Source organism: Chiloscyllium punctatum, chromosome 15 (assembly GCF_047496795.1).
Source record: "Chiloscyllium punctatum isolate Juve2018m chromosome 15, sChiPun1.3, whole genome shotgun sequence".
NCBI lineage: Eukaryota > Metazoa > Chordata > Chondrichthyes > Orectolobiformes > Hemiscylliidae > Chiloscyllium > Chiloscyllium punctatum.
Genome location: NC_092753.1, coordinates 58,252,686 through 58,383,903, shown reverse-complemented (window position 1 = coordinate 58,383,903; position 131,218 = coordinate 58,252,686). Strand labels below are relative to the sequence as shown.

The 131,218-nt window shown below is 41.9% G+C and overlaps 2 protein-coding genes across 2 annotated transcripts; one reads left to right on the top strand and one right to left on the bottom strand.

Annotated features, from left to right (window-relative positions):
• Nucleotides 1-19,110: 19,110 nt before the first annotated feature.
• Nucleotides 19,111-60,418, bottom strand: LOC140486286 (uncharacterized). The gene is made up of 5 exons (XM_072585213.1): nucleotides 60,235-60,418; nucleotides 39,584-39,904; nucleotides 36,897-37,160; nucleotides 20,557-20,692; nucleotides 19,111-20,017 (listed from the first exon to the last, which is right to left on the bottom strand). Exons 1-4 carry the CDS (start codon nucleotides 60,416-60,418, stop codon nucleotides 20,580-20,582), a joined length of 882 nt encoding a protein of 293 aa, XP_072441314.1. The 3' UTR covers nucleotides 19,111-20,017; nucleotides 20,557-20,579.
• An 80-nt stretch (nucleotides 60,419-60,498) lies between these two features.
• Nucleotides 60,499-105,440, top strand: LOC140486285 (lymphocyte function-associated antigen 3-like). The gene is made up of 8 exons (XM_072585212.1): nucleotides 60,499-60,655; nucleotides 79,512-79,814; nucleotides 85,126-85,404; nucleotides 90,387-90,470; nucleotides 95,438-95,494; nucleotides 95,581-95,622; nucleotides 100,346-100,408; nucleotides 102,818-105,440. Exons 1-8 carry the CDS (start codon nucleotides 60,601-60,603, stop codon nucleotides 102,865-102,867), a joined length of 933 nt encoding a protein of 310 aa, XP_072441313.1. The 5' UTR covers nucleotides 60,499-60,600; the 3' UTR covers nucleotides 102,868-105,440.
• Nucleotides 105,441-131,218: the final 25,778 nt, after the last annotated feature.

Genomic DNA, 131,218 nt, shown 5'->3' with positions numbered 1-131,218 from the left:
CATTTTTTTGATAAATGATGAAGTGAGTTTCTCATTAGGCCGACTAAGGGGGATTACTCTTCATTAGATAGTCTAAATTACCTCATTAATATTCAGCATTCTTACTTGCCAAACTTGCTAAACAAGGTAGATGTCAAGAAAGCTTGAAATGGAAAACAGCAGGTACCTGGCAGATTCAGATCACCACTTGCTCCAAATGAACTCCATGTCACTTAAGACTAAATTGTGGCTCAGGGCATGATCCACAAGAACCAGCTCCACACACCCCTTACCCACAGACATTGCCATCTGGCACCTACCCTACTCTGTGTGACCATCAGGACACCTCATCAATACACCAGCAGGCTGTTGAGGAAGCACAGACTCCATTGTTTCATTTGAAGCACACACCAGACGTTAGTATTTAATGGTTGCACCAAGGATACTTTGGATACTGACCTCCAACAACGGTGGCATGGTGGCTCAGTGGTTAGCACTGCTGCCACACAGTGCCAAGGACCTGGATTCTATTCCAGCCTTGGGTCACTGTCTGTGTGGAGCTTGCACATTCTCCCCGTGTCTGCGTGAGTTTCCTCCGGGTGCTCCACTTTCCTCCCACAGTCCAAAGATGTGCATGTCAGGTGAATTAGCCATGCTAGATTTACCATAGTGTTTGGTGCATTAGTCAGAGGGAAATGGGTCTGGGTGGGTTACTCTTCAGAGGGTCGGTGTAGACTTGTTGGGCCAAAGGGCCTGTTTCTACACTGTAGTGAATCTAATCCAATCAGATACATCTGTCATGACAGTGTTGGGAAGAGTGATCACTGCACAGAATTTACAGAGATGAAGTCCCATCTTCACATTGAGAATACCGTCCATCATGTTGTGTGGCACTATCACTGTGCTAAATGTGACAGACTTTGAACGGATCCAGCAACTCATGGCTGGGTATCTACGAAGCTCAACAACAACAGAATTGAACTACAACACAATCTGTAACGTCATAGCCTAGCTCATCCTCACTTCAACCATTTCCCTCAAGCCAGGGGATCAACCCTGGTTCGACAGGGAGTGCAGGAGGACATGCCAGGGGCAGCACCAAGCATATCAAAAATGAGGTGTCAACCTAGTGAATCCACCAAACGTACGTGTCAAACAGCATAAGCAGCAAGTGATAGAGCTAAGCAATCCCACAACCAACAGATCAAGTCCTACATATCCAGTCATGAATGGCAGTGGACAATACTGGAGGAGGAGACTCCATAAATATCCCCATCCCCAAGGATAGAAGAACCCAGCACATCAGTGCAAAAAATAAGGCTGAAGCTTTTGCAGCAATCTTCAGCCAGAAGCGCCAAGTGGATGATCCATCATGGCCTCCTCCAATGGCCCCCAGCATGTCAGATGCTGGTCTTTACCAATTCAATTCACACCACGTGATATCAAGAAATGTTTGGAAGCATTAGACATTGCAATATATGTACCTGACATTATTCTGCCAATAGCACTGAAGACTTGTGCTCCCCCAGCCAGGCTGTTCCAATAAAGTTACAAAATTAGGATCCACCTGACAATGTGGAAAATTGCTCAGGTATATCCAGTACACTAAAAGCAGGGCAAATCCAATCTGGACAGTTCCCAGTCTATTCTCAATCATCAGTAAAGCGATGGAAGGTGCCATTAACAGTGCTATCAAGCAGCACTGCTCAGTAATAACCCGCTCAGTGATGCCCAGTTTGGGTTCTGCCAGGGCCACTCAGCTCCTGATATCATAACAGCATTGGTTGAAACATGGACAAAACAGATGACTTCAAGAGGTGAAGTGACTTTAAAACTGCATTCAACTGACTGTGGCATCAAGGAGCCTGATCAAAACTGGAACCAATGGGCAGCAGAGGCAAATTGTCTTCTGGTGGAGTCATACCTGACAGATAGGAAGACGGTTGTCATTGTTGGAGGTCAGTCATCTCAGCTCCAGGATATCACTGCATGAGTCCCTCAGAACCTAGTGGCCTAAGCCCAATCATCTTCAGCTGCTTCATCAATGCTCTTCCCTCCGTCATAAGGTCAGAAGTGGGAATGTTCACCGATGAGTGCACAACTCCTCAGATACTGAAGCAGTCCATGTTCATATGCAACAAGATCTGGACAATATCCAGCCTTGGGCTGACATGTGGCAAATCACATTTGTGTCACACAAATTCCAGGCAATGACCATGTCCAATAAGAGACAATCCGACCACTGCTTTTTAACATTCAAAAGTTTTACCATCACTGAATCCCATGCTATCAACATATTTGGGGTTTTCATTGACCATAACCTTAAGTGGACTCATCACATACACACAATGGCTACAAGAGCAAGTCAAAGGCTAGGGATACTCCAGCAAGTAACTCACCTCCTGACTCCCCAAAGCCTGTCCACCATCTACAAGTCAGGAGTGTGATGAAATACTCCCCAATTGCCTGGATGAGTGCAGCTCCAACAAAGAGTCAAGAAGCTCATCACCACTCAGGACAAAGCAACCCACTTGATTGGCACTACATCCATTACTTCTACTACTGACACTCAGTAGCAGCGGTGTGTACTATTTCCAAAATGCATGATGGAAATTCATCAAATTCCTTAGTCAGCACCTTCCAAACCCACAACCATTTCCACATGGAAGGTCAATGGCAGCTGATACATAGGAACACCACCAACTGCAAGTTTCCCTTCAAGTCACTCACTATCCTGATATGGAAATACGTCCCTGTCCCTTCATTGTTGCTGGGTCAGAATAATGGAATTCCCTCCCTAAGGTCATATGAGTCTCCCAACAGCAGTGGTTCAAAAAGGCAGCTTACCACCATCTTCTCAATGGCAACTAGGGACAGGCAATTAACGCAGATGAGCCAGTGACTTCCACATCCCACATGTGAATTCAGAAAAAAGTAATAATGTTTACAAATTGAACTTAATGTTTGCAAATTGAACGCTGAATTATGTTGACATTAGCAGCAATGATCTTGGTATACGGTGGCATCGTGGTTAGCACTGCTGCCTCACAACATCAAAGACCGGGTTCAATTCCCGCCTCAGGTGACTGACTGTGTGGAGTTTGCACATGCTCCCCGTGTCTGCGTGGGTTTCCTTCAGGTGCTCCAGTTTCCTCCCACAGTCCAAACAATGTGCAGATTAGGTGAATTGGCCGCACTAAATTGCCCGTAGTATTAGGTGAAGGGGTAAATGTAGGGGAATGGGTCTGTGTAGGTTGCGCTTCGGCAGGTCGGTGTGGACTTCTTGGGCCGAAGGGCCTGTTTCCACACTGTAAATATTCTAATCTAATCTTACAAAAGGTTATTGTTAGCTCAAGTGAAGCCATTACTTGCGCGACTTACAAAGACTCTGTGAGTCACACAACATCAACTCAACATCTGTTGTAAAGGTATAATAGTGGTCTGGACTGAATGCAATGAAGAGTTGAATGTTTGATGTGGGTCTGAGATAGGAAGGGTGTCGGACCATTGCAGGCTCTACCTTCTCGAAAACATTGGATAGTGGCTCGACTGGTGTGAACACTCAAGCCTGAGTGTGGATGGATGATGGAGACATGTCCCTCATTATCAAGGTGCAGCATGTCTCACTGTATGGAGAAGTGTGCCAAGCCTCATTTGTGGAGTATACACTGACAGCTGTCTTGGGATCAACGAACCTCTTTTGCAGCTCTGTTCCCATTGTAGGACATTTCCACTGAGAGTGATGGACCCTCCATTGCTGGCATGCTGGTTGTGTGGCATCCTTCCTAAGAAGGTGAACAAGGATGGCCAGGGCCAATGACAGATGAGGGAGCAACATTGGAACAGCATGGAGTATAAGGAGCACCCTGTTTAGGGAGCAGTCACAGCCTTAGGATCTCTTAGGATGTGCGCAGTGTGTGGAGGCCCAGAACCTTTTGGCCCCAACTCTATTTCCTGGGGATGAGCAAAGTGTTTCCCAGAACACCATGAAAGTGAGAACTTAGTGAGTTCTGAGAGCTGCAGGAGTTAGAGACCATCATTGGGGGTGACTCAGTGGTTAGCAATACTCACCCAGGGACCTAGGTTTGATTCCACAGCCTAAACCATTTGTTTGGAGTTTGCACAATGTCTTCATGGGTTTCCTCTGGGTGCTATAGTTTCCTACATGGCCTCATTGAGGAACCTTCAAATATATCATCCTTCTTTATTGCAGTAATTGACTTCTTCAACAATATTTTGACTCTGACTTCTCTTTCAAACCCTTCCTTGTCTTGCTTGAAGATTTTATACCAGTCCTGCACCATTGCAACCATGTCTCTTCATAAAATGTAAGAAGCCAAGCATCAGGCAATCCGTCATGACTCTTTCTGCCCTAGTATGAGTTGTTATCTGATGAAATGAGAGAAAGGGAAGGATTGATTGAGCTGACAGTGTGCGGTGCACCTGTTATTGCAAGTGCAGGAAAATGATGAGCTTTCCTGAGTGAGTTAGTAGGGCAGTACAGGTGGCACTGATCAGGGTTGGTGTTGTCAGGCTTTGGGCTAGGTAAGAATGAATGAGGGATGACATTGCAGTCAGTGGTGAGACTGGTAAACTATGCACCCACACTGCCCACACACACCCCCTCTCACAGGCTTCTACTCCATCACACCCACACACACACTTTACCAAGCTTTCACACACACAAACACACACTCTCACATGCACTCACACTCACATGCACGCACTCACTCTCTCTCTCTCATGCATGCACACACACACACACAAGTCAATGGGGTGAATTTGTATTTGCAGAAATACATTTGCAGATACATTCTATTTTGCTCAAAAAATGCACAATCTGCAGGCAGTCAATGCAGACAGTCAATCCAGGTAATATTTTGTAAGTTCCACTTTGGCAATAGAACCAGTCTGACTCAAGATACAGACAGACTTTGACCTCACACCTTTAATACATTTGTCTGAGCTGAGATGTCACCTTTTGCATGGTTTGCACTGCTACCTCACAGTGCCAGGGACCCGAGGTTGATTCCAGCCTCTGGCTACTGTCTGTATGGAGTTTGCATTTTCTCCCTGTGTCTGCGTGGGTTTCCTCTAGGTGCTCTGGTTTCCTCCCACAGTCCAAAGAAGTGCATGTTAGGTGAATTGGCCATGCTAGATTTACCATAGTGTTAGGTGCATTAGTCAGGGGTAAAAGTAGAGCAATAGGTTAGGGGAATGTGTCTGGGTGGGTTACTTTTCAGAGGGTCAGTGTGGACTTGTTGGGCCAAATGGCCTGTTTCATACTGTAGGTAACTTAATATCTTGAGAAGGTGACTTTAAAAGAAGTTCTGGGATTTACATATTAATGAACCAAAACCTGCATATTACTGTATGACACTGTAAGCTTTTGCAATAAATTCTGTGTCTTATGGTGTTATACTCTACAACCACCGAAAGCACAAATAGGTTGTAACACTGTTGTAATACCACACAGGTTGTAACATTCAGCTATGGTCATCTTGAGCAAACATATTTCAGCTTAACTCTGATTCATTCTTCATGGTTTCGTCTTTTATTTCATTAGTGGATTTTACAATTTCAAAGCCTATTAGTCATAGACATAACATCATACAACATGGAAACAAACTCTTCCATTCGACTTGTCCATGTTGACTATCAATGTTACTTCTTCAAAATTTTAAATTACTAATTGCTCCAAATTCAGATTTCAAACATTTTCAGTGCAATAACATCAATGACTCCCACAAGCAGAATCCATTGCGTTCAACTCACTCTGACCAATGTCCTCCTACATAATAGCACCACCTTGTGGATTTAACACAGTAACACACACCCATCGACAGATTGTGCCTTTTGTATATGTATTCATATTTCCACTCTTTCAGAAGCAGGACTGGTCAAGATTTGACTACTTGCTGATTTCATGTGGTGCGTGCTAAGCACTCTGTCCCAGAATGCAAAATATGTTGCATACTCCAACGTAATCTGCAGCCTCATGGCCTAGCATAACCCTTAACCTGCCATTGCCATCAAGACAGGGGATCAACCAGGATTCAATTAAATTTGCAGGATGGCATGTCAGAGCAGCACAAGGCATATTAAAACATGAGGTGTAAAACTGATGAAGTTGCAAAACAGAATACTTATGTGCAAAACGACAAAAATAGCAAGCGATAGATAGGTTAAGCAATTCACAACCAATTGATTAGATCCAAGCTCTGCATTCTTGCCACATCCAGAAATAAATGGTGATGGACAATTAAATAGTTAACAGGAGTTGGAGCCTCCATGAAAATCTCCATCTCAACAATGGGGGAGTCTAGCACATCAGTGCAAAGGATCAAGATGAAACATTTCCATCAATCTTTAGCAACAAATGCCAAGTGGATGATTCATCTCGGCCTCCTCCAATGGTCTCCAGTATCACAGATGCCAGTCTTCAACCAATTCAATTCATTCCACATGTAATGAAGAAACACTGTCAGTGTCTTGCAAAGGCTATGGGCCCTGACAACATTCTGGCAAGAGTACTGAAGATTTGTGCTCCAGAACTTACCACTCCCCTAGTCAAGCTGTCCCAGTACAGTTACAACACTGACACCTACCTTTGCCCAGGTATATCCTGTGCCATAAAAGCAGGAAATTCCAACCTGCTCAATTACTTCCCCAACAATTATTCTCATCAGTGAAGTGATGGAAGGTGTCATCAACAGGGCTATCAAGCAGCACCTGCTCAGCAATAACCTGCTCATTGACGCTAAGTTTGGATGCCGCCAAGTCCTTTCAGCTCTTGACCTCAATATAGCTTTAGTTCAAAATGGACAAAAGAGCTGAATTCCAGAGGTGGGGTGAGAGTGACAGCCCTTGACATCAAGGCAGCATTCAACTGAATGTGGGATCAAGAAATGCTAACAAAACTGGAGTGAGTTTCGAATCTGGTCGTACTCATAACTAGGACAAAGAAAGATGGTTTTGGTTGTTGGAGGTCAGTTATCTCAACTCCAGGACATTTCTGCAGGATTTCCCCAGGGTAGTGTCCTAGGCCCAACTATCATTAACCTTCCCTTCCATCATAAACTCAAAAGTCAGGATGTTCACTGATGATTGCACAGTGTTTAGCACTATTTGGAACTGCTCAGATAGTGAAGCAGTCAATTTCTAAATGCAGCGAGACCTGTACAATCTCCAAGTTTTGGTTGACAAGTCACAAGTAACATTTCCACCTCAAAAATGCCAGGCAATGACCATCTCCAACAAAAGCGAATCCAATCACCACCATGCATCATCATTGTCACTAAATTCCCTCATTATGAACATCCTGGAGTGACCATTTACCAGAAACTGACTGGACTAGTCGTATATATACAGTTGCTCTAAGACCAAGTCAGGGACTAGAAAACCTAAAGTGAGTAACTCATTTCCCAAAGCCTGTCCGCCGTCTACAAGGCAAAGGTCAGGAGTGGGATGGAATATACCTCACTTGTCTGAGTGACTGAATCTCCAGCTTAACACGATCCAACTCAAAGCAGACTGCTCAATTTTCACAATAGCCACGAGCTTCCACTCAGTCCACCCATCGTCAATGTTCAGCAGCAGCAGTATGTACCATTTACTAGAAATTGACCTATGCTCCTTTGACAGCACCTTCCAAAACCATGACCACTTCCACCCAGCAGGATAAAGGCAGCAGATACATGGGAACCCCACCTGCAGGTTCCCCTCCAAGCTACTTGGAGTGAATAACACTGGGTCAAAATCTTAGGATTCACCTCTTAGTGGCAATGAGGTACAGAGGAACCTTGATTATCCGAATATCAATTATCCAAATATCGGATTATCCGAAAGAGATCTCAAGGTCCCGATAGAAACATTACATCAGAGAGCTGTTGCAACCTTGATCGTGTCTTTTGTTTACAATGGGCTTACTGAAATGCTGCAGAGAACAGTCCTGGACATTGAGGGAGGCCCAGGCACTGTCTCCAAATGACTAACATTCTGCCCTCTCTCTCTCCGCCAACACTTTCCCTGGCGCTCTACATAGGGGTGAACCCTAAGCCCCCCTTCCCCAGATAATCTCCCTACCATTGTCCTGTACAGGGCAGAGGTGGAACTTGTCATAAAGTTGTGTGTGTGCGTGCTACTTGGAGACATCCCACGAAAACAGCAGCAGTCTTACTGCTGGTGGCAGCCCAACTGCCCCAGGGAGAGAAGGAAGCTAACATGGGCAGGGTCGCACGGGGGCAGGGGCGCAGCTGTGGACGGGGTTGGACAATGGATGGGGGCAGACGGAGTGGGGAGGGGGAGGGGGTGGTGTTGGATCAGGTTGGGGGTGGGGCTCACGCGCGCTGTGCTGCTGCACAGAGTGTGCTGCACTCTTCTGAATGGGGAGCAGATTTAACTGAAAACTCAGAGCTTTAGAGGAGAGGCATTAAATCGATTAACCGAATAATCAAATTTCCGAACAAAATAGTGCCCGCCCATCTCGTTCAGATAATCGAGGTTCCTTTGTATACCTATACCAAATTAACTGTGCTGGTTTGAGAAGGCAGCTTACCATCACCTTCTCAAAGACAAGTAGGGATGGCCAATAAGTGATATTCCTTACAACTTTATCCTTCAAAATCTAATCTTCATTGGCTTTTGCGGGTATAGAGTAAAGTCAGCAGAAAGTTTGTGGACCAAAAGACATAACTTCTATCCCTATGAAAAATAGTCATAGCTGTAACCTGACTAGAAACAATGGAGCAGCAGAGCAATGTATATGCTTCTGTGTTAGAGCAGCTGTTAAAAAGATTACTGAGACTCAAAATGGACATTTTGCTGCTGCATTACGAAAGAGCGGTTCATGCTGTGGCTTCCAATTGTGTGCCTGCATATCTGTAGCAAACTGTGCCCTGAACAACTTCAGTATCATAATAGGCTAGTTTGCCTTACACCAAGATTGAGTGATGGTAGCACTTATGTGGGCAGAGTATACAGGTCATTGACTTTCTTTCTACACCACCTTTCATCTTCACTGAGGCTGATATTGCACTGACCTGAATGGTGACCCCCAGCCCAAGCTGGCATGGTCTGGTATCATGGGCTCCTCTGCTGGTCCATAGGAGAAGAGGAAGTCCTGGCTCTGCACCACCCAATCCTTCAGCATCTAGAGGCTCATGCCATCAAAATGGGGTGCCAAGTTTCCTTTAATAGCCCTGCCCAGTGCAAATGTCAGGAACTGTGCGGAGCAACTCTGAACTGGCAAGACTTGGCTTGTTGGGGTACACAACAGCATTTTAAAGATGGCACCGATGCTGGTCCACTCCAGGTTGTCCCAGTGAGTTCTTCTGGAAATGGCACAAGGTAAGTATTGGATGAACAGGACATCATATGGGAGGGGTAGACTGATAATGAGTCACATTTGATAAGAAATTGCCAGAAAACCCATTAGGACTTGTAGCAAAAAAATCTCCAAAAAAACCCATATAGCTGAAAAAAGTAAGAATCAGCACTGCATGTTTACTTGAGGTTTAATAAGATTTGACAACTTTGAAGTAAAGAACTGAGGGTGAATCATTCAGTGCATTAAAAAAGGTAGAAAGAGAAGAAAAAAGGTGCTGCTGCCTAGAGACAGGTGTTTAGTGAAACACGGAAAAATCTAGAAGGAAATTAATCAGTTGCTCTGTAAGTGAACCAGAGTGGAGGCTGCAATGTTAAAATCTGGCAGAAAACAATTGAAATTAGTTTCTAAAACTTGTGTGCTTGCTCTGAAGTTACAGTGATAGTAAGCAGTGTTACCTCTAATTTCTTTTTCTTATGTGCGGATCTCCGAGATCTGTGTGGCAGCAACATCCAGAACTCAAAATCAATGCTGTGATTCATGTCGGTATATTGACTGTAGTGTGTGGAATCAAAAATAAACAGAAATTGCTGGAAAAACTCAACAGGTTGAACAGCATCTGTGGAGCAAAATCAGAGTTAACACTTCGGGGATGGTCCCCTCTCCATGGTTAGTCACCTCCAACCTCAGAAGAATGAGCCTCCCTCAGTGGAAAAAAAATACTGAGATAAATAAACAGTTAATTGAGGAAATAATTTGCACAGGACACCAGAACTCTCATTTCTTGTGATATATTAATTTGGACGGTGAGAGAGAACCAATTTAACACTTTTTCAAACAACAACTTATCTTCTGCCTATGAAGGGTTAATACATAGCTTTACTCATAATGAATCAAATGTTTTTGTTTATGCAACAGGAAACACAAATGAAGGAGACCCCATGATGATGATCTATACTTCAAAGAAGTTAATCAACTAATCAATGATTTGTAAACCTAAGGGTTGAGAACGAAACATTGAGGTGAAGTGTTTTCCTTCCATTATGACTTTAATCAAATGGATGAGCATCTTTTATATTTCCTTAAGCAATTATATACTCTTAGTTATAACTCTAGGTTTGGGTTTGTTGAGGAAGCCACAATCAAGAAAAATGTAGTCATGTGCACCAGAAGTGTGTTTAGGGCGAAGTTTTGCAGATATGCAGTAATTACTATGCTTCCCATGTTAATCATGTGCATTTGGCCCTCAGCCAATGGCTCCAGGTTCAGGAATTGACAGTTTATTATGCAAACGATCAGAATAAAAACGTTGATTAGCCAGAAATGGTCGGATCCCACAAGTGAATAAAGAAGAAAATCTCCCTCTTTGGCAAGTGTATCCTTTCTCAGGTATGATGACCAAAACTGCATGCAATACTCTAAGTGTGGTTCCACCATGGCGTTGTATAAATGCAGTACTTCAGTATGATTCATATTTTCTTAGATAGTGAAGCAATCTTGGACAATATCCAGATTTGCGTTGATGAATGGCAAATGACATTTGTACCAGACAATGACTATTTCCAACAACATTGTCTTTTACATTCAATGGTATTATCATTGAATCCCCGACTATCAATATCCTCAGAGTTATTATTGACCAGGAACTGAACTGGACTAGTTATATCATTATTGTGGTTCAAAATAAGGTCAGAGGCTGAGAATCCTGCAGTAGGTAATTCATCTCCTTACTCACCAAAGCCTGTCCTGTAAGCCACAAGCCAGGAGTATAATGAAACATTCCCCAACTTGCCTGGACAAGTGCAGCCCCCAAAATACTAAAGAAGCTTGACATTATCCAAGACAAAGCTGCTTGTTTGACTGGCACCATATTAACAAACATTCAGTCCATAACCACTGCACAGTAGCAGCACTGATCACTATCTACAGATGCATTGCAGACGTTCATCAAAGATCCTTAGGCAGCACCTTCCAAACCCACAACCACTTCCATCTGGAAAGACAGGGCAACATATGCATGGGAACACCACTACCTGCAAGTTCCCCTCCAATCTATTCACCATCCTGACTTGGAAATATATCACCATTTCTTCACCTTCACTGGGTCAAAATCCTGGAATTCACTCCCTGGGCATATTGTGGGTCAACCTACAGCACATAGACTGCAGCAGTCCAAGAAGGCAGCCAACCACCATCGTAAGGACAACTAGGGATGGGCAATGAAAGGGGCAATCAGCCAGCAATGCTCACGTCCCACAAGTGAATAAATAAAAATGGCAAGTATATCCTTTCTTAGGTAGGGTGACCAAAACTGCATGGAATAATCTAAGTGTGGTCTCACCAAGGCCTTGTATAATTGCAGTAAGACATTTCTACTCTGAGTGAGTTGTATGTTCCATTTAAGATGCAGATGATCTCCTTCCATCAGATTCCCTTTTGTGTCGCAGTCCCTGTGACTGACTTTTCAAAATTCCCCTTTTTGTTTGTTCAGCCCCATTTATTGCTATTATGTTCCCAAGTTACCCACAGAGCCCAGGTTATTGTGACCGGCCATGTCCTTGTTGGCCACATCTCCCCATATACAGGCCAGAGTGATTGTGAGTTGTGAGCCTCCACATCCCCGTCCCCACCTCTGCCAACCCTCAAACACCGGATCTCCCTATCCTCTCCTGTGGTCTATGAGATCCCACCCTTCCAGTTGGAATTGCCTCAATTAACTGTAATATTTCCTCAGTGACTAAGGAATGAACCCTATTCTAGATAGGAGCTTCCAAATTTTCCAAACACTCCACTGAATGTCCCCCAATAAAACCCTGTGACCATTACTGCTCATACATGTCTCCAAGTACACCCCACCTGACCTACCTTTAACTCTTGGATTGGTTGCACTTGACCTCCAGGACAAACTATGGATTAATCCCTGGATTGCAAAGACATAGATCCCTTGACACTGGTAGGATTGTATCACAGCCAACTCTATGGACTGTAATCAGACAAGCCCCTTGACCGACTGTCTATGTAACTGAACATACTCTTCCTTGAATCCACTAAGGACTGGTTCACTTGGATTTTCACACTTGACCATTTTCTTGAAGCATATGCAGTGTGTTTGTTGCAAAACTGCTGCAACTGAAATGTTGTCACACAAGGTGCCATACAGCAACATCCTAACCCTCCCTTGGCTAGTTAGTGCTCCAAACCATACCAGATACCTGCCTCTCCTGCTTTGCCAAAAAAGCAATACAAGACACAGAGGTTGGCAACCTTCAAGTAAGCACAAAGTGAGTGAGTGGCAAGGAATTAACTTTACATGTATTTTGTGCAGATGCAAAAGATGGATGTCATAAGTAGCTGGAGCTGGACTAGGTCATTTGGCCCTTTAAAGCTTGTCCCTGCATTCAATAAGACGATGGCTGATCTTCTCCCATGCCTCAACTCCTCTTTCATAGCCCTTAACTTCCTAACTTTTCAGGAATCTTTCTACATCCTCTTTAACTGACCTAGCCTTCTCAAATCTCCAGTGCAGGGAATTCCAGACATTGACTACCCCCTAGGAGAAGAAATTCCTTTGCATCTTATTTTAAATGAGTATCCTCTTATTTTGAAACTATGCCCCTTAGTTCAAATTTTTCCCATTACTGCAAAAAGCTTCTCAACGTCCACCCTGTCAAGTCCCTTCAGAATCATATATTTTTCAATAAGATCATGCCTCATTCTTCTGAACGCTAATGAATAAAGGTCTAATCTGTTTAGCCTTTCTTGATAAGTCAGCCCCTTCTTTCCAGGGCTCAGAAAATATATTCAATACTTTTTCTGCATCCAAAGGTGCAGGAATAACTTGGTATCGTGGTTCTCAGTGCCAGTCTCCACCATCTCTCTTAGTCCCCATCAGGCCTGTCATCAAGTTGATAATCCTCCATTGAAGAACAATGAGCTACATCTAAAAGCATGTTTTGAGCTTGCAGCTCACCTGCCAAATTCAAATGAGGTCTGGTACTCAAAAGCACTTTCAGAATCTATCATTTGATTATGTTCTCCCATCCTCACAATGTGTTACCATACACTTCTCTGCACCTTTGCATTTATTTTTGCATGCCTTCTTGCAATTTTGTGGTTCTCTTTTCCTGAACTTTTGTTATATGTTGTATTGTGTTTATTGGGGGAGTGCTGGACCAATCTCTACTGTAATGTCCTCACAGATGAATAACTTGCCAACTGTCGCACATTTCTGGACACTTAACTTGCATGAAGTGCAAGAGTCTCCAGTGTTTGCCTGCAGCACAGTTGTACACCTTCAGTAAATGAATGATCAAAATGTATTGTGCATTTTTATATTTATTTAAAAGGAAGTACAAAATATTTAATACCCAGTGTGTTGAAAAATGAAGAGTAAAAGAGAATGAAGAATCTAATAGTCAAGAAAATAAATGCAACAGGTTGCAGATAAGTACCAACAACAGTTTCACAATTCCAATAGGTAGGTTACTTTGGATTATAATGAACAACAAGTTTGTTTACACAACTAAGGTTTCCTAACAGCAGCTCTGGGATCAATGATAATTTGAACAAATAAATTCAAGATTGATCAAAAAGCTGAATTCAGTACATTATTTCCCTCCATAATTTGGGTTAAGATTTCATCTTCTGACATTCAGAACAGAGAAGAGTGACTTGCTTGATTTTTTTTTAAACTCAGGGTGACCCATAAGGGGACAAGTAACTGAAGGGTCTTCGTAAGGATCAGCTTGGCAGACCTTTCTTATATTGGGACAGTTTTTTTAAAAAAAGGAAGTTTTTTGCCTTTGCTTTTGAATAGTGCCTGTTTAAAGTTGTAAGATGTCCCAGAACACTTCACAGTTTCACTTGACCAAACCACACAGAACAGTATTAGGACAAAACAACATGAGATTTCTCAAAGAATTCGATTTTCTGCTGTGCTTTCAAGGAGAGGATCGAGATAGGGATACAAAGGTTAGGGGAGGAAATTCCCCATATTATACCCTAGAAAACTAATGACGTGGCCTCTCAGTCGGAGAGGGGTAATGGAAGCCGTGGAAACAAATGACGAAAGAAAACAGAGTGTAGTAAAAATCATTGCATTTTCAGGCTGTGACTAGTGGGGTACCGCAAGAATCAGAACTTGGGCTTTGGCTGATATTAATGATTTGCAGTCTGGGTCCAAATGTAGCATTTCCAAATTTGTGGATGATACAAAGCTAAGTGGAAATATGGAATATAAACAAAATGTAACAAGGCTTCAAGATGATTTTGACTTGATTTGATCTAATTTATTGTAGTCACTTGTACCTAAGTACAATGAAAAGCTTTGTTTTGTGAGCAGAATATAAATCATAGGGTGCTTAGAGTGAGGCATACAAGATTACAACTGCACAGAAGGTGTGCAAAGCAAGATCAACATTATTTGGAGTTAGATAGGTCCATTCAACAGTCCAATAACAACAGGGAAGAAGCTGTTCTTGAACCCATTGATGTGTGTGTTCAAGCTCCTGTATCTTCTACCTGACGGAAGAGGTTGGAAGAGAACATTACCGGGGTGGGAGAGTCTTTGATGATGTTGGTAGCCATTCTACAGCAACAAGAAGTGTAAATAGAGTCCATGGATGAGAGGTTGGCTTCTGTGGTGGTCTGGGATGTGCACACAACCTGAAAGTTAATAGTTTCTTGTGGTCCTTGGCAGAGAGTTGCCATACCATACCGGATAGAATGCTCTCTATGGTGCATCTGTAAAAGCTGGTGAGGGTCCTTGTGAATGAGCAGATAAATTATAATGTTAGAAAAATGTGAGGTTATTAACTTTGGTAGGAGGAACAGACATGGATAATATTGTTAAATGAAAAGTATAGGGGCACAAAGTGACCTAGGTTTCTTTGTTACTAAGTTACTGAAGGCCAAAATGCATGGTCATCACCTCCTTCTTGAGGGCAACTAGGAATGCGCAATAAATTCCGGCCCAGTCAGCAAAACCCATATCCTGTGAAGTAATTTAAAAAATGCAGCAAACTATTAGTAATGTCAATAGAACATTAGCCTTTAACACAAGAGGATTTGAGTACAGAAGGCAGTCTTGTTTCAATTGTATAGAAGTTTGACTTGTCTGCATATGAAGAGTTGTGTGCAGTTTTCAGTCTCCTTAACACAGAAAAGATATTATTATCACAGAGGGAGTGTGTCAGAGCTTCACAAATTTGGCCTTGGGTTGGCATCACTGACCTATGAAGAGAAGTTTGTAACTGGGCCTTTTTTCTCTCGAGTTTTGTAGAGTGCAAGGTGATCTCATTCAACCTTACAAAATATTTAAAGAATGGATAGGGTACATGCAGTTAATATGTTACCCTTGGTTGGGGAATTTAGAACCGGGGGCATAATTTAAAAATAAGATGGATGCTATGTAGGTCCAAGATGAGGAGAAATATTATTAATCAAGAGTTTAAGAACCTTTCAAATTCTCTACTAGCAGACTATGGAGGCTCAGTCTTTATGTACATTTAATTAGAGACTGATAGATTTCTGATTCAGGGAGTTCAGGGTTATGGGAATATATAGATGTGTTTGATCAGCCATTATCATGTTGAATGGACTCAATTGACTCCCTTCGTTCCTGTGCACCTAGACATGATGAACTGAATAGCCTCCTGCTGCACCATTACACTTTTGTGCAATGCAAGAGGTCAGTCTTGGAGGAATGCAAGAACCCATAAGAAAGGTGACAAGACTTGTCTAGTTGAAGCTGTGAGCTACCCACTCCACTTCTGTTGGCTGCAACAATGGAGAAAATACATTGGAGAATGTTAACCACATCAAAGGTTTCACTGAGTTTGAGGAGAACAAAAACACAGTTATTATTTAGAACTCTAATTAGGGTTGTTGAATGCAATACAGGAACAAAGAGCAGCAAGATGGAGGGGTAAAAATTGGTTTGTGTTTGGGGTTCATAATCGGTGACTTCTCCCGATGCTGGTCCCAGTGAAGGAAGGCAGCACACAAATTTGAAGTTTCCACCCCAGTTATCTGGTAAAAATATAATGCTGTCCATCATGCTGCTAACTGCTTCTGCAATCACTGACGGCACATGGTATGGTCTATCTCTCAGAGGGGAGTGCCACTGAATCTAGCAGTTTGGTGGTGAGTACTATTGCTGCACTTCAAAGCCCAGAAAATGGAACATCAGGGTAGATAGAGGACCCCAAAGTCATGGTTTTGGTACTGGAGGCACTCGGGCACTCATGGTCTGAAATGGGGGCAAGAGGCCCTCAGCACAACCTTCAGAAGGGAATGGGACGAAGTGGCCAAGTGGTCTGGTCATTTCTCAGCCTCTGACTCAAGGACCTGCAGTGGTGTCATAGAACTTACATGATTGATCAAGGCCAACAGATCTATCTTCTCATGATGTCTCCACTGGCGTCTCAAGCTGATCAATACACTACACCCAACACTCAGCCAGCAATACTCCCTGGCATATAACATCCAAATGCTCTACTTCCTCGTCACCCAGTTACCAAGCCTGGTAGCCTTACACCAATCTCTCACTGCCACAACCTTCAGCACTGCAGTTACAGAGGGTGACTCACTAAAAAAGAGTTTTAGCTAGATAGTTCTTCCCTATCCTAAGGAGGGCAAGGCAGCACAGAGTGAAAAGGAGCAGAGTTGATTGGGGACATGGACCTCTGATTCTCCTGAGTCCTGTGGAGGAAATAACTCTCTACATCATGGTAGAGATTAACCAGCATTAATTTGATCATTCAGGATAGTGGTATTTTTCTGATTATGATGGCACGGTGGCACAGTGGTTAGCACTGCTGCCTCACAGCGCCAGAGACCCGGGTTCAATTCCCGCCTCAGGCGACTGACTGTGTGGAGTTTGCACGTTCTCCCCGTGTCTGCGTGGGTTTCCTCCGGGTGCTCCGGTTTCCTCCCACACTCCAAAGATGTGCAGGCCAGGTGAATTGGCCATGCTAAATTGCCCGTAGTGTTAGGTAAGGGGTAGATGTAGATGAAGGGGTATTGGTGGGTTACGCTTCGGCGGGGCGGTGTGGACTTGTTGGGCCGAAGGGCCTGTTTCCACACTGTAAGTAATCTAATCTAATGTTTTCATACCTCCAGCTTACTGTTTGGTCTGATGATGAAGTTACCTGCTTTACACCCATTCCTGTACCTCTGTTACCACAACCTTCTCTGCTCATTCTTGCTTTCAAACATGTAGTTGCCTAGCACCAGCAAACAAGGGGAGAAAGAAACAATAACAGAATAATACTAGCATAGAGGCCTTGGCATCGGTGCTGACTCTCACAGTCACCTCCAGACACTGCCACTGCACCTACATTGGAGACTCATATAAAGTGTGTGGTCAGTCATGCAGACATGATTAGGTTGCACCTAGGCCAAGGCTAAAGAATGGTTTACCTGCTCACTGGAGGGTGAGGTTGTAAACAACATCTGCTATGGAGAACTTACATGGACATTGATGGGGTGGTGTATAGGAGGACATTGCTGAACATGAGCTCAGAGATGCTGGTGCACTTGCAGATAGGCTCCTGTTAAAAAGAACAGAAGATTCCAGCTCCAAGTTGACAGGCAGCATTGTGCAGAGCTTTCTCACACTACAGTTTCTGTTCTCTTTCACACTTTGTTTTGCTGTAAATACAGAGACACTGCAATTGTACCCCATAGCTGTCACAAGGAACAGATTACCTATACCTTTGCCTTTCCATTTAATTTCAATATTGCACATTTTTCATAACTATCATGACTGCAAGTTGGATTCCTGCCTCTTCAATTAATACTTGTGTTCTGCCTTAATTCATGTGAGTGCTTGATCTTTGTTTAATGATGTGTGAACCTGCTGAATGGACCTGTTGCTCTAAATTTAGAAAATGGATGTTTGGTCAATCAGCGGGGTGGTCACATTTAGACAACTTCAGTTACTTTGGGCAGCACATTCCTCCAGGAGATTGGTTCACTTCCAGGGCGCCATCTCCAGAAGAGGCACGGAACTGTGGTGTGAACCCAAAGATTCTGATAAAGTGGACATAGACTTCAGAGGTGACAATGCTTTTAGGGACTTTGAATAAAAAAAGGAAATGAAATGGTAGTTTGTAATGATGAAAAGGTTGAATGAATAAGTTGATGATGGTAATTTTGAGAAATAGGCCTGTTTGAAGAGGTAGATAGTTTACAACATCAGCCAACACTAGGGATCAGCAGATGCGTGTGAGAATGATATCAAAAGCTGTCAGTGAATTTTAAAGATCAGATGGACTCAGGTATTAGGAGAGGCACCAGACAAACATGCATAATCATTGCAAGACAAGAGGGGAACCCAGGAATTTCATTTTATAAAAAAGGACAGGAGAGGATGCAGCAGAGGGAACTTAACAGTCAATACCAGATTTCATGAAGAAGAAACTCTTCACCCGTGCTCACACCTCTTGCAGAATAGGAGGATGGAATAAGGCAAAGGTGAATTAAGATAAAGATCAAAATTATTGAGGATGGGAAGTCACCTGGTGCAAATACCAAGGAAAAAGAAGGGATGACATCTCAGGGTGGTTTTGATGTACCATGAAGAAAAATCATCGTGAGAAGATGGAACAAGAAGAAATGCTCGAAGAAGAATGTATACAAAGTGAAAGGGGTAAGAGATCGAGATGTGCTTTGCCCACATATCATACTCTGGTAGTTTGGCTGTGCCAGATATAGAATGTTTCAGCAGCCGTGAAGCTTCAGTAAGAATCCATTTAAGCCAAACTTTAGTAAAAGCCAAAATGCTAATACAATTATCCACAGTATTTTTGTAGATGGTTTATCCTTGTTTGAGTGAATACATATTCAAACCAGAAACGCAGAGAAATATATAGATTGTTTTTCTGTTTACAGAATACAGAGAGATTTTCGGTGATTTGGGGAAGTGTAACAGGATATCCATTGACCTTAGCTAATTGGGAAGGGAGGACAATTTAAGATTGTTGCTTACAAGGATGCAGTGATGGATGCCACAAAGCGAGTTTCTCAGAATGCTAAGAGATGCACAGATGCCTTAAATTATCCAAGTAAAATCCAAGCCCGGAGTGACAGCAGGAGAGACAGAGAAGTAGAAATGGATTGGAATGAGTACAGAGGGGAAAAGTATCCAAGAGGGGAGAGTTAAGAAACAACATGATTATTTCTTAGAAATGGATGAGCAAGGAGAAAAATGACAAGAGAAGTGGGAAAGAAACGCGATCAAAGTAATGGGCTTGGGGAGAGTTAAATGTACACACAAATGGGTACAAAGGAAAATCAGGCTATCCAGGCACAGCCACCTTCATATCCTCTCAGAAAATATCCAGTGGCTAGGCATTCGCAAAGCAAACCCTGCAATAATAATTTCATGCTGAGTGCACAGCTTTACATTTGTTTCTCAAATCTTTGAGTGGAACATCTCGAGAAACAGGAATTTAAAAAAATAAAACAGGGTAACACTAGTTTACAAAACAGACAAAAGTTCCATGACTCAAATTGATGTACCAGATGGTTCTGTTCAATTGTGAAAAAACATTTATGGATTGTTGATTGTATTTAATTCTGCAAAGCCACCAGTCAAACACTTGAAAATCTTGCAGGTCAGTTGCTTATTCAAATCGATTTTTTTCCCTCAGTCCACTTTGTTGCACTGCATAATTGCATTTTAATGCCCACTTCTTCACTGATTCCCAGCTGGAAAAAAAAAAAATAAAATAAAAAGAATTGTTACAGAATGTAATTCAATGAATACCGTTCTCTAGAATTAAACATGGGCCATATATGTTCTGTCTGCAACAGATTGGACAGAGATGGAAGTAGGTAATCTTACTAATGTCATCAATATGTTGTAAGAGGCACATCTCAGGGTCAAATGTAACATCAATTTTATGAACAGACTGATTTAGTCTCAGACCCGCAGCTAGGTAGAAGGGATGTGGTTGGTGGCTAGGAAATGGCGTTTGGAGTCGGCACCCCTCTTAGGTTTCTTGCTTCCTAATATTTACTTAATAGTTATTTCTGCTGATCCAAATAAATAGTCTGATAATTCAGCAATAAAAGCAAAATGCAAAGAGTTAATGCTAAGGTAAAGCTGGTGGCAGTGAAAATTAATTCTGTTTTTTTGGACGATACCACCCACCAATGATTGATCCTTGGGGGACACCAGAGACAACAGTAACACCAGTGAAGTCATTGTACGTGAGACTCTATTGTAAATTCAATTATAAACTTACCTCCCCTTGTCTTCCAGATGTTGTTAAAGACTTTTCTGAAAAAAACAATATGCCACGCCCACAAGAATAATCAGTCCAACCACTACCACCAGAATAACAATAATAACCTGCACATAATGATGACTTTCTTTTGTACCTAAGGTAGGAAAGGAAACAAAGAGACATGATGAGAACATACAAAAAATGAGGCTTTTTTTGAACAAAGCTGTAAGTGATCCAACTTTTTAATGTTAATGAGACTGGGTAACTCCCTCCGCTACGTGGCACTAATGCTGTCAGTGTCCAAACAATTAAAATGACAGCAAACCCAAACTTTTTGGAAATGCAGCATGTAAGTACCTACCATCATTTAACCTCTTGACCTTCCATGTTCCTAAGTGCAGACAGGCTTGAAATCAGGCCAAACATTTTTGAAAAGGTGTCACAGCAGAGTAGCTCATTTTCAGGAAATTTGAGCTATTACATTTGAAAAGAAATATTAAGCAGAATTTTCCCAGTCCCTGAACAATGCAGGCAATTGCAAAGACAGCTGGGAAATACAGCATGAATGCAAACATGACATTCTCAATAATGAGAAAAAAGTCAGATTTTCCACTCAAGGTTGCAGTGGCTAGCTTAGAATTTCGTCAGAGAGTGGTGAGAGGTCTGTTTCATGCATTAATATCTCATTATTACCTAAGCTTGCTTTATCTGTATGCAATTTGCTGTTTTCCCACATGGCAGAGAGAAATGGATGACCTCAGTTCCTGATCTGAAGGTCAGAGTGGTTACCTGGCAACTCACCAGCACCTACCCTGGCCATAATTCCCTACACCCCAGTGTATGCTCCATGGACAGGGGCTACCTGCATTTACAATACTTTAAACAGATAAGGAGCAGAGGTTGTTTAGCAATCTGTGTGAAAATCAGACTCCTGTGGTACAGTAGTAGTTTTATAACTCTGAGTGAGGCAGCCCAGATTCAACTACCCCCCCCCCCCCCCCCCCCAGACGCGTGTAGTAACATGTCAGCACAGGTTCAATAGTCAAAATATAGGGCTGGGAAATGAATACCTATAATATTGTTCAGCTCCTTCAATACTGCACTTTGGACATGTTTCATTACAAGGCCACTTTGCATACAGGGACAGGAACTCATCTCATTTATTTGAATAGGGTGCATCTAAGGCTCTTTGCTTGCTTTTGTAGTGCTTCCTCACTTTGCACTTGCTTGGATGCTCACTGCATCTTCACATTGTCTTGCATTTCTTGCACATTAGTGCTTTATTCAGAACTTACGGCTTGTCTGTCTTTCCTTGCCTTTTAGCACAGACATAAAGGTAGATCAGTTGCAGCATGTGTCATCAACTTTGAAAAGCAAACACACTGAATGTGTTTCAACCAAATGACTATGATTCAAATTCTAAGGAGAGCCTCCCTAGTTTAGTCAAAGGGAGCTTTGGTCAGTCAGAGGGTGAAGCCACAATCAGTGAAGGAGATCACATATTCAGAGGCTTGAAAGGGTCTGTTCAGTTGCTTGAGATAATCAGGGTCAGGAATTCCATCTCACTACAATCCAGGGGATGCCCAATAGACCATCCTGCAGGTCAAGTCCAATGAGTCAAGGTTCAGTAATAAATAAATCAGAAGCTGCGCAGTGATCATTCATAGTTCTGGTCCACCATCAGTCAGGATTGTCATTATCAGTCAGTCAAGGGTTTGGGCCAAGATCAGTCTTGAGATCTGTCCACTGAAAGTTAAGGGTGATTGACAGAGGCCATTGCTGTGTTGATTAAAAGCAGCTTATGGGATGCAGAGGGGACAATAATTGTGAAGGGGGTGGGCTGTGGGCAAGCCAATATATAAGGCTAGGAAACAACAGACCATGGGAGAGCATGGAGTATGGCATTGAGACAGTGAGGGAGCAATGGTCACCACCATCCTGACTTCAATGGGTGGACTATACATGTTACAACACAGGGTAAGCCCTCCTGCTTAATTTACACCAACAACACAGAAAAGATTTATCCCATGCAGTAATCTGTAAAACTTCGAGAGGCCAAGAAATTTTTTAAAATAAAAATTTGCAACTTTATTTCTTAAAGTATAACAGAGAATAACTAACTAACAACTATTTACAACTCCTTCGTCTAACCTATCTTTTATCTTCCCTTCTTTTAATACTAGTCGGATAAAACCCCCAATTAAGATTTACTGAAAAATCCAAATTTCAAAACCAGCCAATTGTTGAATCTTCTCTTTGCAGATTTGCTCTCCAGGTCAGTGTCGATGTATTTCTCTGTGCAAACTCCTTCTCTAGTCAGGTACCTCTCAGACAGTTCTGACTAGCAGTCTACATTTGTTGGTCTGGTGGCAGTTCTCCTCCCAACTGTTCAATTTTCCCCTCAAAGCACTGGCTTTTAAGATTGTCAATATACTAAATTCAAAATTGATTGGAATTTTTTTTGGGGGGGATATAATTTAAACTGATTGGCCTAAATCAAATCTGTTTTTGTCTACAGGCAACCAGCTACATTAACTGCTGGACACATGCTACATTGTATCTTGTTGAGAACACTTGGTGCTGTCAGGTAGTTCTGCTAGCTTTTAACTTTCTTAAAGATACAGTACACCCACATCTTCATAACAGTATGTAACAATGCTTGACATAATTAAGCTGTGGGCCTGGGGCTCGGGGGTAAAACGGAAAGATGAAGTATTAAATGAAAAATGTTTTTTAGGAATGGGGAGGCTCAAACCTGATGGGTTGACAGGTAAGGCAAGTCAAAAAGGAACATGAAGGTGAGGAGAGTCCCATGGATTGATAATGAGCCTATAACTCACTCTCTGAAGCATTGTGTTGCCTCCTGTCCTCATCTAAATCACAATTGTGCAATGGAAATGGAAACCAGCTGTTAATACACCCAGAATGGACTGAATGAGTGTTTTCTTTTGTCTGAGTTTGTGAGCTCCATTTATGAGCAAAGTTAGGCTCTTCAAGGGCATTGAGTTAATCAAGCCCTTATACAATACTGGTTAAAGATATCTGGACTGTCTCCAGGTAATGTGAGGATCTTTTGCTGCTAAAATATGTAATGGCTTTGAACATATATGAGTCAAAGGAATTCCATGAAGTTAATTGCCCAGAATTTGCAGCAGTAATGATGATGCTGGTTATCCTTCAACATCAACAATAAGGAGCATGAACAGATTGGTTAGAAAGCAGCTCTTCCCCTTAAGTTGAAGTGTCAACAATATGATGGTACAATTTTAAAATGAAGGGCAACTCATCAACAAAGAACATATTAACAGTTACGTAGCCCCAGTCTGAGCACACAACTATCAAAACAGTTGGGTAATTGAGACTGATATATTGTTGAGACAGATAGATCCTGCTGTATGATACTATTCATGAGCAGCGATAAGATGTTGACATTGATCCTTTTCAAAGTGACATATGGTTTGGAGGTCTCCAATGAGTACCAGAACATTTCAAGTTTTTCATAAGCATGTCTTGTAGTGCTTTCTCAGTCAAGTTTGGCTTCCTTTGCCAGCCACTAACCCTCCATACACAACTCTCTGGAAATGCGATGGTCATCCATTCTAATGACATGTCCTACCCAGCACAGTTCAGCTATCAGGAGAATTGCCTCAATACTGGTTCACTGGCCTCAGTCTAAGATTTTGAGATTTCTAATCATGTTTTGTCAGTGGATGTTGAGGATAGAGCAAAGAGTACATATGCAATATTGTTTCAACTGCCTCATGTATTAAAAATATAGAGGTGAAGTTTCACAGAATAAATGAGGGAAGTAATAACCAGAGTGCAAACATCATGGACATCTAATGCTGTGATAATTTAATACTTCAGTGTAAAGCCTTCTGAGCACCCGTCTCATTTGCTGATCCTAGCTGTTACTCTCTATCAATCAATTCATCACTGAAGGGAAGGGTTGCAAGGCATTTAAAACAACCAATATTCTTCAGCTTTGTATAATAGTTATAGAGTATTAGAGTACAGAAGAAGGCCTTCATCCCAGCAGGTCTGCTGCCTATCCACACTAATCCCAATTTCCAGCACTTACCACGTAGCCTTGAACATTGTGACATTTCAAGTGCTCATCAAATATGCTTTCCAGCTGTACTATCGTCCCAAGTGGTGCATTCCAGATTGCCTCAACCCTCTAGGTAAAAAGATTTTTCTCCGAATTCCCTCTAAATCTCTGCCCTTCATTTTAAAATTGTACATCATATTGTTGACACTTCAACTAAAGGGGAAGAGCTGTTTTCTAACCAATCTGTTCATGCTCCTCATAATCTTATATATCGTAATTAGGTCCCCTCCCAGTTTTCTCTGCTCTGAAGAAAACAACCTGAGTTTATCCAGCCTCTCGTCATGGCTGAAATGCTTAATCCCGGGCAACGTCCTGGGGAATCTTCTCTGCACCCTTCTACTGCAATTATATCCTTCGTTTAATATGGTGACCTGAACTGCACATAGTGCTCCAGCTATGGCCTAACCTACAGTGTAATCGAGTACATACAGGGAGAGCTCAATATTGCAATGATAAGGAATGTCCAACACCTGTAAAACAAAGACTCGGATGTGGGAACAACATCAATCAGGCTCACATACACTCACAGAAAATCTGGTGAGGCATGGTTGAAATCTCTGCTCCTGCTGTCATTTAGGCGCAATGTTTCTACCTTGCCAAATTCTGCACTCACTGCAGGGCAAGTCCCCATTACTGTATATAAGACAGCTTCCTCCTGAAGGAATCTCACCCGCTACCTAGCACTCAGTGGGATGCCTGAGTAGTTTAACGCCTGTTGAGAAGAGATGGCCATTGCACAGGATAGGGGCTGGCATGAGTCATTGCAGGCAGTCTCGTTTGAAATGTCATTCTGAAAGATGAATGTAAAATTTTTTGACACTTCACAATTGCAGTTCCTCTTTAGAGTGTCTCTTGAGCAGTATCAGCCATGAGACTAACTTTGGAGATAGGACAGCAAGGGTTGGTCCGGTGGCTGCTGGGTAACAATTAACTCTGCCTGCCTTTCTGCCTGAGATCAACTTCCCCATCTGTGCCAACAGCCACCTCCCTAGGACCTTCTTTCATGGTCTTAGGAATCCAATCTCTCTCCACGATACCAATACTGTGATCCTAGAGAGATGATTAAAGTTTGCCACTGTTAAGTCTTCTCTGCTGTATTTGGATATTCCCATCCCTCACTGTTCCTGCTCAGCAGTCCTTATTATTCTGTCTCTAGTCATTTGAAAGGAGGGATCCAGGAGAACAATGCAAACAAACAACTTCACCAGTCCCAAGACAGTACACAGAAACAAGACTCCCCCCAACTTTTGCATGTATGTTTACACAAAATAGCTAGGCAAAAGTGAGGACAGCAGATGCTGGAGATCAGAGTCTAGATTAGAGTGGTGCTGGAAAAGCACAGCAGGTCAGGCAGCATCCGAGGTGTAGGAAAATTGACGTTTTGGGCAAAAGCCCTTCATCAGAATGTGCTTTTCCAGTACCATTCTAATCAAGACTGTTACATAAAACCTCTGCTGTATATGCATCAGGCTACTGCCATCCTCAATAACCCTTGACAGTATCTCTAAGATACACCACAGAATATCTGTAGCACTTCCCAGTATTTCCTGATGGGCATTTCTGAATAGATGTTCAATCACAAACGCTGCCTGCTGACTAGCACTGAGATTTCTAGATGCCATGAACAGCTAAGCATCCTCATTCTGGTCTTCAGTTCCTATATAAGGTATTTCTGGTCTTCATCTAAATCTGTCCAGCTTCCCACTCATCAACAAGTACCACTCCTTTCTCTGCAGGAGCATTGGGATGCACATGGGGAGCCTCTGCAAGGTTTGGCTTAAAAAGACCAATTCGCTCTGCCAATACCTGAGCCTCCAATAATCCCTCAATAATTTCAGCTTCCTTCATAGACATTGCAAGTTTCAACTCCTCCACCATCCACTTCATCTCAGCTGGGAGGATTGGACCAGGGTGTCCTGGAAGGAATGGTCCTTGTTGAAACCCTGCAAAGGAGGGAAGGAGAATATTTGTCTGGTGGTGGCTTCCACTGGAGGTAGCAAAATTGGAGGCTAATGATCCTTGGGATATGGATGTTGGTGGGATTGTAAGTGACAAATAAAGGAGCCACTGTTGTGGGAGGGAAGAGAAGGGGTGAGGGCAGAAGTGTGGGAGATGGGTCAGGCAGAGCTAAGAGCTCTGTCAAGCACAGTGGTGGGGAATCCTTGATTGAGGAAAAATTGACATTTCTGAGGCCCACTGACAGAAACTGGCATCATCAGAACTGATGCAATGGAGATGGAAGAACAAGGAGAATGGAATAGAGTCTTTACAGGAAGCAGGGTGCGTGATGTATACTCCAGGTAACTGTGGGAGTCCGTGGGCTTGTTGTCGTTTTGGTGGCCAGTCTATCCCCAGAAATGGAAACAGAGATGTCGAGGAAGAGAAAGAAGGAGTCAGAGATGGACCACATGAAGGTGAGAGCAGAACGGAAATTGGAAGTGAAATAGATAAACTTTTTCAATTCTAGACGAGAGAGAGAAGCAACACCGATAGTGCCATCAATGTACTAGAAAAGAGTTGTGGGTGGGGTCGAGATTAGGATTGGAGAAAGGAATGTTCCACATATCCCACAAAGAAACAGGCATAACTGAGCCCATATGGGTATCATGGCCACCCCTTTGACTGAAAATGAGAGGAGTTAAAGGAGACATTGTTCAGGGTGAGGATGAGCTCGGTAAGGTGGCGGTGGGCAGTGGTGGATGGGGATAATTTAGACCCTTCTTCTAAGAAGACACAGAGAGCCCTGAGACCATCCTGAAGGGGATAGACATGTAAAGGGATTGTGTTTACCATTGCCTGAATTTCAATGGTTGCATAAGGGTCTAGGTGGAGATCTGAGGAAGTGTCTGCGAGCTGTTGCTCAACCTCTGCAATGTAGAGATCAGTCCACCAAACAACAACAGCACCAACCTCGCTAGCAGACTTGATGACAAAGTCAGGGTTGGATCTGAGAGCACTGAGTGCAGTCAGTTTAGTGAGAGGAATGTTTGAATGGGTGAGGGGGCAGAGAAGTTAAAGTGATTGTGAGAATATTTTCTCCATGGAAGCCATGTCTAAGACCAGAAAGCATAAGTTTAAAGTGAGTAGTTTAGAGTCATGGAGTCATAGAGATGTACAGCATGGAAACAGACCCTTCAGTCCAACCCGTCCATGCCGACCAGATATCCCAACCCAATCTAGTCCCACCTCCCAACACCCGGCCCATATCCCTCCAAACCCTTCCTATTCATATACCCATGCAAATGCCTTTTAAATGTTGCAATTTTACCAGCCTCCACGTCATCCTCTGGCAGCTCATTCCATACACATACCACTCTCTGCGTGAAAAAGTTGCCCTTTAGATCTCTTTTATATCTTTCCCCTCTCACCCTAAACCTATGCCCTCTAGTTCTGGACTCCCCCACCCCAGGGAACAGTCTTTGTCTATTTATCCTATCCATGCCCCTCATAATTTTGTAAACCTCTATAAGGTCACCCCTCAGTCTCTGAAACTCCACGGAAAACAGCCCCAGACTGTTCAGCCTCTCCCTGTAGCTCAGATCCTCCAACCCTGGCAACATTCTTGTAGATCTTTTCTGAACCCTTTCAAGTTTCACAACATCTTTCCGTTAGGAAGGAGACCAGAATTGCACGCAATATTTCAACAGTGGCTTAACCAATGTCCTGTACAGCTGCAACATGACCTCCCAACTTCTGTACTCAATACTCTGACCAATAAAGGAAAGCATACCAAACGCCTTCACTATCCTATCTACCTGTGACTCCACTTTCAACGAGCTATGAACCTGCACTCCAAGGTCTCTTTGTTCAGCAACATTCCCTAGGACCTTACCATTAAGTGTATAAGTCCTGCTAAGATTTGCTTTCCCAAAATGCAGCATGTCGCATTTATCTGAATTAAATTCCATCTGCCACTTCTCAGCCCACTGGACCATCTGGTCCAGATCCTGTTGTAATCTGAGGTAACACTCTTCGCTGTCCACTACACCTCCAATTTTGGTGTCATCTGCAAATTTACGAACTGTACCTCTTATGCTCGCATCCAAATCATTTATGTAAATGACAAAAAGTAGAGGGCCCAGCACCGATCCTTGTGGCACTCCACTGGTCACAGGCCTCCAGTCTGAAAAACAACCCTCCACCACCACCTTCTGTCTTCTACCTTTGAGCCAGTTCTGGATCCAAATGGCTAGTTCTTCCTGTATTCCATGAGATCTAACCTTTCTAATCAGTCTCCCATGGGGAACCTTGTTGAATGCCTTACTGAAGTAGATGGGGATCTGAGGAATTTCTCTTTTCATGCAGAGTGTGACACAAATGTGGGATGTCCGAGAGAGTGGGAGAGGCAGATAGCTCTCACGTTTAAGAAACATCCGGATGGGCACTTAAAATACCAGGGCATAGTAGGCTATGGAGCAAGTGCAGGTAAATGGGACTAGCATAATTTAGTGTTTGCTGGTCAGCGTACACACACACAATGGGCTCAAGAGCCAGTATCTATGATGTATGCCTCTAGGACTATGTACATGTGGGTTACATTGAGCTGTGGAATTACTTTATATGTCTCCTCTTCCTTCCCATCAACCAAAGACATTCTTACTTTTCCCAGTCAGAGTCCATTTAATTATTCCATCTGTCCTCCCTCGACTGGTAGGGGTTGTAGAGAACTGCTCAGCTCCCTTGCCTCTCCATCACAACCTGCTGCTGGAAGTCCCATTACATACCAACATGCACATTTAATAATATCTTTGAAAGGCAGTTTCATTTTTAATGCTAAAAATAAAACCGGAGTTTCCAGGTTTGCCATTAAATGTCTGCCTTACCAGTATATATGGTGATATCTAATTGAATAGCATTGCAATTTGACAAGGGATGGTACAGAACCTCAATTTTTCCAAGACTAATGGTCAATCCAAATAGCTTTGATTTCTCTGAAATTCTGTCAATCACAGTACATAAATCGCTTGTTTTCTGATTAGAGCATAATCATTGACAAATAGAACTTCTTCGGTGAATTTTCCAAAAGTTTCAGATTTTGCACAAGATATCACAGGTCAAAGAGTAAGCCATCAGATGATATTGGGGATATACTCCCTCTTTGAGATCCTGGCCAGTGTGGTTAGAGACACAGGTGAACACACCTACGAGAAGGAGAATAACCACCCTGAGCAGCCAACTAACCATGCCCAAGGCCCAGGACTGATATCGGAAGATACTTTTGACTTACCATGCCAGCACCCCCTGCCTGAAGGTTATCTCCCTTGATTTAACTGAGGATTATTCCCCTTAGACTTTGAGACATGGCTTTTTCTTTGAACCACATGCAGTGCATTTGGTGCATACAAGGTTTGAACCGACAAAGCACAGTGCTATAGAGTAACACATCCACCCCTTCGAACAATGACTGCTCACAACCAAGCTGCCTGGCTTTGTGTCGATGCTAAAAGGCAAGTCTGGACAGAAGTACTGAGAGTGTGTTGCTGGAAAAGTACAGCAGGTCAGGCAGCATCCGAGGAGCAGGAAAATCGACGTTTCGGGCCAGAGCCCTTCATCAGGAATGAGGCTGGGAGCTTCAGGGGTGGAAAAATAAATGGGAGGGGGTTGGGGCTGGGGAGAAGGTAGCTGAGAGTGCAATAGGGGATGGAGGTGGGGGTGAAGGTGATAGGTTGGAGAGGAGAGTGGAGCAGATTGGTGGGAAGGAAGATTGACAGCTGGGGCAGGTCATGAGGGCGGTGCTGAGCTGGAAGGTTGGAACTGGGATAAGGTGGGGGGAGGGGAAATGAGGAAACTGGTGAAGTCCACATTGATGCCCTGGGGTTGAAGGTTCCGAGGTGGAAGATTAGGCGTTCTTCTTCCAGGCGTCGGGTGGTGAGGGAGTGGCGATGGAGGAGGCCCAGGACCTGCATGTCCTCGGCAGAGTGAGAGGGAGAGTTGAAATGTTCATCCATGGGGTGGTGGGGTTGATTAGTGCGGGTGTCCCAGAGATGTTCTTTAAAGCGCTCTGCGAGAATGCGTCCAGTCTCCCCAATGTAGAGGAGACCAATGTAGAGGATAGAAGTACTGTCAGCCTGTTAGCTCAGGCCAAGGCAGCCAAAACAGCCATGTATAAAAAGGCACAATAAGGCTAGGAAGAATCAAATTATGCTCAAAGTGAGTGAACACTAAAAGAACAAATGAGGATCCTTCAGATACACCCTGGACCAATCCAAGAATTAGGTGCCTTGCCCAGTGCACAAAGTACTTTGCCAGCAGCACTGTAATGAAAGATGTTGGTGTTCTCCAAAGTGCAGCATTAGACTGCAGAACCATACTGTAAGTGAATTGGAGATAAATCACACAAGCATGGTGGGACTGGTGCAAGTTGGATGTCAATGCCTCTGTGTAGTACAGAGAATGCCTGAAATATTGGTGTCTGGTGTCCAAGATAGAGTCAGGAGGAGCAAGTGGGCAGCATGTTAAATGTTCTCAGTTTCATTTAAGAAATTTTAAGCATTGCGTTTCTCTCTGGAATATGGGTGAATGGAAACTGCACATTAATGAGGTGAGATTAAGCAATAGTGAGGGTATTAATGAGTGAGAATCCAAGCAAATAAACCTCTTATGCTCTTTCATGAGCAGGATACCTGCAGTAATAATTGATGAAATGTTTACAATGCCACGTTCTATGAAAAGGAATAACAAATAGTCAGTGGTCAATATTTTTTGACTTCAGTTCAGAATCAGGTTTCTGTTCAGAAGGATGGCTTCCTATCAATAAAAAGGCAGATTAGTTTGTGAAGTTGACAAGCTGTAGAATTTTTCAACCTGTTCAAACTAAAAACAACTTCAGGCTTCAGAACAGGTAAGAAGTAGCTGAGTTACATGACTCAGCCAACACTGTCTATCTTATATGTTGCAGGCAAGGATGCCCGGAGGCATGGTACATTGGGGAAACCAAGCAAAGGCTACGACAACGGATGAATGGACACCGCACAACAATCAACAGACAGGAGGGTTCCCTCCCAGTTGGGGAACACTTCAGTGGTCCAGGACATTCAGCCTCATACCTTCGGGTGACCATTTTCCAAGGTGGACTTCGGGACAGGCAGCAGAGGAAAGTGGCCGCGCAGAGGCTGATAGCTAAGTTCGGTACTCATAGGGAGGGCCTCAACCGGGACCTTGGGTTCATGTCACATTACAGGTGATCACCATTGCACTACACACACACACACTCACATACACACGGACACAGGTACACACAGACGCGCACACAGATACCCACACACACCCTTATAGACACACACTCCCACACATGCACCCCCTCACAGACTTAAGACACTCTGCACTCACTACACACACACACACACTTCTCACACTCACAACCCCCACCCCAGACAGACACACACAGACAGACAAAGACCCACATGCACACATATATTTTGTGTGGTGAATTTTTTTGTACTTGCAGAGTTACATTGCACTTTGCTCAAAAACCACATACATTCATGTAGAACTCTGAGCTCAAAAACTGCATGAATTCATGTAAAACTCTCTTTTTAGATTGGAATCAATCTAAACATCAGGTCATAGACAGAGAACACAGGGGGCTAACACCTTCAACATATTGTCTAGCTATCACCATTGTTAACAGCTAACCCGAGAATGCAACTTTAAAAAAAAGGGTTTTGTGATTTACACATGAAAGAAGTGAAACTATCACCGTATTCTAACAGATGAAAGGCTTAACAGACAATCAATTCTTCAATGTATAATTTCAGTTACATCACACAGCAAATTTTTGCTATAAATTCTGTGTTACGATTGAGCCCTCCACAATCACCTGATGAAGGAGCGTCGCTCCGAAAGCTAGTGTGCTTCCAATTAAACCTGTTGGACTATAACCTGGTGTTGTGTGATTTTTAACTATCTTTACATTGTGTAGTACATTCCTCAGATGTACAATGATGTAATTCATTGTGTGCTTTTAATTGCATGCAGTGAACTAGACTTGTACCCCTATCACCTTCTCCAAACGTTGTGTTGCTAATGTACAGATTGAATAGAGTGAGAAATGGTGGCACATATGCTGGCAAGATGGAGAAAGACATTGACTTTCTTCCTACACTGCTGGACATTCCTCACAATGCCTGATACTGCTTCAAGAAAGATGGCAACCTAGCATCAGGTTGGCATGGTCTGATGTCATGGCCATGACTGCTGGTTCCTTAAGAGAAAGTCTCATCTAACCGCCACCTATCCAACAGGGTTTCAAGGATCATGCCCACAAAGCACAGCAAGGATTTCCCACTGGCTGCCAATTCAGGGCAGATGTCAGGAATGATGTAGAACAACTCCAAACTGCCAATATTTGTCCAGGTGCACAAAAGCCTTTTAAATAAGATATCAGCACCTGGATTGCATATCAATTCAGGATCTCCAGTGGGTGGCAAGTTGTTCCAGGAGCATTGCATGGCAAGTTGGGGTGGAAATACGGCCTGATACACACAAGGGCTAAAATGACAATTAAAGCAGTGAGTTTGGTAAGATATAGTGAGAAAACATATTAGCCTCAAGGTGAGAATCATTCTGCAAAACTCAGCATTACTTACACATAACCCAAAAATGGCAAGATCCTGCCCAATGAGCCAATCAAGATTCTTCAGAAAATTTCCTCAGGGCTGTTGAGAGTGGTGTGAAGGCACTAATGATCATCACACGATGCATTTGTTTCAGTGGAATACACAGCAACATGATGTGCTTGTTCACAACAGGGAATGTAGTCACGTTTTCCATTAGAAATGATCTGATAGCCATTCATACAACTTCTAAACTGACCTCAATTCCAGACAGAAGTATGGCTGTCTCAATCTTTCTTTAGTGAGCCCTTACCAGCAAGCCTGTCTTACATAGTGTAACCAATATCAATGCACTGCCGTGCTGGTTTTTGGCTGTGAGAGCTGCTCTCCTCTCGGGTCTTGCTGTACCATTTCTGTCTAATAGAGTCTAAATATTCCAGGTTCGTTCTGCTTCTCTGATTTTGCTGTTATTTAGCCACCTAGCAGATGACCTGCTAGCTGCGGTCAGCTGACCAGATGTTTGGGGTACATTTTCTAAATCCTGCTGTCAGCAACAGGGCATTACTGTCTTGAAGGGTGCTTCCCAGTTGCCCTGGATGCTGCTGAACTCATCTCCTGCTCTAGGGATGGAATTCGAATGGCCATTGGCCCAAGGATCACCTGTGAGAGCAGGTCTGTTCCATGACCTCTAGTCATCTCCTCCACCTGTCATTTCACCATGCCCCTGTTACTCCAGGGCATCAGAAGAAAGACAGAGATGATTTCTTTTTCAAAAACCTGTGCAAGAATGCTTTTAAAATGGGAGAACCATTGCAAATGACCGATCATACTCTCCCAATTGCAGATTCCTAGGTTCAGTAGCATCGGGAACCTTTGCTTCTGAAGACATTTTTGACTGTTGTGGGGACTATGGAATTGTTTGTGCCTTGTGGTGTCCTTCATGGTCCATGATGCTTTGATGGACTGCTTTCTTGGCCATTGATTTCTGCTGCCCAATCATTGTGAACAGTCCTCATGCAACAGGTTGGCAACTCCCAATTTGATCTTGGTGAGGACACTGCAACGTGATTGGTTGTTTATCCTGGATGATATCTCAGTTACTGGATGCACAGTGGTTCAGTTGGTCTGCCACAATATCCAAATAAACATCTGGAAAAGTGAAATCCACACTGAGAGATTGCTAGGCTCTTGTGAATGGCTGACTTAAATGTCTGTAGAAAGCTTTGTTGCTTCACTGTTGGCTGCAAAATTGAACCCCTTATTGTTTTGGGATACGTTTTGAAAACCTACTTATCAGGGTCAGTGAAAAAAAACCTATCAGGTATAGGGAGCCAAAACTCCTAGGACATGCAAAGAAAGAAAATAAACAACAATGTTACAGAGATCATTCTAGAAATATATAAATTAACTGATGGAGACTGACTATTTCAGTCACAACTCAAAAATGCAATCAAAGTTAATGCTGCTTTGATTCTTATTTTGTTGCAGGTCATTCTACAATCATGGCGACAATAAAACAGACATTGCCCACAGCATTACATCCCATTGTATTTGGAAATTGCTTTTATCTTGGGCACATTTTTCTTCACGTTTCATTCATTTCATCAAAAAATCTGAAAAAGAGTAAAAGTTTGGGGCTTTTTTTGAAAATATCTGGCCTTTTTTAATCGCAGAGAGTTGCAATGACAGCATGCAGCTAATCACGCATATGACAGAATAGCATTTTGTTGATTACCACAGAATTCCTGAGATTAATGCATTATTAATTTACGTAGTTTGGGATATCAACATTTTTTTAAAAAGGATATTTATGTACAAGGGGAATGCTTGTCAGAGTAGAACAGAAGTCATCTACAGTGGGTCTCAGCTTTGGAATATGCCCTAGAATTGCAGTGCAGGATATTAATGCCTTATAAACTATTCACTAAAGATATACAAAATCCTTCTTGTATGCTTTTTATCATCACTTGAAAAATAAAGAACAATAAATTTGATAAAGAATTCAATAAGACATGATTGGTAACATTAGGGATGAAAATGCAATAGATATGTACCAATTTCAGGTTTCTCCTACTGATTTCTAAGGTGTTGAGCTAAATTTAAGGGATTGATTGTGGTCTTCAGTCTTGAGTACACTCAATGATCAGTCAACCATATAGTTAACTTTCAGCCTTGTTATTTATCCTGGGTATTTGCACCTCACATTAGCATCTTTGGAAGCTGATAGTTTCATCAAAAATGGAACAATCTCAATTGTTTTCTTGTGAGAATGCATGGAGTAGGCAGCAGTTTGAATTTTTCCAGAACACTCCCTGCCAATTTCCCAGAACAACCCAACCAGAACACTGTGGCCTGAATTAACAGACACACTCAGTGCATGCATAGGGCATAATAGTTCAAGACATTAAACAGGATAGCGCCTCATCTTCCACCTAGGAACCCTCCAACCACAAGGGATGAACTCAGATTTCTCCAGTTTCCTCATTTCCCCTCCCCCCACCTTGTCTCAGTCCCAACCCTCGAACTCAGCACCACCTTCCTAACCTGCAATCTTCTTCCTGACCTCTCCGCCCCCACCCCTCTCCGGCCTATCACCCTCACCTTAACCTCCTTCCACCTATTGCATTTCCAACGGCCCTCCCCCAAGTCCCTCCTCCCTACCTTTTACCTTAGCCTGCTTGGCACACTTTCCTCATTTCTGAAGAAGGGCTCATGCCCGAAACGTCGATTCTCCTGCTCCTTGGATGTTGCCTGACCTGCTGCGCTTTTCCAGCAACACATTTTCAGCTCTGTTCTCTAGCATCTGCAGTCCTCACTTTCTCCTAGCTAACTGTAAACAGTTTCAAGATCTGCATGACTTGGCAGGACAGTCTCTTCTGTGAATGTTAGTTCTTGGCACTATCATCACTCAAAGGAAGGTGCCCCAATGGTACAGAATTTCATGCAAGTTGATCACTACAGCATGAAAGCACCATGTCAACCACAATCAGTAAGACATAAAACTTAGTCTGCTTTGCAGAAACACGGGAAGAAATTGACAGGCATTTTGTTTTAAAATGATCTTCAGGTACAGCATTTTCCTTATGAAAACGATGCATCAGCTCAACAGAAAATAGAACTTTTTCCAAAAATGCAAAAACTGCAACTATGCCAAAAACTGAAGATGGCATTTACTGGAAATCAACTCCCGACAAATGAAGCATGCTGCCTCACCTGAACAGGGGAGGTTAAGTGCATTCATTCAAGCAACAGTGCTACACTGTTAGCCGTCAGAGAAAAGGGTCATATGGTGTATTTTATTACCAATAGATTCTATTACTTACAAAGTTATATAGTAATAGAGATACACAGCGTGGAAACAGACCCTTTGGTCCAAATCATCCATATCGACCAAATATCCTAAATGGATCTATAGTTCTAGATTGCATTGCTTTTCACTCCATTAATTCCTTGGCTGTCTTCCTGTTCCTGCACCCCCTGCTATTTCTAAAGGCTGAAAATATTGGAAATAATTTTAAAGGTTTACAACCATCATATTCCCTGAGCCTATTTATTCATATTTGCAAAGGTGATCTGAAATTAACATAATCCATCAAATGTAGTTTCAAATTTAATTTATAAGATTTTGATTTTAAATTTGTAACCATATTGTCTTTACTAAAGGAAGTCACAGAACATTGCTTTATACTTACCTGCACAGGTAAGTTCTCTTGGAGCAGTCTGGATTTTACTAACTGGATTTTCAATTTTACAAAAGAATGTTTTATTGCCAAATATTGAGGTAGAATTCTTCAGTGTAGCCTTCTTTCCATCAGATGAAAACACAGCATTGTCTTCAGTAAGTTTTTGGTCATTCAAATAGAAGTTAAATGGAATCCCTCCACGAACCTCACATGACATGAACACATCTCGCTCAGATACACAAGTAATATTCAATACTGGTGTTGATAGTTTCTCTGAAAAAGAAAAAAAAAGTGTAAATTCTGTACAAATTGTTTACGGGTCATTCTAAAATAGCAATAAATCCTTTTAGATGTTTGGAATTATTTATATGCTATTACTGGGGTTTTGATATCAGCAAGACAAGTTCTCACTGAAGTAATCAAGTAATCCATCTGAATCTAAATATTATTATAATTTTATACCATTCTGATTTCCTGTTTTCATATTTTTATCACAATTCTTGTTTTTCCCTGTTAAAAATCATTATGTCCACATTTATTGAATTTTCTATGAAAACGTATTTTTTGTTTAACACACTGTTGGGACATAGGCATCCCAGGCTGGCCAGTATTTACAGCCTGACTGCAGTTGCCTTTGAAAAGTAGTGGTGAGTGGCCTTCTTGATAATTGCAGTCTACTTGGTTTAGGTAGACCGACAATGCCATTAAGGAGGGAATTCCAGGATTCCAACCCAGCCACACTGAAGGAATGGTGCTACATTTCCAAATCAGGATGGTGAGTGGCTTGGAGAGAAATTTGCATGTGTTGGTGTTTCCACATACCTGGTGTCCTTGTCCTTCTAAATGGTAATGGTCATAGGTTTGGAAAGTGCTGTGTAAGGAACCTTGGTATATTTCTGCAGTGCATCTCTGGCAGTTGTGTGGCATTCATGTTTCTTGCCACTTGTCAACCTATGCTTGGATATTGTTCACGTCTTGCTGCATTTGGGCATGGACTGCTTCATATCTGAGGAGTCACAAATGTGCTGAACATTGTCCAATCATCAGTAAACATTCCCACATCTGACCTTATGATGGAGGTAAGGTCATTGCTAAGGCAGCTGAAGATGGTTGGGCTAAGGACATTATCCTGAAGAACTCCTGCACATATGTCCTGAGTTGAGATGACTACCTACAACAACCACACGTATGCTTTATGCCAAGTATGACTCAAACAGCAAAGATTAGTCCTCCTAATTTGCGTTAACTACATTTTTGTGTCTGCTTCTCGATGCATAGTTGGTCAATTGTGGCCTGATGTCAATAGTCATTGCCATAGTATAGATGATATTGCCAATTTATTGTGGAATAAAGTCACTGGGTAGCTTTTTTGCAACCATATAATCAAAATATTTTTTTTAATGTTTTTAACTGAAACTATTTGATGTGCCATTTTTCCTCTGAAACTTACATTTCTAATGTCTACAATATTTATTTCATATGATTAGATATATCATAATTGCCCTATATTTTGAAAGATAGAAACTATTAACAGGTGTATGACTTTTGAGTCATCCAAGATTTTTCTTCTGAAAAGGTGAAAGTTTTGTTGACTTATTTCTGAAACCATTGTTAACATCTCAAACCAGGCTGGGACTGAGGTCACCCATATGCAGCCTTGTCAAGCTGTCACACACTTGAAATTAATATGATGCACCATAATTGAATATGAAAAGTGTTTACAGAAATGCCAAAACAAGCCGCTTCCCAAATTTGCAACTTATGTCTCTGGGGATTGAGTTGCACATGTACAAGAATTTTGACCAAGAGGCATCATGTATACAGTGATGGATAAATTTAGCTGACACCTATAATAACACTGGAACAGCTTTCACATTTGTTCTCATATAAAATGGATCTGAGATTATGTCTTCTATTGTTCATGTCATGTGCTAACGTTCCCAAGAAGAACATGAAATGCTGGGATAACTTCGGAAGAAAAGTCATACTGGACTCAAACCATTAACACTGCTTCATTTTCTACAGATACTGTCACACCTGTTGAGTTTCTTCAGTATCTGCTGTTTGTATTTCAGATCACTGGCATCTCCATACTTCGCTTTTACTCTCAAGAAGAACATTGGGGTCGAAATTCATTTAGGAAGATTAATGAAAAAGAAAATCAAACTAAATGTAAAAATGATTAATAATAGTAAATAAAAACCAAGAGAACTGTGGTTGCTGTTTCTCAGGAAGGGTCACTCGACCCGAAACATTAACTCTGATTCCTCTCCACAGGTGTTGCCAGACCTGCTGCGCTTTTCCAGCAATTTCTACTTTTGTTTAGAATTAATAATACACAACCAACGGAGATATACTTTATACCTATTGCCCCAATACTTATATGTTTACAATAATTCACTTTTTTTATTTTTATTCGAATGGAATAGCCTACTGCTCACCACATAGTCCAATGCCTTTAAAGGATTAATAGAATATTAAAAGACAGACAGTATCAAGTGTGACAACAAACCACTGTAACAATCTATAGCAGGACAACAATAGTGGCAGCATATCAGGTCAGTGTTGAACATGAATTGCACCCTATCAGATACTCAGAGGTGCAGATCTAGAAAGCTAGAGATCCTGAAATTACAACTCTCGAGGCAATTTTAAAATTTCTTAAAACTACAGAAACTATTTTTTCAAAAACTTACCGAGTAAATGCAATTTAAAATCTCGACTGCATTGAAGTTTTCCCTCGTTGTTATGTACCTCAAATTTGTATTCTCCTTCATCAGCTTTTGTTGCGATGTTAAATTTCAGCGTGCCATTTGAAAAAGCTTCAACTCTATTGATAAATTTTCCATACACTTTAGAACCATTTCGGTATCGTGCAACTATTTGTGAGCTCCCTTTTAGCCACATAAAGTCATTTTCAGTATTGAAGCTTTGATTGCAAACATTTACAAGTACTGTACTCCCTGGTTCGCTGTAAACATCCTCTACATTCTCATTAGTTTCTATAAGAAACCATCCTAAGAGTAAACAGAAAACAAATGATAATTATTATAATACAAAAAAGTCACATGCTTGAAAACAATTATTTTCAACTTTTAAAAAATTTTCAATTTGGTTTATTTTACCAGAGACAGCTATCAGTAGAAAGAAGCTGCATTGTGAAGACATGCTATAGGAAGACATCCTGACTGGTTTTAACTGTCTGGTTAAAATTTGGATTTAATGAACAACCTTCTTCAGGGGAAAACTAAACAAAATATTGGAAAGTATTTTCAGGCACGTTAACAGGAAGGAAGGGAGGGGATAAACAAACTATAGCCAAACTAAATTCTAACCCTTGTAGCCGAATGATTCAATTGCAATGAATATTTTAAAGAGGAAATTGTTTTTGATCTAAAGATCTCCTTGTAAATTATATGTAAAAAAATTATAGCTTCATATAATAAATATAAGAAATCTATTTCTCATTGTGAAAAAAATCAGAAAGCTGTCAGATTTAATAGCTGTTGAGTTCTGAAGAAGGGTGACTGAATTCAAAGTATTTACACTTTTTCTTCCATAGATGGTGTTAAGTTTAATGAGCTCCTCCAACAATTTCTGTTTTGGTATGGCATATGACCATTCTCAATGAATCATAATTATCAATGTACAGTGTCCCATTGCTTTAGCTCTAAGGCAATTTCCACTGTTCCAAGAAATAGTGGCTATCTGCTTACAAGGGCATTTCACTGACCAGCTTGCTTGTGATTCCACTGGACAGTTTGCTTGTAACAAAAGCCATACTCATCTATTTAATGTTCACTAGTCTGCTTAAACAATGTTTCTGCAACGTGGATTGTTCTGGATGAGCCCATCAGTAATTGGCAGAGCATGTGTCATTATGTGAGTGCACGCTGCATAATCTTGCTATCTTGAAGCCACAGCCCTTGTGACCAGGTAAAAACAATGACTGCAGATGCTGAAAACCAAATACTGGATTAGTGGTGCTGGAAGAGCACAGCAGTTCAGGCAGCATCCAACGAGCAGCGAAATCGATGTTTCAGGCAAAAGCCCTTCATCAGGAATAAAGGTAGTGAGCCTGAAGCATGGAGAGATAAGCTAGAGGAGGGTGGGGGTGGGGAGAGAGTAGCATAGAGTACAATGGGTGAGTGGGGGAGGAGATGAAGGTGATAGTCAAGGAGGGCCCACTCACTGAGGACGAACGATCAGTCCTCAGCAAAGGACTCACCTTCATCCCCCTCCGTCCACGCATCAATGAATTTAATACACGACGTGACATCGAACAATTCTTCCGTCGCCTCCGCCTCCGAGCTTACTTTCACAATCAGGACTCCCGCCCACCTTCCGAGGACCCCTTCGCCCACCTCCAACACACTGCATCCACCTGGACACCCCGCGCTGGCCTATTACCTGCCCTTGACCTCTTCATTTCCAACTGCCGCCGGGACATTAACCGCCTCAACCTGTCTACTCCCCTCCCCCACTCCAACCTCTCACCCTCACAACGCGCAGCCCTCCAATCCCTCTGCTCTAATCCCAATCTCACCATTAAGCCAGCAGATAAAGGGGGCGCAGTGATAGTCTGGCGCACTGACCTCTACACCGCTGAAGCCAAACGCCAACTCGAGGACACCTCTTCCTACTGCTCCCTCGACCATGACCCCACCCCCATCACCAAACCATCATCTCCCAGACCATACAGAACCTCATCACCTCAGGAGATCTCCCACCCACAGCTTCCAACCTCATAGTCTGGGAACCCCGCACTGCCCGGTTCTACCTCCTTCCCAAGATCCACAAGCCTGACCACCCTGGCCGACCCATTGTCTCAGCATGCTCCTGCCCCACTGAACTCATCTCTACCTACCTTGACACTGTCCTATCCCCCCTAGTCCAGGAACTCCCCACATACGTTCGAGACACCACCCACGCCCTCCACCTCCTCCAAGATTTCCGTTTCCCCGGCCCCCAACGCCTCATCTTCACCATGGATATCCAATCCCTCTACACCTCCATTCGCCATGACCAGAGCCTTCAAGCCCTCCGTTTTTTCCTCTCCAGACGTCCCCAACAGTACCCTTCCACTGACACTCTCATTCGTTTGGCCGAACAGGTCCTCACCCTTAACAATTTCTCCTTTGAATCTTCCCACTTCCTCCAGACCAAAGGCATAACCATGGGCACACGTATGGGCCCCAGCTATGCCTGTCTCTTTGTTGGCTATGTAGAACAGTTGATCTTCCGTAATTACACCGGCACCACTCCCCACCTCTTCCTCCACTACATTGATGACTGCATTGGCGCCACCTCGTGCTCCCGCGAGGAGGTTGAGCAATTCATCAACTCCACCAACACATTCCACCCTGACCTTAAATTTACCTGGACCATCTCTGACACCTCGCTCCCCTTCCTGGACCTCTCCATCTCCATTAGTGACGACCGACTTGACACTGACATTTTTTACAAACCCACCGACTCCCATAGCTACCTGGATTACACCTCTTCCCACCCTATCTCTTGCAAAAATGCCATCCCGTATTTCCAATTTCTCCGCCTCCGCCGTATCTGCTCCCAGGAGGACCAGTTCCACCATAGAACACACCAGTTGGCCTCCTTCTTTAGAGACCGCAATTTCCCTTCCCACATGGTTAAAGATGCCCTCCAACACATCTCGTCCACATCCCGCACCTCCGCCCTCAGACCCACCCCTCCAACCGTAACAAGGACAGAATGCCCCTGGTGCTCACCTTCCACCCTACAAACCTTCGCAGAAACCAAATCATCTGCCGACATTTCCGCCACCTCCAAAAAAACCCCACCACCAGGGATATATTTCCCTCCCCCCCACTTTCCGCCTTCCGCAATGACCGTTCCCTCCGTGACTACCTGGTCAGGTCCACACCCCCCTACGACCCACCCTCCCATTCTGGCAATTTCCCCTGCCACCGCAGGAACTGTAAAACCTGTGCCCACACCTCCTCCCTCATCTCTATCCAAGGCCCTAAAGGAGCCTTCCACATCCATCAAAGTTTCACCTGCACATCCACTAACATCATTTATTGTATCCGTTGCTCCCGATGTGGTCTCCTCTACATTGGGGAGACTGGGCGCCTCCTAGCAGAGCGCTTTAGGGAACATCTCCGAGACACCCGCACCAATCAACCAAACTGCCCCGTGGCCCAACATTTCAACTCTCCCTCCCACTCTGCCGAGGACATGGAGGTCCTGGGCCTCCTTCACTGCCGCTCCCTCACCACCAGACACCTGGAGGAAGAACGCCTCATCTTCCGCCTCGGAACACTTCAACCCCAGGGCATCAATGTGGACTTCAACAGCTTTCTCATTTCCCCTTCCCCCACCTCATCCTAGTTTCAAACTTCCAGCTCAGCACTGTCTCCTTGACTTGTCCGGACTTGTCCGACCTGCCTATCTTCTTTTCCACCTATCCACTCTAGAGTGACCAATTGAGGAGAAGATGGGGAATGAGGAAATGGAGCAAGAAAAGGATGAGGAGGAGGAAGAGGAAAGAAATAGGTCGTCAGCACATTCCCTTTTTGCTGAAATGTCTGCGTGCAACTTATCAAACTACAATGACAGTGAATGGAGCCCCTTCTGCATGAATCAGAAACATTCCTGATAAAGGGCTTATGCCAGAAACGTTGACTCTCCTGCTCCTCAGATGCTGCCTGACCTGTTGTGCTTTACCAGCACCATACTTTTCGACTCTGACTCTTTAGCATCTGCAGTCCTCACTTTCTCTCATTCACAGCAAACCTTCCAATAGGTGAAGGTGGTAGCATAGTGGCAATGTCACTATGGAAAAACAAGACATGGTGCAGCTAGTAAACCTAGGTTGTGGTTGAAGGACAAGTGGGATGTGAGGATAGAGATTAAATAGGAACATACCATTATGGTCATGTATTAGTAATTCAGAACATCAGCCCAAGGATTCAAATCCCACCACAGCAGTTTGTCTGAAATTTGAACCTAATAAAACTCTGGTGACCAAGCAGCCAATGGGTATTGTTACAAAATGTCATCTTGGTTGATAATGTTCTTTAAGGAACGTCTTTTTATGCTCACAGCATGTGGATCTCACTGGCATTTGTTGCCAATCCCTAGTTGTCCAGATGGCATTATGAGTGAATTAGATTGTTGTAGGTCTGGAGTCACATGTCGGCCAGACCAGGTAAGCACAGAATCTTCTTCCCTGAAAGGCATTAGATGTTCATTTTTACAACAATCAACTGGTTACATGGTCACCAGTAGGCCAGCTCTTTATTCGAGACTGTACTGAATTCAAATTTCACCCTCCCATCTGAAATGGTGGGATTCTGAACTCTGAATAAAAACTGAAAGAACTGCGGATGCTGTAAATTAGTGCCAAAACCAGAAATGAGTGGAAAAGCTCAGTAGGTCTGGCAGTGTCTGTGGAGAAAAATCAGAGTTAATGTTTTGGGTCGAGTAACCCTTCCTCAAAACTGAGTCAAACCAGACTCAAAACATTACATCTATTTCTCTCTCTACAGATGCTGCCAGACTTGCTGAGTTTTTCCAGCATGCTCTGTGATTGGTTCTCATCATCACTGTCTGACCAGTTTAGTATTCTTAGGTGTCTGAAAGCAGAAATGCACAAGACAAGGTGAGGGGAGGTGGAAAAACAAGACATGGTGCAGCTTGTAAACCTAGGTTGTGGTTGAAGGACAAGTGGGATGTGAGGATAGAGATTAAATAGGAACATACCATTATGGTCATGTTAACAGCTGTACAGGACATTGATTAGGCCAGTTTTAGAATATTGCGTGCAACTCTGGTCTCATTCCTATCGGAAGGATGTCGTAAAATTTGAAAGGGTTCAGAAAAGATTTACAAGGATGTTGCCAGGGTTGGATTTGAGCTATAGGGAGAGGCTGAACAGACTGGGTCTGTTTTCCATCGGAGGATGAGAGATGACCTTATAGAGGTTTATAAAATCATGAGGGGCATGGATAGAATAAACAGACAAGGTCTTTTCCCTGGGGTGTCTAGAACTAGAGGGCAATGGTTTAGGGTGAGAGGGGAAAGATATAAAAGGGACCGAAGGGGCAATGTTTTCATGCAGAGGGTGGTGCATTATGGAATGAGCTGCCAGAGGAAGTGGTGAAGGCTGGTATAATTACAGCATTTAAAAGGTATCTGGATGGGTATATGAATAAGAAGGGCCAAATGCTGGCAAATGGGACTAGATTAAGTGAGGACATATGACAAGTTGCAACGAAGGGTTTTCTTTATATCTTTATGACTCTAACTATGACTCTATCTTCAAGCTTTCAACCCCACTACCAGCCATGGCTTCAGACATAGCTGGTTCAGTATTAGTAAGCACCATCTGCTACTTGGGGTGAGGATATGAAGCTTTGCTTCATACACCAACCTCCCACCACCCGTTCAGTGATGCTGCCACTGAAAATGAGTCACTTTCACTAGCAAGAGAAAAGTGTGTCAGTTAGTGTGGAGCAATGTGTTTAGATGATGTGGCTGTCATGGTTGAATAGCTGGCCATGTGTGCCAGCTGTAAACTGTAAGTGTGAAACGTGCAGCAGTAGAAAATTTATAAATGCAAGTTAAATATAAGGAATGGTTAATTGAGATTTTTGGTATGTGACTTGTGGTTTGTGACCAATATGAATTGTGTGAGGGAATTGTTTGGGTTCTGTATTTGAAGATATATTCACTAACTGCAATGACTCATGTCAAGGCAAATGGACTTTGTGTAGCATTGAATCCAGGTCCCTGGACCCACACTCTTGCCACTGAGTGTGATGTTTGTCAATTTTCTGAGAATTTGTCTGAAACATTTCCAGACTCCCGAAGGATAAGTGTCACCTCACCTCCTTTGTATCTCCTACTTCAAGGGCTCTGGTGTAGCTTCAAGGGGTCCAGTGTAACACCAGAGAACACTGAAACACATTGTTTGCTATGTAGGGCCATAACTCAGTATTTTTCTTAGTCATTGTTTTTTCTGAATCTCTGGTCTCAACTTTATTAGATTTTTAGTGATGGGCCGGGGGGAGGGGCTCAGACAGGATGTGATGGCTGGCATGTGTTTTATCTTCACACTGATATGCCAAGTTGTCAAGAGAACATGGCGTCCCTCTCCCCAAGCCAGAGACCAATTTGGCAAACTATGGGATCCTTTCTGCCTCCACTAGCACTTAACCAGCAGTAAAGAGGCTCCCCAACACACAAGAAGGTCACCAGGTAAATCCTGTGATTGGTCAATGACTCTTTGGTGTGGACAGACAACCTGGGTCCTGGTGGAGCCAAACACCCTACTTTCAAACTCAAAGGTGGAACTCCATTGTTGTCTCTATTGATTGAAAGCCAAACGTAGCAGTTCAGAAATTTAAAGGTATACTTTTTAAATTGTAAATAAGCACCTCGTATTAGTGTTAGTGATCATGAATCAAATTGATTATCATTTTAAAATAATTCTTACAGGAGAGGCACTCTGCCATTCTGACCTGACCTAATCTAAATGTAACTCCAGAACCACACTAATTAGTAACTGTTCTCTGAAATAGCCTAGCAGGACAATCTAATGTAGTAAACAATTATAAAAATGTCTGATAAGAATAAACCACATAGATCAAATGACTTCAGGTACCTGAAATGCGAAAGCACACCCTGTCTGGTCAACCCTACAAAGTCCTCCTCACTGACATTTGGGAGCTTGTGTCAATGCTTGTACAACAGTCAAATAGCCTGACATTGTTATATTCATAGAATCAGATCTTTCGGACAATGATATAAGCTCCTCCTCTATCACCACCTCTCGGTATGTTCTGTCCCACTGACAGAACAGATGCACTAGGGATGGTTGCACAGTGAAACAGGGTAGCCAAGCACTCATGAGTATTGATTTCAAACGCTATGATGCCTCATAGTACCAGTTCAAGTAAGGAAATCTCGAGCTGCTTTCCATCTACCATCCTCCATTAACCAATAATTCAGTACTCCTTGATCGACACCACTTTGAAGAGGTACTGACAATAATAAGAATATAAAATGTACCCTTGAAGTGCACTTCAAAGACCATCATCAGGAATGACTCACTAACAACATTACTGCCCAAGCTGGCTCACTCCTTAAGGCTATGTCTGAAAAATTGGGTCTATAGCAAGTGGTAAAGGAACCAACAAGGCAGAATCCTACTTAACCTCATCTTTGTCAACCTACTATGGAAGATTTGGTCGGAGTGACCACTGCACAATCTTTGTGGAGACAACGTTCCATTTTCACACAAAAGAAACTGTCATGTTATTATGTGGCACTACCACTGTGCCAGATGGGATAGATTCAGAACAGATAGAGTTTAAAATTGGACATCCATGAAGTGCCGTATGCAATTAGCACCTGAATTAGATTCAACCACAATCTACAAGCTCATGGCCCAGCATAACCAAAATTTTATTAATACGATTAAATCAGGATACCAACTTGGCTTAATGCAGTACTATGCATACCTAAAAATAAGATCTTAAGCTGGTAAAGTTACACCATAAGATAACGTTTATATTAACACCAGAAACAGTATGCTACAAACAATGTAAGGAAGCTGAGCTCCTAAGTCTTGCCACATCCATTATGAAAGGTGGTGGACTGTCAAACAACCAATGGGGCACAAGAAGCTTCACAACCACTCTCATTCTCAATGTGGTCAGAAAAAGGTAAGGCAGTACCAACTGCAAGATCGAAGCATTTATAAGCATCTTCAGTCGGAAGTGTCAAATGATAGTCCATCTTGATCTCCTCCCGATGTCTTTGGCATCAGTCAATGCCAGTCTTCAATCAATTTGATTCACTCCACATGATATGAAAAAAAGCTATGAGCTCCCCCTCCCAACCTTTACAAAGTGCAGGCTAACTTTAAGTGGTGCAAGCCCTCACAATGTGGCACCTTTATGCAAGCATGTAAGCACTCAACACTGTGCTTTGCCTTTTGCTGCACCCTGCAATAATTTAAATGATCAGAAACTATGCAAGATTAATTGCACATTTGAATCTGTTTGCCCATGTTTAGACTATATTGAATCTTAGAGCATTTCATTCCAGGAAGAGCAGCTGTGTGATTTATCTCAGTGTTTCTCTGGAAGTATGTTCGGAGCAACACTGCTAGGCATTACCAACGCTGACAATCTTTGCAGTATCAACCACACTTTACAAATGCAGTCAGCCTTCCAACTCCCTTAATGCTGCCTGCTAGGAACATGACTCTGGAATGTGGAAGCCACTATTGCTGCAGTGTTTCAATACTGGATTAGTGGTGCTGGAAGAGCACAGCAGTTCAGGCAGCACCCAACGAGCAGCGAAATCAACGTTTCGGGCAAAAGCCCTTCATCAGGAATAAAGGCAGTGAGCCTGAAGCATGGAGAGATAGTTCACAGCACTTAAAATCCAGAATTAAACAGCTGCGAAAGAATTGTGAGTGAAAGTGATAGGATGCATGGCCACAGATTTTCTGCTTTCTCTATTGAAGTTTCATTGATCTAAATACAGGGAAGTACAACAGAGTACATGTTTAATTAATAGCCTTTATGGAAATACTTAAAAAGTTCTGAAAGTTGATGTTTATCATGTCATGAAATTAACCACTTCCCCAAAGAAGTCAAGGTAATTGCTCTAACAGGATCTTCCCTTTCTGAATTCAAAACGTGAATGTTTACTTCATTGTTGTTTTACTGATGATCTTCAACTTCTGATAATTGATTCATTGTATTAAATAGAGTGGAAGTAATATCAATAGGTCTGTGGTTGCTTGTTTCTTTGTATTCACCATTTTGAGTATTCCATATCTGCCTGTTTTCAATGTACCAATACCTTCCCAGTGTTCATTGACTGCAGAATGATTGGCAATCTTTACAGATTGCTTTTGTCTTCTAGCGAAAAGTGATAAATATAATCTGGCCCTGTGGTTATATTTGTTTGAACCCCACTTAGCTTGTCAAATACTTCTAATTTATTTATCATAAAGTCACTGACATTGTCATAATTTGTAATCTTTGTGTAGGACATGCTCTTCATGCTTACTTTTAGGAATACTTGGCGTAATCATTCAAAATATCTGTTTTGTGCTTTTTCCATTTCATTCTTGCTTATGTTATTTACAGTTTCCATTTAGTGAGAGGGATAAGAAAACTAAAAAGAAAACAAGAATGAGTGAAAATAATTATGTATTCAGAAATTGTAAGGTTGTGCTACTGGTACAACAGTTCAGTAGATACAAATGCTGGGTAGGTTGCAGAATCGGGGGGGGGGGGGGCCCTTTCTTTGGCCAGTATTTAGTAAAACCTTGTACTAGCAACAGAACCTTCCAGTTCTGTCCACCGAGAGGGAAAGTTCTGTCCATCTTTATATTTTCATTGCCCTTGCTTGTTGTTTTGGTTTTGGCTTTTCACCTATGTCAATGCTTTCCTCTGGTAGTTACTATTGAAATTTAACAGTGACCCTGGACTGGATTTTTCCTTCAGGTCCATAGCTGTTGGGAAACAATCACTGGTCTGGAATTTTGACTGGGGTTCCCCCTTAATTAACATGGAGACAGGTTCAATGTCCATGGAAGGAGATGAACCTTAAGCATTCCATCTTGGGGAGAGATGGTAGTTAAGTCACATAAGGGAAGGGTGAAAACATGGAGGGATCCTTTCACTAACATTTTTTAAAGTTACTTTAAAGTAATGGTTCCTGCAACCCGACCTACTCCTGTAGGGGTGGTGAGTGGGTATCCTCCCTGTACAAGGTAACATGCGGCTGCTTTCACACCCAAGAGAGCGAGAGTCTCCAGGAATACTGAAGTACCAATCACCAGCTGATCACTGATTATCTTCCAGCTGCCTAAACAGTCACTGTCAATATAGGAAACTTTTCTTAGGCTCAACAATGCTCTTTAGAAAATCTGACTGCATGAGGGCAGTTAGCCCTGCTAGCTTCAAATTCACCTGAGCAAAAATGGCTAGTGCTGGGAATGGATTTGGGAAATCACCTGACAGCCAGCACCATCCAATCAGGCCATGTCCATCCTCATCTCCAGTGGGCCTGAACATCCTGCCTCATCTGCACAGAAACAGTCCCTGCATTGAAAAACTAACACTTCCAGCTCAGAAATAGTCCTGCTTAGCTAGAATTGAGACTATAACTACTAGTTTGTGATCAGTAATTGCAACTTTACTATTTGCAAGTTTTCAAGTTGAAAAGTCTGAGTTAGAATGTTCCACACAAAGTGAGTCAAAGTTATATTGGTTTCTGATGAATATTATATTTAATCTGATACCATCAGTAACTCAGAAAATGTAATATTGGGATATAAACTCATCCTATCTACCACTTTGTGACCTATGCACTTTGGATTCCCAGACCAACTTCACTTCAGCCACATGTTGCTAGCAGCACCTCATTTGATTGAGCATTTAAAACTTGTCATGTGGACCCCCGAATCAGCTTTATTTACTTCTGGATGCAATAAAAGTGGGCAGGGTGGCTGAGGTTAAGTCTGGTTGCTTCATATGGTTTTAAAAGGAAATAGTAGAAATAATTTTAGCAGAATGCTCTGTTAAAAACAATGCAAACCAAAAACCTTAAGTAAAACTTTATTTAGTTTTACACACAGACTGTTCTATTTAACATTGTCAGGGTGAGGGGTTTGCAAGGAGTAAACCTGTACAGGTAATATTTTACTTTGGTGAACTTTAATGTTTGCATCAATTTACCTTCTGAGGAGAATCCGGTTGTGGCGGCATCAGTGGTGGATTGATGAGGAGGGTGCAAGGCAGCTATTGAGCCCGGTGTGGGACCCTGGTAGCAAGGCAGCAGATGGAGGGGCAAGCACAGAACCCGGTATCAGCTGCTACATTGGCAGAGGAGATGTTGTCAGATAGGCCCGGTGTCAAAAGATGGTGCCTGAGGTGGCAACTTTGACATTGGTCTGGCACTGGCAATCTAGATGGCCTCAAATCAACCAGCGGTCTCTGTCAATTAAATGAGATTCCAATCTAGCAAAGTACTAGTGGCAAGCCATCCTGGAAGCTGCCATGTAATGCCTTTGTAGTTTCAGTGAGTGACTCAATGGAGATTAGGGCTACCCTTTAAAAGCTAAATATTAATATCAATAAAGACAGCAACATTATTGAAGAACAAAGACACAAGCAGCCACATAAGCACAAGATTGCTCATGAAGCAAGCCATTATAGAACATAGAACATAGAACATAGAAGAATACAGCGCAGTACAGGCCCTTCAGCCCTCGATGTTGCGCCGATCAAAGCCCACCTAACCTACACTAACCCACTATCCTCCATATACCTATCCAATGCCCGCTTAAATACCCATAAAGAGGGAGAGTCCACTACTGCTACTGGCAGGGCATTCCATGAACTTACGACTCGCTGAGTGAAGAACCTACCCCTAACATCAGTCCTATATCTACCCCCCCTTAATTTAAAGCTATGCCCCCTTGTAATAGCTGACTCCATACGTGGAAAAAGGTTCTCACTGTCAACCCTATCTAACCCCCTAATCATCTTGTACACCTCTATCAAGTCACCCCTAAACCTTCTTTTCTCCAATGAAAACAACCCCAAGTGCCTCAGCCTTTCCTCATAGGATTTTCCTACCATACCAGGCAACATCCTGGTAAACTTCCTCTGCACCCGTTCCAGTGCCTCCACATCCTTCCTATAGTATGGCGACCAAAACTGCACACAATATTCCAGATGCGGCCGCACCAGAGTCTTATACAACTGCAGCATGACCTCAGGACTCCGGAACTCAATTCCTCTACCAATAAAAGCCAGTACGCCATATTCCTTCTTCACTGCACTATTTACCTGGGTGGCAACTTTCAGAGATCTGTGTACATGGACACCAAGATCCCTCTGCTCGTCCACACTACCAAGTAGTGGTTGGTAAAGATGTGAATCAGATGCCAGAATAGATCTGGGGACAACCTTCAGTACATACAAGCAAGCAGTACACACAGAAAGCATTGTGATAGTGGCCTGCTACATTTTTGCCAACACCATAATGAAGAGAAGGCTGGAATGTCAGGAGGAGGATTCTGAGGGTTGCTCAGCATCTTTAGAAGAAGGAGGAGGAGGGGGTGGAGCCTGATGTGTCCAAGTGCCTGCAATCACTCACCTACATGTTATGAGAAGTCCATGATAAACTAATCCAGGCATGGTTCAAATAATCTGACTGTGAGATGGCAGAGCAATGCTCAACCTGCTGTTCAATCACATCCACCACACTCTGCAACACATAGCAATTCCAAAGTCAGAACATTGCCAATCTTTGTTCGTCTTTCATTGGTACATCATTCTACTAAGGTTAACTCTATCTGAAAGGTAGGAAGGAACAACGGGGATGAGTGGGCAATGGAAATTTAAAATAAAATGAATGATTCATTAACATTTTGCAATACATTAATACATTGACATTTTCATAGTCACTCAAGTGAATCTCCTCATGCTGCGTAAGATTGTTTTTCCCCAGGTACTCCTACATAATGCTTCAGCAGTACTAGAGGCAGCTGATTACTCCCCTATCAGCAATGGTTCCCATTACCAATATTCTCTGAGTTTTTCAAAGAAAGCTCCATAGCACCTTCATAGAACATAGAACATAGAAAAGTACAGCACAGAACAGGCCCTTTGGCCCACGATGTTGTGCAGAGGTTAATCCTAATGTAAAATACAGTAACTTAACCTATACACCCCTCAACTCACTGCTATCCGTGTGCATGTCCAGCAGTCGCTTAAATGTCCCCAATGACTCTGCTTCCACCACCACAGCTGGCAACGCATTCCATGCATTCACAACTCTCTGTGTAAAGAGCCTACCTCTGACGTCTCTTTCATACCTTCCTCCTAATATCTATAAACTATGACTCCTCGTAACAGTCAATCCTGCCCTGGGGAAAAGTCTCTGGCTATTGACTCTATCTGTTCCACTGATTATCTTGTATACCTCGATCAGGTCTCCTCTCTTCCTCCTTCTCTCCAGAGAGAAAAGTCCGAGCTTATTCAACCTTTCTTCATAAGGCAAGCTTCCCAGTCCAGTCAGCATCCTGGTAAACCTTCTTTGCACCCTCCCCAAAGCCTCTGTATCTTTCCTATAGTAGGGCGACCAGATCTGGACACAATATTCCAAGTGTGGGCTCACCAGGGACTTGTAGAGCTGTAATTGAGACAAACTTGGTCAGTGGTACTTGGAGGCAGAGTGGGCTCTAACAAGTGGATGTTGGGGTTTGGGGGAGCTAGGAATGGAAGTTAGATGACCATGTTCAGAGTTCCTATAGCTTTGTTTCCTTTCTCCATCTACTCACTCATGGCTTAACTCTCACTTCCTTGCAATCCAAGAACAGGAGAAAAGTTCACTGCACATCAGTAAAGTGTTGAACAATTAAGGAAAAGCTTTCCTCTTATATAAAGTGGCAAAGAGTGCAGGACAAGTATGCACACAGTTCTCTGCCTCATTCAATGCTCCCTACTACTTTTTCAATGGATACTCATGCCAGCACAGGAACTTTGACATATCCTGGCACCCATGTCCGAGACTGACTCCTCCAAACTTTCTCCAAGGATGGTCAATGATTTTGCAAGTTCATTTAAATCCAAAAGTAGGTTAGCAGCTAGGCTGTTACATTTAGGGGCAAGGAACCAGGCACTTTCTGTAGAAACATGCAGGCCCCATGGAAAATCCAGTCAGTTTCCCTTAATTGGCTTTACCTGGCCCTTTATGGATTAGATTAGATTAGATTAGATTAGATTACTTACAGTGTGGAAACAGGCCCTTCGGCCCAACAAGTCCACACCGCCCTGCCGAAGCGCAACCCACCCATACCCCTACATTTACCCCTTACCTAACACTACGGGCAATTTAGCATAGCCAATTCACCTGACCTGCACATCTTTGGACTGTGGGAGGAAACCGGAGCACCCGGAGGAAACCCACGCAGACACGGGGAGAATGTGCAAACTCCACACAGTCAGTCGCCTGAGACGGGAATTGAACCTGGGTCTCTGGCGCTGTGAGGCAGCAGTGCTAACCACTTTGCCACCGTGCCACCCACAACAAAGCAGTTTCTGCCCAGTTTCGAACTGGGGGCCTTTCGCGTGTGAGGCGAACATGAGGACCACTACACTACAGAAACAAGCCTCAGCCGCCCCTGCTGCAGCTCCATGTCAGCACCTTTCACAGCTTTCAACCTCCATCTCACTTTTACTTGAAAACAATCTGCTGAGGATTTGAAGAAAGGAAACCAGCATAGTAGCCATCAGAGCAATGTTTACCTTCCCCTGTTAAACCCTTTACTCTTCTTGTATCACAAAGCTAGTCCCTTTTTTTATATCTAAAAGCTATTCCTTGGCTCAAGGAGACTCTGTCCTTGATTTTTTTTCAGAGGGGCAATAAACCGGGCCGGGCTCTGATCAGTCTGATTTGGTACAGAGATGAAAAGAATTTTGAGAGGCCTTTTGATTATATGTAAACACATGAGACTTCAGGCCAAAGTGTTTATGTTTTAGAAGTATAATGTAAGGGGAGTGGTCAAGTTCAGTCTTGAACTGGGAAGTTCAACAGGGAGCTGTGTGAAAACTTTCTCTCTTTTCTTCCCTTCAACTTCAACCTGTAAGCATGTGTTCCATTTAAACTGGGTTTTAAAGGGAGTTTGCTAATTGAGACTGTTGTGTATATTTGGAATAGCATCATTAAGGTTAGTTGGATAGGTTGAGTTCTATAGGGGTTCTTTATTCTGTTCTTTGTGTTTCATTGTGTAATTTTGTGAACACATTTTTATCTGTTTTAAAATCTAGTCGTCAACCTTGCTATCTTACTCCGGGAAATTTTCACTGTACACTTACCAAAACAAATTGTAAAATTATGGTCTGGAGCTGCCTGCTTAAGAATGTTTTGAATGGTCTGGCCTAGTCTATAACACTTGGACCTGAAAATCAATCTCATTATGCTGCTACTCTAGAACAGTGCCCTTTGTAGATGGCCATTAATGCTCAGTATCTATGTTCTGCTGAGCAGTGTTTAACATGAACCACCATGTGGGCTTTCTTTCTTTCATGAGATTTGGGCACCAGTGTTTATTGTCTATCCCTAATTGCTTTTGAAAAGTTGGTGGAGTCTGACTTCTTGAACAATTGCAATTCCTCTTGTATAGGTACACTCATAGACAGTGTTGCTGGTATACCAAGTGGACCCTCCAATTCTATTCAATGTTTTACTCTTCTGGAACAATGGCATGCCAAGCTTTATTGGAGGGGGTCACATTGAATCATAGAGTCATAGAGATGTACAGCACAGACACAGACCCTTTGGTCCAACTCGTCCATGTTGACCAGATATCCTAAATTAATCTAATTCCATTTGCCAGTATTTGGCCCACATTCATCTAAACCCTTCCTATTCATGTACCCATCCAGATTCCTTTTAAATGTCATAATTATACCAGCCTCCACCACCTCCTCTGGCAGCAAATTTCCCACTGCATGAAAAAGTTGTCCCTTAGGTCCCTTTTAAATCTTTCCCCCTTCATTTTAAACCTATGCCCTCTAGTTTTGGACACCCCTACTCTGGGAAAAGATCTTGACTATACACCCTAAACCTCTAGAAGGTCACCCCTCAGCCTCCAATATTCCAGGGAAAACAGCCCCAGTGTATTCAGCCTTTCCCAGCTTCTCTCCTGGAGCTCAAATGCTCCAACCCTGGCAACATTATTGTAAATCTTTCCTGAACCCTTTCAAGTTCAACAACATCTTTCCGAAAGCAGGAAACCAGAATTGAACGCAGTATTCCAAACCTGACCTAACCAATGTCCTGTATAGCTGCAATATGACCCTCCAAACCCTATATTCAATGTACTGACCAATAAAAACAAGAGTACCGAATGCCTTCCTCACCACTCTATCTGCCTGTGACTCCACTTTCAAGGAACTACAAACCTGCACCTGAAGGCACTATCGGTCAGAATAGATAAAGATAGATGATTTATTTTCAATTCCACATATTTAATTAATTTATTTATAATTAAGTTAAAATTCACCGGTTACCATGATAGGATCTAAACCTATGTCCCCAGAGTACCGCATGGCATGTCCTCAGAGTGTGTAACCTCTTCTGAGAACTTCTTGGTTTCCTTCTGCAGCTGTCCTGCGTTAGTTGTAAAACCCCTGAGAATTGAAAAATCTCACATACAGAGTAGGCATCACTGTGCAGATGTTCACCTTTCATTATTAAGAGTGAGAGGCATCAACACAAGTTAATGTAAAATACCAAATAATATTCTAATTTCTAATTTTGTCACCAGGTGTAATGGAGATTCCCATCTCTCCATCACCATTGACCCTTCCAGTCTCCATAGCCTCCTCTGCAGCAGCGTCAGGGTAATTATCACTTGTGGACCATCTAACCCCAGTTTTCTGACGCTCCATCACATCATACACTCTTTGTCTTCAAGGAGGGAATGTACCTTAAGATATGTAAAAATTGGAAATTGTGTAGGGGATAAAGTGACAACATTTGTAAGTGGTTCTGAGTCTTGGTGTGGGATGGCACTGAGATGGTGGCAAACGTCATTGTTAGCTATACAAATGGAGTCGTGAGGAGATGCCTTGAGACAGAGGAATGATGCATTCATCAGGGGAAGAGAAAGCTGAGGAAGACAGACTGTGGTGTTTGGCACCTGAAAGTAAAATGACACTTATCTTTCCTGCATTAATTCAGTTACTGATTCTCTCTTACTGGAGATGGTCATTGCCTGGCACTTGTGTGATACGGAGGTAACTTGTCAGTTATCAGCCAAAGCCTGGATATTGTTCAGATCTTGCTATACTTCCACATGGGCTGTTTCAGTATCTAAAGTGTTGTGAATGATACTGAACATTGTGCGATCATTATCTTATAACCCCACTTCTTACATTATGCTGGCGGGAAGATAATTGATGAACAATTATTGCTAGTTGGGTCATAGAATCATAGAATCTTACAGTACAGAAGAGGCCCTTTAGCCTATCAAGTCTGTCCTGATAAAAAGACACTACTATCAACACTAGTCACACTTTCCCACACTAGAGCCGTAGCCTTGAATGTTATGATATTCAAATACTTGTTCCTATACTTTTTAAAGATTGTGAGGTTTCGTGCCTCAACTACCCTCCCAGGCACTGCATTCCAGTCTCCCTGTATGCACAGGACATACCTAGACAATTTTCCACATTGTTGGATGGATACCAGGACTGTAGCTGGCTTGGAATACTTTGGCTGAAAACATGGCTAACTCTGAAGCAGAGGTCTTTATTACCATTGCCACAATGTTGTCGGGGCTTAGCACCTTAGCAATATCCAGTACCTTCATCTGTTTCTTGATATCACATGTACTAAATCCAATTGGTTGAAGCTTGGCATTGGGATTGCTGGGGACTGCTGGAGGAGGCAAAGATGGATCATCCATTTGACATTCTGGCTGACAGTGGATGTAAATATTTCAGCTTTATCTTTTGCAATGATGTGTTGGGCTCCCCCATTGTTGAGAACTGGGATATCTGTAGAGCTTCCACACTACCCCATCATTAGTTAGAATTAAAGAATAATAGAATCCCTACAGCTTGGAAGTAGGCCATTCAGTCTATAACAACCTTCTGAAGAGCATTCTACCTAGACCCACTACCCGACCCTATCTCTGTAACCCTGCACTTCCCATGGTTAATCCACATAGCCTGCATATCCCTGGATATTATAGGCAATTTAGCAAGGCCGATCCACTAACCTGCACATCTTTGGACTGTGGGAGGAAAACGGAGCATGTGGTAGAAATCGACATGGATGCTATCATCACATGTGGGAACACCAGCAATCATGAACATGACAGATACGCGTGTGACTCGGCCAGTGTTGGCTACTGCATACGCTGCAGGCAAGAATGCCCTGAGGCATGGTATACTGGTGAGACCATACAGACGCAATGGCAACAGATGAACAGACACCGGGTAAAAATCATCAGACTGGAATGTTCCCTCCCAGTCATCGAACACATCAGCTGTCAAAGACATTCAGTCTTCAATCTTCAGGTAAGTGTCGTCCAAGGTGGCTATTGACATACACATCAACCCAGAATTGCCAAGCAGAAACTGATAACCAAGTTCTGTACCAATGAAGACGGCTTCAACAGTGATTTTGGGTTCATGTCAACCTATGTGTAACCCCACTATAGTCTGTATTTGTAAAATCTTTCTTACTGTCCTGTTTTAACAGTAACACCTTGATAACTTGCTATGGTCTTTCTACTACAATTAGTTTGTACAGATTTTGAATAGTTGTTACTTTGGTTCGACCCTCAGCATGTCATTTCAGCTGGTTGGTTTGTCTCCAGCACCACCTTATTTTTAAGTTTTGGAATTATCTCTCTGCATCATTTAATTGGATTACAGATCATCCCCTTCACTTACTATTCCGCTGTTGACACTTTACTCACACTGTCTGACACTTCTGACACCTGCAGAGACTTATTATTCAACACTCCACTCACACCATTTGTATGATTTTTTTGATCTCTTTGCCCATTGACCTCTCTGCCCATCAATTCTGTGTCTGTATGTTTTTCTTCATGTCACCTGGCAAAGGGGCAGTGCTTCAAAAACTTTTGATTTCAAATAAACCTGTTGAACTATAACTGTGTGTAGTCTGACTTCTGACCAAATCATATTAAAGTATCTCAGTATCCACCCTTCCACCCAGCTTTGTATCACCTACAAATTTGGGGATATTACATTTATATTCCTCATTTTAATCATTAATAATAATCAAATATTGATACTGTAAATTAATTATTACTGATGTGAAATCCATTCTTTCAGGTTGTAATTGGACATTTTAATAATGTCATTTAAATACATTACCTTTGTGTCTTTTTCTCAATCCAACCTTTCCTTCCCCTATCTTTTTATTTCTCTTTCTGAACTTGATATAGCATGGAATTAATCAATTCATACAATGTAGAGATGCTAACTCTCATGGATTAACTGACATTGAACTAATATTGAGCTTAATATATGATTGCTTTACAGGGCTCAAACGTAAGGAATTTGCCATACATATTTGAAATGGACTATTCTGCATGTCCTGCCTCTTCTCTGGTAGGCTTTGGATCATCGATCCTCAATACAACCTTATCATCCATTACCATGTAGCATGACAGAGCAGTGCAAACAGGAACAGTGATGTCAGGAGTGGGAGGAAAATCCGAAATTAGCTTTCGCATCTGCGCTCAATGTTGCATACTGGGGGCACTGTGGTACATTGTAGGGCTTCAGTCCCACACAGCAGGTGACAGGGCAAGATCCTGTCACATGGATTGTTTGGAGTGGTGTACAATGTACCTGCAATTAAATATTTGCAACATTTGTTGCCCATTTGTAGTTGCCCTTTGAATTGATTGTCTCTGGGCCATTTCAGACTGCAATTAAGAGTCGACAACATTGCTGCCGGTCTGGAGTCAATGATGCTGCAGTGACGAAATTTCAGAACAAACCAGTTTTATTGCAGCTTTTAAGGAAAAAATACACTTTAACTGGACTCATTATAATTGTTTCACCACTAACTGCATCTGGATAAATTACAATGTAGCAGGGTTTGATTCAGAAAGACAATAACAAAATATTGTAGATAGTGGAAAGGCAGAACTAAAACAAAAAGTAGATAGTGTGCATATAGTTCAATAGTTGTGATAGCATCTGTAGTAAGAAAAACCTCTGGGTTATAATAAACCATAGGTTCAACAATAATTGTTTGGAGTGGTGTACAATGTGGTAAAAACAATGACTGCAGATGCTGGAAAGCAAATACTGGATTAGTGGTGCTGCTCGTTGGATGCTGCCTGAATTGCTGTGCTCTTCCAGCACCACTAATCCAGTGGTGTACAATGTACCTGCAATTAAATATTTGCAATATTTGTTGCCCATCCGTAGTTGCCCTTTGAACTGATTGTCTCTGGGCCATTTCAGACTGCAATTAAGATTCGACAACATTGATGCTGGTCGTCTGGAGTCATATGCTGGCTTCCCTTTAACAGTTCTCTTTTTTTCTCTCCCATGAAGGTGATATCCCATAGTCACTGTGCTCAGTGACTGGGGAAATGCTTAATGTGCATATTTGGAGATCTTATTTGGTTCCGTCATCAATAATAACTCTCTGGGACTGGAAATCGACTGTTGCTCTTGTGAACCTTCAGGTTTTAATTGGACACTATTTCCTTTTTATTTTTTTTAAAAAACCGTCGTTTTAAAGAATTAGTTTGAAAAGGAAAGATTACCAGCCTTGCGAGAGAGACATCCCATTGGACTTCCTTTTTCGAGTGGAGCTGGTCTGTGGTAAGTTTGAAAGTGAAGGAAGTTCTTCTCCTGCAGCGAAAGGGCATGTTTGTTTATATCAGAGAGAGGAAGCTGAACCTTGGAGGAGGGCGAAGGCGGTGTCTCCTCTCCAAGGAAATGCTTCATTCTTGAGAGAGAGAGAGCGAGAGGGGGGAAGGAATCCGTTGTTCGATACTTCGACCGTTCCTCTCTTTTTGAATGATGTGTTATTTAGAGTGAGTCCTTAATCGGCTGCTTTTCCTGGAGACAGGAGGGACTAACCTGTGCCGCTCCAGGCTGCGCCATCTTCCCTCCCGGTGGAGTGCACCATGGCCCCGCTTCGTGCCGCTGCTACCGCCGCCCTTTTACTGATCTTGGTTCTCGGTAAGTGAGGGGTGAGGGGGGGGACACTAGTCTGATGTGGTGTGGAGTGGAAGCCCCCGGGCCTGGGGCTTGGGCCCTGGGTGGGCCGGTGCCAGCCGCCCAGGGCCTGTGTCGTGTCCCGGCACCGCCCGAAGCCGGAGCAGGGCTCGTGCCCGCGCGCGCCTCTGAGTGAGTGAGTGAGCGAGAGAGAGACCCTCCTCCTCGAAGCACAATATTTTCGTTTGATATTTCAGTCTCTTACGTTTGAAATTGAAGCTCTTTGAGGGCTCGTTATTCCGATGTTTTTTCTCTCTCTAGAAGAACAGGTATGGGCCCTTCTGCCCCACGAGGACCTTCTACCTTTATAATCAGATGGTAGACTAACTCCCCATCCCTTAAATAACTTTGCTTAACAAAAACTTATCTACCTCACATTTAAAATGAACTACTGATTCAGCATCCGTTTCCATTTGTGGAAGATAGTTCGAAAAATTACCCATGGTGTTTGATGTACCTGTCATGAAACCGCCCTGGCTCCCCCCGATAGACAAGTCGAAAATTTTCAGTTAATTATTAATATCTAATTGTAGACTCCCAATAATTTCCCCACCGCAGATGTTCAGCTAATTGGTCTGTAATTATGTAGGTTTCCTCTTTCTCACTTCTTAAAAGCGGAGTGATATGCACAATATTCCAACCTTTGTATCTAGGAAAGTCAGAAAGATTATAGTCGGTGTCTGCAATGTGCTTCCCTACTTTATATATTCTCTAATGGAAGCTGTCAGATCCTGCAGATTTGTCACTCTTCAATTCAATTAATTTCCTTATGCTGATGTTTTACTTCGGCTCCTGACCCCGATCAACTTTTAATTTCCTCAAACTTTCATTAAGCTATCCTCTGTAAATATTGAGACAAAGTAATTATTCAACCTGTCTGCCATTTCTCTGTACTCATTGACAGTGTCCCCCAATGTTAAAAATCGCACACAACCAGGTTATAATCCAACAGGTTTCTACTGTTTACACTTCAGGAGCTAAAAGTAAGAAAGTTTTGCTAAAACTATACAAAGCAGTAATCAGACAACAGCTGGAATACAGAACAGTTTTGGGCCCCTTATCAAAGGAAACATATTCTAGAATTGGATGCAGTCCGCAAATAGTTCAGTTGGCTGATACTGGGTATGGTGTGATTGACTGACTGACTGAGGAGACGATGCCTCGTTGGGCCTGTACCTGTAATTTAGAAGTGTGAAAGGCAGTTGTATTGAAACATACAAGATTCTTAAAGGACTTGACAGGGTAAATGTGGAAAGGTTGTTTTCCCTTGGGGAGAGATTCGGACCAGAGAGCAGAATCTCAGAACAAGGGGTTGCTTATTTAAGACAGAAAAGATTAGTCATTCTGTGGAGTTCTTTACTGAAGAGTGCGATCAAAGCTTGGTTGTTAAGAATATTCAAGGCTAAGGTTTACAGATTTTTAACTAGTAAAGGAATCAAGGGGATAGAGCAACAAAACTGAGTTGAGGATTATCAATGTAGAATGGTAGAGTAGATTTGGTGGGCTGAATGAACTAGGAGAAAGTGAGGACTGCAGATGCTGGAGGTCAGAGTCAAGAGTGTGGTGCTGGAAAAGTACGGCTGGTCAGGCAGCATCTGAGGAGCAGGAGAATCAACGTTTTGGGCTAAAGCCGAATGGCCTACTTCTGCTCTATAAGTTTTGGTCTTGTGGGGCTACCTTTAACAGTCAGTCTAGTGAGGCACAGAAGAGAAAATACTTACGTAAGTGGATGTCTGAAGACTGTCCATTTTGGAGATTTAAAAAAAATACTTGCGGAGTTTAAAAGTTTATACTGTTGCTTCAGGAATGAGGTTTGGTCTGAACAGTAGATCAGCTTCTCTGCGGATTGGAAAAGATGATACAGGTCGAGTTTGTCCACCTGAGGGGCAGGTGGCCTTCTGTTTAATATATCAAATGAAAGATAGCACCTTTGACTCTGTCAAACTAGGTTATATGCTTTTTATTTCCTCCCCATTTGTTCAGGCGACGTGGGAATAGGCATTTGTTCTCTCTTCTTATAGACTAGGATATGGTGGTGAGAGATTATCATGCACTGTTGCAGTCCACGTGGTTTCAGTGAGTGATTTTAGAATAGTGACAATGAATAGACCTAGATATTTACTAGTGACTTGAAGGGGGACTTGCAGGTGATAGTGATCCAGTGCATCTGATAACCTTACTCTTCTAGATAGTTTTGGTCATAGTTTGAAGGATCCTTAGATGAAGGGGCCAAATGTGTGGTTGCTAAATTTGCTGATGAGACAAAAATGGGAGGGAAAGTCAGTAATGTGCAAATACCTCTATTTAACATATATAATATCCTTCGTAACTTCACCAGTTTGGCAACTAACTTTTAGGACATCTAGTGCTAAACCAAACAGTCATGGATAGATCCACCTATAATAGATGGATTGGTTAGGATGTGGTTGAATATTTTCTTTTGGATGGTCTCAGCACCTGCTATAGCTCCAGACTTAGATATATTCTTAAAAACCTGGTCAATAGCTGTGCTTGGTATGTGCATTGAAGCTCTATCCAGAAGTCCTTTTATGACTTTGCTACTCTCAGTTGTTCTTAAGTTATGTCCAATTTGAAAGTGTATTAATTTCTGGAGTTGAGGGAGGTGATCAGCTGCATGTTTCCTTGATTATATTTGTCCCTGGTGCAATGAGAATTCTTAGGATCCAGAGTTATTGTTGAATACTGTCTGGCAACTTTCATTAGTATACCTTTGAGCTGCAACCTATGGCTGGCCTATTTTACCAATAGCACAGGACTGAGCAGGATAGTGATGAGGTGTTTGGGTGTAAGGTCTGATTTAGTGAGTATGACTGTGTCAGGTTGACACAATCTATGTGACAGCGCTGTCAATTTTGGCATAATTTCCCAGACGTTAATAAAGAGAACATGGAAATGTTGACTGGGAAGGGTGTGCTTTTATTGTATCTGATGGCATAACAGGCTAATGTGCTTTTGTTACTTGAGTGCCTATGTTGACGTAAAGAGGACTCTCTGTTTTATGTTTCAAATTTTCAGCAGTGATTCAATGCAACTATGTGGCTTGCAAGGCAAAATCCAAGAGCAGTTAGGTATCACTTATGTTGCTGAAGGTCTATTGTAAGATATAGGCATTTGGGGTAAGCAAGGCAGATTTTCTTTAAGGACATTGGAAACCACATTGATTTTGATGGCAATCAATGGTTTAATAACATTTGTTACTGAATGCATTGCATTCATATTTTCTCATTTTAAATACTGGTGGGATTTGTATTCCTATCTGCGGAACATTAGTCTAGGTCTCTGGATCATCAGTGCACTAACATTACCAAAATTCTATTGTTCTTTCCTGTCTTGACTCTTCCATCCTTACTTCCTGCAACAGGCATGAAAAAACTGTGTACTGGATTAGTGGTGCTGGAAGAGCACAGCAGTTCAGGCAGCATCCAACAACTGCTGTGCTCTTCCAGCACCACTAATCCAGTATTTGATTTTCAGCATCTGCAGTCATTGTTTTTACCATGAAAAAACTGTGGGCTTTTCCATCTGTGTGATTTAAGTCAGCTTCCTAAACCTCAGTTCTACCAATTCCTTCAGCTTTTCCCTCATCCTGGTCTAATCATTAACCTCACTGTGGGTGGCACGGTGGCACAGTGGTTAGCACTGCTGCCTCACAGCGCCAGAGACCCGGGTTCATTTCCCGCCTCAGGCGACTGACTGTGTGGAGTTTGCACGTTCTCCCCGTGTCTGCGTGGGTTTCCTCCGGGTGCTCCGGTTTCCTCCCACAGTCCAAAGATGTGCAGGTCAGGTGAATTGGCCATGCTAAATTGCCCGTAGTGTTAGGTTAAGGGGTAAATATAGGGGTATGGGTGGGTTGCGCTTCGGCGGGGCGGTGTGGACTTGTTGGGCCGAAGGGCCTGTTTCCACAGTGTAAGTAATCTAATCTAATCTAATCTCTCTCATGAATAATAACTATAAGAAATAAGAGCAAAAACCTGCAGCAATATTAAATTTGTAGCTGATTTTTCAAAATCAACTGTCTTCCCACATTATGACATTATTCCCTTAGTATCTAAATGTACTCCGTGTCTGAACATCAAAAGTATCCTCAGCTGACAAATCCAAAATTCACAACTCTCTTTGAGGGAAGTCATTTACCCATATCTCATCTCCTCCATATTCCCCAACTCAAAAACATCCAGTCTTTTAAACCTCTTGTTTGGATATCTTTATATACTTCCATATATCTGTTGAACTTAGATTCTCTGTCATTTTTCTAAATTCTTGGGAACATCGACCTGGTCTACTCTGAAGACAATCCCTTCAACTCTCAAACCAATCCAGTGAGCCTTTGTTGCACTTGCTCTAGTCCAAGTAAGGAAACCAAAACTGTAAACTGCCCTCACACGTGGTCTCTCGAATGCCCCATATAATTTTCATAATACTACTTGATTCTTATTCTCCAATCCCTTTCTAATAAAGGTAGCATGAAGGGCAACCCTCCTATCAACAGGTCCGGGTTCCATGGTTTTAGTTGCCCACGGTTTACCACAGCCCAAGCGTATTGTAGGGAATCTTCCAGAACCAGGGCGCTGCTGGGAAGGCAAGTGAACTCCTTTAAATGAATGAGTTCACTCCTATCTACAGCTTCAGGCTTCTGTGCTATAGGTCTTGGAACGTAACCCTGAGGGTACAGGAGGACTACTGTAATTGCTGTCCTTATTGCTTACTAAGTTATGCATTAGCTTTGTGATTCATGTACAAGGATCTCCGGTCCCCTCTGAATGCCAATATTTTCCTGTCCTATATATAAAAGAATATGCTTTTGTACTTTTCCTTTCAAGTGAATAACTTTATACTGCCCCACGTTATATTGTCATTTTTTTTATCTTCTGCCTATTTTCATTTTAATCTATTTGCAAACTCCTTACCATCCTTTTTTTTTTTAAACCTTCCTTTGCATTGTCAGCAGAGTTGGATACACTCCATGATCGTCTGCTCCTCTGCTTGATTCTTCCTCCAAACATACCTTGTCAATTGACCTATGACCTGCTTGCCAACTTCTTTGAAAGTTATTTTAATTGAAGATTGCTACCTCTATTTTCTCCCTGTTCAGTCCTTAATCACTCAATTATGGTTGATGATATCAGCAGCAGTGCCCTGTGATTTTGCATTGACCTATTTCCTTTCAAAATCCACACTTCTTATTCTCTCCTCAGCAATAGATGTCCAACCTGTTTCAACTTTCTTTTCTCTCCTTGGCAATGCCTTCTAATACATGTTTGATCACTTAGGTCTGATCTATTTACATTGTTGAACCTTCTTTCAAGGGCAGTATCTAGTGTGACTGTAGCTGTGGTATAGTTTTTCATCTTGGTGTCGTTTGTTTCTTCAGGATGTTCGACATGACCATTTCATCTTCCTCCACTACCTGTCCTCTTTCCACCTCCATGAATCTGCCTCTATGTAGTTGCATTCCAGCTTGTTCTAATGCATTAAGATGTATTTCTAGCAAATACGTCTCCTTCTACTCTCCATAGTAACTTCGGACATCATGTTTTAGTTGAGAAATTAACAAACAGGATGCCAATATTCCTTGGCTGTTGAAATAGTCTAAGCATCCCTGGTTCTGTTCTTGGTGGGGCCTTGCCAAATTTCTTGGCAGGAATTAAAATCTGCTCTACTGTATGGTCTACTCCTTTTTTAGATTCACCCTGCTTCCAGTAGCTTCACATATTTCATGAAATGTAATAATTTATTTTGATACCAAATTATTACTAACTGCTTAGGAAGACTACAGTGACATTGGCAACAGGGTTGCCTCCATTAGTATAGAGTTCGATTGGAGGCAGCCCTCAAGGGTTAATGGGGGAAATGACTGGTGTTTTGCAAGGTCCTACTGTCAATGCCTTGCATTAAGAGCATTTAAAAATCATATACATTTTTGGAATAACTTGGCTGATTCTTTGGTGTTTGCCACATCCTTTTGTTTTAAATATACTACTGACCTTGTATTGACTTTTCTGTGTGGCTTAACCAGTTCCTTTTAAAGTCAAAATATTATAGATTATGGAAATCTGAACTAAGAGCAGAAAATACTGCAAATACTTAGAGGGTCTAGCACTTTCGCCTCAAGAGAAACAGATGTAATGTTTCAGGTTCGTGAACTTGCTTCAGAACAGAGTAACTGACAGTAATTTTACACAGGCTTCATGATCATTATCCGCTGTGAATTACATGTCTTTAGCACAATTTTGGTACACAAAAGTCATTAATTTGTACTTTTCTGAGACCTGATAATCAGCACCATTTGGGATAGATCTCTACTTTCCAGTGCCGCCTTCATATCCTAGAACAGAAATATGCTTTAAATGTATTCAACTAGGGAACATCCACAACCAGCTGTGGTAGAGAAATTCAAAAAGATTCACAAGCAATTTTTCCTCGTTTCAATCCTAATTGACCGGTGTCTGATCCTGACACTATGCCTCTGTTTTTGTTGGTCAGGCATCTAAAACTCAACCTCTCAAATGTCTGCTCCATCAACCCCCTTCTGAAACTCTCATTTTTGTTGAGATTGTGTCTCATTTTTCTAAACTCCAGAGAATACAGACCCAATTTACTTAATCTCTCATCATGAGACTGCCCCTTCACCCCAGGGAACAATTTAGCAAGCCTTTACTTTATAGAAAATACAAATATGTAAGTAGGTATTAGTAGGGGCTAGGCAATAATCTTTATTTGTGATTTTTTTTGTATTGTGTTCTGATCAAAAGACGTTGTAGCCAACAAAGAAATAGATGGCTACATTCTTCAGCCAGAAATGTGAAATGAAAGTAACGTTAAGTCCTCCAGGGTTAAAACCAGTGTAAAACACTCAAAGAACAGCAACACTGACAGATTTTGGGGAAATAAATTTTGTCAAGCTCACTTAAACTATCAAGTGCGCATATGGGGTGGTTGAATATTGGTTTGATTATCCACAATTGAGACGAGGAAAAATTGCTTCATTCAAAGGGTTGTGAATCTTTTTGAATTTCTCTACCACAGCTGGTTGTGGATGTTCCCTTGTTGAATACATTTAAAGCATATTTCTGTTCTAGGATATGAAGGTGGCACTGGAAAGTAGAGCTCTATCCCAAGATAAGCCATGATCATATTGAATTGTAGAACAGGATTTACAGCTCTGTGAGCTACTCTCCTATTTGCTGCATAATAATTTGAATTTCCTGTTGCTGCTAGTGAAGTTTTTTTTGCTGGTTGTCATCATAGTTTATTAACTAGAACATTGAAACTCCTTCATTTTCAGTCACGCTCACCTCATTCTCCATTGATAAGGTTTTAGCTTTCAGAGTTCCAAATTGCTTGCTAGTTATTACAATGATTTGTATATGTCATGAAATCCTTACTGATAATTAAATAAAATGGAGAAAGTAATACCTTAGCAAGTAAACCCATTAAGGGATGGCCTTTGATCTCCATTGTGTTCCGTTACTATACCGTCAATACATGCCAGCACACATTGTAAAGAACTTGCATTACTATAGTGCCTTTTAAAGGATGCTGCAGTGTCCTTCAGTTATGAATATGGAAATTGGATGTCAAGCCAAGGAAAGAGAGGTGACCAAAAGAGGAGGTTTCTGCACAAGTGTTTGAGCAATCTGGCGATTGAGAAGTTGAGAAGGACATTGAGACATGAGGAGGTGCAATGATGCTTCAAGGGGATTTGGAGAAGCTAAGTAAGTAGGCATAAATTTGGCAGATGAAATACAATGAGGAAAATTGTGACGTATTCCAGTTTAGTGGAGAAAAGTAGAAATAAAGTATTTTTCAAATGGTGTGAAGCTTGCAAGTGTTGAACTTGAAGTTCTGTGACGTTGGTCATGAGTTGAAAATGTGTTGCTGGAAAAGCGCAGCAGGTCAGGCAGCATCCAATCAGGAGCAGGAGAATCGACATTTCAGGCATGAGCCCTTCTTCAGGAATGAGGAAAGTGTGTCCAGCAGGCTAAGATAAAAGGTAGGGAGGAGGGACTTGGGGGAGGGGCGTTAGAAATGCGATAGGTGGAAGGAGGTTAAGGTGAGGGTGATAGGCCGGAGTTGGGGTGGGGGCAGAGAGGTCAGGAAGAAGATTGCAGGTTAGGAAGGTGGTGCTGAGTTTGAGGGTTGGGACTGAAACAAGGTGGCGGGAGGGGAAATGAGGAAACTGGAGAAATCAGAGTTCATCCCTTATGGTTGGAGGGCTCCTTGGTCGTGAGTTGGCAAGCTCAAAATAAGCAAAGTTAACATGTAGGTACAGCAAGCAATTAGGTAAACTATATGTTGGCGATCATTGCAAGAGGATGTGAGTACAAGAATGAAGATGTTTTACTGCAATTTTATAAAACCTTGGTGAGGTAATGGTTAGAGTTGGGGATTGGGGTTAGATGGTGGCCTAGTAGTATTATCACTAGACTATTAACCCAGGTAGTGTTCAGGGGACCTGGATTCAAATCACACTGGCTGATGGTGAAATTTGAATTCACTAATTATCTGGAATTAGAGTCTAATGATAAGCATGAAAAAATTGCTGATTGTTAGGAAAATCACATCTGAGCTTGTGGCGTAGATCAAATTTGGCAGCATCACGGTGATGTGACTACAAGGGGACCAGGTCTGGGAGCTAAATATCAAAGGATGTATGTCCTATTGAAAACACAGGCAGGTAGGTAGAGGGAGTGGGGTTGCCTTATTAGTAAGAAATGAAATTAAATCAATAGCAAGAAATGATGTAGGGTCAGCTGATGTAGCATCTGTGTGGGTACAGTTGAGGAACTGCAAATGTAACAAAACCATAATGAGAGTTATGTACAGGCCTCCAAACAGTAGTCAGGATGTGGGGCAGAAGATACACCTGGAGATAGAAAAGATGTGTACGAAAGGCAAGGTTACAGTGATCATGAGGGATTTCAATGTGCATGTGGACTGGGAAAATCAGGTTGGTAGTGGATTACAAGAAAAGGAATTTGTGGAATGTCTACAAGATGACTTTTTGGAGCAGTGTATGGTGGAGCCCACTCAGGAACAGGCAATTCTGGATTTAATGATGTGCAATGAGGCAGACTTGATAAGGGAGCTTAGGGTGAAGGAACCCTTAGGAGGCAGTGATTGTAACGTGATTGAACTTATTCTGCAATTTGAAAGGGAGAAGCTGGAATCAGGCGTAATAGTATTACAGTTGAATAAAGGCAACTATAGAGACATGAGGGAGGAGCTGATCAGAATTGACTGGAAGAGGAACCAAGCAGGAAAGACTGGAAGAGCAATGGCAGAAGTTACTCGGATTAAATCGGGAGACACAGCAGAGATTCATCCCGAGGAAAAAGAAACATGGTACAGGAAGGACGAGGCAACCATGGCTGACAAGGTAAGTTAGAGACCACATAAAAGCAAAAGACAAATCATATAATGCAGCGAAGTGCAGTGGAAAGCCAGAGGATTGGGAAGCCTTCAAAGACGAACAGAGTCATAGAGATGTACAGCATGGAAACAGACCCTTCGGTCCAACCTGTCCATGCTGACCAGATATCCCAACCCAATCTAGTCCCATCTGCCAGCACCTGGCCCATATCCCTCCAAACCCCTCCTAACCACATACCCATCCAAATGCCTCCCAAATGTTGCAATTATATCAGGCTCCACCACATCCCCTGGCAGCTCATTCCATACACGTACCACCCTTTGCGCGAAAAAGTTGCTCCCCCAGGTCTCCCTATATCCTTCCCCTAAACCTATGCCCTCTAGTTCTGGACTCCCTGACCCCAGGGAAAAGACTTTTGTCTATTTATCCTATCCATGCCCCTCATAACTCTGCAAACCTCTCCAAGGTCACCTCAGCCTCCGACGTTCCAGGGAAAACAGCCGCAGCCCATTCAGCCTCTCCCTGCAGCTCAAATCCTCCAACCCCGGCAACATCCCCGTAAATCTTTTCTGAACCCTTTCAAGTTTCACAACATCTTTCCTTTAGGAAGGAGACCAGAATTGCGTGCAATATTCCAACAGTGGCTTAACCAATGTCCTGTACAGCTGCAACATGACCTCCCAACTCCTGTACAGAAGACAACTAAAAAAGAAATAGAGGGAGAAGATTAAATATGAGGTAAGCTAGCCAGTAATATAAAAGAGGATTGTGCAAAAGTTTCTTTAGATATATTTAGCAGCAAAACAGAGGCATTAGTGGACATTGGACCACTGGAAAATGATGCTGGAGAAGAAATAAAGGAGGACAAAGAAATGGCTGAGGAACTGAACAAGTACTTTGCGTCAGTTATCATGGTGGAAGGTATGAGTAACATTCCAAAAGTTCAAGGGCGTCGGGGCAGAGGTAAGTATGGTGGCGATCACCAAGGAGAAGGTGCTAGAAAAACTGAAAAGTCTGAAGATGGATAAATCACCTGGATCCGATGGTCTACACCCCAGAGTTCTGAAGGAGATAGCTGAAGAGATATTGGAGGCATTAATGGTGATCTTTCAGGAATCACTGGAGTCAGGGAGGGTCGCAGAGGACTAGAAAATCGCTAATGTAACCTCCCATTTAACAAGGGAGTAAGGCAAAAGATGGGAAATTACAGGCTGATTAGCCTGACCTCGGTCGTTGGTAAGACCTTGGAGTCCATTGTGGAGGATGAGATTTCTGAATACTTGGAAGTGCATGGTAAATAAGGCTAAGTCAGCATGGTTTCCTCAAGGGGATGTCATAACTGACAAATTTGTTACAGTTCTTTTGAGGAGGTAACAGGTTTGACCACGGAGAGCCAATGGATGTTATCAACTTGGACTTCCAGAATGCCTTTGACAAGGTGTCGCACAGGAGGCTGCTGAGTAAGATGAGAGCCCATGGTGTTCGAGGCAAGATACGAGTATGGGTAGGGGATTGGCTGTTTGACAGAAAGCAGAGAGTGGTTGGGGGGGGGGGTGGTAAAAGGGTCCTTCTCAGGATGTCAGGTGACTAGTGGTGTTCCGCAAGGCTCAGTGTTGGGACCACAATTTTTTCACTTCGTACATTAGTGATCTAGATGAAGGAACTGAGGGCATTCTGGCTGTGTTTGCAGATGATACAAATTAGGTGGAGGGACAGGTAGTATTGAAGAGGCAGGGAGGCTGTAGAATAATTTGGACAGGTTGGGAGAGTGGGCAGACAATTGACAGATTGAATACAACATGGCAAAATGTAAGGTCACGCATTTTGGTTGGAAGAATGGAGGCATGGATTATTTTCTAAATAGGGAGAAAATTCAGAAATTTGAAGTGCCAAGGGACTTGGGGGTCCTAGTCTAGGATACTCTTAAGGTAAACTTGCAGGTTGAGTTGGTAGTTAGGAAGACAAATACAATTTTGAGAGGACTAGAATATAAAAGCCGGGCTGTCCTTCTGAGGTTTTTCAGGGTCTGGTTAGATCATATTTAGAATATTGTGAGCAATAGTGGGCCCCATATGTGAGGAAGGATGTATTGGCTCTGGAGCAGATCCAGAGGAGGTTCATGAGAATGATCCCAGGAATGAAAGGCTTAACATGTAAAGAACGTTTGAGGATCTGCTTCGACACTCTATGGAATTTAGAAGGATGAGGAGGGATCTAATTGAAACATACAGAATACTGAATGTCCTAGACATAATGGACATAGCGAAGATCTTTCTATTAACAGAAGAGACTAGGACCCAAGGGCAGAGCCTTACAGAGTAAAGGGAAGACCCTTTTAGAACAGAGATGAGGAGAAACGTCTTCAGCCAGAGAGTAGTGAACCTATGAAATGCATTGCCACAGAAGGCTGTGCAGGCCAGGTCATTGATTATATTTAAGTCAGAGATAAATAAGTTCTTGATTGTCAAAGGGATCAAAGGTCAAGGAGAGAAAGCAGGAAAATTGGATCAAAAAACCTATCAGCCATGATTGAGTCTGCTCACAATATTCTAAATATTGAGTCTGCTCTGCCATTCAATGAACCAAATGGCCTAATGTCTGTTCCTATGTCTTATAGTCTACTAATGTCCTTTAGGGAAGGAAATCTGCCCTTACCTGGTCTGGCCTACATGTGACTCCAGATCTACAGCAATGTGAATGATTCTTAACGGCCCTGGGGTCATTTGGGGATGGACAATAAATACTGGCCCACAGTCCATTACTAAGTTTAAAAAAAAGGTTTTGCCTCATCTCGAGGAAAGTACACTCCCTCGATGGAAAATATAATTAAACCTCAACAAACTAATTCCTGGGATGGAGGAATTGCTCTGTGAGGAAATATTAAATAGACTGGATCTTTATTTGAAGTTTAAATGAAAAAATAAATAAATTTTATACCAGATACAAAAGTTTTTCTGAGGGTTGACAGGGTGGGTGCAGGGTGTTTCTGCTGGCTGAAGGGTTTAGAACCAGGGACGGAGTTTCAGAATAAAGTTTGAGCCATTTTTAAGACTGAGATGAGGATGAATTTCTTCAGTCCCGGAGGGCTTTGGAAATTCAATCATTCAGTACGTTCTTCAAGACAGAGATCAACAAATATCTAGCTATTAAAACATCAAGGACTATGGAGATAGTGCAGGAAAATACGTTGAGATGAAAGATCAGCTGTGATCTCATTGAATGGCTGAGTGGACTCAAGGAGTTTAATGATCTACTGCTGCTCTTTTTTTTAATCTTCTTAAGGATTCTAGAAAGTAGGTTCCAAATGGTTGATTGTGAAATTTCATCCAGAGGGTTTGGGAAGTGAGTTGAAAGCAAGTATATAACAAAGTATTGGATTGTTCAGCAGAAAGGATACAGGGTTCTAGTTAGTTGCATAGATTGAATGGGATGAAGTCAGGGAAGATATAAAAATGAGGATTTTAAATTTAATATGTATGGGGAGGGGTGGAGAGCTGATTTTGATCAGTAAAGAAAAGCGTTTTAACTGAATGAGTTAAAGAATGTTACAGAATGAATGGAACAGAATTTTTTTTAAATTGGAGTTTTTGAAGGCTGAACTTTGAGAAAAGAGAACGCTTAGAGTAATTGAGACTGGTGGTGACAACACTTAAAAATGAAATAAAAATAAAAATTTTAGACCAGTTTTGAGATGTTATAAAGATGGAAATGGTTTGTCATTCTGAGGGAGAGGATATGGTCTCTAAAGCTAAATTTGGCAATGAAACTGTGAATATAGTTTACTTGAATAATCTGTAAGTGTGGCTGCCATAAGCATCTGGGGTCACATTTACAAGAAATTGATAATACTTTACTACCTTAAGTTAGACACGGTTCAGCAGCATGTCAGCTGCTGTGATAGTGAGCCTTGAACAGAGCATGTCTTTGATAAATGTAGCTATTGCAAATGATCTTAGCCTCCATTTGCTTTGGAGCATTCTTGGTTTGGGGTGCTATCCAGCTTACACATGGCTGGGATCAGCACAGGGGTTCTGTCTTGAGTATTTCTGCTTCCCCGTCCCGCCCCACCCCCCACCCCACAACCCCAACCTGGCAGATGTATAGTAGCTCTTCTGAGTGCATGTGAGTTGGGCTACAGAGTCTTCTGGGGAATTTTGGGGAAATTTCATAACGCTAACGTGAAAGAGCAAAGACTGTTGCTCATATACTAATTGAATTTGGTGACATGCAAGACGATGTTTTTTGAGTAAAATGGGTTTTTCCACAGCTTTTTAGGGGTGGGACAAATGTTTTCTAAATGCACAACTGAGCATATTGTTTACAGAAGGGGAAAATCCAATTTGTTAATGCTTGTGTTTTGGGGGAACTTGATGTACTTGAGGTCTGGAGCAGATCTTCAGTTCTCTGGATTGTAGGTGTTGAAGAGGATGGAACAAAATGTCCTTCCATAACACAATAAATAGGAGCAGACCTAGACCACATGGTCTGTTCAATCAGCTTCACCATTCTGTACATTCGTGGCTGATTTTGGATTGCAGATCTGAGCCAGCATTAAATGCATTTAGCCATGCAGTATCCATCTCCTTCTCACACACAGAATTCCAAAGATTAACAGTGCTTTAACTGAAACAGTTTCCCCACTTCAAGTCCTCAATGACCAGCCCCATATCCTGAGTTGTACAACTGTGTTTTAGATTCCCAGACCAGCAGAAGCATTCTGTGTCAACCCTATCGAGCATTTTGTATGTCTCAATGAGGTCACCTCTCAATCTTCTAACCTCCAGAGATCATAGGCATAAATGTATTGCAAAAAAATACATTTTTTTGTAAATTATCTAAAATATATTACAAAACAGTTTGCTTCAGATATGGTGGAAAATACTGTAAAACCATGTTCCGCATTTGAGTGTTTACAATGTCATCCCTCTCTGACTTGCATTGTTCCCAATGGACTAAGCAAAAAGCTGTATGCAATGCTCAATCAAGGCAGAGAGGGAGCAGCTTTGCCTAACTCTACGTTTCATCATACTGGATTAGTGGTGCTGGAAGAGCACAGCAGTTCAGGCAGCATCCAACGAGCAGCGAACTGCTGTGCTCTTCCAGCACCACTAATCCAGTATTTGGTTTTCAGCATCTGCAGTCATTGTTTTTACCTCTACGTTTCATCAGGCAGCTTTCTGATTCTCTCCCATTGATTTAATATTTCTCTATTGATGTTTCTGTCGAACAGTCGGATCCAACTGCAGAGTCCCTCCCTGAAGCCCGTTTTGGAGAGCACATCCCTCATGTAGGTGTGTGATATCCTGTCAAAGGCCAGGCTGCTGAGGCAGATGTCGAATTGCTCCCCGCTATTGATTTTTAAGGGGAAGCCTCACTGTCTAAGACGTTAGCTTGAGTTCTCTGTTGCTTTTGGCTCCAGCAACCAGTACAAAATTTCTCCATTTAACTGAAAGCAAAACCAAAACCCTTTTGGCTCTGTGTGTGTGAGCCTGACCCCACCCACTCATGACTGTTTTGTCTCTTTTTTTTAAGAAAAACATACCCAGGCAGAATTCCAAGTTGTCTACCAACTGCTTGGCTGAAGAAAACATTGCACCACCACTGTTTAACACCACTCTGCAGGAGAAACAAGATAAAGCACATCTCTTAAAGGTCCAATACTGTCATCGATACCTGGAGTGACACATTCTTGCCCTTTCAGCCTGCTGAGCCAACCTCCCTTGGCCAGATTTGTTTTGATTTACTTTTTGTTACGTGTACCCAAGTACAGTGAAAAGCTTTGTTTGCAAACAGTACAGGTAGACAATAGAAAACAAGGACCGAGATATAAGGTGAAAAATAAGCTTGGGCAGTGTAAGGCATACAAGGTTCCATCGCACAGGATGTGCACTGGACAAGATGAACATTTAACAAGGTCAGGGTTATTTCAAGTTAGAAAGTCTATTTATCTGTGTAATGGCAGGGAAGAAACTGTTCTTGAACCTGCTGGTAGGTGTGTTCAAGCTTCTGTATTTTCTCCCTGATGGAAGAGGTTGTAGGAGAGCATTACTGGAGTCCATGGATGGGAGATTGGCTTCCATGAAGCTCTGGGCTGTGCACACCTTCTGTAGTTTCTTATGGTCCTGGGCGGAGCAGTTGCCATACCAGGCCATCGTGCACCTGGACAGTATGCTTTCTGTGGTTCATCTGTAAAAGTTGGTGAGAGTCCTTATGAAGATGCCAAATTTCCTGAGGAAGGAGAGGTTGTTATGCTTTCTTGACTGTTGCATCTATCTGGGAAGTCCAGGACAGGTTGTCAGCAATCGTCATTCCAAGGAACGTGATGCTCTCGACCCCCTCAGCTTAGCTGGCCCCTTGAACCCACATCTGTTACACTCCATCCTTCCTTCTCTATTTATCTATCTTAAAGTACTGCCACCCAATGTCAATCATGGCCTGGCATGGATAAATACACTCTAAAGAGGAGAAAGCAGTAGCTATGCATTCAAATCCAGAAACATGACCGTGCCTGCTACCACACCACGTCTGTGCAGTTATGAATATGAAAACAGGAATTGCACACTTGCATGGAACCTTCACTCTTGTGAGCAGCTCTTTTAATGAGCATGCTGTTGAGCTGCCTTTTAAAATTCCCAAAACTTATTTGCAGACTTTTGTCCTGTCATCAAGCAGCTAATATTCCCCTTCCTGCAGTGTCTTTCGCTCCTACAGGATGGCACAGAACTCTGTCCAGTATTCCAGGTGGGGTCTTGCCAAATCCCTGTACTGTTGTATCCAAACTGTTTTTTTTCCTCTCTGTGCCCCACTCTCCTGTCTGTTTTACTTTAAAATGTCCTGGACTTGTCATGTACAAGTGGTATCAGTTGTTGGTTAGTGCTGACTTGTAGGCCCTTAAAGATTATTTGTGGAAAATTAATTGCAATTTGAAACTATAACTCTTTCTTTCTTGGGCTGTGAAGTGACTTAGATGCTAAATTGAGGATAATATTTAAAAATGGAAGCCATTTGGAATGGAAGCTAATTATGCTAATTCTATCTGTCTCGAGGTCATTTGCGTAGGGAATAGACAGAGACAAAACAGCAGTTTTAGATGGTGGAAGCCCTTATATCCATTCTCTGTCTAAATGCACATAATTCAAACTTAGCAATTGTGAATGACATGAGCTTGAATGAAATTATTAAAAATTATTTTCTTTCTGTGGTATACTAGTTTAACTCTATTCCAGAGAGTCTCAAATTGAATAACCATATTTTAGGCTAGCATTGATCTTAGACCTGATAAAAGAGAACATGTTTATTCTTTAACTGTAAATGTTGCAAAATGGCAGAGTCCCTTTTCACTCATCTGCATGTGTTTTCTGGGAATGTCTTTGTAGACATTGAATCAAACAACATCAAATCATGTCATAATTCTAGGTGCTGAGTAACATCAAGCTTTTAACTTGTTTCAGGAAAATAATACGATAAAATATACGACAGCACAGCAACAGGCCCTATGGCCCACCAAGCCTGCGCCGATTCCTAATCCTTATTTAGATCTGCAACTGATTGTTCATTATCAGTTTCTATCCCTCTGTTTGCCTCGCGTTCTATCAAGATACTCATTAAATGTTACTAACATGCCTGCCTCCACCATCTCCACTGAAAATGTGTTCCAAGCACCCACCACCCTCTGTGTGAAAAGTTGTCCCTGACTTCTCCCCTAAACTTTCCCCCTCACACCTTGAACCCATGCCCTGTTGTAGTTGACCTTTCCACCCTAGAAAAAAGCTTCTGACTATTACACCCTATTTATGCCTCATAGTTTTGTAGACCTCTGGCAGGTTGTCCCTCAGCCTCCGTCTTTCCAGGGAAAACAATCAGTTTATCCAACTTCTCCTCCTAACTAAAACCATCCAGACCAGGCAGCATCCTGGTAAACCTTCTCTGGACCTTCTCCAAAGCATTCATGTTCTTCTAGTAGTGTGGTGACCAGAACTGCGCACAGTATTCCAAATGTGGCCTGACTACAGTTTTTTGTACAGGTGTAATGTAACTTGCTAACTTTTATATTGGATGCCCCAACTTTTGTATTGAATGCCCTGACCAATAAAGGCAAGCGTGCTGTATACCCCCTTCACTACCTTATCCGCTTGTGTTGCTGCTTTTAGCGATCTGTAGACCTGGACACTCAGATTGTTCTGTATGTTAGTGCTCCTAATTGCACTGCCATTTAGTGTAAAATTCACACCTGAATTTGATCTTCCAAAATGCACCACCTCACATTTGTCCAGATTAAACTCCATCTGCCATTTCTCTGCTCGGATCTGCAATCCATCTATATCCTACTGTATCCTTTGACGGTTGCCATCATGATCTGCAACTCTGCCAATTTTAGTGTCATCCACAAACTTCCTAATCAGACTGCTTGCATTTTCCTCCAAATTATATAGATTATAAACATCAAAGGTCTCAGCACTGATCCCTGTAGAACACAGCAGTTACTTATCTCCATTCCAAAATGTACTCTTCCACCACTACTCCGTCTTCTTTGACTAAGCCAGTTTTGTGTCCATCTATCCAGCACATCAATGATCCCATGAGCTTCTATCTTCTGTACCAGCCTGCCATGAGATACCTTTTCAAATGCATCATTAAAGTCCATGCAGACAACATCCACTGTCCTTGTTTCGTCAATCATTCTTGTCACCTCAAAAAAAAACGCAATCAAGCTGATGAGACATGACCTTCCCTGCTCAAATCCATGCTGCCTATCACTAACAAGACTAGTCACTTTCCAATGTGAATAAATCCTATCTCTCCGTATCTTCTCCAACAGCTGCCCACCATTACAGGCTCACCGGCCTATAATTACCTGGATTATCTCGGTTTCCTTTCTTAAACGAAGGAAAAACATTGGCCATTCTGCAGTCTTCTGGAACCTTGTCTAAGGCCAAAGAGGATGCAACAGCCCCAGCTTTTTCCTCCCTTGTCTATCCCTAACCTCCTTTCCCTAACCTCTGAATCCCTCATGTCCCTCTCTTTGGTAAATAGTGAAGTATACTCATTAAGGACCTCACCCACTTCCTCTGGCTCCACACATAAATCCTTTATCCTTGAGTGAGCCTACTCTTTCACAGGCTATCCTTTTGCTCCTAATACGTGTATAAAATAGCTTGGGATTCTCCCTAACACTGGCTAAGGATATTTCATAGTCCTTTTTAGCCCTCTTAACTCCACACGTGAGCTCTTTCCTTCTTTCTCTATGTTCTTCAAGGACATTTGTCTGTTTTTAGTTGCCCAGACATTAGGTAAGCTTTTGTTTTAGTAAACAGAATTCCCCTGTTATCCAAAGTTCTCAAATCCTGCCATTCCTGTTTAGTGACTACTTGTTTTTATAAATGCATTTTTTTAATATATTATTTCACATTTTATTTTCTTTACCAGTTTCTAAATGTGGCACAATAGATGTTGAAATCATCTATGGATTCTTGAATCAATCTATATCTCTCCCTTTGTCAAAACCCACTGATGTATCCGAAATTGTGTTCAAGCTCAATAACCACAAAGTATTTGAATGGGAAAACGAGGAGACAAAATATTTCGGCTCGTTTTTGCAGAAGTTTAATTATACAGACGAAAGTGTTTTGATACAGAGATTACAGAAGGAGGATACTGGAAGTTACACAGTAGATTTCATATTTTCTAATGGAACGATTAGGAAAGACAACTTCTTCCTGAAAGTACTTGGTAAGTGTTAAAATTATCTATTACTTGCTGCATCTGGTACAAACACCCTAATTAAGATCATTTGGAGAAACTTGTTGCACCCCTAAATATAGGATTCTCAGACATCTGAGTAACTAACTATTGCTGCTGTGCCTGAGAATAACTGAGGCAGGCCCATATGTTTCTTACACTTGGTAAGTACCACTTCTTCCTCCAATTCAGTTGAATCAGCAAATTTTTTTTTTTGGCACAGCCACTGCCCAATCAGTCACTATGGCTCCTAGACTTCTTTTCGTGACTGGGAAATTGTTAGCCTTTTATTGCTTGGCATGTCCCTCCTTCCCCTAAAAGAAGAGAATACACTTTTCCTGTTGACTCTATCAAAATCTTTCATGTACTAAAAGCCTCTTTGAAATTCTGGTTGATGCTTCTCCAGTAAAAGTAGTCCCAGAATCTGAATTGCCTCCTTTTATAATAATTTCCCATCACTGTCTCTATCCTGGTCATAGAGTCATAGAGATGTACAGCATGGAAACAGACCCTTTGGTCCAAGTCATCCATGCTGACCAGACATCCCAACCCAATCGAGTCCTACCTGCCAGTACATGGCCCATATCCCTTCAAACCCTTCCTATTCATGTACCCATGCAAATGCCTTAAATGTTGGAATTGTACCTGCCTCTACCTCTTCCTCTTGCAGCTCATTCCATACATGCACCACCCTTTGTGTGAAAATGTTGCCTCTTAGTTCTCTTTTATATCTTCCCCTCTCACCCTAAACCTATGCCCTCTAGTTCTGGAGTCCCTCACCCCAAGGAAAAGACTTTGTCTATTTATCCTATCCATGCCCCTCATGATTTTGTAAACCTCTATAAGGTCACCCCTCAGTCTGTGACGCACCCAGGGAAAACAGCCTCAGCCTGTTCAGCCTCTCCCTGTACCTCAAATCCTCCAACCCTGGCAACATCCTTATAAATCTTTTCTGAACCCTTTCAAGTTTCACAACATCTTTCCGATAGGAAGGAGACCAGAATTGCTGCAATATTCCAACAGTGGCCTAACCAATGTCCTGTACAGCTGCAACATGACCTCCCAACTCCTGTACTCAATAATGTGCCATGCTATTTTATTTTTATTTTCATTTTTGCAGTAGGGCACCTGAAACTGAACATGTTATGTCAACCACGGCCAAATCATGACCTTGATTCTGTTTAATGTTATTGTTTACTCCTATATTTTATGAATAAAAGTCAGTGGATCCAGAGGTCAAACAATAAGATGAAATTCGGTGATTATTCTCGGTTTGAATTTGGTATTGGCAATGATATCCTGCTGTTGACCATAGCAATCCTCAATTTAGTAGCCATTCAGCTGGACCTAGGTCTTAACTTGAGATATGATTTAGACATGACAGTGTTGGAGTGGGGTGGACAAAATCAAAGTCACACACCAGCAGGTTAACCTCCCAACAGGTTTATTTGAAATCACCAAACTTTCGGAGTGCTGTTCCTTCATCAGGTGAAAAATGATAAAGGAGCATCGCTCTGAAAGCTTGTGGTTTCAAATAGACCTCTTGGACTACAGAGATGAGATAACAAGAAACCAGAGAAAATATATTCCTGTTTAGGGTGAAAGGGTAGGCTGGTAGCTATAGGGAATGCTGGATGACTAAAGAAATTGGGAGTTTGGTTAAAGAAAAAGAAGGAAGCATATGTAAGGTATAGACAGGATAGATTGAGTGAATCCTTAGAGTATAAGTGCAGTAGGAGTATACTTAAGAGGGAAATCAAGAGGGCAAAAAGGGGACATGAGAATCCAAAGGGTTTTTACAAATACATTAAGAACAAAAGGGTAACTCGGGAGGGAATAGGGCCCCTCAAAGATCAGCAAGGCAGCCTTTGTATGGAGCCGCAGAAAATGGGGGAGATACTAAAAGAGCATTTTGCATCCGTATTTACTGTGGAGAAGGACAAGGAAGATATAGAATGTAGGGAAATAGATGGTGGCACTTTGCAAAATGTCCATACCACAGGAGGAAGTGCTGGATGTCTTGAAACGGGTAAAGGTGAATAAATCCCCAGGACCTGATCGGGTGTACCCGAGAACTCCTGTGGGAAGCTAGGGAAGTGATTGCTGGGCCTCTTGATGAGATATTTGCATCATCGATAGTCACAGAGGAGGTGCCAGAACACTGTAGGTTGGTTAATGTGGTGCCACTGTTTAAGAAGGGTGGTAGGGACAAGCCAGGGAACTATGGGCCAGTGAGCCTGACATTGTTGGTGGGCAAGTTGTTGGAGGGAATCCTGATGTACATGCCTTTGGAAAGGCAAGGACTGATCAGGGATAGTCAACATGGCTTTGTGCATGGGAAATCATGTTTCATAACCTTGATTGAGTTTTTTGAGGAAGTAACAAAGTGGATTGATGAGGGCAGAGCAATAGATGCGATCTATATGGACTTCAGTAAGGCGTTCGACAAGGTTCCCCACGGGAAACTGATTAGCAAGGTTAAATCTCATGGAATACAGAGAGAACTAGCCATTTTGGATACAGAACTGGCTCAAAGTGGTGGTGGAGGGTTGTTTTTCAGACTGGAGGCCTATGATCAGTGGTGTACTGGGTCCACTACTTTTTGTCATTTATATAAATGATTTGGATGTGAGCATAAGAGTTAAAGTTAGTAAGTTTGCAGATGACACCAACATTGGAGGTGTAGTGGACAGCGAAGAAAGTTGTCTCAGATCATAACGTGTTCTTGATCAGATGGGCCAATGGGCTGAGAAGTTTAATTCAGATAAATGCGAGGTGCTGCATTTTGGGAAAGCAAATCTTAGCAAGACTTCTACACTTAATGGTAAGGTCCTAGGAAGTGTTGCTCAACAAAGAGACCTTGGACTGCAGGTTCATATCTCCTTGAAAGTGGAGTTGCAGGTCAATAGGATAGTGAAGAAGGCGTTTGGTATGCTTTCCTTTATTGGTCAGAATATTGAGTACAGGAGTTGGGAGGTCATGTTGCGGCTGTACAGGACATTGGTTAGGCCACTGTTGGAATATTGCATGCAATTCTAGTCTCTTTCCTATTGGAAAGATGTTGTGAAACTTGAAAGGGTTCAGAACAGATTTACAAGGATTTTGCCAGGGTTGGAGGATTTGAGTGATAGGGAGAGGCTAACCGGCTGGGGCAGTTTTCCCTGGAGCATCGAAGGCTGAGGAGTGACCTTGTAGAGGTTTGCAAAATTATGAGGGGCATGGATAGGATAAATAGACAAAGTCTTTTCCCTGGCATGGGGGGAATCCAGAACTAGAGGGCATAGGTTTAGGATGAGAGGGGAAAGATATAAAAGACGGAGCAACATTTTCACGCAGAGAGGGGTGCATGTATGGAATGAGCTGCCAGAGGATGAGGTGGAGGCTGGTACAATTGCAACATTTAAGAGGCATTTGGATGGGTATATGAATAGGAAGGGTTTGGAGGGATATGGGCCGGGTGCTGGCAGGTGGGACTAGATTTGGGTTGGGATATCTGTTCGGCATGGATGGGTTGGACTGAAGGGTCTGTTTTCGTGCTGTGCATCTCTATGACTTTATAACCTGGTGTCGTGTGACTTCTGACTTTGCCTTTAGATAGTTTTCTTCCTTTTGAAGAGTTTTTGCGAGAGGAAAAGAATACTACTCAGAATAAAATGGGAGCAAGAACACCCTTCCCCTCTCTCTCAGTTCTGTGATTAACTGATAATTAAAATTAATTCAAAAGTTGTTGCTGTGATTTCTTTTTATAGCCAAAAGGTACTTGATGCCATCTTGTCTCTCAAAAGTGTTAATTCCAGCTACTTAAGAAAATTGCTCTTCTATACCAGTAGTGACCTCATAGATCTGGTATTTTCCTTCAAGGTGCCATAAAAAAGTAGTTAATTCACTACAGTAAAGCTAATCGAGTATCAATTTTCCAGTTAACACTTCAAAATAAAAATATATGTCGTCCTTGCAGCAGGAATTTAGTTCAGCACAGTAGCAAATACAACCGTTGTAAACAAACTCCTAAAAGACCTTTTAATGGGCTGTTAATTGACAGTCACTGTGTTTCTCTTTCCCAGAGGTGTCAGGATTCTGAGGCAACCTCTAGGAACACAGTATCCAAATTAACAGTCCCAATGCATCTCAGTCCCATGTCCCTGTGAAAATGCAGCATCTAGTATATCAAACCTGTCTTGGTGATATTCACTGTCTTCAGCATCTTTTTGGAATCTACTTCCATTCATTGTCTCTCCCTTCCAAAATAGTTTGCCTCATAATCCATGTCTTGTCATCTTGTTGTCTTCTATTTTTCTCTAATCTTTAGTCACTTTGATTGTTTAAAAAATCTCCTACTAATGTTGTCTTCAGCTATCAATATTCTGCTCACTGAGTTCAGCTCATCCAGCTGAAGAAATGGAACTTCTGGAAAGTGAATTGGTAGAATCTCATCCCTTAATCCTTTTCTGTAGGTTAGGAAATCAAGGTAGACCATCTCAGCCTCCTCAGCAGGTCTGAAGCCTCACTGATGCCATTTTTCTGCTACTTCATTTCACTCTAAGTCATATCAGGAAATAGTTAAAGATACTAGATACTACAAAGGCCATAGACTCTGAAAGCATTCTGGCATTAAATACTGAAGCAGTCCATGTCCAGCATGACCTGGATAATATCCAGGCTTTGGCTGATAAGTGGCAAGTAAAACTTGTGCCAAGTAAATGCCAGCCATGATTTATCTCCAATAAGAGAATCTAATCGCCTGTTGCCATTCAATGGCATTACCATCACTGAATCCCCCACTATCAAAATCCTGGGGACTATCAATGACCAAACACTGAAGTGGATTATCCATATAAATACATGAGAAGGTTAGATATTAAGAATTCCACAATGACTAACTCCCCTTCTGATTCCTCAAAGCCTATTGTCTACACAGCACAAGTCTGAATACTCCCCATTTACCTGGTTGAGTGTAGCTCCAATAACACCCAAGAGGCTTGACACCAGCCAGAATTAAGCAGCTTGCTTGTTTGGCACCGCAATGGAAACAGTCACTCCATCCACCACTATTTTCAGAAAGGCAGATCACCACCACCAGCTTGAGCAGCTCTGGTTGTCACTCAGCCAGCAAGAACCACATCACAAATCAATGAAAAAACAATTATTATTGTGAGGAGAGTACTTTTTGAAAGTTGTCATGACAATGTGTGGTTATTGGAGTGTAAATATTATTTGAAAGTTTACCAATTATTTTGCAGTAAGTTCTTTTTCTCTACGAAGTATGAATATTTAATTGTTTTTCATTTCTTTTAAATTGTAGAACCGCTTGCAATTCCAGAAGCTAGCTGCATTAGAAATGATTCTGTTGTCACACTCATGTGTGGTCTAAATAATGAAGGTGCTGATATTACCGTTGAATGGAAGTATCATGATAATCCTGTGACCCCCAGTGATGACTTTGTATTTACTAATGAAAACAAGTCTCTAACGATAAGCAGCCCTCATTCTTTTTCTGGAGAGTATACCTGTATTGCAAAACAACCAAAAGACAGCAGCCAGAGTGCTCCTTTGCTTTTGTCAAAATGCCTTGAAACAGAAGGTAAGATTTTACTAATATCACATTATATAATGATAGAATTCCAAAATCTGATTGGAGATTTCTTTTTGCAACAATTCATAAATGGTTTCCTTTTAATCTGGTGGCATCCACAGAAATGTTTTATGACTTTACTAACAAGTTATGTTTATATCCATCACCAGGAGAAGTCTTGATTTTGTTCCCTTGGACTGTGTTGAAATTAATTAACTCAATTCAATTTCCTGTTCTTTTGTATGGTGGAATTTCATGTCATCGATATGTTGTCGCAACTTTAATTGTACCTACCCTATCTTCCATCTAAGAACATAGGAGCAGAAATTAACCATTCAACTTAGAGCATTCAATACAATCATGACTCTTCTTTGTTTCCAATTCCACATTCCCATCCACCACTGTTAATCGTCGATTTCCTTGCCTAACAAGAATCTTGTGTACCTCTATCTTAAAACGGTTTAATGACCCCGACTCCACTGCCTCTGAGCAGATTCCAAAGTCTCAAGAGAAAAAAAACCTCTTCATCCTACTCCCAAAAGGGCTACCCCTTGTTTGAAACTGTGATCCCTGGTTCTGGACGTACCCACAAGAGTAACCATCCTTTCGTTATCCACTTTGTCCAGATCATTTAGGATCTTGTACACTTCAATCAAGCCACCCCTTTTTTTTTCCTGCAGTCTAGTTAGACCAACTTGTTTTTATCTAGTCTTTCCTCCTAAGACAATCCGTTTATTTTTGTTGCTGTCAACTTACTGAACTTTGTTAAAAGAATGCTATGTTTGAGATTTGCCTTTTCCTTGTAGAGCTCATTACTGATTGTGTAATTTGGAAGGAGATATTTTAGATATCTTCAGTAAAAAATTGTGAAAAAGTGTATCTGTTCAGGAGAAGCTCTTTGCCGGGGAGTGGTTAAAATGTGAAACTGTTAGTACGTACATCTGAAGATCTCTTGTGGTCTTAGGAGAAAAAGCAGATTAGACAGCTGTGTTGAGTGTGCACCATCATTCACAGAGGTCATGGGCTAATCTGATAACGCTAGATTCCCCTTTTTGAGGCCTTTGCCTCATTTACCTTTTATTCCCTTTCCATGTGGAGTAATTGGGGTAAAGTGATGAATTTAAGAAGAAACTAGATTAATACTAGTGGTCAAAAGGAATAGCTGTGATTGAAAGATATGAGGAAAGTTGTGTGGTCAGTTTAAAGTGGTATAGTTCCAGTTAGTTAGATATATTTCTTTGCTGTTAATCCTAAGTAATAGCTGCTAGGACAAAATGAAGTAATGATTAGCCAGGATATCACGTGTAATGGCTTCTCTTCCCCATTTTATATAATTAGCTCTATTTCTTTTTAAATTCATACTTGGCATTTGGGACTCATTGGAATTAATTGCCCATCCCTCATTGTCTCTTGATCCGAGTGGCTTGATAGGGACATTTCAAAGTGCAGTTAACAGTCAGCCATACTGCCATCAGGAGTCACATGTAAGCCAGACCAATAAGGACAACAGTTTTCCCTAAAGAACATTAATTAAACTAGATGGGTTTTCACAACAATGTCAACAATGATTGCATGGATCATTGTCAGCTTTCTTTAATTCTACATTTTCATTGAGTTCAAATTTCACTTTCTGCCATGGTGAGATTCGACTCATTTCCCCGAAGCAATAGGAGTTCTAGACTACAAGCCCAGTGATGTTACCACAATGTTGCCTGTTGGAATTATCAACAGCCCCTCCTAATTCTTATTACCTGAGCAACACTCTGTTTGCACACTATTAGATTGCACATTAATGTTAATGACTTTGCTTTGCTTTACCTCTTTCAAAATCTTCTCAATTGCTAATTTATCAGGTTGTTTGTCTGGCTTCTAATACTGAACAAGCGGAAGCTTCCTCTAATGAAATATTATGAAGGCTGAAACAACTGTTACCAGTCATTATTCTAAATTTCATTCCCTCGCTCCATCTTCATCCATCTTCTTAGCAATTGTCTGAGGTTAAACTAATCACTTTGCAACTTGACTATCACATTTGATGCGACATGAGCTCTTGACCTTTTTTAGCTCTCCAGAGCAAAGGCTGCAGAAGTCCATCTCTATGTCATAGAGCTGTACAGCACGGAAACAGACCCGTTGGACCAACTCGTTCATGCTCACCAGATATCCTAAATTAATCGAGTTCCATTTGCCAACATTATCCCTCCAAACCCTTCCTATTCATATACCCATCCAAATGTCTTTTAAATGCTGTAATTGTACCAGCCTTCTCCACTTCCTCTGGCAGCTCATTCCATACACATACCACCCTCTGGTTTTGGACTTCCCCATCGCAAGGAAAAGATTTGTCTATTTACCCTATCCACTCCCCTCATGATTTTATAAACCTCTGTAAGGTCACCCCTCTAATGCTCGAGGGAAAATAGTCCCAACCTCTTCAGCCTCTCCCTTTGGCTCAAAACTTCCAACCTTGGCAACATCCTTGTACATCTCTACTGAACCCTTTCAAGTTTCACAACATCCTTCCTCTAGCAGGGAGTCCAGAATAGCACACAATATTCCAAAAGTGGCCTAACCAATGTCCTGTACAGCCGCATTATGAAGTCCCAACTCCTATACTCAATGCAGTGACCAATAAAGGCCAGCATACCAAACGTCATTTTCAGTATCCTGTCCACCTGTGACTCCATTTTCAAGGAACTATGAACCTGCACTCAAAGGTCTCTCTTTGTTCAGCAACACTCCCCATTGCTTAACTTTTGCCTGTGTCTAGGTTTAATTTCTGAAATCCTTTTTCTTGCCTTACACTATTCCAGTGTACTCCTGAGAGGTTTTTCACATTCTACCATCAGTAAACTTGTTAGTCAGAATAAATCTGTAATGTTCAAAACATTGCTGCCTTGTCTTAGTTTACGTCAGGTCACATTCATCATTCATTTCTGTGAGGAGACATGGGCTCCTGGTCAAGCAATGGGTTGATTTTGAAATTCTCATCTTTGTTTTGCCCCCGAATGACTTCACCTAACCCTGTCGTGGCCCCCAACCCTGCAGCCCTCCAAGATATCTGTGCTTCCTCACTGCTGGCCTCTTGAGTATTACTGATTTAAATCGCTCAACCATTGTACTGTCAAGTAAATGAAATAGAACTGTAATTTCTGACACATGGTACCTATTTTTCTATCCTCATGATAAAGGAATATAATTTGAATGGTCCCATTTTGCAAAGGGACTGAGGAAATGAATAATCTAAAGATAATGCAAGTGTACATAGGGTTTTACTCAGCCATCACTGAAGATGTGACACAATTTAAACCTGCTGAGGACTGTCTTACTTCACATTAATCACAAATAAAACAACCAAAATTAATTTTAAATTTTGATCTAATTAGAACATGTATTCTTTACCATTGTGGAATAGATCTCTGGAAGAAGAAGGTTCCCCAAACCTGACACACTTGATTTACAGCCAGACGATGGAGTACAGTGTTCACAATGCTAATTCAAAAGGAATATTAGTGGAAGTCAGTTTTACACTATATAGCAGTGCAGATCAGAATGTGTCTTCAGCAAAAAGATGTTAATATAACTATAGCATAAAGCTTCAGTGCATCAAGTCTGCCATAGTATACAAATTAGGCAGTATATACCTGTTTAAATTCATTGATTTCAAAATTCCTTCCTGATAAAAGAGGCTTCAATTGACGAGAACACAATAGCAAGACAAAACGCCTACCACCTGTGAAAGGTTTGTGTTTGTAAAAATGGGGACTCTCGCTCAGTTTCATATCTCAATCTTAATAAAAACAGGAGACTACTCTATAAATGTTTAATTGGTTTCCAGTTGCAGAAATCAAATCTCATGCATTAGTGCCTATCATCTTTACATTACTTCAATGTGATGAGGGAATGGCAGCATGAAATTTGAACAGCTAGGGCTAACCTTTTTAAACCTGTAGCCAATGCCAAACATCAGGCATATATGATGAAATTCCAGGAAATCAATAATCAATAGGATGAAAGTAAAAAAAAACAACCTGAGGAGCATTATGAAGCAAAATTGGATCGTGAACCACATAATGAGATTTCAGGATATGTGGTGTAAAACTTAGTCATAAAGGTAGACTTTAAGAAGTGTTGAAAGAGGAAAGTGTTAGAAAGTTGAATATTTTAAGAAAGGAATTTCAGAGTTAGGAGCCTAAGTAACTCAAGATACCAGCACTACTACTGGAGTGATCATTGGAGATGATCAAAGAAGCTAAATTTCAAGTGGCGAGCTTAGCAATGAGAGACGGGGAAAGTCTGTGGGGATGTGAGACCCATGGAGGAACTTGAAAGTGAGGATAATTTCAAAATTAAGCAATGAGGGCATTTATCATGCAACAGGACGAGGATTTGTCCTCCAGTACAATGGTTGAAGATGCTGGGAGGGGCTGCCCTGGCAAAAGTATGTATTGTAGATGGTCCAGGACTGTAATGAACACTAACAGCTGGGGGAGTTTTGGGCCTTCCCAGTACAGATAGAATTCAGTGGCAGCAATCGATCCTTGTCCAGCTGTGTTTTATATGGCGATCACATTTGATCCTGGGTCTATAGGTCAGTGACATGGGGTGTGAATCCTCTATGGACGTGTCAGTGCACTGGTCACTAAGACAGAGCAGGAAATGAATTCAAAGGAATGGCATTTAGAGAATGGGTGTGCAGTTGTCCTTTGCCCAAGGTAATTATTTTTTAAACAGGAGTAAAAATCAGTCTCAGTATGATGCCCAAATCTCTGATACTAAAGTCAATGACAAAGAGCTTTTCAGAGTGGCCTGGGAATCATATTTGTATCCATTGGGCATCACATGGATTAGGACTTTCTTCAGTGTATAATGCCATGAGGTCCAAATGTCCACTGTTAATGCCATCAGAAGGTACAGACCAATCATGCTGCAGAATTTGTTCATCTTACCCTGAAAAACTGGTCTTTAATTGTGTTTCTCCTTTTTTTTAGGAAATGGTCGTAATCATTATAACCTGATATTGTCCGTATTGAGTTTGGTCGTTATCATCGTGTTCTTGTTGACCGTACAGAAATGTAGGTATCCAGCTCTCACTGCCATAACAAAAGGCAATTACTGACGAAACTAATCGTCTTAAATGTTTTGCCTTTGACTCAGCTTCATATCTATTTACATATTAAGAGTTTTGTATCTGGACACACTCTTGTAGGAAACTCTGTTCTATAATCATGTGTTACTTTGTGAAAACCACCCATTTAACCTCATCACCTTGTAATTGTACCTTCCACCAGTGGTGATAGGTAGGTTTAACTCCTAGTTCCAGAGGCAATGCTGCAGAAAAAATATGCTTCTGCTGATAAAATTAACTACTAACCTACATTTCTTGTTTTATGGTTATTACATGAAGGTATGCACATTGTTATGCAGAATTTAAAATGGGAATCTTGAGTTGGATCTTTTTGTTCTTGTTCAGCTTCAGCTTCTGGCTACGCTTTGTCTTGGATGTTCCAGTATAGTGGCATGGGGTATCAGTAACCCATGGAAATGCCATGAGCATATTGACAATTGAGACTAAGTGGATACTTCAAGTGAAGAGGGGTGAAACTATGCTGGGACTTGGATATCACTCCATGCCCATCTTGGAGTCATGCATTGTGGGTTTTTTTTTGCATTTCCAGTGTTAGGCACCAGGCCAGACTCCCTCAAAACATTCAAGGAAGTAGCCCAGGCCCTAACTTTGTGAGTTGTTTTAAGCAGGTGTAACATGGATGTTCCAGGAGAGATGCAGCTGTCAAACCACTTAGTTTTAAACAAAACAGAATTTATTTATAAGATTATGGAATGAAACACAAACAAGAACAAAGTACCGAATAACTTAACCTATCCAAAAACCCAACAGCTTATTTCAACTTTCATGATGCTGTTCCAAAAATTTGCAACAATTCCCATAAACGCCCCCTTGACCCAAAAGGTAAAATCAAACACAAGGTCTTATAGGAGAGAGAGTAGCATGGAATACACTCTTCCATTATGCTGCTACTTGGATCAGCAGCCTCAAACTGAACTGACTGCTTTCAGCAAACAGCCAGACTGCTTAAAAAAAACATACCAAACCAGAGAAAAGCTGAGTTGGGAGAACTGGCCACTCCCCTTTCATTGCTTTCAAGTTTTTAAAAAAAAGCATATACATTCTCAAGATCAACACCAGACATTTGAGTCTGTCTTTACGATCTCCTTTTTAAAAAAAATCCCAAGGACAACCTAACCTTGTTAATGGAGCAGCTTCACCACTCCAATATAAACTGAATTACAGAATTTATAATGGAAACTGTTTTGTTGAACTGTGTAAAAAATCTGCACCTCTAGTGGAAGTACTGATGTATCACATGACAAACTTGGGCAGTTTTCATTATAAAAGAGGTGCACTGGGAATTTAAAGTGGAGAAAGTTGACGGGAAATACCTGAACAGTATTAATAGTTATACGAAATACAATAAACATTCCCCAGTGACTCTTTTTTTTTGTTTAGACTGAGAAGCAGTCAATGTGAAGTATGTGGAATTTTCAGAAAGCCCATGCTGCTCATCAGTTGGTACCACATTTCATCCTTTCTTCTCTCTCTTTCTAACTACCTCCACAATACACACGCACAACGGAAGGGGAATATTTTGGGGGGAAAATATCTGAAAAAGGGACCATTGTTTAGCCATGTAAAGAAATATTGCTGTAGAAAACTGATAGCTTCACACCACCCGTCAGCCTGTACTTCCAATTATCCCAGGTTTCTTGTGGTTCTTCAGATATGCCAATTTTGTAACAAATCTGATTTCTGTCTTGGATAGCATAAAGAATTAAGGCACACAAAAACTTCTAAAACACTAATGCATCATAACCCTTTCAATTGTTAACAGTAATTATAAATATTCTCCCTGTTCCCTCCATCAGGTTTAATTTAATAGCTGTTTTTTAAAAATAAATTGCATACCAAAACAGTCCAGAATGGATTATTGCTTCCTCTCGGTAATTGCTATCACCTTTCTTTTGAGATTATCTTATGGAAAAGCCTGAATCAGATACTCTGAAGTGTGGAATTAGAATTTAAATATAAAGTTCTTATGAAAGAATTGTGGGGCTTTTCAATTATGTGTTGTGGAATCAACTGAAACCTTGTATTCCTCACAATCATCTGTTGCAGTATAGTTATTGTTGTAATATTAGGGAAACATGGCATCAATTTGCATACAGCAAGTCCCACATTTAGCAGCCAAATACCACATATTGCAAAATGCTGATTGAGGAATAAATGATGGCTAGGGTACCAGACAAGTTCCCCTGCCTATAATTTGTATAATATATGAAATCTACTAAGTAGGTTCTTTCTTAAGACAACACAGAGAAGCTCAATTCCTGTTTTGTGAATAAAACAGGAATTGAGCTTCTCAATGTCCAGGCAGAGATGTTGCTCACTCCTTTTTAACCAAAGTAAATAAACCAACTTGCGTCTGTTCAAGTCTCCTCTGCAATATTAGTTTTCCTCAAGACAGTCAGCCTCTCCTTTGTTCAGGAGAAATAGGTCTATATGCAGCTTAAAATAAAATCTTCAGAAATGAAAATTTCCTAAAGATACTTACTGAATGTGGAATCATGGAACAGGAAGGTTCCTCCTAAAATAAAATTGAAGGTACTTCTAAGTACTCTTCGCCCATTCCTCCTCACTGCTCTCACACACAGCCTAAACGCTGAGTAATACCAATACCCCACTCCATCCAGACAATGTCCGATTATTGCTTTTCTTGCCCATTTCTAGTTAGGCTTGATGAGGTGGAAGTGAGCAACAACTGAATGCCTTTCATGGCCATTTGGAAGATAGTTGAGAATGAACCAGAGTAGCATGTTGTTGTTCAGATTAAATTAAGGCAACAAGTTCCTTCTCTAATGTATGCACTTTTTTCAGGACCATTTGGTTGTGTTTTTGTTTTTAATCGCTATTCATGTTACAGATTTATTTATTTAATTAAATTTAAACTGTCCCAACTGGCATGGTAGGACTTAAACCTATGTCTCTGATTCCCTAGTTCAGGTTTCTAGATTGTTCGTCCAATAATAATCACTAAACTGTTGTTGAGAATAGAAATGCACCGGAAAAACATTTACTGTTAAATGATTTGACTTAAGCATGGCATAAATATTTAAAGAGAGATCCTTTGGACATAAGTGTTTATATCGGTCTTGACTATCAATGATTCTCGTTTACAAATTGCTAAAGAATGTTTATTTGAATCATCTAATCATAAAGGTGCTTTGTAAGAGAATCCAATAACTCCAGAATTTAGCTGAACCCACTGGTTTTTAGAATTACTCTCTCAAGCTAGCTGCACAGTTTTGTCCAGCTGCTGTTGGAACTTCCTCCTTAACAAGTACGCTGAACTAATGGCCTTTTTAGTAGCACTGCTTAACGTGGATCCTGACTCTACCTCTCCATCTGTCGCACTTTCTGACAGCCTGACGTTTTGAGTAAATGATTGAAAACCTTGCAACAAAGCCCATCCTTGTTTCTAGGCAATATTGGAGGTGACTGATACTTTCTTTGGAACAGTCAAATGCACAAAAAAATGGTTTTCATCACCGGTTATTATGATAAAGACCCTGAAAACCTATATATTGTTACAAACATTCATAGAATTATAATTATCAACCCATTGTTTCAAGATGAATGAACAAACTGTAATAACTCAGGAAGCCTGACTGGAAAGGAACACCATTTATTGGTGAACACCAAAATTGATTCAACACTCATGGCATACAAAGGCTAGTCCCAGCCCAGGGCTGACCGTTCTGTAGACTCCTCCCTCGATCTGCTTTATCTCTTGTTTATCCAAAAGTGTTATTGTACATAACTGAATTATTTTTCCTCCTCACTAAATCACATTGGTATATTTCCCTCACTATTAACCACCAGCTGTAAATCATCCATGTTTTCAATCAAATAATTTATGTGTAAAGCCTGTTAAGGGCAATGCAAACCATCAAAGGTGAGGGAGAGATGGTGAGTCTGCTTTTTTTTTCACTGTTTAATCAATCTGTCCAGAGATGTTATCACACACCTCTGGAGCAAGTAGGACGTAAATCCAGACTTTCTGGTTCAGAGGTAGGGATACTATCATTTTGCAACAAGGGCCCTTTGAGTGTGTTTTTTTTCCCCCTATTTTTGAAGGAAAAGTTTTATTTATTTAACCTATTTTTCCAATCAACCTGTCAGAGATATTGTTAACCCCTCTGGAGCAGGTAGGTAGTTCCAGCTAGGCAGTTACCAAGGGAACTCATATACCCTATGAGCTCCACAGGGAGAATAGTTATTGATAGCCCCTAAATGACCCATGGGAAATCACATGCATCTTTTAGCAAACAGGCAGTGATCTGACATGCTGGAGTTGAACAGTACAGTCAAGTAAATGTGATGCATCATCACAGAAATGGACAGCTAAATCATTCCATTATTTCTCAGTGCAAATCATATCCATAAATCCAAAATTATAACTGAAGGAAAAATGTAAACCTATGAAATTATATTTATGTTCCGGACATTGGATAAGACTCCTGTCAAATGTGAAATTATACATTATTCTACAATCTATTTAGCAACTTCATAAAAACTGAAACATTGGGGGAAAAAAATCCTGTGGAAGAGAACTGTTTTTTTCCCCTCCCCTAAAGGCTCAGTCTGTCCTCTTATATTCCTAAATTCCATGGCTGCCAGCAATGATTTTAATGATTAGCTGACATAAGATTGCCTGTTAAACTGAGGAGGGATGGATTCTGTGTCAGGTTTTCTCCATTTCAGAAGTGAAATGTTTCACTGTCATCAGTCATATATATTATCACACACTATGACCAAAATTACCTGATGATGGAAAACATTGGGATTTTATATTGAAGTTTTCAGAGTTCACATAAGTTTAGCTTTCGAATTCTTCCAAGTTTCTACTATTTCTTTGTAATGGACAGGAAACGGTTTTGATCCAAATCTGATTTTTGTTCTTAGGCAAGAGTAAGACAGAAAACCAAGCACTACATCAGGAGTATAACAAAGTGCTGCAAGGTAACAACCTACAGCTATCCTCAGTAATATTAAATAATCTTCCTGTCTTCAGTTTATGACATATATTTTTGGTTCTGTGTGCTTAGAAAATCGAGGAGAGTCGTCAGCTGTAACTGCACCCTCAAAAAGTGAGTATATTACAGACCTTATGAAGTAATTGTTGAAGGTTACTTTCTCAATTATCTTCTCAAATACTGGACTACGCCGAGCTATCTCTGTAAGGATCGGTAAGGTAAGACTCCAGGCACTTCTGAAAGAATTCCTGTACTTCTTCTCAAAGATGTGTTTGGATGGAGTGTAGCACAGTGGCTCAGTGGTTAGCACTGCCGCCTCACTGCACCAGAGACCTGGGTTCGATTCCCACCTCTGGCGACTGTGTCTGTGTGTAGTTTGCACATTCTCCCTGTGTCTGCATGGGTTTCCTCCGGGTGCTCAGGTTTCCTCCCACAATCCAAAGATGTGCAGGCTAGGTGAATTGGCCATGCTAAATTGCCCATAGTGTTGGGGGTTAATGTTGGGTAGGGGAATGGGTCTGGGTGGGTTACTCTTCAGAGGGTCAGTATGGACTTGTTGGGCCAAAGGGCCTATTTCAATACTGTAAGTAATCTAAAATCTATCTAGTACAGGGAAAGTTACAGGACAGAAGCCATTTGGCCCATTCAACCTGTGCTGGCTCCTTGAAAGAGCTGTCAAATTTAGATACAAACCACAGCTCTTTTCCCACTGAAAATGAGTTCCCTTGAAATATATATTCAGCTGCCTTTAGAAAGATCCCACAAGATCTGGTACCATCACCTCTTCTTGTAGTACATTCCAGCAACATAACTCTCATTGTGAGAGGAAATTCTCTCATTTCCTCCATCATTCTTTTCAAAAAATGGAAAGTTTCTCCGTACTCACTGTATGGAGATCTTTTAATGCTTCTATTAGGTCTCTCTTCCCTCAATCTTATCTGTTTTTGTCACGAGTAGCATCAGCTCATTCAGTCTTGTTCAATAGGAATCTGATAAGATATCCAAAGTCTGTAACATAAATATAGTTTCATAAGGTAAGATTTTTGGTTTCAGTTATAATTTAGACTTATGGATAAGTATTGTAGTCAGAAAAATGAAATAATTTAGCTATTTGTTTCTAGGATTCATCAGGGTTTGATGCACGCATATGCATCATTTACTTTAAGTGGGAAAAAATTTGGAAGGTGCTGTTGAGGAGCTTTTGCAGGTTCCTGCAGTACATCGTGTTCATGGTACAAATTGCCGCCATAGTACACCTGCTAACTAATTACTATGTCGTCATATTTTATACCATTCTTGACTTTGAAATTATGTTCCTTACATTTTTTTAATTTGTACATCGCAAAGTCCCACAAAGAGCAACAAAATAATTTTTTGTTTGTTAGATTGTCTGGTTTAGGAAAAAGGTTGGTCAGGATTTCAAAAACAGCTCCAGGCTCTTGAAACAGTGCCATACAATCCTTTGAATCATGTAGTCTCACAGTGAAAAGACGTCAGTCTAACAGAGTAGGGCTTGCCCTTCAGTGCAATACTGTACCTGAATAGTTTGCATGTGTTTCAGGATGGAGCTTGAACATGCAATTTTCCACCAAAGCAAATGATTGCTGCCACTGAGTCAAAAACAAATTGTACTACTTGTTTTGGCACCTTGGAACTTTGAGGGTGCCAGCTTGAGCCAGAACACAGTTCTCCAACATCTGTCTGAATAGGGATTCTTAGCCTTTATTTTTCTCTGGCTTTATTAAGACCATAAGATGTAGGAGCAAAAGTTTGGCATTTAGCAAATTGAGTCTGCTCTGCCATTCAGTTAAATTGTGACTGATCTAATAAACCTAAACTCCACTTTCCTGCCTTTTTCCCATAACGCTTGATTCCCTTCCTGATTAAAAATCTATCTTCGCCTTGAATCCATTTGAAGGCCCAGCCAAAAATATGCAACCTCTTATTCTGAGATTATAACCTTTTGTTCTAGACTCTCCTAAAATTGGAAACAATCTTTACACGTCTACCCTGTCAAGTCCCCAAAAGGTCTTGTATGTTTCAGTAAGGTTATCTCTCATTCTTCTACATTTCAACAAGTACAGGCATAATCTACTCAACCTGTCCTCATTAGGGTGTCCTTCGATACTTGATATTCATGTGGTGAACCCTTTGGACTGCCTCCAATGCAGATATATATTTCCTTAGATAAGGGACCCAACCTGTTCACAGTATTCCAGCTGCAGTCTAACTAGTCTTATATAGTTTAGCAAAACCTCCCTACTCTCTACTCCATTCCCTTTGAAATAAAGGCCAATATTCCATTTGGTTTCCCTATTACCCACTGATCTTGATTGCTAGCTTTTTATGATTCATGGACAAAAACGTGCAAATCCCTCATTTCTCTAGAGTTCTGCAGTCTTTCTCTATTTAAGTAGCGCTTATTAGCCCGAGGTTGCCAAGGCCAGATAGAGGTGTAATAAAGTTTTCCTATAGTTACGTTCCTTGTCTTGTGTTTGCGTTCCATTTTCTTATCTACATTCTGGTCCTTAGCTGTGTTATCTGAAAACATAGCGTCAGTTTCACAAGTATGCTGATGACACTGTTTGATGTCACCAACATCTGTCCGTCCCTATGTTGTTGCTATACTGTCAAACTACTTGTTTGACATCTAGTCCCGTAAGATTAGAAATTTCCTCCATGTAAATACTCAGAAAACTGAAGTCATCAGTCCAGCCCCTGCAATTGTCATCATTCCCTGGCCACCAACTCCATCCTTCTGTCTGGTAACTGTCTGGAGCTGACAGTTTGTAACCTTGGTGTCATGTTGATTCTGAGTTGAGCTTCTCACCACATCTGTGTCATCTCCAACAGTACTTGTATCTGTCTCTGTAACACTGTGCAACTCTGCTTTTACTGCAACCCTTATCTATCCCTTCATTATTTCCAGATGTGACTATTCAAGTGTTTCTAACCAGAATTCCAGATTCTAGCTTCTGCAAAGGTGAGGCTGCCCAAAGGTTTGCTGCCTAATTTACAGCAAGTCCCAGTCACCCATCTCTTTGCTGTTAATTAATCTGTCAATTTTAAATTCTGATTCTTGTTTTCACCTTTGTCACCCCTTGGCTTCATCCATCCCTATCTCTAGTAATCTCTACCTCTGCAGGTAGTCTCTAGTAATCTCTCTAGAGATTACTCTCTAGTAATCTCTACCTGAGATTCCTGTTTCCTTTGAGGTCTGTGCTCGGGAATATCTCTTATTTTTTGTTCTATTTATTGTCATGCTTTTAGCAGTCAAAAACTATACCTTCCTAAACCCTTTCCTCTAATAGCTGCTATATTCCTTTTCTAATTGTCTATGTCTCCCTATCCTGCTTTAAACTCATTTTAAAAACTAGCATTATGACGAAGCTTTTAGTATCCAATCAACCTGTTCAGAGGTAGTGTTACTACCGTTGTACCACAAGGGCCCTTTGGGTTTGTTGTTTAATCCATAATTTGTAAAGACTTCTTTTTTATCTTAACTTACTTATTTTTCTCATCAACCTGTTTCAGAGACTTTATTACACACCTCTAGAACAGGTAGGACTTGAACGTGGCCTTCCCAGTCTGGGGTCGGGAACCCCAGCTGGTCAGACGATTGCCTATTACCTGGAGAACTCCTATTCGATGAACTCCACAGGGAGATTAATTAGTGATTTCCCCATTGGCCTTGTAGGGGTTCTCTCACATATCCTTTAGCAAACAGGCGTGCTGGAGTTGAACAGTACAGTTAAGTACAGAGGAACCTTGATATTCCAACATTTGATCAACCAAATTTCGGATGATCTGAGCAAGGTCACAAGGTCCCAATGCATGGCTAATTATGTTATCTGGCATTTGATTAACTGAAGAAAATACTCCCCTCCTGTGTCCTTTGGATAATCAAAGTTTCTCTGTAATGATGCACATGGATGCATCAAGCACTGATGAATCCTAGAAGTAAACAGCTAAATCATTTCATTTTTCTGACTACAATACATCATATTCATAAGTCCAAATTATAACAAAGCAAAAACCTTACCATATTAAACTATATTGATGTAATAAACATTGAATATCTTGTGAAAGATCTCCTATTAAATATGAAATTCTATTTTATTCCATGATCTATTTAGCAGCCTTCTAAGAGCTGGAAGAACTGTTGAAGAGGGCTGTTTTTTTTTTCTCCCCTGGAGCATCAGTCTGTCATAGGGATGTACAGCATGGAAACAGACCCTTTGATCCAACCCTTCCATGCCAACCAGATATCCCAACCCAATCTAGTCTCACCTGCCAGAACCCGGCCCATAACCCTCCAAACCCTTCCTATTCATATACCTAGCCAAATGCCTCTTAAATGTTGCAATTGTACTAGCCTCCACCACCACATCCTCTGGCAGCTCATTCCATACATGTACCACCCTCTGTGTGAAAAAGTTGCCCCTTAGGTCTCTTTTATGTCTTTCCCCTCTCCCCCTAAACCGATGCCCTCTAGTTCTGGACTTAAAATCCATGACTACCAGCAATGGTATTTGGTGATTAACCGAATAAGATTGAATGTTATAGGGAGAAGGGGTTGATTCTGTATCAACATTTCTCCACTTCAGATGTTAAGTGTTTCACTGTCATCAGTCATTCATGATAAATTATCACACTACATGACCAAGATTACCTGATGATGGGAAACCCAAGATTACTTGTATATGCACAATTTTGGGATTTTATAATGACATTTTCGGATTACATGCAAGTTTAGCTTTCTGATTGTTTCAACTTTCTAGTATTTATTTGTAATTGACATGACACAGTTTTGATGCAAATCTTTTTTTTTCCTTAGGTAACAATGAGTCAGAAGAGAGAGCATCAGGTCTGCAAAATAATTGTGAAGAGTCCTCGCAAGGTAACAACCTACAGCTATCCTCAGTAATGTTAAATCATCTTCCTATCTTCTGTTTGTGGCATGTGTTTGATTCTATTTGCTTAGAAAATCGAGAAGCACCGACAGTTGAAAGTCCCTCCACACAAAGTGAATATATTACAGAAGTTACTGAGTAATTGTTTGTTGTTGGTGTCTTTCTCAATTATCTTCTGAAAATACTGGACTATGCCCAGCTGTATCTGTAAGTAAGGGTAGGGTAAGTCTTCAAGCATTTCTGAAAGAGCTTCTGTATTTCTTTTCAAAGATGTGTTTGTGTGATGTCCACTGAGAATACATTTCTGAAATGGAGAAAAGCTGATACAAAATCAACCACTCCTCCCGATAAAATTCAATGTTATGCTGGTTAATCACCGAATACCATTGCTGGTAGACATGGAAATTAGGAAAATGCAAGGACAGACTGAGGTTCTGGGAGGAAAAAGAAAGCCAAGACACAAGCCATTTGGCCCATTCAACCTGTGCTGGCTCTTTGAAAGAGCTGTCAAATTTAGATACAAACCACAGCTCTTTTCCCACTGAAAATTAGATCCCTTGAAATATATGTTCAGCTGCCTTTAGAAAGCGCCCACAAGATCTGATTCCATCACCTCTTCTTGTAGTACATTCCAGCAACATAACTCTCATTGTGAAAGGAAATTCTCCTCATTTCCCCTCTCTTCAAAAAAATGATAACTTCCTCCATACCCACTGTATGGAGACCTTTTAATGCCTCTTTTCGGTCTGTTTTTGTCGGGAATGACATCAGCTCATTCAATCTTGACCGCATCATTGGTGTCTTGGCAAATTCTCTCTGATGAAGGGTCCTTCCTGAAATGTCAACTCTCATGCTGCTCTGATGCTGCTTGACCTACTGTTCCTTTTCCAGCTCCACATTTTACCAATTCTGACTTCCCAGCACCTACAGTCCTCCCTATCTCCAAATCTTCTCTGTCCCCTTTCTCACTCCTGGCCAACCTTCTAGAATTGTGGTTCTCTGAATTCTACCCAGCACTTCACCTGAAACCAAACCAGTTTTGAAGATTTAGCACAAGTTTCTTGTTTTGGTATTCAATGCCCTTATTTACCCTGTTATCAATTGCCCTGTATCTTAAAGTTTTGTGACTATTTCCGCCTTCCCTAACCCTACTCAAAGCAGTCTACCTTTGAACTCCTTAAAACTAGTACCATTTAGATGTTAATACCTCTCCATTGTTCTCCATCATATCACACTTGATTGTATTCAGTCACATCCCCATTCATCCATCCTTCTGATCTATCTGTTGTCCCGAATTCTGCTTCTATCCTAACTTTAATCTGTTCATGAAATACAGATGTCTGTGCCAAGGCTAATCCCTAATTTTCCTTAAATAGATGACTGTGTTCTGCCTCGTGAACCTCTGCAATCTGTTTGATATAGCTGTATTCACATTACCCTGTAATTTGCTGACAAATAGTAAGGCCTAGCGACCTTGAAGGATTAGATTAGATTCCCTACAGTGTGGAGACAGGCCCTTCAGCCCAACCAGTCCACACTGACCCTCCAAAGACTAACTCACCCAGACCCAATTCCCTCTGACTAATGCACCTAACACTATGGGCAATTTAGTATGGCCAATTCACCTAACCTGCACATCTTTGGACTGTGGGAGGAAACTGGAGCACATGGAGAAAACCCACGCAGACACTGGGAGAATGTGCAAACTCCACACAAATAGTCGTCTGAGGCTGGAATCGAACCTGGGACCCTGGTGCTGTGAGGCAGTAGCGCTAACCACTGAGCCACTGTGCCACCCCTATAACATTCGAATCTTATGCCGGTTAATCGCCGAATACCATTACTGGTGGTCACGGATTTTAGGAAAATACAAGGGCAGACTGACGCTCTAGGAGGCAAAAAGTCCAGCCCTCTTCCACAGTTCTTCCAGCTCTTCGAAGGCTGCTAAGTAGATCATGAAATAAAATACAATTTCATATTCGATAGGAGATGTTTCATAGGCTATCCAATACAGTTGAGTATGGTAAGGTTTCTGCTTTGTTATAATTTGGACTTATGGATATTATGTATTGTAGTCAGAGAAATGAAATGATTTTAGATATTCATTTCTAGGATTCATCAGTGTTTGATGCATCCATGTGCATCATTTACTTAACTATACTGTTCAACTCCAGCATGTTGGATCTCTGCCTATTTGCTAAAAGACGTGTGTGATAACCCTTACGTGGCCCATAGGGAATCACTAATTAATCTTCCTGTGAAGTTTGTGCTCCATTGCATTTGTGGTCCTCAAACAGTCTATTGGTTGTGGTCACCATTTTGAGAAAAGTTAAATCTACAAAATCTTCGAGAGTTGCTGCATTTTGTGTAGAATACTGTCCTTTATTTGTTTACAGGTGAACCTAAGAATATTGATGAATGCGCTGAGAAAGCTGTTGGATCCTAATGGTACAATGTATGTAACCGCTTCAGCCGATACTGAATAAGATGGAGAATGAAAGACTACCTCCACAGAAGAACTGTAACTGTTAGTGATGCTGGAATACTTTATTACCAAATGCTGGTATAAGCCACAATGATGAGATTAACAACTAATTTGCATCTACCATCCTTACCTGGTGAAAAAGAAATGAGCTAACTGTGTTGCTTTTGCCAAGTTGATGGTCCAGCCGTTTTATGGCATTTACTATTTGTGGACTTTTATTAGACCAAAAGAACTGGAACACTTTCCTTTTTCGGATGTGTCTCTGGCAAGGTTGGCATTTTATTTGGTTAACTCTAATTGCCATTGAGCTTGCTTGGTTATTGGAGAAGGCAGCAAGGAGTCAACTATGTTGCTGTGGACCGGAAGTTAAGTTGGCCAGATTGAATAAGTTTGGCAGATAGGTGAACTAAATGGGTTTTTTGTAATAATCAATTATAGTTTTGTGACCTCCATTACTGAGATTAGTTTTCAATTCTAGATTTATTAAGTATAGAATTTGAACCCATCTCCTGAGCATGAACCTGGGTCTCTAGGTTACTATTCCATGTCATTTGCCACCACGCCATCATCTTCCCTCATTTAAAAAAAAATGAACTAGAATTGCATCAAACAAATGAACTCCCCAAAATGCCACCTATGTCATACATATCTGAAAGTCTCAACTTCTTTGGTTTCTGGTTTATAGTGAATTAATTTGTTGCAGCAGTGATCATGCTAAAGTTATTTTAACCGGTCTGAGAAAGGAACAAAAGATTAGATCTGTGGATCAGAAGACACGACAGAGAGATTTTGACACTCAAAGCCAACACTAACACAAGGTAGCACTTTCAGGTGGTGATGGAAGAGAATTCACGAGCTGAGAGTCAAACGTGGACATTGAGGTCATCTTCAGTTTGACATTTGTGAAGACAAACCTCAACAGTGTTTATTCCCTTTATCATTTTACAGAAGAAGAAAATTATTTTGAATTTTTTAGAGCAATCAGTGTCATGCTTATGTATTATAACCATGAATTACAACAGATATATTTAACATTTAAGAAGAAAAAATGTTTTTATGAAAGTAAGACATACGAGCCACAAGATGGAAGGCTATACAACATCAGTGGCAGGCTGGAATCTTGTGGCTATGGAATGTTGCATCTGAAGAGTGTCAAGAGAACTTCAAACAGCAACACTTAAAAGGGAGGTGCATTCAAAAAATGTGATCTGTCGGTTATGATCCAGAGTGCAAACATTCTCATATACAGCACAGAAACAGACTTTTCAGTCCAACTAGTCCATTTCAACCAGGTTTCCCAAACTAAAATAGTCCCATTTACTGGCATTTAGTCCATATCATATGAGGTGAAGAAAGGCAGTTCTGGTTGAAAGACACCATTGCAATTTATTCTTCCATGAATACAAAAGAAAGGATGTTCTAAAGATGTTGTCAGCAAAACTAGTCTTGAAGGAAAGTGGACAAAATATTTCAACTAACTTCAGAACCAAGTATCTCCAATCAACTGTTCTACTGCTAAAGTCAGCACCATTGGAATCATCTACCTTTAATTGTTGCAGCATTTCACAATCTATATGTATGGACAGGCAAAGACTGATAATCTCTTTGACTCGTGGACTCACCTCTAATTTCTAACCTGTGTATGTATCATATTTCAATATCCTTTCCTGTATCTTATTAGTTAATCGACTAATTCTTTAACTCAAGAACACACTAATTTAGCTTCTTTGAAAACATAGATATGTTTGGGAAAAGATGTGCACTAAAGGAGGGATCCTTTCTAAATTTAACCTCATTCATAGAGATGTACAGCACAGAAACAGACCATTTGGTCCAACTCATCCATGCCGACCAGATACCCGAACCTAATCTAGTCCCATTTGCCAGCACTCTGCCCATATCCCTCTAAACCCTTCCTATTCATATACCCATCCAGATGCCTTTTAAATGTTGTCATTGTACGAGCCTCTACCACTTCCTCTGGCAGCTCATTCCATACACGCACCATCCTCTGTATGAAACGTGTCTCCCCCCCGCCAACAGCATCAAGGGCCGAAGGGCCTGGACTGTTCTTTTTTTTAAGGCAAGTGATTTGATACAGTAGGCAATTTTATTTTTAAATTTTTGGAATTGAATTTTAAACTACAAAATATTCCATGATGGAAAGAATTGGAGAGTGTAATTTTACATCTACATATTTTTACTTTCTGACTTGGAAATATATTACTGTTCCTTCATTGTTGCTTGGTCAAAATGAGGGCATTGTGGGTCCACAATGAAGGCAGCTCACTACCACCTTCTCAAGCGCAACTAGGGATGGCCAATACAAACTAGCTTGCCAACAATGCCCATGTCCAGTGACCAAATTTTAAAAATGTTAAGATGTTTATTCAACCTAGCCAAAATTGCATTTTTTAAAATTGACATATAAGTTATGTTGTGAACGGGTTTTTAAATATTGCCCCAGTACTTGTCATTGTTTAGTGTTACAACTTGCAGATAACATGAGAATAAAGTGACTTTTGCTGAAATTATGCACAGAGGACCATTGCAGAATTACTTTTTGAAATATAGTATTAACTTGCAGGTTTTTTAAAATCCTATTATACTGCCTTCAGTTGAAGCAAGTTTAATTAATTCATGGAAATATTGGTGTCACTGGCTAGGTCTGCATTTATTGTGCATCCCTAACTGCCGAGACAGCAATTAAGAGTCAACCATATTACTGTAGACCTGGAGTTGCATGTAGGACAGACCAGGTAGTGATGGTAGATTCCCTTCCCTGAAATAAGCCAAATGAGTTTTTAACAACTATCAACAGTGGTTACACAGATGACATCGGGCTGGCTTTTTATTCTCAACTTCTGTTGAATTCAAATTATACCATCTGCCATGGTAGGATTTGAACTCGTGACTCCAGGTCATGAACCCAGGGTTCTGGATTTTTAGTTCAGTGACATTGCTACAACACCCACTTCCTATCTAACCTTGGGTTTTCGACTTTGCTGTGATGACAAACTCTAAACCAGTGGCACAATACACAGACAGGTTTGTAGCAGTTTTCTAGTTTGCAGATGAGTTTTGAATCCTTTCCGATGCTGGTTGCTGGCCTCTTCTATTGAGAAAAAGCCAAAGGGCAGTGTGGAAACAAAGGGAGAATACTTCATGTGCCACTCATAAGTAACTGAGTTTTTAGTCAATCAAAAACTATGTTAAAAACAGAACACAAAAGTACTTTTTTTAAGAAAACCTAGTTTCATAAGACTGAAACTGCATAAGTACAGTACTGACCATTTTGTAGCCAAAAATGACTGCATTGAAGTAGTTGAAACCTATATTTGCCAAGCACCACTACTGATATTTTCTATTTTATTTAATTTTATTTTAATTGCATGCTTGCTTTCTGGAAAAAATGTGAATATATCTTTTTATTTTATTGGTTAAGAATAAATAAAGCAATACGAAAGATGGTAGTTTCAGTTGTGTTGTAGCGAATTTGGTACATCTAGTTTGCTTGTGTTCATAATGTTTTCTGCGTATTTTGCATGACATAGATCAGTTAACTACAGCTATATGCTTCAGAGTTATGGGACAAAAAAATCACACTGGCATCGAGTGGGCTAGTATTACAGTACAATTTATTTCACAGACTTATAGTTGTTTCACCCAGTTGTAGGGAGGAAACAATAGAAAACTATTTGGCATTAGCAATACGTACATACTGCAGGAACCAGCACTTCCTTATGATAACAGGCCCAAACACTGCTACTGACAATAGTGCTAAAATAGCAGGACGAAAGATAATAAAGCTCCATTGTAATGATACAGGAAGAACTCCCTGCATTAATTGGTTAAAAAATGGATTCCAACCCATCCAGCAAGAATATTTACATCAGTTAAGTATGTACTTCCAGATTTCACAAGTATACCCTTCAAGTGTCCTGTAGGCTTCAAATTCTACCTGCTCCAGAGGTGTGTCATAACCTCTGAAGAGGTTAATTAAGAGGTAACCTTTTTGAGGTTTATAAAATCATGAGGTGCTTGGATTGGGTATATAGTGAAGGTCCTTTCCCTGGTTGTGAGTGTCCAGAACTAGAGGGCATGAGCCTAAGGGGAAGATTTAAAAGGGACCCAAGAGGCAACATTTTCATGCAGAGAGTGGTGAGTGTACGGAATGAGCTGCCAAAGGAAGTAGTGGAGGCTGGTACAATTTCAACATTTAAAAGGCACCTGGATGGATACGTGATTAGGACGGGTTTGAAGGGATATGGGCCAAGTGCTGGCAAATGGGACTAGATTAATTTACGATATTTGGTTGGCATGAACAAGTTGGACTGGAGGGTCTGATTTTCTGTTGTATATATCTATGACTCTAATATCTACCCTTGAAATGCAAATTATGCTTAATTTTTAAAAATTGAATTAACTCTAGTTGTGTTAAGGTAAAAACTGAGCTGCTGGAAACCAGATTTTGGATTAGTGGTGCTGGAAGAGCACAGCAGTTCAGGCAGCATGCTGCTCCTCAGATGCTACCTGAACTGCTGTGCTCTTCCAGCACCACTATCCAAAATCTAGTTGTGTTAAACTGAGAGTTGGGATTCTAGATGTAGGTTTGCTCGCTGAGCTGAAAGGTTCATTTTCAGACATTTCATCACCATCTTCAATGAGCCTCCGAATGAAGCACTGGTGGTGTAGCCTGCTTTCTATTTATATGTTTGAGTTTCCTTGGACTCGTGATGTCATTTTCCTTTGGTGACATCATTTCTCATGGTGATGTCATTTCCCTTTTTCACAGGGGTGGTAAATGGGATCCAAGTCAATGTGTTTGATTAGAGTTCTGGTTGGAATGCCATGCTTCTAGGAATTCTCGTGCATGTCTCTGTTTGGCTTGTCCTGGGATGGATGTGTTGTCCCAGTCAAAGTGGTGTCCTTCCTCAAGTAAGGATACTAGTGAGAGTGGGTCAGGTCATTTTGTGTCTAGTTGATGTTCATGTATCCTGGGGGCTAGTTTTCTGCCTGTTTGTCACAGTTCTTGCAAGGTATTTTGTAAATGGCATTAGTTTTGCTTGTTGCCTATATAGGGTCTTTCAAGTTCATTAGCTGTTGCTTTAGTGTGTTGGTGTGTTTGTGGGCTACCATGATGCCAAGGGATCTGGATAGGCTGGCAGTCATTTCCAAGATGTCGTTGATCTAGGGGAGAGTGGCTAGGATTTCTGGACATATTTCTGGACCCCTTGGCATCATGGTGACCCACATCATGGGACAATTTACCCCTCCCTAGGTCAACCCAAACAAAGACACACTTGAGAATTCCTCGAAGTATGGCATTCCAACCGGAAGTCTATCAATAAATACATTGACTTGGATCCCATTTACCACACCCTGAGGAAAAAAAATGAGAAAATTACATCACTATGGGAAATGATGTCACCACAGGAAATGACATCACCAACCCTAGGAAACTCAAACATATAAGTAGAAAGCGGGCTACACCGCCAGTGCTTCATTCGGAGGCTCACTGAAGATGTTACCTAGTATGATGACAAAACATCTGAAAACTAACCTTTCAGCTTAGCGAGCAAACCAACATCCAGAACCTCAAAGTGTGCTACAACTCTCAAAAGTAGCTGTGAGTTGGGATGTTCTATTAACAAGGTAGATTTCAGTCTAAGACAGCTGTGATACATTGCATATGGAAACTACATTATTAGTATGGATATTAGATTTTCATAGTGTCATACAGCCTGGAAACAGAATCTTTTGGTCCAACCAGTCCATGCTGACCATAACATTAAAGAGAATCGTTGAGAAATCCACCAACTGTGTGCATAAATCTCAAGCTCACAAGTTTATATATAATGTACTTGATAGATAACCATGCACAATCTGTGGTTCCAAAACAAAATCCAAATTGCAACTTGCAGAATGCTGGAGGAACTGTGGTACTATTGTTAAGGCATCAAGGAATTATCAGCTATGTCTGTGTATCCAAAATTAATAAAGATTGCTGGCCAATACTCCAATACCACAGATCTACCCAAACAATTCCATAAACATTGAGTTCCATGAGAAAGGGTTTTCCATGATCCATGATTATTTTGAAGCATTTTTAGCAATTACTTTTAATTTTGATGTATCATCACTGTTAAAGAATGGAAAACAGCCGTTAATTTGTACATTTACAGATCCCCTCAAGTGGCAATGTAATAACGATCAGAAAATCTGTTTGTGGTGTTGGTTGAGAAATGAACATTGACTACAACACCAGACATAACATTCTGCTTTTCTTTTAAATGGTATTGTAGGATCTTTTACATCCACCCAAGCAAGCTCATAGGGTCTCATAACCAAAGGAGTCATAACCATAATTATGACAAGTGAGTGTCCAATATATTGTAGTTGTGCTGTTGTCCCTTAAAGGTCAGGACTTAGACTTCTTACTGTCCCACATATGATTTATATTGTGACTCAAGAGAAGTAGCAGCCATGCAGCAACCTTACTCCTCATCAAACTCACCACCTGCCTGGGAGGGTGAATATTGAAAGGATGTTTACTATTGTGATGCAGTACAGGACTACGAGCCATACATCTGCCTGGGAGGATAGTGCAAGTGGTTAGTCACAGTGTATAGTTGATCAGGACCAAGGAAGGTCTTCTTGTAGAATAAAGACACGTTCCTGCACAGTTGTTAAAATTGTGTCCATACTTCCACAACCCATAGTTGTGGGATGTTGCTTTCTAACCACAATAGGTTATGTATTATTTCACTGTCTAGCTGCACTCTTTCATGAGAATGTGTCCAAAATCTACCCCATCATTCGTAAAATGAACAAAGGCCATCTTGATCAAATGAATCAGTGTTAAGTAATTGGCCCCCATAATTTTATGGGATAGCTGCAGTAGTTCAGAAACTGATATGACAGATCTAGTATTAATCCAGAACTTAAACTCAAAAAGAAAAATACATATTCACTTTGTTTTGAAACACAAGCCCTGACGACAGCAATTGTTGATAAAACAGTCAAGTTAACATTTCAGGTACAGACCATATGATTACAGCTCAATCCCAACATTAGTTTGTTCCCTAAATGATCCGATCTAAACTGATTAATATTTCCAACATTGCCTGTTTCTTTTCATAGTCCCTGGCTTCTTGCCTTTAGTTTAAATGTGACTCATTCTAGATCATTTCTGTGAAGAAAAATATGGTTCGATATCGCCAAATGGTGAAACTAGTGTAAAAATACATGAGGTCATTGAGATAAAAACAGAAAGTGCTGTTTTGTCAGCTGTTCTGGCAATATCTGTGGAAAGAGAAATAGAGTATTGTTTCGGGTTCTGCATTCAAGTGGCTGCAGTACTTTGAGTTCCATATTGAATGTATGAATTAGAAGCAGAAGTCAGCATCTGGCACTTGAAGCCTGCTCTGCCATTCAATACAATCATGGCTTATTTTCTTGTGATCTGAATTCCACATTCCCATCTGTCCTGATCACTTTTGATTCCTGTACCTAACAGGAATCGATCCACCTTCGCTCAAAAATATTCAATGCCCCCACCTCCACTGCTGTTTGAAGCAGAAATCAAAGTAGTACAGTCCACTGTGAGAAAAAAAATCCCCAAATCTTTGTCCTAAAAGGGAGATTTCTATTTTTTTAAAAATGGCTCGTAGTCCTGTACTGCATCACAATAGTAAACATCCTTTCAATATTCACCCTGTCAATACCATTCAGGAGCTTACACTTAAATTAAAATACCCCTCACTTTACTAAATTTTAGTGAAAACAAGTACTGCATATCCATCCATCCTTATTAGATAATGCACTCATTTTCAGGAATCAATGAACCGCTTTAATGCATTTAAAATTTTCCTCAATAAGGATATCAAAATTGCGCACAGTATTCAAGATGTGATTTCACCAAAGCCTTGTAGAATGCAAGTGTGACATCCTTATTGGTATCTTCAATTCCTCTTATAATAAAGGATAGTGTTACACTAGCTGTCTTAATCACTTACTTATATACTAAACTATTGTTTTTCCTGCACAAAAACACCCACTTTCCTCTGGAGTTTGAAATTCTGCAGTCTTTCCCTTTTTAAGTAATACTCTTATTTTAATTGTTCCTGCCAAAGTGAACAATTGCAAATTTTCCAGTATTATACTCCATCTACCAAGTTTTTGTGCACTCAGTTAACCTATCCACATTAAGCTGCATCCTTGTTATGTCATTTTCATATCATACTTTCATGTCTATCTGCAAATTTAGCTGCAATGTCTCCAATCTCCTTATCTAAGTCGTGGATATATATTGTAAACAACTGAGAGCCCAGCACAGAACCTCACTTGGCAATTCCTGCCAATATGAAGAAGGCAATTTGTACATGCTTTCTGTCTTCTGCCAGCTACCTAAAGCTTTATCCATGGTAGTATGTTATTGCCAACATAAGCTCCTCTTTTGCACAATAACATTTTATGTGGTTTCTCGCCAATTGCCTTCTAGGTATCTAAATTCAGTATGTCATTGGCTCCCCTTTATCAACAGCATGTTACAAATTCAAAGATTTGTAATTAATTAGTTACAGTGATTTCCCTTTCAAAAAACCATGCTGAATCATCTTATTACTTTGAGGTTTCCCAAGAGCCAGCAATATATCCTCTGTAATGAAGACAGAAGCAAAATATTTATTCATTGCCATCATCATCTCTTTCTTATCTACTGTTACCTCCACATTCCCACCCTCTGGCGGACCAACAGTCATTTCCTTTATTGATACCTATGGAAACTCTTACTATCTGTTTTAACATTTCTAGTTAGCTTCCTCTTAGGTTTTAATTTATTCTTACTGATTAGTCTTTTAATCATTCTCTGCCATTCTTTATATTCTAGCTAGTCATCTGACCTGCCACTCACTTTTGTTTTCTCTTGAAGTTTAATGCTGCTGTTAACTTCTTTAGTTAGCCACAGTCAATGGGTGCACTCCTCCGAATTTTTATTTATAGCAGGAATGCATTTATTCTGTGTTCAAAGTTTGTGAGAAGATTTGTAGCTCGGGTGCTCGTTGTTGTGGTTCTGTCCGCCGAGCTGGGAATTTGTGTTGCAGACATTTCGTCCCCTGTCTAGGTGACATCCTCAGTGCTTGGGAGCTTCCTGTGAAGCGCTTCTGTGATCTTTCTTCTGCCATTTATAGTGGTTTGAATCTGCCGCTTCCAGTTGTCAGTTCCAGCTGTCCGTTGCAGTGGTCGGTATATTGGGTCCAGGTCGATGTGCTTATTGATTGAATCTGTGGATGAGTGCCATGCCTCTAGGAATTCCCTGGCTGTTCTCTGTTTGGCTTGTCCTATAATAGAAGTGTTGTCCTAGTCGAATTCATGTTGCTTGTCATCTGTGTGTGTGGCTACTAAGGATAGCTGGTCATATCGTTTCATGGCTAGTTGGTGTTCATGGATGTGGATCATTAGCTGTCTTCCTGTTTGCCCTAAGTAGTGTTTTATGCCACACGACCATACATCAAGAGCATTTCCGAACTGACAGCCAGACTACTGCGACCACTAGGACTCATAACAGCACACAAACCAACAGCCACTCTCAGACAACAACTCACCGAAACGAAGGACCCGATACCCAGCATGAGCAAAACCAATGTAGTGTACAAAATCTCATGCAAAGACTGCACAAAACACTGCATAGGACAAACAGGAAGACAGCTAACGATCCGCATCCATGAACACCAACTAGCCACGAAACGACACGACCAGCTATCCTTAGTAGCCATACATGCAGATGACAAGCAACATGAATTCGACTGGGACAACGCTACTATTATAGGACAAGCCAAACAGAGAACAGCCAGGGAATTCCTAGAGACATAGCACTCCTCCACAGATTCAATCAATAAGCACATTGATCTGGACCCAATATACCGGCCACTGCAACGGACAGCTGGAACTGACAACCGGCAGCGGCAGATCCAAACCACTACAAATGGCGGAGGAAAGATCACAGAACCGCTTCACAGGAAGCTCCCAAGCACTGAGGATGTCACCTAGACAGGGGATGAAACGTCTGCAACACAAATTCCCAGCTCGGTGAACAGAACCACAACATTTATTCTGTGTATTCAAAAATATCCATTTAAATGTCTACCATAGCGTCTCTACTGATCTACCTTCTGATGAAAGGTCATTGACCTGAAATATTAATGTTTCTCTCCACAGATGCTGTCAGACCTGCTGAGGTTTTTTAGTATTTTGTCTTTGCTTATTTGTGTTTCCTCTCCTGCAAAAGCAGAAAGCACATTCCTAATCACTGAGGCAGTCACAATACCTGCAATACAGCTGCCAGGAGTGCTACAGCTAGCTGTCTGCATCAAAGTTGAGGACCATTCAGTAATTCAAAGTTATTTTAAAAATGCAGAGCCAATCAAATGTGGTTTTGTTTTTAACCCCTGCTTCTCTATTTGTAATGTTTACGGAACCAAGTCGAGTAGTGAGTTCAGAACCGGAACAAGACAGTGACTGGAGCAAAGTAGCAAAGAGCCAAATGCCAGAGACATTCAGCAGGGCAGCGAAGCCAGCACCAAAGCAGGGAATTGAGCCAAATGCTAGAGCAGGCGGTGAACAAAATACTGGTGCCAGGAGGCTGAACCCAGTGCAGGAGCGGGACAGTGATCCCAGGGCTGGAGTGGGACAGTGAACTGAGTGCTGGGGGGGCATAGTGATCTGACTACCAGAGGGAAGGCAAGTGCCAGGAACCAGGAAGTACATTTTTTTTTCTTCATTCATAGGATGTGGGCTTTACTGGCTAGGCCAGCCTATTTATTGCCTATCCGTAATTGCCAGGAAGGCAGTTCAGAGTCAATCACATTGCAGTGGGCCTGGGGTTGCATGTAGGCCAGACCACATGATACATGCAACTCCCTAAAGCTCATGAGTGAACCAGATGGGTTTTTACACTAATCAGCAGTGACCATTACACATGTTTTCATTTCCAGATTTTTATAGAATTCAAGTTTTACCATCTGTGATGGTGGGAAACGAACCTATATCTGTTGGAGGCTAACTTCCTTTTTCCGCTATGCATCAGTGATATCAGTGCCACCAACTTCCTGTACCAGAAAAGTGGCAGGAGATATTCCATTTTTGTTCTTATAGCTGAAATATTTTGTCATTGTTGTGGCCTTTGGGAAAGGAGTGAGTTACCTGTCAACAATTCGATCCTCTTTCTCTGAGTTCTTCTGTGTTCATTTTAAAAGCCAAGATAAAATTCATGAGACACATTTACTGTCTGGCACTCTGTAACTATCCCAAAAATGTGCTCATGTGCACAGCCTTATTATGAAATCTTGTCACAGTATGATACTTATTGCACCACTTGGTGCAGTTTTATAGAGTGCTGTTCATGGCATAAATTATTAAAAACACAGGATTTAGTATTATCCTAGGATTGCAGTAGATATTATCTATTGATTCTTTCAATGATTAGATTAGATTACTAACAGTGTGGAAACAGGCCCTTCGGCCCAACAAGCCCACACCGACCCTCTGAAGAGCAACCCACCCAGACCCATTCCCCTGCATTTACACCTTCACCTAACACTACGGGCAACTTTAGCATAGCCAGTTCACCTAACCTGCACATTTTTGGACAGTGGGAGGAAACCGGAGCATCCGGAGGAAACCCACGCAGACACGGAGAATGTACAAACTCCACACAGACAGTTGCCTGAGGCAGGAATTGAACTCGGGTCTCAGGTGCTGTGAGGTAGCAGTGCTAACCACTGTGCCACCGTGCTGCCCACAAATGCTCCCAGCTCCACATTCATTATAACTGAGAAAGGCAAGATCAAAACAGTCATGAGAATGTCCGGATATACAATTCACCTCCAAGTCTCACATGATCCTGAATTGAGTATATGTAGTTCTTTGACTGGAGAATTCCCTATTAAGCACGATTGTGGCTGCACCATCCCCTAAAAGACTGAAACAGTTCAATCTTAAAGCTCATCACAGCCTTTGCAGTGTAATCAGGTAATAAATGTGATTGTTAGCGAGGACAAGAAAATAGAAATCCTTAGAGGCATTCCATCAAAGAAATCCTGCTGCAAACAGGAATTTGAGGAAATTGTGTACTCGCTTCTGATACCCTGAAATGTAAAAGAGGTGGGTTGGATAGAATATCACCCACTCAAAAATTTACCAATTCGGATTGTCTTGCACCAAGCCACTGTCAAGGTAATGGTGACCAGCTCAATGGGTGGACACTAGTCAGATCACAGAGATTTAACAGGCTGGAGTAGTGGCTTGGAATACTCTCAAAGTGGGGGTCTTAGTAGAAGGATGGGCACCATCAGCTGCTTGCCCTGACAGGATCTATCCAAATCCTATTGTCCTCACCCCACTTCAGTAGCATTAATACTGAGAATTGTGCACCTCCTGGATTTATTTACACAATAACCAGGATATTATTGGGTGTCCCACAATAACCCTGAATATTTCATCAGGGTCAAGAGTGCAGTTTACTCACAAATTAGGATTCCCATTCCACCTGCTTATTAGATTAGATTACTTACAGTGTGGAAACAGGCCCTTCGGCCCAACAAGTCCACACCGACCCGCCGAAGTGCAACCCACCCATATTCCTCCATTTACCCCTTCACCTAACACTATGGGTAATTTAGCATGGCCAATTCACCTAACCTGCACATTTTGGACTGTGGGAGGAAACCAGAGCACCTGGAGGAAACCCACGCAGACATGGGGAGAATGTGCAAACTCCACACAATCAGTGGCCTGAGGCAGGAATTGAACCTGGGTCTCTGGCGCTGTGAGGCAGCTGTGCTAACCACTGTAGTAGAGTGGGCTTGAGAAATTTTGACAAAAGTGAGGACTGCAGATGCCGGGAGATTAGAGTCAAGAATGTGGTGCTAGCAAAGCACAGCAGGCCAGGCAGCATCTGAGGAGCAGGAGAATCAACATTTCAGACAAAAACCCTACATCAGGAAATTTTGGTTCTGGTTTGCACATGAGGAATAGCCACTTGATCAGGTTAGAATTAGGTTTACTGATGTTTTGCAACTCCTATTGCAGTTATTGAATGAGCACTTTCAGGGCAGGCAGGAGCAGAGAAAGTTCAGAGGCAGTCCTGAAATTTACACAATTCCATTTAACCATTTAACCATCTTACATTGTTGAGCATTATTTGCAATCCAAACTGATGGTTTAAATTGGTACTCAGGTTTGTGTACTGACTTATTCTTGTGTAGAAGCCTCTTGTCTCTTTATCTTTCAGTCTAAATCTTCGAAATGTGTAAATATTTGTTTGGTTGAATCAGTGACATCGTGAGAATCAGAATCTAGGGATTGGGTGTAACCACTAGTTGAAACTACTTCCTGGACTTGCTGAATCTAATCCAAACTGACAAGATGAAAATCTTTGCTTTTTGAATGAATCTGGGCGGTCTCCCAGCCCAATTCCCAGCAGTTGGAATCTACACCACAGATTGACAATAATTCTGTGTTAATTGGTATTAATGGGTGGAGCTGCTTCGGGGAGTGCATCAATAGGACTGTCACAACACTCAAAAGTCCAAAACTGTAACAGTTTTTTTGGCTGCAGCTGCAAATTCAGGAAGGAATAGTTAGCGAATCAGAGGGTTTTTATTAGGTGAAGTACATTAAACATAAGGTGAAAAGTATCCAGGTATATTCTTTTCATGTCAAATTGCACATCACATAACACTAACACATCAATTACCGTCCCATATACACACAGATACTTAATAAACTGATGGACAGTTTCATCAACAGTGCTATCAACCAGCATCTGCTGAGCAATATCCTGCTGATTGATGCCCAGTTTGGGTTCTGCCAGGACCACCCCAGCTCCTGCCCTCAGTACAGCCTAGGTTCAAATATGGACAAAAGAGCTGAATTCTAGAAGTTACTGGAGGTCAGTCAGCTCCAGAACATCTCTGCAGGAGTTCTTTGGGGTAGTGTTCTCCACCCAAGCTCCTTCAGAAGGTTAGAAGTGGGGATGTTGGCCAATGATTGTACAATGTTCAGTACTATTCGCGACTCCTCAGATACTGAAACAGTCCATGTTTAAATGCAGCAAGGTATGGACAATATCCAAGGTAAAAACAATGACTGCAGATGCTGAAAACCAAATACTGGATTAGTGGTGCTGGAAGAGCACAGCTGTTCAGGCAGCATCCAACGAGCAGCGAAATCGTTGTTTCGGGCAAAAGCCCTTCATCAGGAATAAAGGCAGTGAGCCTGAAGCGTGGAGAGATAAGCTAGAGGAGGGTGGGGTTGGGGAGAGAGTAGCACAAAGTACAATGGGTGAGTGGGGGAGGAGATGAAGGTGATAGGTCAAGGAGGAGAGGGTGGAGTGGATAGGTGGAAAAGGAGATAGGCAGGTCGGACAAGTCCGGACAAGTCAAGGAGACAGTGCTGAGCTGGAAGTTTGAAACTAGGATGAGGTGGGGGAAGGGGAAATGAGGAAGCTGTTGAAGTCCACATTGATGCCCTGGGGTTGAAGTGTTACGAGGCGGAAGATGAGGCGTTCTTTCTCCAGGCATCTGGTGGTGAGGGAGCAGCGGTGAAGGAGGCCCAGGACCTCCATGTCCTCGGCAGAGTGGGAGGGGGAGTTGAAATGTTGGGCCACGGGGCGGTTTGGTTGATTGGTGCGGGTGTCTCTGAGATGTTCCCTAAAGCGCTCTGCTAGGAGTCGCCCAGTCTCCCCAATGTAAAGGAGACCACATCGGGAGCAACGGATACAATAAATGATATTAGTGGATGTGCAGGTAAAACTTTGATGGTTGTGGAAGGCTCCTTTAGGGCCTTGGATAGAGGTGAGAGAGGAGGTGTGGGCACAGGTTTTACAGTTCCTGCGGTGGCAGGGGAAAGTGCCAGAATGGGAGGGTGGGTCGTAGGGGGGTGTGGACCTGACCAGGTAGTCACGGAGGGAACGGTCTTTGCGGAAGGCGGAAAGGGGTGGGGAGGGAAATATATCTCTGGTGGTGGGGTCTTTTTGGAGGTGGCGGAAATGTCGGCGGATGATTTGGTTTATGCGAAGGTTTTACCTGCACATCCACTAATATCATTTATTGTATCCGTTGCTCCCGATGTGGTCTCCTCTACATTGGGGAGACTGGGCGCCTCCTAGCAGAGCGCTTTAGGGGTCATCTCCGAGACACCCGCACCAATCAACCAAACCGCCCCGTGGCCCAACATTTCAACCCCCCCTCCCACTCTGCCGAGGTCCTGGGCCTCCTTCACCGCTGCTCCCTCACCACCAGACGCCTGAAGGAAGAACGCCTCATCTTCCGCCTCGGAATACTTCAACCCCAGGGCATCAATGTGGACTTCAACAGCTTCCTTATTTCCCCTTCCCCCACCTCATCCTGGTTTCAAATTTCCTGCTCAGCACTGTCTCCTTGACTTGTCCGGACTTGTCCGACCTGCCTATCTCCTTTTCCACCTATCCACTCCACCCTCTCCTCCTTGACCTATCACCTTCATCTCCTCCCCCACTCACCCATTGTACTCTATGCTACTCTCTCCCCACCCCCACCCTCCTCTAGCTTATCTCTCCACGCTTCAGGCTCACTGCTTTTATTCCTGATGAAGGGCTTTTGCCCGAAACGTCGATTTCGCTGCTCGTTGGATGCTGCCTGAACTGCTCTGCTCTTCCAACACCACTAATCCAGTATATGGACAATATCCAGCCTTGGGTTGTATAGAGGCAAATAATGCGGCAATGGCCATCACTAACTAATAAGAGACAATCTAACCACCACCCCCTGACATTCAGTTGTGTTAATGTCACTCATCAGCATCATGAGAGTTTTCCTTGACTAGAAACTAAACTGGATTCACCACATAAATGCAATGGTTACAAGAGCAGGTCGGAGGCTAGAAACAAAGAAGTGAGGAGAAGGAGTAGGCCAAATGACCCATCGAGCCTGATCCACTATTCATTATGATCATGGTTGATCATTGAGCTCAATACTTTAATCCCATCCTCCCTCCCATATCCCTTGATCCCTTTAGCCATAAGGTCTCTGTCTCCTTTTTGAAAACAAGAAATAATATTTGGCCTCAACCCCTTTCTATTGTAGTGAATTTCACAGGCTCACCATTTTCTGAGTGAAGAAATGTCTCCTCATCTCAGTAAATCAAAACGATTTACTGCTTATCCTTAAAGCATGACCCCTGTTTCTGGACTCTCCACTAACGGAAACAACCTTCCTGCATCTAACCTGTCCAATCCTGATGTGGAGGAGCTGGTGTTGGACTGAGTGGACAAAGTTAAAAAATCACACAACACCAGATTATAGTCCAACAGATTTACTTGGAAGCACAAGGTCTCAGGTAGCTAGTGGGGCAGGATCATAGGTCACAGAATTTATAGTGCATAGGAAATTCTGAAAGACTGGATCAAAGTCCTGATCAATGTTTTTAGTTCACAGGTGTGTTCTTTGGCAGGTACTCAGGTGACTTGGCCAACATTGTCTATCTCATACACTGCAAGCAAGGATTCCCCAAGGCATGGTACATTGGCGAGACCAGGCAGATGCTACAACAATGGGTGAATGAACACCACGCATCAATTGCCAGAGAGGGGTGTTTCCTCCCAGTCAGGGAACACTTCAGCAGTCAGAGACATTTGGCCTTAGATCATCAGGTGACTATCCTCCAAGGCAGACTTTGGGATACACAACAATACAGAGTGGCTGAGCAGAGTTTGTACCCATGGAGGTGGCCTCAACCGGGACCTTGGGTTCATTTCACACTACAGGTGACCTCACTATGTTATACACTCACACAGACACACACATACATACACACTCTAACATACTCACACACTCATGCAGACCCTCTCACATATACATACTCTCTCTCATACACACAGATACACCCTCTCACAGATTTATACTCCATCACATTCACACACACACTTTACCAAGCATACACACACACAAACACACTCTCTCACATGCACTCACACTCACATGCACATACTCACATGCAGACACTCATACTCTCTCTCTCTCTCATGCACACACACACATATAAGTCTACGGAGTGAATTTGCATTTGCAGAATTCTATTTGCAGATACATTCTATTTTACTTAAAAAGCACACAATCTGCAGATAGTCAATCCATGTAATATTTTATAAATTCCACTTTGGAAATAGAACCAGTCTTTACTCAGGACTGGGACACAGACAGACTCTAACCTCACACCATTAATGCATTGTCTGAGCAGAGATGTGACCTTTTTATAAAACCTTATGTTATCTTGGGAATGTGACTTAAAAGAGGTTCTGGGATTTACGTAGTAATGAACCAAAACCTATAACCCATCTTAAAAGATGAAAGACTTAATAGCAATCTTAATAGGTTTGTTCAATATATCATTTCAGTTGCATGATACTGTAATCTTTTGCTATAAATTCTGTAATCTTATGGTCCTGCTCCACAAGTACCTGATAAAAGAGCAGCACTCTGAAAGCTTGTACTTCCAAATAAACCTGTTGGAATATAACCTGGTGTTGTGTGATTTTTAACTTTGTCCACCCAAGAACAACACTGGCTCCTCTGCATCATGACCTTTTCTTTTATGCTGATAAAACCTTAAGTTATCTCAGTACTCTTGAGATGTAGACTATCAGGCTTCGAGGATTAATTTAAATCTCATCAATATCTCCAACATCATATCTCTACCAATACAGATTTGCTTCAGCTCCTCCGTCTCAGAAACCTTGTGTTCCACATTATTTAAGGATGCTATTTGTCCTGTTTTGTGAAAGCTAGGAATCCTGCAGTAAGCTTAGCGTTGGCATTACAAGATCTCAAAATCTATATTACCAGTAATGTATCTGAGACAATCATATACGCTGATCATAACCTATTGAAGTTTGTGGAAAAATTTAAAGACAAAAATTTCAGACTATTTAGGTGGAGCTTGTTGTTACAGCCATTCAATTTGAAAATTGTGCATGTGGCAGTATGAGAAAATGTGATTGCCAACACATTGACAAAACTTGGATGAGAAACTGAGGCGTTTGGTGGCAGAGTAAACAGACTGAAACAGAATGTGGTGGTGCATGTTTGCATCGTTATCGTCAACATAATGCGTCTGTGATGCAGTGTAACTAACGATGTAAGATTAAGGGGTTTTAAAATGAAGCCATCTTTGGATATTGATGGTGCTTTTTTTAAGGGGGGAGGTGTTATGATGCTGATCCTTTAACAAAGGTATGTTGTCCTTGTTTCTTTTCTTCATAGGGTTATAAAGGCAGAGGTTCCAATATGTCTGGATATATATATATATTAGGTTAGATTGGATTACTTACAGTGTGGAAACAGGCCCTTCGGCCCAACAAGTCCACACCGCCCCGCCGAAGCGTAACCCACCCATACCCCTACATCTACATCTACCCCTTACCTAACACTATGGGCAACTTAGCATGGCCAATTCACCTGACCTGCACATCTTTGGACTGTGGGAGGAAACCGGAGCACCCGGAGGAAACCCACGCAGACACGGGGAGAATGTGCAAACTCACGTATATATATATACTTGAAAAGGCTTTTAAGTTTTTTTTAAACACTTGTACAATGAAAGGGGAATGGATAGTTCTCTCAGTTCAGGGTATGGTTGGTTTGGTTTTAGCAAGCTGTTTTGTTTGTAGCTGCTGGTCAAGTTTTAGCTGGGAACAGAGAGAATCTGCTGGGGACCCAAACAAGCAGCTCCATGCTGATCCTCTCTCTCTCTGACATCTCTCCTGTGTTTGATTTTATCTTTCTGTGCCAAGGGGACTTCTATAGGAATATTGCAAGTATTTGGAACAGCATCATTAAGTGGCAATAGAGTCGATTGGGTTCTCAGATAGGTTACTTTATTCTAAATTCAGTTCTCTTCTGTTCGTGTTTCATTTCATAGTCTGTAATTAAATTCTGTTTTGTTTAAAACTAAGTGGTTAGACCAGCTGTATCACTCCTGGTTTATACACCTTACTCCTGCTGAAAATAACTAGAAAAGTTAGGGTCTGGGCTACCTTCTTGAAATGTTTTGAGGGGCATGGCCTGGTCCATAACAGTAACAACAATCTGTCATTTGCAGTTTTGAAAGTATCGTTTAACCTAGTATCAACTGCATTCTGGGTAAGAGTGTTCTGACTATTCGTGTGAAGAAGTGTTTATGACATGATTCCTTAATAGACCAACTCCAACTTGAAAGTTATGCCTTTTTGAACTGTACGCCCCCGTCAAAGAAAATAGTTTCTATCTCCTGTATCAACTCCTTTGAGCAAATTAAATGCCACAAATTGGCTTGAGAAAGAACTGCAAGTTAAGCAACCAATACGACTGAGGAAGTTTGTGTTATTCTGTCATTATCTTGAATTGCATTCCACTGGGGTGTTGGTTCACAGAAAGGAAATTGCAATAATTTCTGTTGAAATATGCAGTATATTCATTTAATTGACAGTATTTCATTTAGTACATGAGAACCGATCAACCCAGACTCTCAGGAGCAATGTCATTAGCTGGACAAAGGAATGAGTTTAAATAAATTTCAGACGATTAAGAAGAAATGCAAAATAAGTCCAAGACAGTAACTCTCCTTCAATCATTAGTATACATAGGTTCATCCCACTGTGAAAGTGCCAGAGGCAAATGACACAGATGCTGAAGACTATTCAAACATTAAACCAGCTGCCATCAAGAAAATGTTGATGTCCAATAGTAAAGTGGCAGCAGAATATTTGGAAAATCATAAAGCAATCATGCAGAGTCATCATAGTTTCATGAAGTTGTGTTTAACAAGATTATCAGAGACAAGACGTAACTGTCAGGATGGATAACGGGAAATCAATAGCTATAGTGTATCTGGATTCCCCAAAAAGCATCTGATCGGAGATCACGTAAACAATTACTGCACAAAATAAGAGCTACTGGTGTTTGGGATAACATACAAGAAATAATCACCAGACTTTAAACATTAACTCTGCTTTCTCCCTACAAATGGCTGACCTATGAGTTTCACGAGCAGGGCCTGTGTTTGTTTCAGGTCTCCAGCATTTGTAGTTTTTTGTTTTATTTTGTATTATGATCGAGTTGTGATATGTGGGTGATTTAAAGTCAGGAAAGTATAACTAGTGGCAGGGATCAGTGCTGATCCCTCAGCTATATCTAATCAATAACCAAGACATTGATGAAGGTCCACCTGTGTTGTAGCCAAATTTACTGACTATTCAAAGATAAATAGGAAAGCAAGTTCTAATGAGGATATAAAGAGTCTGGAAAGGGATACCGAGGAACCTCGATTATCCGAATTTCAGATTATCCAAACAAGATCACAAGGTCCCACTGCTTGTCTAAACTGCATTATCTGGCATTCCATTATCTGAACATTCGATTATTGAACAAAATATTCCCCACCCATGTAGTTCAGATAATCGCAGTTCCTTTGTTGCTTTGTTCAGCTGCATAAGCTCTAAGATCTTGAATTCTTTCCAAATCATCTTAAACTCTCCAAATTTCTCTGCCTTAAGGCGTTGCTTAAACTTATCTCTCTAACCCCACCCTACCAAATTTTGAAAACACTTCAATGATGCATTTTGGATTCTTTTACGTAAAAGTGCAAAAGTACATCTCTATGACTCTATGACTCTAAATATAAATGATTGTCATTTCAGGGTCTTACACAAAGAGTTGAGAGAAATCTTATTGAATTACATGATAAGGATTATTTCTGAAGTAAAGTGTCACTTCTATATGCATCAGACACCTGTTTAAAAATAGATAGACATTCATCATTGTGACAAGAGCAACTGTCTGTCGGTGCCATCTACTGATAAGAGGCAAGTATTGCAACTTCAAAAACAGGAAATGGATAGGATTCTTCCCACCCCCACCCTCATCTCATTTATCTCTTCACCCTTCAGGCACTCTGCCTGTATTCCTGATGAAGGGCTTTTGCCCGAAACGTTGATTTTACTGCTCCTCGGATGCTGCTTGAACTGTTGTGTTTTTCCAGCATCACTAATCCGGTTTCCAGCATCTGCAGTCATTGTTTTTACCTAAGATAATACTGCACAGGAACTTAATAGCTCACAGTAAAAGAAATGTCATCTAACTTTAGGTTTGCAGGTAAAAGCATAAATGAAAACTATTGATTTTTATCAAAGATATTGATAAGCATCAATGTCATAATCTATTTGCACAATTACTCCCTGGCCATTCTTTACTCAGTGTGTTATGAGACCCAGCTATGTTTCTTGAGGATTAGTAACCAAACTACTTGGTCCTGGTGCCATCTTTAAAAGGCAGCTTGAAGCCATTCAGTGACTGCAAGCCTGGAACTGCCACTCAGCCTGAAGTAGTCTCCCTCAACTGCAGTCAGCATCCCTCCAGCGAAACATCAGCTTGCTTTGTGCTTCAGTGATGCTCTATTATAGGTGCTGCTGGAATGAGGAAGGGACAGAATGGAGGTCCTGCTTTTGGGGGAATGGCATGAGAAAGCCATGTCATCAAACCCATCTTGCAAGGACAGAGATAGCAGCATGTGACAGTACCAATGCCCCTCATAAACACACTCCACATGGTGCTGCAAGAAAATAAATGATCTCTTGATCTCCACAAGGATAATTGGCACTCTTTTCTCTCTGTTAGCTTATGGTCACAGAGCCATCACTCAGTTTAACTCTATCACTGTGCATGCAGCTCACATGCCCATTGTTCACTCCAGGGCTCATATCCACCTCATCCTCTCAAGTTGCCTACCCACCCTCTGCTTCCTGCTGTCATACTGGGGACGGCCCATCATCTCACCATGGTTATACATGCTCACAAAAGGCTCCTGCACCCATTGCCATCACACTCAGTCTTTTTCTTTATCTCATTGCAGGAAAAAGTTTGCTCGCAATCGTGGGGAGAGGGCCAAAACCTGTGGAAGGACATAAAGATCTTCACCTACGCTGAGGAGAGGACAATCGAGCTGGGCAGGGAAGACCAGGATCACTCCTGTAGGGATGGGGAGGGAGAATTAGCTGAGGAACACGGTAGGCAACTTTGTGGACTACACCTTCTCGGATGAGCGCTGCTGAGACATTTGCCTGCACAGGCCATTGTGCAACTTCGCCAACTAATTCCTCCTGCAGACACTAGGACACCCAGGAACTATCCTAGAAAACTATCCTGAGCTACTTTGGCATCCCCACCAGCACCTCTGAGAACCCTCAGGGGAAGCACTGGTAAGGCATTCACCACCAGCTCAGACACTGCCACCTCCCAGTGGGTACTCTTGCCACATTGGATTTGGAGACATAGTCTGGTGAGTCCATTACTGTCAAGTGTCCACAGCCAGTGGAACAAGAAACCCCTGAGGTCTCTGACACGCTCAGACTTGCTGGATATCAAGTCTATACTGTGTCCCATGGTAAAAGATGTGACTCTGACCTCAGCCATAAGTGAAACGTCCAATTTGCAGCGAAGGCATGAGGACAGCAGGCAAATATGCCAGAAGCCCTCAGTAGGCTGTAGCTAAAGATTCAGCACGTGAGAGTGTGGATGCCTTTATATGGCAAGGGTGGAGGTTACCGTGGAGATCAAAATCCAGCAGAACTCTCAGCTGCCAGACATGTGGTCAGACAAATACATATTGCTCAGCACCCATGGTAAGACAAAAGGGGTCAAAGAGGGTACCCAATGCTCACAGGAAGAGGTGACAGGTACCTCAACAACATCTTTTGGGTGACACAGTGGCTCAGTGGTTGGCACTGCTGCCTGACACTGCCAGGGACATGGGTTTGATTCCCATCTCGGGCGACTGTCTGTGTGGAGTTTGCACATTCTCCCCGTGCCTGCATGTGTTTCCTCCAGGTGCTCCGGTTTCCTCTCACAATCCAAAGATGTGCAGGTCAGGTGAATTGGCCATGCTAAATTGCCCACAGTGTTAGGTGCTTTCGTCAGGGGCAAGTATAGGGGAATGGGTCTGGATAGTTACTCTTCGGAGAGTAGGTGTGAACTTGTTGGGCTGAAGGGCCTGTTTCCATACTGTAGAGAATCTAATATAATCTTTACCAAACGCTTCAGAAATGGCCTGCCCCTCCACCTCGTCTCTCAGAGGGAAACTCCAGCTAGAAAAACCCAGGAATTCATGGAAATAAATGTACTTGTAGACTGGAGCTTCATTTTGAAGGGTACAAGTTGGAGCAGTATGTCTCATTCACCAGTTTTACTGGCTTTCTCTACTTCCAACCATGGAGGGCTGGGAGAGTACACCTACATCTCTACAGGATAGTCTCAGCTGGATAGAGCCGGTACCCTGAGCATAGCTTCCAAAGACTTCAATGTCACAGGAGTGTACCAATCAGCAGATTCCCTCCAGCCCACCCACCAGTGGCTGGTGGGACCACACTTAGATGTAAGGAGGAGAGGAAAGTGCATCGCTAGCACTGGCCCTCAATAATCGTACATAATCTACACTTCTGTAAACATGCATTCACTGCCACTATATTTTACTATGCCAGTAGGAACTTAGAAAGTTCTTGGAAGCATCTTGTCCCAGCAAAAGGATATGTGACTTCCCACTGTTAGAACCTCTCCCATAACCAGCAAAGTGGGAGATGAGTGACTATCTCAACCATAAGGGAATCCCAGCCCTGTGTGGTAGGGACTGTAGATTCTCTTCGGGACACTGATGTTAGTGATAATGTCTCAGGGGGAAATCAGGGTAAGAGATGTCTAGTTGGTGGACACTGTGCTTCCACCTTATTGGAGTGATGACAGAATTTTTCATGTGTTTGCAGGCTCCAAGAAGCAATGCCCTGCCTTATGTCTGTGGTTTCTTAAGGCCATTCTAGAAAGTCAAATGGTGTGAGTTGGGCTATGGCTACATTGTCAATGTCTCATCATGGGGGAGTTGAATGGAGGGAACAGATCCAAACTTGGCAGCTCACAGGATGCTCAGGCATTGCAAGTGCACACTGAAGGCACATTACACTCTGCAGCATAGATAGTGAGGGTGTGTCAAAGTTAGAAATGCGGGTCCCTTGAAGGGTCAAATAGAACAGCTCTGGAGTTGGTTGAAGGCAGGTCATGCTCAGTGGACTTTGTAAGGACAGGTTCTTGGGTCCTGGCTAAAGTGGTCATCAATAACCCCAGGTAGTGAGCCATGACTTGGTGGAGTTGTGATTCCCAACTCTCTTTCACAGTTACATCAGTAGAACAACATCCTTCGTGAGGCAGCAGAAGTATCCAGTGATACTCCTTGAAGCTTTTCTGGACATGAGTGTGCCACAGGGACTGGCCTACATTATCTCCCTCTCTAGCATAACTTTTAGTTTTCCCTTTTGCCTTTTCATTTTTGCTTACTGTTACAATGCTCCTGATGGATTTTTTTGTATTTATTCTTTTGGTGATGTGGTGACTGGATTGATTTTAAAAATAGGAGATGAGTACTTGGGCTTTGACTAAAACCACCAATAAGTCAAAGCAGTAAACTCTCCCTCAATCTCAGCAAAATAAAGGAACTGGTCATCAACTTCAGGAAGCAGATTGGAAGAAGACCCCTGTCTGTATCAATGGTGCTGAGGTGGAGATGGATGAGAGCTTCAAGTCCCTAGGAGTAAATATCACCAACTATCTATCCTGGTCCACCCACATTGACACTAGTCAAGGAAGCACACCCAAGTCTCCACTTCCTCAGAAAGCTAAGGAAATTTTGCCAGAGCGGCGAGGAGAGAAGGAGGGGTGAAGTGAGAGCTGCCTGGAAGGGTAGGTTTTCTCGCATAAAAAGAGACTTACCTCGGGAGTCGGGCCTCCATTTTGCCAGAGCAGCGAGAAGAGAAGGAGGAGTGAAGAGAGGGCGCAAGGAAGGTAAGGGCTTAATTTATATTTGGGCAGTGGCTAAACCCAAGGTACTACATGTGTAGTATCTCCCTCCCACCCTGCCCCCCCCAAACAGGAAGAAAAAGACCTTGTAAGGTAAGACTTTTATTTCTTATCTTTCTTTTTCATTTATTTAAGTGCATTGCTTGGTTTTAGTTAGTTCATATAAAACTAAGCTTACAATGGCAGGGGACCTCAGACCTGTGGCATGTCCCTCTTGTTTGATGTGGGAGCTTAGGAACATGTCTGACGTCCCTGACTCTTACACTTGCAAGAAGTGTGTCCAGCTGCAGCTGTTGTTTGACCGCATGACGGCTCTGGACCTGCGGATGGACTCACTGTGGAGCATCCGCGATGCTGAGGAGGTCGTGGATAGCATGTTTAGTGAACTGGTCACACCGCAGGTTAAGGTTGCTGAGGGAAACAGTGAATGGGTGACCAAAAGGCAGAAAAAGAGTAGGAAGGCAGTGCAGGTGTCCCCTGCGGTCATCTACCTCCAAAACAGGTATACCGTTTTGGATACTGTTGGGGGAGATGGCTCACCATGAGAGGGCAGCGGTTGTCAAGATCATGGCACCATGGCGGGCACTGCTGTTCAGAAGGGCGGGAAAAAGACTCATAGGGCCATAGTCATAGGGGATTCTATTGTGAGGGGAGTAGATAGGCAGTTCTGTGGCCGAAAATGGGACTTCCAGAGGGTATGTCGCCTCCCAGGTGCTTGGGTCAGGGATGTCACCGATCGGCTGCAGAGCATTCTAAAAGGGGAGGGTGAACAGCCAGTTGTCTTGGTGCACATAGGCACCGATATAAGTAGAAAGCAAGACGAGGTGCTGAAAGAAGAATTCAGGGAGCTAGGAGAGAAGTTAAAGGGGAGGACCTCAAAAGTAGTGATCTCGGGATTAATCCCAGTGCCATGTGCTAGCCAGCATAGAAATGAAAAAATAGGTAGGATGAACATGTAGGAGGGAGGGGTTCAGATTTGTTGGACATTGAGACCGGTTGTGGGGAAGGTAGGACAATTACTAAAGGGACGGTCTACATCTGAACCAGACCAGAACCAATGTCCTTGGGGGAGTTTTTGCTACTGCTGTTGGGGAGGTTTTAAACTAATGTGGCAGGGGACTGGGAACCAGAAGAGAAAACAAGTAGGTGGAGACTGGAGACTATAAGAATTATGAAGATAGCATTAATAAAGGGAAGAGTAGGCAGAGAGCAGGTGAGCGCAAAAGTACTGGTGGCATGAAATGTATCTACTTTAATGCAAGAAGTATAGTTAGTAAGGCAGATGAACTTAATTGGTGCCTGGGAGTATGACATTATTGCCATCACAGAGACTTGGTTGAAGGAAGGGCATGACGATTAGCACCTAAATGTTCCAGGATATAGACGCTTCAGACTGGACAGGGAGGGAAGTAAAAGAGGGGTGGAATTGCATTGCTGGTCAGGGACGATATCATGGCTGTGTTAAAAGAGGACACTATGGCGGTCTTGGGTAGTGAGGCATTATGGGTGGAGCTGAGATATAATAAGGGTGCAGTTACATTGTTGGGGCTGTACTACAGACCTCCCAACAGTGAGCGTGAGGTAGAAGAACAAATAGGTAAACAGATTATGAATAAATGTAGAGGCAATAGGGTAGTGGTGATGGGAGATTTTAATTTTCCCAACATTGACTGGGATACACTTAGCATCAGCGGTCTGGATGGAGTAGAATATGTACGAAATGTCCAGGAGAGTATTCTAGAGCAGTATGTCAATAGTCCGACAAGGGAAGGGCCATATTGGACCTGGTACTGGGAAACGAGGCAGGCCAGGTAGGAGAAGTTGCAGTGAGGGATTTCTTTGGGAACAGTGACCACAATTCTGTATGTTTTAGAATACTCATAGCTAAAGAAGAGAGTGGTCGTAAGGGAAGAGTAGTAAACTGGGCCAAGGCCAATTATATCAAAATTAGGCAGGAGCTGGGAAATGTGGACTGGACACAGCTATTTGAAGGGAAGCCTACATTTCAGATGTAGGAGGCTTTCAAAGATAGGTTACAGATAGTGCAGGATAGGCATGTCCCATTGAAGGCAAAGGACAGGAAGGACAAGATTCATGAACCGTGATGACAGGAGAAATTGTACGACTAGCCAAGAGAAAAAGGGAAGCATACATAAGGTCTAGGCTGCTAAGAACAGAACGGGCCCTGGAGGAATATCGGAAGAGTGTGACAAGTCTTAAGCGGGCTAAAAGGTGTCATGAAATAACTTTAGCAAGCAGAATTAAGGAAAATCCCAAAGCATTTAATTCTTATATAAGAAGCAAGTGGGTAACTAGAGAAAGGATTGGTTGACTAAAAGATAATGAAGGAAGGCTGTGTGTCGAACCCGAGAGAATGGGTGAGATTCTGAATGATTACTTTGCATCAGTGTTCACTGAGGAGAGGAATATGATGAATCTTGAGATTAGAGATAGAAGTTTGATTAGTCTGGATCACGTTAGCATAAGTAGGGAAGATGTGTTGGGTATGCTAGAGGTTATTAAGGTGGATAAATCCCCAGGACTGGATGGGATCTATCCCAGGTTGCTAAGGAAGGCGAGAGAGGAAATAGCTGGGGCCCTGACAGATATGTTTGCGGCATCCATAAATACAGGTGAGGTGCCAGAGGACTGGAAGGTTGCTCATATTGTCCCCCTGTACAAGAATAGGGATATTCCGGGTAACAACAGACCAGTGAGCCTGACGTCAGTGGTGGGGAAGTTGCTGGAGAGGGTACTGAGAGATAGGATCTATTTATGTTTAGAAAAGAATGAACTTATCAGTGATCAGCAACATGGTTTTGTGCGGGGGAGATTGTGCCTTACCAACTTAATAGGGTTCTTCAAGGAAGTAACCAAGTTGTTAGATGAAGGAAGGGCTGTTAATGTCATATACATGGACTTTAGTAAGGCGTTTGATAAGGTTTGCCATTGTAGACTAATGGAGAAAGTGAAGTCACATGGTGTGCAGGGTATTCTAGCTAGGTGGATAAAGAACTGGTTGAGCAACAGGAGACAGAGAGTAGTAGTTGAAGGGAGTTTCTCAAAATGGAGAAAGGTGACCAGTGGTGTTCCACAGGGGTCAGTATTGGGGCCACTGTTGTTTGTAATATACATAAATGATCTGGAAGAGGGCACTGTTGTCCCTCTTGCTGTCAAGAGGGACAACATGAGCAACCTTCCAGTCCTCTGGCACCTCACCTGTATTTATGGATGCCGCAAACATATCTGTCAGGGCCCCAGCTATTTCCTCTCTCACCTCCCTTAGCAACCTGGGATAGATCAGCAAGTTTGCAGATGACACAAAGATTGGTGGAGTAGCAGAAAGCATAGGGGACTGTCAGAGAATACAGGAGGATATAGATAGACTGGAGAGTTGGGTG

Excerpts from the sequence above, each read along its gene's own strand:
- LOC140486286 (XM_072585213.1), bottom strand. The coding sequence starts at position 60,418 with ATGAAGCATTTCCTTGGAGAGGAGACACCGCCTTCGCCCTCCTCCAAG. Across the intron at positions 39,905-60,234 it reads ATGTCTCTCTCGCAAGGCTG|GATGGTTTCTTATAGAAACT; the intron begins GTAATCTTTCCT and ends GTTTACTCTTAG. Across the intron at positions 37,161-39,583 it reads TTTTAAATTGCATTTACTCG|AGAAACTATCAACACCAGTA; the intron begins GTAAGTTTTTGA and ends TTTCTTTTTCAG.
- LOC140486285 (XM_072585212.1), top strand. The coding sequence starts at position 60,601 with ATGGCCCCGCTTCGTGCCGCTGCTACCGCCGCCCTTTTACTGATCTTG. Across the intron at positions 60,656-79,511 it reads TTTACTGATCTTGGTTCTCG|TTTCTAAATGTGGCACAATA; the intron begins GTAAGTGAGGGG and ends TTTCTTTACCAG. Across the intron at positions 90,471-95,437 it reads CTTGTTGACCGTACAGAAAT|GCAAGAGTAAGACAGAAAAC; the intron begins GTAGGTATCCAG and ends TTTTGTTCTTAG.